This window comes from Sciurus carolinensis, chromosome 10, assembly GCF_902686445.1.
Source record: "Sciurus carolinensis chromosome 10, mSciCar1.2, whole genome shotgun sequence".
Taxonomy (NCBI): domain Eukaryota; kingdom Metazoa; phylum Chordata; class Mammalia; order Rodentia; family Sciuridae; genus Sciurus; species Sciurus carolinensis.
Genome location: NC_062222.1, coordinates 72,606,890 through 72,719,573, shown reverse-complemented (window position 1 = coordinate 72,719,573; position 112,684 = coordinate 72,606,890). Strand labels below are relative to the sequence as shown.

The following is a 112,684-nucleotide window of genomic DNA, read 5'->3' as shown; positions in this document are numbered from 1 at the left end:
TTCATTATTGGGCAATACTCACAAATTTTGTCATGAGCTTCAGTCTAGTCGTAGGCTTTGATTTCAGTGTCTCTTCCAAAACTCATGTTAAAATTTGCTATTTTGATGGTATAAAGAGGCAGGACCTTTAAAAGGTGATTAGGTCATGAGGGTAGATTTCCTCATGAATAGATTAATGCTCTTATCTCAATTGCCAGTTCCTGATGAGTTCAGGATTTTCTGTCTCTGTTCTCACTGTCTTTGTGCATAATTCCTCACCATGTGATACATTTCACCATGGAGGAATAGCAAGAAGACTGCCTCTGGTAGGGCCTTTCATGTTGCACTTTCTAACCTCGAGAAATGTGAGGGAAAAAAATTTTTGTATATGTACACACACACACACACACACACACATATATTTATAAATTACTCAATGTGTAGTATTCTAATAGCAAAAAATTGGACTAAGATAATTCTGTGATTTATGCCTTCTTCAGGGGAAAAGAAGGTGATGGTGAACTTCCTGCTTCTACTGTTTTCTCAAATGCCATGGTACCTAATATTTTGAAGAACCATGATCTGAACCCCCGTACAGTAGCACTGATAGTCAGGTGTGGTAGCGCATGCCTGTGATCCCAGTAGCTCAGGAGGCTGAAGCAGGAGGATTGCAAGTTCAAAGCTAGCTCAGCAATTTAGCAAGGCCTTGTCTCAAAAACAAAACATAAATAGGGCTGGGAATGTGGCTCAGTGATTAAGTGCCCCTGGGTTTAATCCCCTAGTACAAAACAAACAAACCAACAAAAAAGCAAAAACGAAACAAATAAACAAAAAGATTAGCACCCATGCCTGAAATCCAGACCACTAGATTATGGCTTAGGCAAATGTTCCTTCTAAAGGTGAAAAAAATGTGGATATAAGTGGAGAGAAGAATAGTAGCTGAAAGTAAAGGAATGAATAAATGCATTGTGTAATGAAGAAAATCCAATATTATATCAACACCCGGACAGAAACTCAGAGCAAGAGATGACATTGTTTTTTAGCACAATTATACCCGATGCCTGAAAGTATAACAGTGACTGTTCCCTTGGGAGTTGTCACAGGCAGTTACTTTTACTTCTCCTCCCTTTGCCCTTCCACAAAGTTACTTCCCCTCCCTATGCCTCTGTTCCCTCCCTATGTCTGGTATTCTGAATTCCAAAGAGAAACTCTACCTAAATGGTTAGGATGTTAGCTGCTAAATAATTTTTCTGTATGTTTTCAGAACCCAGAATTTCTGGTGGCCTTCAGATAACATAAGAATGTGTAATGCCCCTTCTTTCTCTGTGTGTGTGTGTGTGTGTGTGTGTGTGTGTGTGTGCGCGTGCGCGTGCACACATGTATTCCTCGAGATAGGACCCAGGCCCTCATACATGCCAGACAAGTGCTCTCTACCACTGAGCTACATCCCTTCTTCCCCTCCTTTTTCTTTTAATCCTATGTATCAACAAATACAAAGGATGTAAATTGATGTGAGGTTTAACTTGCAGAAAAAAATAATATACCTGTATAAAGAGCTACAGAAACAAGCCCTAGGAGGTTGAGGTCCCTTGTGATGTTTTGGCCAGAGAAGAAGGAAAAAGGAGACATAACCCTGGAGAACAGCTAAAGAACCCACCCGGTACATAGTCTTCCTGCCCACTGCTCCCTGCGTTTCCTTTCTGTCACTATAAAAGAACTTTATGCCACTAGTTGGAGTTTTGAGGATCATAACCCCCTCCATCTTCCAGGGTTCTGGCCTTGAATAAACCTGACTCATTTTCATCCATTCTCATCTGCTAAATATTGGCTTTTGAACTGTGAGCAGCCCTGATCTGGGTCTGGTAACAAAAAGGTAAAGCCATATATTACTGAGACCTTTCCTCCTTTGGAACCTGACAAGATGGAACAGATAACCTGAATAGCTTCCCCTTGGGAGATGTTTTCCTATGTTGGAATAATGGACTGACTGATCATTAATGATTGAATGTGATTCAAGATATGTGAATCCTATTCAGTCATTAATAATCAATCAATAATTCAGTCATTAAGTTTTGTGATCCTTTTGCTGTAAGAGATGTGTGGTCAAAGACCAGGCACTTACCTATGGTATAATAGATAAATATTTGATCTTTGTTTCTGGTTCATGAGATAGAATTCCAAAGTCCTAGGAATTTATGGGATTTTGTAAGCTAATGCCTGACTGACCCATAGAAGAGGGAATGTCTCTAACTATTCAGGATGGAGAACCAGTCATGTGACTAGAGAGTTGGAACTTTCAGCTCCACCATCACTGCCCCCACCCCACCTCTAGGGGAGGTAGGGAGGCTGGGGATTGAGTTCAGTCACTCAATGCACAATGATGTAGTTAATTTTGCCTGTGTAATGAGATTTCCATGAAAAACTCCTGAACTATTAGTGTGCTTTCAGTTTCTCCCCCAGGGGAATAAACAAGAAATGAGGTATAGTCTTACTCTATATTTGGAATTTGTATGAAAGCCAGTAGGTATTTTACATGTAGAAGGGAAAAGGGTTTATGTCTATGGAAAAAATAAAGCTAATTGACCAAGTTGTCAAATAACACTAGAATAAAAAAGAAAGCCTATCAAAAGAAGAGCAATATTTTAGCTCCTTTATTAGACTCATGGGAATTATAAATTTGATTGCTTCAGAGGGATGTGCTTGCCTAAGTTGGAATCCAATAATATCTGTATCTATTAAACATTTGTGGAATTTTAAATAAGTGGATTAATGAAAACTTAAATCATTTCAAGAAAAACTATATTTTTACTCTATTTATATTTTCAGATATAGAAATTTTTCTCATGAAAAGAATCATAAGAGAAATACAGAAAGCAATGATTTTACTTATAACACAGACCAAATTTTGAACAAGTATAATTTTTAAATATATTTAGTTTTGATAACAGTAATAATAATAGATAAGTATCATAAAGGAAAACACAAGTTATCTTCACAGTGTATCATTAAAGATATAGTTTCTTCAATATGAATGGCATGAGTAATGGCCATGGACCTGCCCCATTCAAGTGTCCTGCAAAAGAATCCTCTGTATGGGGGCACAGTTGGCTGAGGGCCTCCACCCACTGCATCTATGAATGTTGTAGCCACCCCCAGCACCCCATGCCAGCCAGGCAATGGGCCTGGTGTGTTAACATGAACTCATTCTTAGGAGATTCCTTTAGCAGGAGACTTTGGCTCAAGGACTCCCCACCAATCAGGCTGCAACATTCTTAGCTTGCAAGGCAGTTCTGAGACTCCTACCCAATCCTCCTTTTTCCCTTTCTTCTTCCCAGCTTCAGACATGCTTTCTGAAACTTCTTCCTGTTTTGTCCTGCTCTCTTCCCTTTGTGCTTTATAGATGTCTCTTGCACATAGAATTCCATCTTTGTGACGGCTTCTCGGATGATCCAGACACCACAGAGTATTTACTTTTGCCTATCACCTAGGAAGGACTTTCAGAGCCATAAATATCTCATTTTCAAATTTGTGCCAACTTTAAAAAATTTTTCAAATATAAACATTCTCAATGTATAATATGATGAGTTTTAGCTTTTGTTGTAGAAATATACCCTTCTAAAAATGTAACAGTATTGTTTTTAAGACCTAATCTTATCAACAATTTTCCTTTCTTTGTTGTATTTTTCTATATAAAAAAAGAATAAATCATAAGGTTAAAAAGTCTGTAGTATAAACCATTCCTAAGGTTAGGAATGAAGATGACTTTGTCTGAAATTCCAGGGAAATTTTTAGATGTATTATTATGATGACATTCCTATTTGTTATTGTTTCATTTCATCTGTTAAATAAATGCAAGGGGGGCTAGAGTTGTGGTTCAGTGGTAGAGCGCTTGCCTCGCATGTGTGAGGCAAAGGGTTCGATTCTCAGCACCACATATAAATAAATGAATAAAATAAAGGTCTATCAACATCTAAAAATTATTTAAAAAATAAAAATAAAATAAATAAATAAATACAAGGAAAATTGCACATGTCCCATAAGAGATGCTCACTGAAGATGCACCTCTGCCTGATGACTTGTAGGGGGCACTGTGATAGTAGCTGTTAAAGAAAGGGTCTTTAGATGGAGACTGCAGGTTATTATTATGTAAAATCAGTTAAGAGACCGGAATCAGCCATAATGTACAAAAAAAAAAAAAAAAAAAAAAAAAAGCCTGCTTTGAAAATCCATTGTGATTAAGTAAAAATGCCTATAAATGATATAGCTTGTCCTGAATAAGTATCACTGGCTTTAAAAAAATAGCTTTGTGCATCCGCAAATACAGAAAGAATAGAATTCAGGCAAATAAGATAAAATAACTACAGAAATAGAGGTGCTGACTAGTGCTTTAATAATCATTACAAAGAGGGTTAATAAACTAATTTGAACTTGAATAGAGTACTACTTTATATCAATTCCAAGAGCAAGGAAAAGTTTCAGTGGTGTTAGTTCAGCTAACCCTGAGGAGGTATTTGGATCCAGAATTCTAAGAGGTAGTAGTTTCATATGAGCCAATATTAATGACTGTAGGTACAAGGTTGTTTCTGATAGAAAATGAATTTCTATAGCTTTAGAGAATAATTTAAGCTAGGTTAAATAATGAAATAATCATTAGCCCGAATTAATAAAAAAAAAAAAAAAGACATGCATATTCCAATCTTATCCACCAAATCACTTGACTCTCACTGACTCTCTTTTTAGGACCAGCAAGCTGTGCAGTTGCATGATACCATGCTCTGAGAAAGACTCTAATGCTTTAATTCTCTGCTGTCCCCTTCTTGAAATTCTCTGTAATTTTGAATAGAAGTTTTATATTTTCAGTCTGCTCTAGGGGCTGCAAGTTATACAGCTGGTCCTGTGTTTTTTGAGTGTTTTCTTATTTGATACAAATGGACTATATCAGAAGTTCAAGGAAACTTCTGTTATCAAACCAATCTCAATGTCATGTCAGGGTCTGCCTGGGAAATTGTTAGGAAGGATTCTGAGATCTTACCTGGGGCCTCTTGAGAAAGTGTCTTGGCTAATTAGCATGTCAGCTGTAGACTGGAGAGAGGATCCCCATGGGACATATGTGCCATCTCTGGACCACATGATCTCTTAAGTCCTTTCTAGTCTGAAATTCCATATGATTGTTTAGCAAAGATCACAATAATTTTGAGAAAATGGAAAATTTTGCTCCAATATCATAAGGAAGTGATACAGAGAATTCTTAACTGAATATACATCATGACTGCCACACCAAGGTAAGGATGTAGAATATAGTACAATATAGAAATACAGTTATAAAATATCTTAACTGTGAAATCACAAGATATTTTTATTTCATTTCCTCTTTCTATAAGGACACAAATCATGTTGAGTTAGGGATCATCCTAGTATCCTCATTACCTCTTTAAAGTCTCTACATTACCTCTTTAAAGTCTCTGTCTCCAATTACAGTCACAATTTACGGTACTGGGGGTAAATATTTCAACATAAGAATTTGAGAGGACATAATTCTGCTCATAGCATTTACTCAAGGCTGGCCTTGAACTTGTGATCCTTCTATCTCAGCCTCCCTAGTTGCTGGGGTTATAGGCAGCACTACTGTGTCAGCTCCCATTTAACATTTATTGCATTCTGTCATCCTATTAAGAAAGAGGAAAACTATCCTCATTGTGTTACTAAATTTATTTTAGTAAGAGTAGACTTACTAAACATTTCCCTTGTATACTGGTGTCAAATAGCATAAGAGTTATTGTAAGGGATCTTAGATGTCATTTGGTCCATTTTTGTCATTTTACTGATGCAGAACTGAAGCCCATAGCAATTAATTAAGCAATCATAATTTGTCAATTTGAAGCATAGCAGAACTCTAGAGTCCTGTTTTCTAGTGCTGTACCCTTTCCATGAGACCAAAGGAATGAAGAGGTAATTGAGAGAGAAGCAACAGCCTCATATGTAAGACCATTAGACTTTGGAATATCCTTTGAAATCCTTGGAAGGCTGATCAGAACATGGATCCACCAAGGTGGGTAAGCTCTCTAATGCAGGACTGGGAGTGCAACTCAGTGGTAGAATGCTTATCTTCCATGTTCAGGCCCAGGTTTAATCCCCAGCACCACTAACAAACAAAAAATACCTCATCCCTGGATAGGCTAAGCAGTGTTGGCTAATCAGACTTGTAAGAACTTATACTCTTACGTTAATGATGATAGTTATTTCCATTCTTCATTACAGGTGACCTTGACTTCTAATTTAATTAGTTCTTGGCAGTCAAGGTATCAAAGATAAAGCCAGATATCAGTTAAAGCAGTGAAAATAGATTTTATTCAGTAACAATTGACAGTAGGCAAAGAATTGAGTTCCATTCCCATTCGTTCAGAAGTCACCGGACTTTGAAAGGGAAAAACAGAGTAGGGAAGACAGTTGAGTAGGTGCTTGAGCAGAGGTTAGGGCAGTGACAAAGGTTTGATCGGTCATCAAAGTTAGGATTCTACCATCCCACAGAGACTGGGAGACAGATGCTCTAACTTACTTTATGTTAAAAGTAATAGCTTTCGGATTCTTGAGACAACACACTAGAGTTGTAGCAGATATACTACATCTCAAAGAGACAGAAGAAGGAAGCAGAATTATAAGCCCCTTTTAGTAAATACTCCAGGAAAGGGAGGTAGGGGACTAGCATGAGGTGTTGGCTAAAACAAACAGTAAATTCTTTTGATAGTCCAGATGCTTTTTGAACAGGAACTCCAATGCAGGCAGGGTAGTTGCAGGGAGGAGCCCTCAGGCTCCTAGAAACCATGTTCAAGCTTTAAAAATTGTTCAAGTGTCTTACCGTGGGAGTTTGAATGGAGTGTTCAGCTAAGAGCTTTTGCAGCTCTCAAAGGTTTTAGTCAACAGTATCAGAAATTAGATTTCTGTTCCTGGACACTTATTTCGTACTATAATATATTAAAATTGGTGACTAAATGAAGTGAAAGCAAATGCAAATGTTTGCTGGTATAAACAGGAATTAAATACAATATATAATTCATAACCAGAGTAAACATTTTGAAACAGCATGTGAGGCATATTACTAAGAGTTTCCCACATCGATGGTTCTCAAACTACAATTTAGGAATCACCTAATATATTTACTTTATTTAGGTTGTGCATCTTATTTTGAAATAATTTGAACCACCACATGATACGGATTTCACCAAATGGTATACAGGGATATGTTTCCCTCTTCTTCCTGTCCCCCAGCCCTTCAACATTCCTTGAGCACCTTTTAAAAATTGTTTCCCAGACCAGCACATTAGACACCTGTAGTCCCAACTACTTGGGAGGCTTAGGCAAGAGGATCACTTGAGCCTAGGAGTTCAAGGCCAGCTTGGCAACATATTGAGACTTTATCTCAAAAAAAGAAAGTAAAAATAGAGTTTATTTTTTAAAAACTGCTTCCCAGGCTTCAGGACAGACCTAATGAATCAGGATCATCAGAGATGAGGCCTAGGCCCTTGCATATTTGAATGTAGTACTTCTGATTGTCATTAGTTTTTCTAACCACTACTTTGTAGGAAAGTATGAGTGTTTTTTTTTTTTATTCAAATTTTAGGGATGAAGAATCTTATAGTTTGGTCATATTTCATTATTATAATAATAGTGACAAGCCTACATCGTGAGGGATGAACTGAGGACCGGACCAGGAGGAAAAGGGTCTATTCTCTGTTGACTACCAACAGATTTCTGTCTCAGAAACCAGACTAAAGTTTCCCTACCAGGTCTGCCCACTCAACAAAGAAACAGACCTATCACTCATTCACCTGATTGGCAAGTGGGTTCTTGGGTTTCAAAGGCTACAGTCTGACCTGATTCTCCTCCCTCCGAGGTGTGACTTACCTTGCTGTTGCCTTCTCTGGGCAGGAAGAAGATCTGACAGAGAATGATCCGCATCCTGTAGGCCCAGCCAAACCTCTGTTCTTTGCTCTAAACTTGAACTAGGAGAGTGAATCAGGCTGACTTCAATGGGGCACCTGTTATTTCTGACTATTCTCCCTAGTAAGTTGTGATGACAGCATATGAGGCAACACATGATGCAAAGAACTTTGTAAACTGTTAAGTGCCCCGTAGGTGTTATTACAGATGGTACCCAATGTTAGACATCACAGAGTGAAATGGGTATTCAGCAGAACTGCCATCTTGTCCCAAAGTAAACCTTACTAAATTATACACTTTAAGAGGCTACATTTAGTGATATGAAAGTTTTAGCTTGATTAAAGTTGTTGTTTAATTTAGAAAGGATGCATTCAAAACTTTTACATCAATGCCTTTCATTCAGTATCTAGAATCTTAGTAAATACATTTTTTTAAAAAAATTGTGGTACTGGGGCTAGAACTCAGAGCCACTTTACTACTGAGTTATATCTAATCATTATTATTATTTAAATTTTGAGACAAGGTCTTACTAAGTTGTTGAGGCTGGTCTAGAACTTGCAGTCCTTCTGCCTCAGCCTCCCAGGTGGCTAGGATAACAGGTGTGTGCCACCATGCCCAGCAAGGTGATATATTTTCTTTTTTGGTATCAGATATTGAACCCAGGGGTGCTTAACCACTAAGCCATGTTCCCAGCCCTTTTCGTGTTTTATTTTGAGACAAGGTTCTGCTAAGTTGCTTAGGGCCTTGATAAATTGCTGAGGTTGGCTTTGACCTTGTGATCCTCAGCTTCCCAAGTTGCTGGGATCACAGGTGTGTTCCACCATGCCTGGCTAGGTAATATATTTTCAAACTGAGAGATTTTCAGTTTCAGAGTTTTGTGTATAGTTTTCAGTTAATGGGCTCTACCTGTGAGGATCTTACCCTCTGTACTCCTTATGGAAATTATAGATGAAAAATAATGAAAAAGAATAAAAGTATTTTTAAAGCAGATCAATGGAAATGCTTGCCTAGACACTGGTTACCTTATTTAGAATAATTATTTATAATTTATTATAATTATACATTATAATTTATTGTTATTATTATTATTATTATTATTATGTGGTGCTGGGAATCAAAACCAGGCCCTCATGCATGCTCAGGAAGCACTCTTTCACTAGACTACACCCCTAGCCCATAATGGATTTTAATAACAAACTTAGAAGATCAGCACAGAGAAATACATCATTAAAAATATTTTCTTGGACAAACTCAGTTATAAAAGTGTGATGAGTGACTGAAAATGACTGAATGACCAAAATGCTACCAAAAACCATTTAGTTGCTCTCGGTAAAAATGTACATTTTGCTGGGGAGTCCCCTGTATCTTATGTGTTTTTTAAAAAAATTTACATGCTATCATTGTCTGGAAAATTTTAATAGGTTTACTTACAATCCTTACAAAGTTAATAGGTCAAACTTGTTTACGGAAATCTGGTGACTTGCATTATTACTTTATGTCCTTACATTTCATAAATTTACACATAAACATGGAGAAAATTTATCAGTACCTGGTTCTGCTCTCTAATTTTTTCATTCACAATAATCGTGTGCTGAATTATGTCCCCCCAAATTCTGTTAAAATTCTAACTCCCAGTAGCTCAAAATGAGTTCACATGCTGGGGTTCTAATTCAATATGACTGATGTCCTTAAAAGGAGAAAAAATTAGAACACACAGACATGTGTGCAGACACAGGTAGAAGACAGGCATCTACAAGCCAAGGAGAGAAACCTCAGAAGAAACCAACCCTGCCAACACCTGGATCTTAGACTGCCGAGCTCCCAAATCTGAGAAAATAAATTTCTGTTGCTTAAGTTATACAGTCCAATAAAAATATCACATATTTAGATACCTCAAGACCTCTCTCGCAAATATTGAATGTTCAGAACAACCAGTAACAAGACAGAGAGTTGTTTTATAGTATTGTTTTGCTTGGGAATGAAATGTGTCTCATCACAGTGGATCTTAAGCTCCTTCTCTAGATATGTGGGGGGATATCTTTCAGCATAATCATTACATGTGGATGGCATATTAGAAACTTTAAATGATGCAACAAAATAGGATTCACTTGCTGCCCGCTGTTTAAAGAAAAACTTTACACAAATTTAACAGGGTTTAATTGAGCAAAGATAGATTCCCAAATTGAGCAATCCTCAGAACCAGAGCAGACTCAGGAAGATTCCCATTCGCAATGTGCTCTGAAAAGTATTTATGAATGGAAAAAGGGAAATGATGTAAAGAAAATGGAAGTGAGGCACAGAGAATGCTAGATTGTTTCAGGCCTGGCATTTGCCTTATTTGAACATGCTTTGGGCAGTTGGCTGCCTACTGTTGGCAAGCTTGGCTGCTGTGATTGGCTATTCATTCAAAGGGCAGATTCCTAAGTTAGGTTTGCTTTTGTACAAAAGAAAGTTAGGATGCAGTTTTTTATGAGAGTTCTTTATGCAGTTCAAATACGTGAGTGCAGAGGCCTTCTCAAACCAATTTAGTTTATGACTGCAAAGCACCAATAGCTGTGCATTGAAACTTCAAAGATCAGTGTTTAAGTCCTACACAATTTCTCATACTTTATACCGGAGGAGGCATTCGCAAAATAGGAGTTCAGTGGACTCCTGACAATGTCTGATTTCAAGTAGTGTCATAGTACCAGGCACGTACCACCCACTGGTTGATTTTCAGGCAGTCAACTTGGAAGGATTCATGGTTCAGGAAACATTTTCCTTTCCACTCTGGAGTTGGAGAGCTGGAGGAGGTGCTAATGCTAGTGAGAGATGGCTGCAGTGGCTATACACACAATTGAGAGATGACATTGGTTACCAGAAAATTTTATTTGAAAACAAATCATTATCTTCACAAAGTTGTGATAAAGTTATTTACATTTAGATTTGATAATTAAGAGATATGAAAATACTGATAAATAGAAAATTCAAAAGAAAAAAAAACATAAAGCAAAGAAATATAACAGTTTAAGTGAGTAGGTCAAATTTGAAATAGCCCTCTGTTATGCAAACAGAAGGGGCTGATGAAAATAACAAACATTTTGGTACCTCCACCCTACCCTGGCCTGGACCAGCTGACTCAGTCTGTCAGTCATTTGGGCAATTCACGTCAAGTTTCAATCTGCAACCGTTCACCTTCTCAGAGGCTTTGCTCTCACTAGTCATTCCGCTAACCCAGTGTTTCTTAACCATGGCATTATTGCCCTGTGGAGCTGGAAAATTCTTTGTTATAGGAGGCAGTCCTGTGCATTGTAAGATGGTCACAGCATCCTCAGTTCGTACCAACTGAGGCAGTAGCACTCTGTCCTGGCGTGCACAGGAACCACATACTGAAGACAATGTCTGGAAGCTTTTACTTTGTAATTGTTGGCCACCATGATAATCCAGTTTTTGAAATGAAATTTTTGCCAGCTGGGAAAGCAGAATCCAAAGATGATGATCATCATCTAAACCAATTCATAGCTCACTCTGTTCTTGACCTTGGCTTTCAAACAACATGTATTTGAAAACTGGACAAATTCAGTGAGTGATTTGTGTCAGCATTTGTCACTGCAGGGCATATGAGATTTATTATGCTTCATGATATAAGGTAAGAAGATGGAATCAAGAACTTCTTTACTGATGTCTACGATTTATATATAAAGTTTTCGATGAATCCATTTTATGAATTTGATTCTCCTTTTCAGTCAAGCTCATTTGACAGAAAAGTTTAGTTTCTTGGGAAGAAACACCTTTTAAGCTGAATGTAGAAAAATTCTGAAGTAAACAATGTCACCACAATGGGATATACTCAGGAATGTGTAAATTGTAAGTAACTGGGAAAATTTTATTTGTCTAGTTTATCTAAATCTAATAGAACTTCTTTATATTTAAAAGTAGTTACATTCTGTTTCATGTGGATAATCAACATTAATACTCACTTGTGAAGCGTTATTTATAAAGAGCTTTTTACCAATAATCTTAATAAATTGAGAATAAGAAAAAAAGAAAATAGCATACTTTCTGATAGCATATTAAAGAGACAAATAGAAAAAATATATAATAATCTTATATATTACTTTTTGTGGTTGTTTGTTTGAAAACATGGTCACCAACAATTTCTTCCATACCATGTACTTATGCAGTTCTTCCCATCAACAAATAGAGTATATTTGCTATTCCTTTGAAAGTAGGCTGAACTTGTGATTTCTTTCAATCGATAAAATCATCCTAAATGGTTCTGTGCCAGTTTCATACTGTATCAGTTCATTTTTCATTACTGTAACAAAGTACCTGAGACATACTACTTAATAAAGAAAAGTGGTTTATTTTGGTTCTGGAGGTACCAGGTTTAGAGGTTGTATCTGTTGATGACCTTCTTCCTGGAAGGATCCTCAAATGGTATAGGACAACCACATGACCAGGTAGTACATATGTGTACGTGAATATATGTCTGGTCTCTCTCTCTCTCTCTTTCTCTCTCTCTCTCTCTCTCTCTCTCTCTCTCTCTCTCTCTCTCTCTCTCTTTCTTTCCCTTCTTATGAAATCACCATGATCCAATTGTGTGAGTCCATTGTAATGGCCTTATTTAATACTAATCAATTCCCAAAGGCCCTATCTCTAAACACCATGGTCAGATTTAGTTTCCACCTTCTTAATACCACCCAATGGTGATTAGACTTCAACACATGTAGTTTTGGGAGACATACAGACTTTATCCAAACTGTAGCATACACCTAGGCTTTAAGCCTCTTGGCAGCTCCCACTTTCCCCATCTTGGGAGTCAGCCACCATGCTGTAGATTTCAGGCTTGACCACTCAATGATGAAGAGACATGAGGAGGATGAGCTTATCTGGGATGGTCCAGCTTCAGTATGCTTCTGGCTGAACACAGCCTCACATGTAGCTTCAGATACAATGCATGCAGCAGAAGAATCATCCAGCTGAGCTCAGTCAAGGCACAGTACTATGAGAAATAGCAAATCATTTTAATTTAAACCACTAAAATTTTTTATTAATTTTTTAATTTGTTCTAATTGGTTATATGTAAGAGTAGAATGCGTTTTGACACATTGTACACAAATGGAGCATAACTTCTCATTCCTCTGGCTGTACAGGGTGCTGAGTCACATCTGTAGTGTAATCATACATGTATATAGTGTAATAGTGTCTGTCTCATTCTACTGTCCTTTCCATTCCCTCCACCCACCCCTCCCCTCACTCCCCTCTGCACAATCCAAAGTTCCTTCATTCTTTTCTACCCCACCCCCACTAGGGATCAGTATCTGCTTATCAGAGAAAACGTTCGACCTTTGGTTTTTGGGGATTGACTTATTTCACTTAGCATGATATTCTCCAGTGCCATCCCTGTAGAGACATGCTTAAGGGACCGTGCTCGGGAGGACGCGCCCACCTGCTGGCGCGCGATGCCTCCTCCCTGCCGGTCCCGGCTGCGCTTGCCCCGCAAGCATCCTGGCGCGAAGATGGAGCATGCGGGAGCGTCAGCGTCGGCGAAAAGGTAACTCCTGGAAGTTGCAGGAGCCCGAGGAGTCGAGTCGGCGCGGGCTGTGCGCCCTCAGGTCTAATGGCCCGGGCTCCCGAACAGCGGGTCCGGCGCCCATGGCCCTGAGCAAAGGGCTGCGGCTGCTGGCGCACCTGGAGGCCACAGATGAGAGCCCCGTGCTGCTGGAGGCGCAGGTGGTGACTGCCTGCTCTTCGAGGCTGGCACGGTGGCCACACTGGGTGGAGCTGGTGTTGGCACCAAGGCGTCTACCTGGGAAGAGAGGCAAGCAAGGAAGCATCACTAAAGAAAAATAAAGAAGTTGTTCATTCCCAGTCTGCCTCCGATTCTTTCCCGCAGTCTCATTGCTACAGGCAGCAACACATCCCTTTACTGGCAAATGCCATAATTTCATTCTTCTTTAAGGTGGAGTGTATATGTACCACATTTTCCATTGTGTACATGTACCACATTTTCTTTATCCATTCATCTGTTGAAGGGCATCTAGGTTGGTTCCATAGTTTAGCTATTGTGAATTGAACTGCTGTATACACTGATGTGGCTGCATCACTATAGTATACTGATTTTAAGTCCTTTGGAATGGGATGACTGGGTCAAATGGTGGTTCCATTCCAAGTTTTCTGGGGAATCTCCATACTGCTTTCCATAGTATAAACCACTAAGTTTCAATGTGATTTTTAAAAATTAAGCAAGAGATAACTGAAATTTCTTTTTAAAATTTTTATATATTACTATGGTTTGACTGTTCCATCTAAAACTCATGTTGAAATTTAATTCAGATTGCACTAGTGTTAAGACACGGGGCCTCAGAAATGAATTGATTTCCTAAGTATGGGAATGTGTTTGCCATAAAAGTGAGTTGGGAGCCATGCGCTGTGGTGCACACACGTAATCCCAGTGGCTCAAGAGTCTGAGGCAGGAGGATTGTGAGTTCAAAGCCAGCCTCAGCAACTTAGCGAGGCCCTAACCAACTCAGGAAGACCCTGTCTCTAAATAAAATATTTTTAAAAAGGACTTGTGATATGGCTCTGTGGGTAAGCACCTCTGGATTCAATCCCTGATAACAGTGCCGCCCCCCCCCCCAAAAAAAAAAAAAACAAAAACCAAAAAAGTGAGCTGGGCCCTCTCTTGATCACTGTCTCATGCATGCTCACCTGCCCTTCTGCCATGTTAGGAGGCAGCATGGTGACCCTCACCAGATGCTGGCATCATGCTCTTAGACTTCCCAGCCTTTAGAACTGTGACCCAAATGAATTCTGTTCTTTACAAATTAGTCTGTGATATTCTGTGATAGCAATAGAAAATTGACTAAAACACATATTTTTAAATAAAAAATAAACTTAAGAATATTTTATTTATTTTGGTGGCATGGGGATTGAACTCAGTACCTCACAAATAATAGGCAAATGCTCTAACACTAAGCTACATTCCCATCCTTTTTTTTTTTTTTTTGGTGCTGGGGATTAAAACCAGGGTGCTTTTACCACTGAGTCACATCCCCAGCCCTTTCATTTATTTACTTATTTATTTAAATTCTTTTTGGGACAGGGTCTTGCTCTGTTGCTGAGATTGGCCTCCAACTTAGGACCCTCCTGAGTCTTTGGGATTGTAGGCGTGTGCCACTGTGCTTGCCGTATATGTTTTTCTGTGCTTATATATTTGCCCAGATGAGAAAATCTCAGAGAAATAAAATCATTAGAAATTTTAATTAATTCGTTTTATTTATTCTACAAGTAATATTTCCCCTTCATGTCTTGGCATGACTTACAGAGGAAGATAATGTGTTAAATGCTTTCTTTTTGTTATTATGCAAATGATCTTTCTTGTAACTCCTTGCAGCATGAAACTTAATTATATCTCTATGTGTGACCTTTATTCTGCAACCATACAAAAGCAAAAAAAAAATTTTTTTTTCAGTTCTGGGAATTGAACCTGGGACCTTGCACATGCTAGGCAAATGTCCTACCATTGAGCTATACCCCTGGCCCTACAAAAGCAAAATTAAAAAACAGACTTTAAAAATTTAGCTCAAGTCTTTGTGGTTTATTATTGTTGTTGTTGCTGTTATTGTTATTTTGCAGTACTGGGAATTGAACTCAGGGCTTCACATACGGTAGGTAAGTGCTCTACCACTGAGCTACATCCCAAGCCCTTTGTGATGTTTTTAAAAAAATGTTTCAACTTTGTATTTTTATGTATGAGAGAAGACTACAAAAACCTCTGTGTAAATAATGATAAAGCAGTTCATTGTTTTCTGAGCTACAAGAATATATCTTTCTTTGGAGTTCAAAGCTACTTACTAGGCAGAGGGCCCCTCTGGAGGACATGAAGGTTTACATGGCTAAAGTTGGAGGACCCTAAATTAAATGACTTTCACTTTTAATAGCAGTGCTAGAGTTGGAGTTCTGGTTTCTCTCAGTCCAGCTACTCATCCATACTACTGAAGTTTCTCTTGAAGCTAGAAAATGCAACCTAATTTGTACATAATAATGCCCCAAGGTAACAGGGGTTTTTGTATATTTCTAGACTCCTTGGTTAAAAATACAATGAAGAAAGCAGAATTAAAGATGATTAATGATTCCACAAGTGAATTAGGACAGTAGTTGAAAATACATATGCCACTCTTTGTCTTAATCCACAGGACTGTGATATTTTGGGACACATGACACTCACAAGGAGAAAGAGGTAGAGCATGACTCATGGCCTGGCAATTGATACACTTCTGCTGAAGGTTTACAGATATGGAAAGCAGAGAGTAATGTAGAACTACAAGGCCCTTTTATGGAAATTTGTCAAACGGGCTCCAAACCAACACTATTAGAACTCAAGTCTCAGTTCCTATATTATGATGTGTACTTCAAAAAGCAAAACCTAATGACAGTCTAAGCCTAATGACAGAAGACAAGAAAGATTTTCCTTCCTCCTTGCAAAGAAAGGTAATCTGCCCCTTTCTTATTTCCTGTTCTAGAATCTGCCTCATCTCAGGATGACTGATGGGAGAACATACATATTTAAGGGAAAAATCTGCATATATCTCTTACACACAGGATGTGATCTTGCTCTCCACAATTCATTTAGACCAATGGCATCAAAACCCATAGAACATTTTTCTTAAATCATTGGCACCTTTGAATAAGGTAATGACATTTGATTCCCATTGAAAATAAATTAATAACAAGCTTTACCCCAACTAAAAATAATGTACTAGGACAGATGAATGTTGATTTTGTGTAAGCAGTTGGGGAAGAAAAATGGAATTAAGAAGTTGTATAGATAATAGGAATTGGAAAATTGAGTTTTAGTAGACCGGCATTTCATCTCCTTATAGAAGGATATTATAAGACTTTGCTAAACAGTGTGAAATCATTTAGACCTTCCCAAGCAGTGAGCATACCTGAAGCATAGAACCTGAGACTATGATTTTAAAACATTTTTAAAGTAGAAAATAAATTGGAATTTCTCAAGAAGAGTAAACAATACAAGTGGCTGGATTTTTGCAAGTCTGGCTCTTTACCAAACCTTATTGTATTCATTCATCATAGAAAAAAATATGTCCAGTGATATATTAGTGGACAAGCTTTTAAGAATTGTGTATGTGCTATAATATTATGTCATTTAGTTGGATCTTTCAGGATTTTTCCTTAAGAGGATATAGTTTTTCTCCAGTAATGTATTTATTTTCACCCCAATTTCATGCTACTTTAGGTTTTAAATTTGTATTTGTTCATTGTTTTATGTATTTATTATTATTATTTTGGTACTGGGAATTGAACCCAGGAGTACTCAACCACAGAGTCACATCCCCAGCCAATTTTTGTATTTTATTTAGAAAGAGGGTCTCGCTGAGTTGTTTAGGGCCTTGCTAAGTTGCTGAGGCTCACTTGGAACTTGAGATCCTCCTGCCTCATCCTCCTGAGCTACTGGGATTACAGGTGTGCACCACCACACTGACCTCATTGTTTTATTTTTATTTTATTTATTTATTTTGTGGTGTTGGGGAATCCAACCTAGGTTCTCCCACATATTAGGCAAACCTTCTTTCACTGAACTACATCCCCAGTCCCATTCATTGTTTTCATCGTGATGAACTGCTCTTATGGTTTAGATATTAGGTGTCCCCCCAAAACTCATGTGTAAGACAATACAAGAATGTTTAAAGATGAAATGCTTGGGTTATGAGAACTTTAATTTAATTGATGCATTAACCCACCGATATAGATTAACTGGGTGGTAACTGTAGATAAGTGGGAAGTAGTTGGAGAAGATGGGTCACTGGGGGTGTGCCTTGGGGTTTATATTTTGTCCCTGGTGAGCAGAACTCTCTCTACTTCCTGATTGCTGTATCCTGAGCTGCTTTTCTTCTTCACACTTATTATGGTTTGGAGGTAAGGTGTTCCCCAAAAGCTCACATGTGAGACAATGCAAGAAGGTTCAGAGATAAATGATAGGGTTGTAAGAGTGTTAATCCAATCAGTGATTTAATCCCCTGACAGGAATTAACTGAGTGGTAATTGAAGTGGTAGGTTGTGGCTGGAGGAGGTGGGAATTAGGGTGTGGTTTTGGGTATATACTTGTATCTGTTAATGGGATAAGAAAAGAATATAAAGAAGTTCTAGATCATAGAAAGAGTGAGAGTGTAATCAAAAGAAGTCGGCTGTTAGCATGGGAAAGGGGAGAAAGGAACTCTGAGGGAACAGGTAAACAAAAGGAAAAGAGAGCGAGAAAAGTAAAGAAGTAAAAACTTAAAAATTTTCAATAAGGAGAAAAAAGAAAATCTACACTATAACACAGTCATATAGTATTCAAACCTCTCAGTCTTCAGTAGCCTGATGTATGAGAGGTACCTGACAATGAGCTTCAAGTCTCCAGCAGGCCTCTCAGGATGGGATTTGCCCCACCTAAAGATGGAAGATACAGCTTCCAGGATTATCCAAGATGGCTGCTCTGGCTTCCAAATGTGTTGGCAAATGGGGAACTGCAACTTGGGGTGTGGGCATGGTCATCTGGAGGTCCTGGAGGCGGGGTGTGGTTGGTCAGGCAGGGGTCCTAGAGGTGGGGTGTTGTCAATCTGGTTGTGGAATTCTGGAGGCAGGGTGCAATTAGTCAGTCTGGGAGTCCTGGTGGCAGGGAGCAGTCAGTCAATGTGAGGGTCCCGGAGGCAGGGAGCAATTGGTTGGGTTGAGGGATCCTGGAGACGGGGCTCAGTCAGTCTGGCCAAGGGTCCTACAAGTCCTGGCTGTTGTCTCAAAATGGTGGCAACCTTGTGTAACCAAACCTGCAGGTACTGTGACAGTGAACTTCCAGGCAACAGCAGGCAGCTGGTGCTCCACTGGCGGTCAGTGGTCAGTCTGCTGACTGCTGTCGGACGATTGGGAGGTGAACCTTGGGCAGTGGGTGATAGGTAGGTAAAAGGCAGGTGGTAGACAGGCAAGTGGCAGGCAAATGGTGGCTAGTAGGCGCCAGACAGTGAGCAATCTGCACTCAAAAAGTAGTTGATATATGTACTTGTATCTTATCAGTGGAGTATCTCTCTGCTTTCTGATCATCATGTGGGCTGGTTTCCTCTGCCACACTCTTCTGCCATGAGCCCTGAGGAATGGAGCCTGACTTTTATGGATTAAGACCCCTGAAACTGTGAGCCCTCAAATAAACTTTTCCTCCTCTACAATTGTTCTGGTCAGATTCTTTAGTCACAGCAGCAAAAAAGCTGACTAAAACAACACCCTTCCACTATGCTGTTTTGGATTATTTTGGGCACAGAGCAATGGAGTCAGCTGTGTATGCACTGACACCTCTGAAACTGTGAACCCCAAATAAAATTTTCCACTTCTAAAATTGTTGTCAGGCCTTTTGGTTACAGCAGTGAAAGAGTTGGCTAGAACAATTACTCTTCAAAGGATTTCGTGAAGGAATTATTAACATTATTATTAGTATTATTATTTGTAGCATGAAAGTTGTGATTGCCTGGCAGGAAAGAAGATGGGAAGTGGGGAAGTACTGTACATGTTGTGTTTGTGAGTTCTTTAATTTTATAACAAGCCACTAGGTAGATTTATATTACATAATGTCAAAGGAAAAAGTTTGAAGCTCATAGAAGTAATTTGCCAAATATCATGCTTACTTTGGACCAGATACTTTGTATTTTACAATTTAATGATACTGATCCTATAAAGTATTATATATATTCTGTTTAGGGGAAAACTGAGGCTCATTGCTTTCTGTAATTCAAACTCACTGCTACTTGATTCCAAGGTCCAGGGCTTCACCTGAGCATACTGTGGACAAACCTGAGGCATTGGAACAGAGATCTTACATAAGTTAGGGACTATACAGATCACTTCTCAATTCAGAGAAGCTCTATCTGTAGCTCTCCACCTTATCACCACTCTAATGGTTGATTTTAGGTGTCAACTTCAATGGATTAAGAAATACTTAGAAACCTGGTAAAGCATTGTTTTGTGGTGTATCTGTGAGGGTGTTGCCAGAGAAGATTAGCATTGTGAGTCTCAGTAGACCAGGTAGGAAAATCTGACAGGCACCTGCAAATTGGCTAGGGAATCAGAGGAAAGAAAAAACAAATGATAAAAAAGTGGATGTCTGCCTACCTATCTAGGAGCTAGGATGCGTTCTTCCTGTCCTGTCCTTGGATACCAAAACTGTAGGCTCTGGCCTTTGAATTTTGGGACTTACATGGGGGTCTTAGGCCTTTGGCCCCAGGCTGAGAGTTGGACCATCAGTTTTCTTTGTTTTGAGGTCTTCAAACTTGAACTTAGCCATACACCCAGGGTCTCCAGCAGGTACCCCACCTGCCTACCATTACCATCCAGTCAGCCATTCAAACTAGGATGGACTGATTAGTCTACAACTCTCATAATCTAATCATTTCAACTCTGAATATTCCTGCATTAATAGAAGCTTTTGCAGGACACCTCATAATACAGATCATAATAGTGAATTACCTGCTTCTTAAGATCTTTACTGATAGTTCCATGGGCTGAACTTTTGTGGTTCCCAAGGACACTTCCTGCAACTTTAAGTTTTTTGAATTCAGAACCTTAGAACCATCCTCCTGGAAAGCTCAAACTAGAGAATTCTCAGATCTCAAAGAAGATATTTACACATTCTAATTTAAGAAACACTGAATTTAAAGAGTAGGTGACCACTATTGTCACTTAAGTTGTAAGTATAAATGTGGCAATGCATAACTATAAGTGGTTATCCATGTAGCATGTGCTAAATGTAGGCCCCCTATTGATGAAAACCAAGACAGAAAACTCTCACAGGGCACTTAAGAACCTGTGAGTGTATGCCCGTATCTCTCATGGGTTGCAGGTACTCCATTTTGAGAAGCACAAGGGAAATAATTATCTATACCTCATTGTTTACTCATGGTCAAGGATGGGTGACCAGTTTTGTTTGCATTTATATTGAGGTCCTGCCCAAAATGTCATTAGTCTTCTTTAGTGGGAACGATTTCTGATGGGTTTAAATGTAAGTAAAATTTAATTTTTTTGTTAAAATAACTTTTGTAGTCTTCTTTTCATCAACTTATAGGAGGAAAGATTTATTTTGACTTAGAGTTGCAGAGGTTTCAGTCCATGGTTGGCCAACTCTATTGTTCTGGCTCTGTGTTCACTCCCCAGTACCAAAAACAAGCAAGCAAGCAAACAAACAACAAATACATAAAGATGAATAGTGGAAATAACTAAAGCATAGGAATCATGAGAAATTAGGGTCCTTTATACTACTACCTGTTTCAAACTTTGTACTACTAAACTCTGGTTTAATGTGTGTGGTGTTATTTCCTTCAGTATTCCAGTTAGGTGATACCATAAGGGGACAAATAAAGAGTAATGGTTGCAGCATTATAAATAATAGGTGTGTGCTATAACAGTCATCATGAGTTGGAAAGATTTTATTTTTAACAGAGGCCAGAGTACATTGAAGCTACTAATTAGTCACCAAGTTGTTTTCTTTTTAATTGTTGCCATTAGCTAGTTGCTCTCTGCTCAAAATGAAGAAGTGAACTTTAGCACAGTATATTACAGGGTGGTGACAGCAGTCTATTAATTAAAGGCAACTGTCATTGCTTGAACGGTTTTTAACTTAGGAACTCTCAGAATGAAAGACTCCAAGACTAATTATGGAGTAAATTTGGTGTCTTTAATTATCAATCCACTTATTTTTATTTTGCTTTCACAAAGAAGGGGATACCCCTAAATAATGTTTAAAATGCCAGTCTCCAGTTATTACCACCTTTCTAAATATATGATTTAGAGCTTCACTTGGTCTTTTTATTTTTATTTCTAGTGCTGGGGGGTGCAGCTCAGTAGTAGAAGTACTTACCATGCATAAAGCCCTGAATCTTATTCCTAACACCACATAATAAGTAGATAAGAATAAATAAAATAAAATTTTTTATTTCTAAAAGTTTTATTAGCCTTGAACTGGGAATCCTTTAAGGACAGAAGATAGAAAAAAAATCAATCTCTGTGACAACTTATGCAACAATCATGAATACGTCATTAGAAATCATGCTTGAACCAGGTATGTGGGAGCACATCTGTAATCTCAGTGACTTAGGAAGCTGAGGCAGGAGCATCACAAGTTCCATGCCAGCCTCAGCATCTTAGTGAGGATGTACGCAATTTAGTGAGACCCTGTCTCAAAATAAAAAATAAAAAGAACTGGGGATATAGCTCAGTGTTAAAGCATCCCTAGGTTAAATCCCCAGTACCAAAAATAAAAATAAGTAAAAAATAAAGCATGCTTGAAATCACCAAATCATGATGTGTATGTGTGTGTGTGTGTGTGTGTGTGTGTGTGTAAATGTGTTTGCAATACTTTAACTACAGAGGTGGGGACCTTATCCACTCAGGTAAGATCAGAAAGTTAAATATTGTTATTGGAGGTTGAGAATTGACTGTGGAGCATGGTGATTTATTTCTCCATCCTTGGGTGTAAATGCCCAAGATTAGACAATCACCCCAGGGCAGAAACAGAAGTATACAGTGAGGTAGAGATAGATAACATTTAAGGCAGGTTTATTGTAAAGTAAGGGAAAGACAAGAGAAAGGGAGATATATCCAGGAGAGAGACAGAGGTGTGCAAATCACTTAGTGACTGAAATGCCCCCAAATGATTAAACTTTTGACTTGTTAGGAGAGGGGTGGGAATTTGTATTGGTGCAAAACCTTGACGTGCCTCTTTGGACCAATGTTTTGTGTATCTGTTGCCATTTGGGGAAGTCACATGCCTGTGCCGTGGTAAAGTTAAGGGCATACACCTGCATAGTTTGGTTATTTTGACCTTTCTGGCTTAGTACCACTGGCAGAAGGTCATAAAATGGTCACTGACCCTTGGAGAAGCTTGTGGGTGCATGTGTGACCTTGGGAACATGATATGTGCCCGTAAATCTATGGGCAACAGTGCTAGGCCTCTTTCTGGAATGTGGCAGAAGATTGGTAATTCTGGGTCAGTGGTTCTTTTTAAATCACTTCTCCCTTCCCATTTCTGCCTATCTCTAGCTGACTACCTAAGCTAACCATAGTGTAGCTTAAATGTATCTAGGCAAAATGTTGCTATTCAATAAGAATAGAATACATAGTAAAACTGTTAGACAGTCAGGGTAATGGACCCCAATTAAGGTCTTGTTCAAATATAAAGACCATACCATGAGGCTAACCTGTGGAAACTTTCCAGCCAACTCTTTTGTCCTAGAACTGTGGGGAAATGGAAGATTGTCTGTCCCTGAGTGCACACCCACCATAGGAATGAAGTAATCCAGACTTTGGGGATGGTACCAGAAGATCTCAGAAATTACTGTCTCTCAAATTAACAAGTGAATGAAAACTCCGGACCGAGAACACATGGAATACAGCCTTTTAATCACCTCTTTAAAAGCCCCTTGTTCCTACTGATGGGCAGAATCACTGCCTTTGGGATAGGAGGCCCCTGTGTTTCTCCTTTGCTAGCAAAGCAATAAACTTTTTATTTCCTTTTTTCTCAAAATGGTGTCCTAATTATTGGATTGGCACTGGGGACAAGGATCAAGCTTTTGGCAACAAGCCTTCCAAGTAGCTGGGATTATAGGAATGCAATGCCATGCTAGCCCAGAGCGAGTAGTTTATAATGAACAGAAAGTTGATTTAGTTCACTGCCACAGACCTTGCTCTCAAAGCCCTGGCTTGTCTGCAGGATTTCTGGAATGCCTTTGGGTGTTTCTCCTATTGTTTCTGTGACTAGCACCTGGCTTTCTTTTATCAGTGCTAACCCCTTTATCAAAAACTCTGCATGATTTTTGTTCTCCACAAGGTCGGAATGTGAATATTCCAGACATTTCTACTCTGCTTCTTTTTAATTATAAATTCAGTTGTAAAATAATTTGCTCCTCTCATATCTTTCTGTAAACTGTTTAAAGTAGCCACAGAGGCCTTTCTGGAGGAGACGACCTCCCTAAACAGGCTACTCACAAAAGATCTCCTTCATCCCTTCTCCAGAAGAGGAGAAGAGGAAACGAAAGAAGGAGTACCTGGTGCAGAGCCCCAATTCCCTAAAGTCCCAGGATGCTATAAAATCCTCATAGTTTTTTGTGTTGACTGCTCTGCTGTCCTCTGCCAGCCTTCAGGAGGAAAAGCAAGGCTTATAGAAGAATGTTCCTTCAGGAACAAGCAGCACTGAAAGCAACCCGAATCAAGATGAGTGGAAAAGCATTCCAATAAACATATTTTACATTTTTTAATAAGTTGCCACGTAGCTTTTTAAACATTTTGTTTAGAAATTTCTTCTGCCAGATATCCTAGTTCATAGACACAGCCAGATAAATCATCACCACTTTGCAGCAAGGATAGCCTTTCCTCTTGTTTCCAATACTTTACTCCTCATTTCCATCTGAGTCCTCATCCGAATGGCCTTTACTGTCCATATTTCTACCAACATTCTGGTCAAAACACTCAAGTAATGTTTAACAGGATCCAGACATTACCTATACCTCTTCTCCTCTTCTCAGCCCTCATCAGAATTGCCCTTTAATACTCTGTTCATGGAAATCTAGACTTTAAAAAAATGTTTCTCCAAATGATCCTAACATCTACCCATTATTCAGTTTCAGAGCTTCTTCCACATTTTTAGGTATTTGTTCTAGCAACACCACCAATGTCGTTACCAATTTTCTGTCTGAGTCTATTTTAGCTTCTATAATAGAATACTACAGACTTGATCATTTATAATGTACAGAAATTTATTTGGATCACACTTTTGGAAGTTCAGAAGTCCAAGGTGGAAGGACCCTCTGGAGAGGGCTTTCTTGCTGTGTCACAGTGAAACCCATCTTGGAAATCAGGATCAGGTCCTTGTTCTCCTGGTGTTAAAGAGTAAACACCCAAGAAACAATGTGGAGGCAAGTGTAGAAAGCAAGTTTAATTTAAGAAAAAGACAGAATAGAGATAGCAGCCTTCTCCAGAGAGAAGTCAGGGCCCAGAGCTGGGTGGTCTTGTTTCTTTTTCACCCAAAATTCTTTATTTTATTTTATTTTATTAATTTTTAGTTGTACATGACAGTAGAATGTATGTTGGGCAGAATATACACACAAAACTATAACTTATTCTATTAGGTTCCCCACTCTTGTGGTCATACTTGATGTGAAATTATCCTGGACATGTATACAAATATAAGGCTAGGAATGTTTTCTGATATGTGAATGCTAATTCACAATAAGTGGGAGGAGGGAGAATAGAGGTACTTTAGACAGAGGAGGGTGAAGAGAGGGGAGAAGGCATGGGGATAGGAAAGATAGAATGAACTGGCCATTATTACATATTTGGCTACACTTACTGGTGTGATTCTACATCATGTACAGTTGGATGAATGAGAAGTTATATTCCATGTATGTATTATGTGTCAAAATGCATCTACTGTCATGTATAACTAATTGAAACAAATTTAAAACATTTTTTTTTATTTTTTTTTATTTTTTTTTTATTTTTTTTATTTATTTATTTTTTTTACGTTTACATAGGGTAATGATGTTTATTATATTTTTCCCCTCCCCCCTAAAACATTTTAAAAAATACAGGACTAGGAATGTTATGACCAATTATTTCTACTATCTTTCCTATTCCCCTCCTCTGTCACTTCCCTTTGTTACCCTTTGTCTAGTCCAATCTATTTCTATTATTCCCCTCCTCAACCTCCCTTGTTTTAGGTTAGCATCCACAAATCAGAGCATATTTGGCCTTTATTTTTTGGGATTGGTTTATTTCATTTAGCGTGATTATCTCTAGTTCCATTCATTTACCGGCAAATGCCATAATTTCATTCTTATTTATGGCTGAGTAATATTTCATTGTGTATATATACCACATTTTCTTTATCCAGTCATCTGTCGAAGGACACCTAGATTGTTTCCATAGCTTTGTTACTGTAAGTTGAATTGGATGTGGCTGCATCACTGTAGTATGCTGTTTTTAAGTCCTTTGGGTATAAACTGAGGAGTGGGATAACTGGGTCAAATGGTGGTTCCATTCCAGATTTTCTAAGGAATCTCCATACTGCTTTCCATAGTGATTGCACCAATTTGCAGTCCCACCAGCAATGTATGAGTGTACCTTTCTCCCTACATCCTCGCCAACATTTACTGTTATTCGTATTCTTTATAACTACCATTTTGACTGGAGTGAGATGACATCTCAATGTAGTTTTAATTTGCATTTCTCTAATTGCTAGAGGCCTTGCCTCTTTTATAGACCTCAGATTTCCTCTCCCCCTCTCCATCTCTTCTTTCTAGCCTGGGTATGTGCCCAAGGGCAGGAAAAAGCAGCCCAGGGGGTGATCATTAGCAACTCCTTGTGTTAGGAGGAGGATTTCCTGGAGTTGTTAACAACCCATTTCCTTTTCTTGAAGGATCAGTCCTCATCTTTTCTTTCTAAGCTGACTACCTGTCCTTTACCCCCTGTCTTAACATGGTGGAAGGCATCACATGGGTGAAAGAGAAGGAGAGAAAAGAAAGGGAACCAAACTCATTTGTTTTAAAAATCAAAAACCCACTCCTGCAATAGCACTATTAACCTGATCATCTCTGAAAGGTCATACTTCTCAACACTGTTGCATTGGGGATTAAGTTTCCAATGTGAACTTTGGGTGACATGTTTAAATCATAGCACGTGTATAACAAAAGACAGATTAACAAGAGAATGATAAGCACGTTTATTAGTATATGCAGTTATATCACATGAAAGTAAACTGACTAACTACTACTGCTAACTCAAAGCAGTAGCTTAGAACTCTTGCTTATATAGCATCTTTCACAAAGAACAAAGAATTTTTATAAAAAGAGAAAAGACAAAGTAAATCTGTTTAGGTTTCCAGAGGCAGGAAACTGTGGGAAGATAAATATGTGGGAAGAATCCACTGGAGTAAAATTTGTTTGTAGATTCTTCTGGTGTCATATATATGGGCTGATAAGAGTTGTCTTCTCTAGGTACAGGGCCGGCATCTGTCTGAAAGTAATGTTCATGACTTGTGAGGTAAGAATGAATAGTTCTGATAGCCCTTGCTGCAACTACTGTTTCTTAAGTTCCTTCAATGAGAAGTAATCATGTCAAAGGGGCATATTTGGGGGTAGCATATTCTGGTGTCTGTGACTAGTTATGTCAGGGATATTATGGAGGATAAACTAAAACTTCCTGAAGAAGACCCTCCCTGAGTGACCAGTTTCGTAAGGGAAACTTTTAGCAGCATTTTTATTTTCCTTTAATTTTATTCTCTTTTAGAAACAGACTAAATTGGGGAGTTCCCCTCTTAATAGGAAACAATTTACTCCTGCTGAGTATGGAAACTGAAGAACTACAAACCCTGCCTTCCCCCTATACCCAGATGCCAAAGAAACTGAATGCAGAGATATTCCCCCACCAAGCCCTGTCCAACCCTGGCCAACTAAATCTCCATGCCTATTTCATGCTTTTTGTTTTACTTCCTTGCCACTTTCCTTTGTTTAAAAGTTTTTCTCACTTCCCAGTCATGAAGATAGGATCTTTTTTTTTTTTTTTTTTTTTTTTTTGTACCAGGGATTGAACCCAGAGGTGCTTAAGCACTGAGCAACATCTTCAGACCTTTTTAATATTTTATTTAGAGACAGGGTCTCACTGAGTTACTTAGAGCCTCACTGCATTGCTGAGGCTGGCTTTGAACTCTTAATCCTTCTGCCTCAGCCTCCTGAGCTGCTGGGATTACAGGTATGTGTCATTGTTCCTGGCTTGAAGATGCAGCTACTAAAATTTTAAAACAATTAAGTTTCATGTGTCTTTCTTCAAAGTTGGCTTTTTTTGTTTTGTTTTGTTTTAGGCTAATAAGTAGGATTTATTCATTCAAGTAAGAAGAAAAAACTGGGTGAGATGGGACCTGATAGCATGTTGCCACCTGTGTGTGCTTGTCTAGGGGTTAAAGTTACCAGGTAGGGCCATTGATCACTATCTATGTTAAACAGGCATTGAAAAAGTAACCAAGGTATTGGTTTGTCCAGTGACCCTTTGATTCCCTTTTAGCCCTTAAGTCTATAGTCCTCACTCAGGTCTAGCCCATTGCCTTTTCCTATTGCTTCTGGATAAATGAGTCAGCTGGAATGCTTGGAATGTTTCTACAGGTTAATTTCATGGAGAGACCTTTATATTTAGAGAAGCCGTTTCTGGGAACCCATTGCCCTGCCTTGCTTCCTGTTTTACTCTCTATCTTATTGTATTCACTTACTATCTCTCCCATCTTATTCACTTTTCCTCTTAAGTTTCTAATACTATAAGAAATATATCAAGCTAGGATGATGACAGAGGGCTGTGTGTGTGTGTGTGTGCGTGAGATAGAGAGAGAGAGAGAGAGAGAGAGAGAGAGAGAGAGAGAGAGAGAGAGAGGGAGAGAGAGAGAGAGAGAATGCTGAAGAGGTCATGTCCTATCAGAACATAAACTCAGGGTTGCTATGTTGGGCTCGACCCCAAATATGACTGTAGGAGACCAGAATATGACATCCTAAAATAAATTCCTTTAGCATATTTTTGAGCTGTTTATTCTGAAATTGCAGAAACAGTAGTAACTCTGAAAAGTAATTTTGTAGAAGAAACTTATGACCATAAAAGCAATCTACATTTGTAAACTTATCTGTATCAGCTCCAAGACAATTTCTATTACCAAAAGACATTTTATCTGCATAACAAGGCAGCTTTTAGTCACAACACATTTCCTCCTCTCACCCTCCCATAATGGTAGATAGCTAGTCCACCTAGAATGGGTGACCAGGGAAGGGCAATGAAGGGTGACTGAAAACCACAGGGAGGCTGGGCACAGTAGCATGCCTGTAATCCTAGCAACTGGGAGGATGAGGCAGGAGGATTGCAAGTTGAAGACCAGTTTCAGCAACTAACAAGACCCTAAGCAAATTAGCAAGACACTGTCTTAAAATTGAAAATCAAAAAGGGCTGGGATGTAGTTCAGTGGTGAAGTACCCATGGTTTCAATCCCCAGTACAAAAAAAAAAAAAAAAAAAAAAAAAAAGTAAAAAAAAAAAAAAAAGAAAACCACAGGGAACTTATCTGACACCTGAAAGAAGGTGGTTGGTCTGTTAAAACCTCCCCAAACCACAGTTACATTCTCTTAACAATAAAACTATTGTTTCAAGATCATGTCATACCCTACCAGGTGGCCTTACCAAGGAACTATCACAACCCCCAATCATCCTGGAAACTAAAACACCAAGATCCTCACAAAGAAAGCTTTGAGGGGACTGAATATTGAGACAAAAACTAGAGGACTCAATTTTCTTAAAAACTCTGGGTGGGCACAGTGGCAGTGAGCTCTACCACCTAAAATCCCGTGGACTAGGAAGGCTGAGGTAGGATTGTAAATTGGAGGCCAGCCTAGCAATTTAGCGAGGCCCTAAGCAATTCAGTGAGACTGTCTCAAAATAAAAAGTAAAAAGAGCTGGGGATGTGGCTCAGTGGTAAAGTGTTCCTGGGCTCAATTTCCACCCAAATAAAAAACAAAAACAGCAAAACTCCAAATCTGAGCACCATATCATTCTCTCTTGAAGGTAGACCATGTAGCTCCTACACTATCAGTCAGAAGTCAAGACGTGGATTTGGGAGGGACTCTGGAAACTTCTAGTAAACTCATGCCAGTTACTCTGAGCAACATATCTGACATTTTCCCATCCTGATTGCAAGAATTGGGGTGAAGGGGGGTCGGCCTCAGTTTTGCAGAAGGTCCCTGCTCTATAATAATTCTTTGTCTCTATCATTCTCCAAAAGGCTCCCTTCCTCTCTGTAGCTCAGGATGTTATATAACTATCAATCACTTGGTCCCTTCTGTGAGTTTCATGTTTTGTGGAACTCCCCTAGGTATGTACAAAATTAAATGTTTTCTATCCTGTTAATCTATGTCCATTTAATCAATAACTCTGCCAAAGACCCTAAAAGGACAGAGATGCCATTTTTCCCTTTACCTGCACTTGATTTTAAGAGAATCTAGACATAATAATTTTAGTGTGAATTTTTCTTCAATGTTGGGGATTGAACTCAGGACTTCCCACATATTAGGCAAGTACCCTACTACTGAGCTACACTACTAGCCCCTGGTGTGAATGTATTAATATGTGGGGAATTAATTAAAAAAAATTTTTTTGGCAGTACTGGAGAGTGAACCCAGTGATCCTCTACCACTGAGCTATATCCCCAACTCTTTTTATTTTATTTAAAAAAAATTTGGCACCAGAGATTGAACCCAGGGGGAGTTAACCACTGAGCCACATCCTCAGTCCTTTTTATTTTTTATTTTGAAACAGGGTTTTGCTAGGTTTCTTAGGGCCCTGCTAATTTGCTGAGACTGGCCTTGATCTTGTGATCCTCCTGCCTCAGCCTCCCAAGCCCCAGGGATTACACACATAAGTCACCATGCCCAATTTAATTTGGATTATCTGTAAAATGGCCTATAGGGCCCTAATAATGGCCGTCTGGCCTGAGACCCTCAGGTTTATGACTGCTGATTTACATGTAAACAGTGTATAAATGGGCCGGGAAGAGGAGAGCCTGGGTTTTTTGGTCAGTCTTCCCTTTCCCCATGAGTATGTACCCCATCAAACTGCGTACTCACCCCTCTGAGACATTCCATTCAATTTAGGAGGCACGTACTAAATATGTCAACATATGTAAGTTTGTTCTTGGATGAAAATTATTCTCACCACTAGTTCTCAACACTACCTTGAAACGCCCCCCACCCCATGTTGTTGAAGATTGAATCCAGGGCCTCACACTGTAAACATGTATTCTTCCACCAAGTTATACCCTCAGCCTTTATAGTCCTTCCAATAGGACGGTAGATTAGAATCTGTGAGGTCACATTCTAGATCCAAGGGTTAGGCTCTAAACCCACCCATGAGGAAAAATTGGATGTGTCACAATTATTCTTGAAAAATTCCCTAGGAATTCTCTGTCATGGAGACCATCAGACTACCTCCCACCAGGTCAGTTTTTCTTCCAATAGTAGAATAGATTCATTGTTTCTTGGACTGATCACAGAGGAAGTAGTTGCCTGACTTTTAGGGCTGAGTAGTTTGAAAATACACACGATAGCTTTAAACACTAGACTCACACTCAGTGAAGGAAATGTTCATACTTTGAGAGAACCCCAGGAACTGAAACCTTCAGAAAGAAAAGCAGATTTAGAATCTCCATCTCAAAATGCTACCTCAAGGAAATGGCTATTTTAATTCTTACTCTTTCCATTTTTGTAGTCAAATAATTTAATTTGCATACATTAAATAAGGCATGAGTTATGATGTATGAGGTACCGGGCAATTCCATATAAACAAAAGGCCCACAGGCACTATTTTTGTTGTTGTTAGACACATATAGTTGTCCTTTGGTATCCACAGGGGATTTTTCCAGGACCCCTGTGGATACCAAAATCTATGGATCCTCAAGTACCTAATATAAAATGAAATAGAATTGGTATATACTTTAAATCATCTTAGACTAGTTATAATATCTAAAACAATGTAAATAATATGTAAATAGTTGTTATACTATATTATTTAGGAAATATGATGAAAAAATCTATACATGTTCAGAATAGACACAATTTTTTGGTGGGACATTTTCGATATGGGGGTGGTTCAGGATGCAGATGTGGAGGGCTGACTATAATTTTACATAGGTGAGTAATTTTCCAAGTGTGGCCTGGGGATTCCTGGAGGTCCTCCAGAACTTTCAAGGGTCCACGAAGTCAAAACCATCTTTTAAATAATACTACTTTTTAAAACTTTTTTTCTCTGACACATGTAATTGATGTTCTTTTTTACATGTAAGCCGGATCAGGCCACAGTTGCTAATTATTGAATCAAACACTAATCTAGGCATTGCCGTGAGGTTATTTCATAGATACATTGACTCTTAGAGACCCCAAATGTTGCTTGGGTTCACCAGTGAAACTAGAACCTTTGGAGGTCAGGTGACTTTTAGTTTAACTGCATCTCATATTGGGCCCCATGATCCTTAAACATGTCCTGTGGTTATTTCTCCAATTCTGGAATGCAAAATTGGAATGGTCTTACTCAGCAACTGGCAGGATCTCCATGTTGGTTTGCTGACCCATTAAGTGAAGGATTTGAATGAGAGAATATTAGAGAAGTGTATGTGCATATTGGAGGAGGGATGGCTATGATGTGATCAAAGACCCAGAGAAGAAACCCTGCATAAGCCAGGAGAAAGCAAGATAGGTTTTGTTGGAATGTGTTGGAAGATATGAAGGGGTCAGGAGATGTCACCCTGAAATATGGCCCCTTGGCATGCTATTTTATCTTAAGTTCTTTTACATAGTGCTGGGGATTGAGCCCAGGGCCTTGCACATGCCAAACTCTGCTCTACCACTGGACAGCACTTCCAGTCATAATTATTGTCATTTGCAGTTGTTTGGAAATCAGCAGTTACTAGAGGAGGCTTTTCTCTGAGGTTCCTTACTTACCTAAAGAGCAGATGTCCAAAAAAGAAACCCAATTGCCATTTATCCCCTCCTGGTTATTTTATTTACCAAGGAAGATTAAACTCATATCACAGAAGAAAAGACTGAAAGTCAAACATCACACCAGAGCCCAGAAGAACTTTATCCTTGACTGTTGTCTGTTGATGAGGCTCAGGTAATAAGACCCTTAAAACAGAGTTTTTTGTTGTTGTTGTTGTTTTTTAGCATGCTGAGCTTTTTTTTTGCAGTACTAGGGATCAAACCCAGGGCCTTGCACATACTAGACAGACAGCATACCACCAATGAGTTACATTCCCAGCCCACAGGCATGCTGAGCTTTTGACCTAAAGGAAAACTTTGTATTGCTTCTGTCCACCCCAAATATTGGAGAGACTCTCTCTGGAATCCCATTATTAGCATTAAGACCAGACTGCAAAAGGGAACACAACTGTCTTCCATCGCATTCTTAATTCTCATTGTTCATCAAGGAAAGAACACTGAGGGATGCACTTCCCTTTCAAGATGATGTCTGTTTCTTTGTTTTAGTTGAATTCCAAAGAGAATATTTTGGGGACTATTAATCTCCTCTGCTTCCTCCCCTCCCCAATAGAGAAAGGGCTATATAAGCTTCTGAATGATGCTGGACTAGTGGGTAACTGCACTAATTATTTCCCCCCTTATCATGTTAATAAATGTGTATACTGTGTCTCCTATTTAATCTTTCTCCATTTATTCCAGCAAGACTTCAGAGAGGCAGAGGAGAATTTTGCCTTTGCCTATAGTATTTTTCAGGCCTATTCATCACCCCTAAAAATCATTACTCCTTTAAAATTGCCTAGAGCTTATACATCCTTCTCCCTGCGAAGAAGGACATGGACTTTTTTAGATCTCATTGGGTTACTTTTAGATCTCCTTTCTGTGACGCCCTTTGTGTGTGTGATAAAATGTGTGCCTTTTCCATTAATCTATTTTGTTTCCCTCCCTCCCTCCCCCCCCTCCCTCCCTCCCTCCTTCCCTCCCTCCCTCCCTCCCTCCCTCCCTTCCTTCCTTCCTTCCTTCCTTCCTTCCTTCCTTCCTTCCTTCCTTCCTTCCTTCTTCCTTTTTCTTTTGTATTGGGGATTGAACCCAGGGAGCCCAACTATTGAGCCACATCCCTAGCCCTACCCTTTAAAAAAATATTTTATTTTAAGACAGGGTCTCACTGGGTTTCTTAGGGCCTCACTAAATCACTGAGGCAGGTTTTGAACTCGAGATCCTCCTGCCTCAGGCTTCCAAGCTGCTAGGTGTATAGGCGTGTGTCACCACACCTGGCTGTCAGTTCATTTCTTAAACTTAAACATCTACCCTCAAGGTGGGAGAAAGAGTTCTTTTGCCCCTAAAAGTGCTTCAGGATCCAACCTAAGGTGGTTCATATTTGGCATTTTAACTTGTGGCTATTTGGGAGTTATTGTTGGCTTTGAAAAAGTGTGTGGCATGCAGTGAAACTGTGCAAGTGGAGAAGAGGTGGAATCACAGGCCGGAAGGTCTAGAGGACTGATGCAGGTCTTGATGCTGAACAGTTCATTATGGGACGATTAAGCAAATATACAAATCAAAGTCAGATATCATGAAGGCCCAAGAAAGGTGTGAAATGAAATCAGAGAAAATAAAGTTCTCATAAAGAGACTGGAAACAAGCAATGCAAAACTTGTCTGTTCAATAAAATGCTTCTACAGTCTGCTTTACCTCCACATTTCAGTTTTGTGCTACTGTAATTTGGATCTTGAATATTCCCTGAAGACCTGTATGTTGAAATCTTGGTCCCTGTGGCACTACTGGACAGTGGTGGAACCTTCAGGAGGTGGGCCTAGTGGAAGGAAGTTAAGAAGTCAGGTCGCTGATGGAATGTCCTTGAATGAGATATTGGGAACCTGGTCCCTTTTCTTTTTCTACTTTGTTTCCAAGCCATCACTAGGTAAATAGCTTGCTCTGACGTGTGCTTCTGCCATGATGTACTGCCTAAAAGTAACTGGACCAACCAACCATGGATAAAAACCTCTGAAACTGTGAGCCCAAATAAACCTTCTCTTCTTCTTCTTCTTTTTTAATGTTGTAGGTGTAGTTGTAGATGGACACAATACCTTAATTTTATTTATTTATGTGGTGCTGAGGATCGAACCCAGGGCCCCACACATGTGAGGCAAGCGCTCTACTGCTGAACCACAACCTGAGACCAACTTTTTCTTCTTATAAGCTGATTGTCACTGTTATGGAAAGCTGAAACACACATACCTCTTAATTTAAATTGAGGCACTAATTTAAATTTATTGCTTGTCTTCACGCTCTTGTTTTTGTTTTTTAATTTTTTGATACTGGGGATTGAACCTAGATGTGCTCTACTACTGAGCTACACCCCCAACCCTTCTTTTTTTGTATTTTGAGACAGGATCTCACTAAGTTTCTAAAATTGGCCTCAAACTTGTTATCCACTTGACTCAGCCTCCCTAGTTGCTGGGATTATAGGCATGCATCATCACACCTGGTGAATGCAGCCAAGTTTTAAATACATAGGCTCTAATCCCAAAAGCAACAGCTCCAGTTAGGCATTATTACCCCTACTTTACAGAGATGGAAATTGTGTAGGGTTGAATTCAGACCTCCAAAAGGTATATCCAAACCCTAACTCCTAAATTTATGAATGTAAAACTCTTACTTGGAAAAAGAATCTTTGCAGATTAATTGTAATTAAGTGAAGGATCTTAAAATGGCATCATCCTGGATTAGGGCAAGCTGTAAATCCATGTTTTATAAAAGATTTTATAAAAGATTTATAAGAATCCATCTTTATTATTTCAATTATAAAATTAAATTTTTGCAGGCTAGATTATTTTATAAGGCTGTTACTTTCAAAGGATCAATTTTGTCTTTACCTAATTTAAAACATAGCAGTCAAAAAAAATAAAAAGATTCCATCTTTATAAAAGAAGAGAAGAAGGGCAGGGATGAAGCCAGTGGTATAGTGCTTGCCTAGCATGCCCATGTTCAAGGACCCTAAGATCAACCTCCAACTACCCAGCACTTGGTGGGGAGAGGGGTTGAGGTGGGGGAAGGAAGAAGGCCATGTGAAGACTGAGGCAGAGACTGGAGTATGCCAAACTAGGAACTCTGGGAGCCACCAGAAGCCAGAAGAGTCAAGAAAAAAATTCTCCCCTAGAACCTTTGGAGAGAACATGACCCAGCAGACAGACACTTTGATTTCAGACTTCTATCCTCCATTAAGTGACTAAATCTGTGGTGATCTGTAAAGGCACCCCTAAGAAATAAAACAAAGTTTATGCAGTGGGGGCAATCCTGACTGCAGGAAGGAAGAGAGGTTCCTATGAATGAAAGGAAGATAAGGGGAGAGGCAGGTAGGAATCCTCTCCTTCCTTATCATTGCAAAGATGAGCCTTTGTTACCTTTGGGAGCCAGTTTTAGATGCCCTATATTTTAGGAGAGGAGAACTTTTGCACTTGACCAGGTCACCTTCTGATCTCTGCATAGAGCTTCATTGTTTACACAGTAGTTTCAAGACAAAACCCCAAACCAAAAACCGGTTCACAGAGTTGGTTATAGGCATTAAAAATTACGGGAGAATGTGTGCACTCAGCACAAGCACATGGCTAAGCAGAAACAGAGTTGCCTGTACTGTTTCCTTTGTTGGGTGGATTTTGGTTTGAGGAAATAAAAGAGGGAAAGAGTTGTGTGTGAGAGTAGCATTAAATGAGCCAATTTAATCTTTGAGGTTTTGTGTAATATATATATTACACACACACACACACACACACACTATATATATATATATATATATATATATATGTATACACACACACACACACACACACACACACAAATAATGTCTTCTATTTTCAACAGGTACTGGATAGCTCAGGTGGTTGTGTTTTCCTTCTTTCTGTACACTGGCAGATGATATAGCCGTTTAATTTTGAGAAACCAAACTCCTACCACTTTTTCAATCATAACTTGAATTCCCCTCTTCTCGGTAGCAGAGAGTTTGCAATACCTATCCGGTAGGAGGGGCACAGAGAGAGAAGACATTTACATTCTTTACAGAGGGGCTTATCACTGCCTGGCTCTCCACACCCTCGGCAGGAGCAGTTTTTTCTTGACAATATTTGTTATTAACACTGTTTCAGTTCAGTTTACTGGTCCTCACAGATTCCCCACCTTGACACACCCTAACGTTACTTGTAAGAGATTTTGTCTGAATAAGACACATTGGATTCGGTGGTAATCTAGACCCCGGGCGGCTTGATTTTCTTACGTCCTACGGTGTTGTTCATTATGCCTTCTCATGCTCATTCTTAAAACCAGTTGGACTGCAGGGAGTAAATACAAGTAGGAGGTTTTGTACTTCATTGCTCTAATAAGGGCCAGCACCATAGCAGTGCGGAGACGGAATCCCCAAGAGGCTCATGTCAGCTAGGTGGAGACTGGCTCCTGCCTGGCATTTTCTGCAGCGTCTGTGCGCTGGGTGTTGGTGATGGGAGGGAAGGTGGGGTTGGAATCTTCCCCCGGGGAGGGAGTGACAGATACTCAGCGGCGGTTTCTGTGCCTGGGAGCAGGCAGCTGAATGGATTAGGCTACTCGTGGAGAGCGCCTTCTCCTCTTCGGATAAGCAAGATTTAGCCTCTCAGCTCCGTAGGGAGGAACACCTAAGAGGAGGCGGTGGGGCAAACCCAGAAGCTGCGTGCGTGGCTGCTCAACCGTACTCTGCATTTTCCTCTCCTTGAAAGCCCTTCCCAAGAGGTCGTTTTACACGCACCCAGACTAGACCTCCGCATGCGTCCGGGATACGTCAATAGTTGGTTCTGTGTTACAGATGGAAACTCTCCTCCAGAAAGGACCTTTGCTGGGAGCGCTGGGGAAGGCGGGGCGCGGGGAAGGAGGGAGGCCGCCCCGAGGCTGCGGCGCTGGGAGCTGGATCCTGCCAGGGAGTTCCCTGTTGGGTGGCAGAGGAGGTGGGGCAAGGGCAGCGCGCAGAAATAGGGCGCCCGACGCCCGAGCGTAGCCAGCCTCCAGCCAGCCTGTGTGCTGAGGTGTAGGGCGCCCGCAGGGATCCTAGCTCCGGGAGGGCCTCGGTGAGTCACCGCTGAGTTGTCGCAATCTCTACATAGAGGAAATCAGGCACCGGGTGGGGCGCGTTCCTGGCTGCGCTCTTGCGCTCTGACCGCACGGCGGTGTCGCTTCGCTTGCCCCCAGCTCTTGTCTTCTAGCCCGCGATACCCAGGTCTGCTCTTGCTGCGGTGGCTTTAGGTTTCGCCCCGGCCTCTATAGGAGAGTTAACCGGTCGGGACAAGGAGGAGCCCGAGGAGGAAGGAAGGAAATTACCGACGTTTTCAAAGTTTTTTCCTTCCTCTCTTTGTCCCGCAGAGGTGAGTGGCAGGAGTCGGCGGCAGCCCTGACTCCCCGGAGCCCAGGTTCTGCGTTCTGCTCCCGGAGCTCCGACCCAACTGCTGGGGGACAGAGAGAGCTGTCGCGCCCGAACCTTCTCTGCAGACCTCATCCGAGTGGGTGCACTGAGCCATGGAGGGCGCAGACCTGGCCGGGAAGATCCTGTCCACCTGGTTGACTCTGGTGCTGGGCCTCATCTTGCTGCCTTCGGCCTTCGGAGTGTCTCTGGGCATCTCTGAGGTCTACATGAAGATCCTGGTGAAAACTTTAGAGGTGAGTGTCAGGAAGGATGCAGCGGCCTCACTGCTCTGAAGACTCCAGGGGAGAACCCGGGGTTGTGGGCACTGAGTTTAGAGCTGAGAGAGCGAGAGCCAGATTGACTCAGGGTCCAGTCTCCAAGGTCAGTGGTCGGGAACTGTGTGTATTTATTCTGGTCCTCAGCAGCGCTGAAAAGAGCATCTTTGCTTCTCCTGCAGAGCTGGAGGAATCCAGGCTGAGACCAGGGGACTACCTTATTTTCCCACTGTTGAAGATAGAACCACCCTACCCTGGTTCTATCAACTATTATTTCACAGATTCGAATAATCTTGGGGCCGGTGTTTTGTATCAGCGGATTTGTTTATATCCATTATTCCCTGCAGTGCTCTGGCTTCACAGTTTTTACAGCCCAGGTTTCAGAGGTCCTTTGGTTTACTAAGATATCTTGTCCAGAAAGGCATCTTGTTATACTTTATGTCCAAGATAAGAAACCAATTGCTGGATGGCAGAAAGAAATCTGATTTTATTACAGTGGAGTCATGGAAATTTTATCTAACCAATAGCACTTGAAATGCCATTGCAAAGGACTATTCTTTGACCTCAGCTCTGCCTGCTTAAGGTTTTGTTTGCAAATTTTGCAGAGAAAGGTGTTAGATGCAAGTGAGTGCCGTGGGGGAAAACAGCAACTTACCCTTACTGGGGGTTTTATTGAGTTTAAAAAGATCTTGTCAGATAGGGAGGACAGGGATATTCACTTTTACAGATAAGGGAACTGAAACTCAGTTCAGTGTATGTTTGAACTAAGTGTTGGAAACAGGGGTCTTAACTGAGAGAGGCCCTGCAGGCTATTCAGGTTTGTTTACATTTGGTACCAAAAGCCTAATCCTGGTTTTATTTATTTTTCAGTACCTTGTATTGAACCCAGGGCCTCCTACATGTATGCTAAGCAATGCCCTACTATTGAGCTATGTCCCTAACCTCCCAGCTCTGTTTTTCAATACTTCTTGTGCCTTATTTACCTCACCTATAATATAGGAGTAACAATAATACTTATTTCAGTCCTGTTGCTTTAATGAGTTAAAATATGTCAAACCCTTAGAAAGGTGTCTGCCTGTGTTCATTGCTCAGTGTGTGTTGCTATTAAAAGAACTATATGATTATTTAGATTCTGCTATCTTTGTTTCTCTTGCTTCTACATACTCTTCCAATATGGGTTCCCATTTTCCTGTCTTTATTTTCTATCCACTGGTAGGACATGGCTTTATCTGCTCTTCTTTCTCAATTAAGGATGTGGCTCCCAGATATACTATAACCCATGGGACAGTGGTTTATGTCTGCTAACATTCTGTTTTACTCTAGATCTTGGTTGAACTTTCTCTTTCTGGCTATTTCTTTGTTGAGTCCTTAAAGTTATATTTATTCCTCCCCAGTCCTCATGTTTTTATTTTTATTTATATTTTTTATTTATTTTATTTGTATTTATTTAGCAGTACAGGTTTTTTTTTTTTTTTTTTTTTTTTTTTTTGCGGTGCTGGGTATTGAACCCAGGGCCTTGTGCTTGCGGGGCAGGCACTCTACCAACTGAGCTATATCCCCAGCCCAGTACAGGGGTTTGAATCCAGAGACTTTCTACCATTGACCCACACCCTGGAAACTTTTTATTTTTGAGACAGTGCCTCACTAAATTGCCAAGACTGTCCTTGAACTTCAGATTCTCCTGCCTCCGCCTTGTGAGTTGCTGTGATTACATGTGTGGGCCTCTGCTCCTGGCAGTCCTCATGGTTTTGAAGTTCTATTGTTTCTACTTGGGAGGTATTTCTCCATATTGGGTTTTTCTCATGGCCGTTACATTCTGAGTGTGGTTGCACTATGCCGTGGTTTTCCTGGCTGCTTCTCTCTGTTAGAACTTCTTCAGAATTCTCTCCCCATAGTGGATGCCCCTCTTCAGCAGGTGTTCCCTCATCCTCAGCACTCTGTTCTCTTGTACAGCAATGTCATTTGGAAATTATACCCCAAGTGGGAACTGAATGAAGGTTTATCACACATGCTGGCTTCCATTTGCTCACTCCTGTCTATCTTACCTTTGTGTTTTAGGGACTGCTAAAGGGAGATGTAGGGGCTAGAACAACTAGATCAGCTAGTTGTTCTTAGCTAGGCAAAATATTATCTTGATGGGATTTTCTCCAATCCAGGGTCTGGCCTTCAGTTTGAAGAGGCCCTGAGTTTTGATCTTTCTCTCTGGAGTTGAAAAGACTCTCTAAGATGAACTCCTTGACAACCTAGAAGTTTAGTTTTCTCCAGAACGCCAATTTTCTAGTTCTAGTGTGAGTACACTGTGTAGCGTGGAAACCAGGTAGGTGGCTACACAAGGAACAACCTTTGTTACTAAGACTGACTTATTAGGTCAGAGGGATGCTTGGAATTTGAACAGGGATTCCTTTAGTAAGTCAACTGATTTGTTGCACATGCTGCCCGAAGCCCTAGTGTTGGGGAACAGCTGGACTCAGTAGGGAAGAGAGGTGTGATAGTGATTTCTGCTTCAGGTGCAGGAAAGGGAAATGGCAACCCTGGATTTTCCATTCTTCACCTAGAACAGTGTTAAATATTTCAGAGACATTTCTGTTAGGCTGGGGCTAGTATAGTGGATTTTTTTTCCCCCGCTGTAGGGATAATTCCCTTTAAAATTGTGCCAATTGTCTGGTATTAGAACATTATGAGTCCTGGACAATACTCTGCCCTTTTGCAGATTTCATCAAGACCCAGCCCTTCTGTTACTCATTAGTACTTAGTAAGTTCTCAATTAATTTGGTTCTCTTTTTTTCTCCTCATCTTTACATTCCAGTTCCAAGAATATTCTTTGGGCTTTTTGATCAGAGTTGGATAGTATCAGAATTGGATAGTTCTCCAGTTTTATTGTTTATAGTCTACATACTATTTAAAAGTTCATTTAGTTTTGTCCATTGTGTATTTACTTCTAGAAGTTTAATTATTAGTGGATTTTTTTATAACCATAAACTCAAATTTTGTAGGTTGAATTGCATGTGGAGAACCTTCTGAATGTCACAGAATCCACTGAGTTATATGACTCTTCTCTGACTCCTTCTTAACTTGCCAATTCATTTAATGTCATTTATTGAGCACCTACTGCATGCCTTCTTCTACATTGTTGCGTATTCTCTAGATGTATATATAAGTACCTGATATGGCAAGCTACTTGAGGACAAGGCTTGAATGCTTGGCTTAGAATGAGTTTAGTGAGTCTCTTAACTAATGATTTCCAAGGAATATACAATAATTTGTTAGTTAATATATATGTCACTATGATAACTTTATATTGGGGGGGGAATTGTTTTAGGAATAAAAACTATGAAAAGTAAAACTTTTGTCTAAGGGGGTGTGCAGAGGGCAATCCATCCAGATGGTGGTATGTATGTGTCAGAGTCTGTGGGAGGGTGTGTGTGAAGGTGTATTTATTCACCAGGAGCACAGATCAAACATTGAAAGATGGTGCTCTCAACTGTGAAAGTAAATTGTAAGGTTAATGACTGGGGTGAGAGTGGGGATGGCTTGCTATTCATTGACCTAAGGTTCAAGTTTAGAGAGAAATAAAGAATGGAAAGAGAATATAGAATTGATAGAAAGAAAGGGAAGGATATATAAGATCTAAATTGTCTAATCTAATCATATACAGGCAATGGACATTTAATAAGGACTAATTTTCCTTCCACTGTGTGTATGTGTGTGGTGTTGGGAATTGAATCCAGGGCGTTGTGCATGCTAGGTAAGCACTCTAGCACTGAGCTACATCCCCAGCCTTCTTTTTCATTTGGTTTTGAGACAGGGTCTTGCTAAGTTGCCCAGGCTGGCTCAAACTTGAAATCCTCCTGCCTCAGCTTCCCAAGTGGCTGGGATTACAAATTTGTGCTACTGTGCCCAGCTTTTCCTTCTATTTTTACAGAATAAGATGGAAGTATGAATGAGTTGCTCCAAATTTCTGGCTTTGTGACCTTAGGCAGGTCACTTAACATCCCAAGCTTCATTTTTAGTGTGTATAGACAAATATGCCAGGTTAGGTTATTCTGCAGATTAAAGGAGAGTAAATTTAAAGCATTTGATATACAATAGGTGCTGAACATTTCATGGAGTTTGGATTAGAACATTCTTTGATACTATTTCAGTACATTGAAAATTAATTAATTAATTATTTACCTACACAAAACTAAAATTTAAACTATCTTCAGATCTTTGGTGGGTCAACACGCACTCAGAGCAGATTCTTCCTGGTTTTTGTATACTATTCCCCTTACTCTCTCTTCCATCCACCAATTAGTTTTCCATTAAAAAAAAAATAACTGAAGTCATAGATGTACACAGTATCTGTATTTATTTTTATGTGATACTGAGGATTGAACCCAGTGCCTCACATATTCTTGGCAAGTGCTTTACGACTGTGCTACACCCCAGCTCTCTCCATCTTTTTTAAAGGCATGTCAAGCTGTGCACAGTGGTGTATAGCATCATCCCAATGACTCTGGAGGTTGAAGCAGGGGGATCACAAGTTGTAGGCCAACCTCAGCAACTTAGTGAGACCCTCAGCAACTTACAGCCTGTCTCAAACCAAAACATAAAAGGAGCTGAAGATGTAGTTCAGTTCAGTGATAATGTGTCTCTGGGTTCAATCCCCAGTAATGGGGGTTAAAAAAACAGCACATCAATAATTCTCAGATGGTTATTAACACCTGTATAATAGATATTATCTCTGATGTTGGAAACACAAAGAATGTGATAGAAGGTCCCAGATGTTTGTGATAGAAAGTAATAATAAACAAAAGCTGGCAAAGCATTATGCTTTGCATTTATCTTAATTCTACTCAACTCTATCATTACTCCCACTGATAGACCTGAAGGTGGAAGTTCAGAGGGGAAATTTGTCCATGAAGCAACATACCTCTGACGGTGATAGAATTGGGATTTTAATTTGGATGCTGCATTCTTAGTCTGTCAAGGTGACAGGCTCTGCCAAGTAACTTTCATTTGGCTACAGATGGCAGCCAGCTGTTATTTGAGCAAGTCTCATAATTTGAATTTTTATACAATTTTATTCACGTTTCCTCTTCCTCTTCATTTATGCACTTTTCCCTGTCTCTAGTCAATTCTTAAATGTCTTGATAGTATAAAAATTGAAAGTTGTAATTGTCTAGGTGACATCACAACACAGCAAGCTTTTGGCTTGCAAAAATCAAGACTTGAAACCACTTCTTACTGGTGAATTTTGGATAGCTACTTTTCTGTCTTAGAAGGTGTGGAAATTAAGTGGGGAGAAAGCCTGATTGATAAGTGTCTTAGCTTTCCTTGGGGTGAGACTGAGGAGGGGAGCAGTAAAGGGTGTTGTTAGAAGCCATTTCTGCCCTTCAGGACCCTCTTGCCTATAGAGCTGCCTTCTCCTGGAGCTTGGAGATAGATATGTTCTGAGATCCTGTGGAAGAGATTCAGAACCTCTAGCAGACATATTCTGCCTTTGTATTTGGGCTTACTCAATTGGTGGAAGAAGCTGGCATGGTGAAAAAAAAATAGCTATTTATTGGGAGACGCACTGATGGTCTGAGAAAAAACTAGTCATCTTTGATTGCTAAGTAAAGTGTGGGGCCTGGGGAGGAAGATGAAGCCATCGCTATTCTTCATAAAGAACTATGTGGTGGGTACCACATAGAACGTTCCTTTAATCTTCACAATCACCCTTGGCATTGTCCCCATTTTAGGGATAATGAAATGGATGCTCCAAGAGGTTAAAGGCTCATCTCTGAGATGACTGGAACCAGGAAATGGCAGGACTGAAATTCCAGCACATAGCTGGCTGGCTGCAAAGCACAGGCAGGTTTTTTCTTTCACTGGAGAGTATGCTATGGAAGAAAATGGTTTTCTACTACGAATTCTCTTTGGTATTAAATGACTGCTTCTCCAATATTAACATTTGCTTGTGTGTGTGTGTGTGTTTTACTGGGGATTGAATCCAGGAGTGCTGTACCACTGAGCTAGATCCCCAGCCCTTTCATTCTAGTTTGAGACAGGGTCTCTCTAAGTTGTCCTGGCTAACCTTGAACTTGTGATCCTCCTTGCCTCCTGAATAGCTGGGATTACAAGAGCCTGGCCCTACATTTGTTTACATTGAGCGTGGTCACTGCATTTTGTTGGGCAGTTAGTTCTTTGGCATTCTGAAACTCTTTCTTGCTCTTTGAGGAATGTCCCTCGCTGTTTGAAGAATGTCATTGTAGAGTCTGCTAGGGCTGACATAACCAAATACCACAGACTGGGTGGCTTAAACAGCAGAAATTTATTTTCTCATGGTTCAGGAAACAAAGTCCAAGACCAAGGTGTCAGCAGGCTTGGTTTCATCTGAGTCCTCTCCTAGGCTCACAGGTGTTCACCTTCTCAGTATACCCTCACATGATTTTTTTTCTGTGCACACACATCCTTGGTATTTCTTTGGGTGTCTAATTTCTTCTTATGACACCAGTCAGATAGGATTATGGCCCACTCTAAGGGCTTTATTTAAACTTAATCACCTCTTTGAAGACCCTTTCTCTAAATATAGTCACATTCTATATTATGGGGTTTAGAACTTCAACATATGAATTTGGGGGATATAACTCAGCCCTTAACTGCCACAAAATACCAATATTTTCTTTCACATATAAGCATGGGATAATTGTTCCAGTATGGTAACTACATTTAATATGAAATATAAAATCATCTGTCCACAATTAAAAAGTGAGTTCTGAGGTTAATAATGCTGGATTGTAAAAAAGTAATATATTATAAAATCGAAATTTTTTCCCCCATATCTTTGGTTTATTTACAAATGATAATAGGGTCCAGAGATTTAAGTGAGAAACTATGGAAATTAACCTTTATCTCCGTCAAGAAAAGATGGGAGTCCAGAGTTTGAGAAACCACTGCACCAAATCATCAAGAATCTAAAAAAATGTAGCCAGATTAAGGCCAAGTCTTATTGTCGGCAGTAACTTGCCACTTGAGACTGGAAGATCAGGCCTCTCTTTATAGGTTTTTCCTGAGTGTGCTGACTTGTGCCTTCTTGGCTCTTTAAGTTGTTGTGCAGGGGTCCTGATGGTCCATGATCTTTGTGCTTATGCTTGGGTTATTTATTCTGTCAGTTATTTTCTTATTTATTTTGAAAAAACTTTCAGTTTCTTTGCTTTATACACCTGTCTGAGCCTAGTAATAGGTTTTTGTAAATAGTAAAGGTTTTTGCCTTGACACATTAATAAATCTGCCTTTCTGCCCCTTCATGGGTTCTTATGTTCAATTGTAATCGTTACATGACTTTTTGCCTCTTATTTTTCCCATCCTTTAAAATCAAATTTTAGGACTGGGGTTGAAGCGCAGTGGGAAAGCACTTGCCTGGCATGTGTGAGGCACTGGGTTTGATTCTCAGCACCACATATAAATAAGTAAAATAAAGGTCCATTGAAAACAAAAAATTTTTTAAAAAATCAAATTGTAATCTTCTAGATGTCATTTGAATTTGCTTTTCTTCATTTTTTGTGTTCTGGGGGTTGAACTCGGGGCCTTGCTCATGCTAGACAGCTACTCTACTACTGAACCATACCACCAGCCCCTAATTGCCTATTTTTATTTTTTATTTCTTCATTTTTGGTATGGGATTGAAACGAGAGGGAGTTTACCACTGAGCCACATCCCTAATCCTTTTTAATTTTTAATTTTGAAACATCTCACTAGGTTGCTGAGGCTGGTCTTGAACTTGCAATCTTTTGCCACAGTCTGGGTTGAATAGGATTATAGGCTTGTACCATTGCACTGGCTTATGGACTATTTTAAAACTAAGATAGCATTTGTGGATTCTTTAGAATGCTGAGTTGAAAAAGTTCCCTGTGCTTTTTATTTAAAAAAAAATATATTTATATATATATTTGTGTGTGTGTGTATATAAAAATGTATCTCTATATATGTATGTATATATATATATATATATTTAGTTGTGAATGAACCTTTATTTTTATTTATTTATATGTGGTGTGGTGCTAAGAATTGAACCCAGTGGTTCACACATGCTAGGCAAGCACTCTACCACTGAGCTATAGCGCCCACTTGTGCTTTTTTAAACTATGATGTTAAAAGGCAAATTATTTTAGAAATGCATAAGAAATGCATAAAGAAAAAAATTTAAAAACCATATTTCAGTATATTTAAGCAAAGTGAGAATTGTTTTTCCATTTCTTAAATTCTCCCAAGCCTGTTGATCCTCATAATCATAACATTTTTTCTATGCATCTCAATAGGTAAGTAATTAGGTAGATAGATTTTGGTTTTTATTTAGTTAGTGATTTCACTCACTCTTTGCACTCTTTTCTTTTTTTTAGTACCAGGGATTGAACCTGGGGCACATAAAAACTGAGCCACACACCCAGCCCTTTTTATTTTAAATTTTAAGATAGGGTCTTACTAAGTTGCTCAGAGCTCTGCTAAGTTTCTGAGGCTGGCTTTGAACTTGTGATCCACCTACCTCAGTCTCCCAAACTGCTGGGATTACAAGAGAGTGCCATCATGCCTGACCTTATTATTATTATCTATTTACTTATTTACTTTTGTACTGGGATTTGAACCCAGGGGTGCTTTACTAGTGAGCTATATCCCCAATCCTTTTTATTTTGAGGAAGTGTCTTGCTAAGTTGTGAGGGCCTTACTAAGTTGCTGAGGCTATCCTTGAACTTATGATCCTCCTGTTTCAGCCTCCTGAGTAGCCACTGAACCTGGCTCTGCAAACCTATTTTCTGATGCCTCTTTGAGCATGTCTTATACCTGAATGCCTAGTTTGTTATGAAAAGAATCATTATACTTTGTGCACTGTGTTTAGGTCTTTATGTGTGTGATGTCATTTAATCTTGACAACAATCTTATGGAATGGGAATGATTATTCTCATTTTATAATATGGAAACTGTGGGCTAGAAGAAAGGTTTGAGTATTTTACATTGTGTCTGCAGGAGTGTTTACATTAATACTTTTTGTTTTTGAACAGTGGGCCACATTACGTATTGAAAAGGGAGCTGAGAAGGAGTCGGTTCTTAAAAATTCAGCTTCTGTTGGTAAGTCTTTCTTTTCATTGTGATCATTAAAATATTCAAATTGGGTAGGTTTATATTTACCCAATTTGAACATGAAATATTCAGAGAGCAGAACCTTCCGTAGGCCTTGGATCTCTCATAATTCTGTCCTTAATGCAAAATAGCAGCTACCTGAGTTTTGATTGACTTTTTATCATGAAGATGGTGATATGTGTTAGTTCATTTGTGTGTTCTTATTATAGGCATTGTACAAATATTGTTTTAGTTTCTAAGGGTGCGCATTTGAAGATGGCTTCCCATTGTTTTAAAGATAGAGTCAATAGTTTTAAAGGGGGGGCAGTAGTAGTCAGCTTTTCATCACTATAACAAAAATATATGAGGCAGGTTACTCAAGAAAAACAGAGGTTTATTTAACTCATAGTTCTGGAGGCTCAGGGCATGACATGGGAAGATCACACCTGGGCTCTAATGAGGAACTCATAGATGATGGTGGGGCTTGTGTGGGTAGAAGGATCATATGGTAAGACAGGAAGCAGAAGAGTGACTCAGGGGTTAGCGTCAAGCTTTTATAACAACTCATACTTTCAAGAAGAATCATAGGTGTGGGATGCTGTGATGCATGCGTGTAATCCTTGTGACTTGGGAGGCTAGAGCAGAAGGATTCGCAAGTTTGAGGCCAGCCTCAACAACTTATTGAAAAGGAAGAAACAGTCATGGAAAAGAACTATCATGGAGTTGGAGGGGGATTACCTTAATCTCTTCTGAGGGCAGTACCCTCAGTTGACACCATAAAGTTACACACCATCTTAGTACTGCCATACTGATGACCAAACCTCCAGTACGTGAAACTTTGGGGGAATACACTTAAGCCATATCCAGACCACAGCAGGGCCAGGAAGTTAACTCCTTTGTTATTAGCATTGTATTCTAATTTGAGTTCCTCAAAGTATGTTTCTCAAAATAATGCTTTATTGCTGAAGGCTAATTGGTTATAGTATACATGAAATAAATACATCTCAGCAGGGGGTGTAGCTCCGTGCTAGAGTGTGTGCTTAGAATGTGCTAAGGCCTTGGGTTCAATCCTCATCACCAAAAAACCCCAAACAACAACCTCCTCTCCAGGGGGATAAGCTTACCGTTCCTTCCTTTTGGAGAGTACAGTGCATAGTGATAAAGGCTCAGAAAAGTCCTGTAATAAAGAAGCGTGTTGAATTTTATTTAACCTAACATTTCCTAAGCTTTTTAAACATGTTATCCTTTTCTGCATATGACACCCGTTAGCTTCTGGTAGAGGTGAGCTAGCAAATCAATTGGCCAGCCAGTCCTGTCTTTGCCTTTGTCATTTTCACAAGGGGTAAGTGTTTTAAGAATTTTAAGAATTGTTAGACACTGGGTTCATAGTGGACTCATGGTGTTACTGGCACAAAGGCAGTGTCTCCAGGGGGTCCCCAGTACAGGTTCTTGGCTTCCTGAGCAAAGAACTGAGCAGGACAGGAAAGGTTTGCAGGCAAGGCAGAGGGTTACTGAAAGCAAAGAAAACACTGTGGGAAAGCACAGTGGGCAGAGCTGTGAGGTATCACAAGGCTGTGCCCCCCCCCCCCCACGGCTGCTTTTATTGGGCTCTTCTAGCTCTCCCCCTTCTCCCCTGGCTGAATCTAGGATTGATACCTTGATTGACAGCTAAACCTGACATACTTTCGTCTCTCCTGCCCATATATACGTTTCTTTTTCCCCTGGAAAATGCACAGAATGGGCAGAAACTGCAATGCCAATGATATGTTAACTAGTAACAAGTTAACTTTAGGTTAGTACCTCCTGCACGTCCAAGATTCACGACTTTCCCTTCATGATCTTGAATTCTCTTTTAAGTCATCTCGCTTCCTCTCTTTAACTCAAGATGGCCTAGTTTCCCCTCACAGGAAGGGGCTTCAAGTGGAGTGTTCTGAGGGCCCTGGGTGAACTGAAGAGCCCAAAAGGATGGTCCCTTTTCCTTGCCCTATTTCCTACCTAATAATAGGGGAGTAGAATTCTTTTGGAGTAATGGTTAAGCAATAAGGAAGAAAGAATTCCCTAGATTTAATTATAAAACTAAGCCTTTATGTGTTTATAAAAAGTAATGTAGAAAACCTTGTGCCTCACTGATTTTGGATTAAAAATGGCCTTGCATTTTCTCAGATATTTCTCAGATATTTCAGATAATTCTCAGATAAATTCCAGAATTTATCTTCTGGAGGCTTGACTGAAAGGAAATGTAGAAAAATGAATACTGTTGTGGCTTTTGGAAATAGCAAAGTATTTGAAACATTTGAACACTTTTGTGTAATTATATTCAAATGACTGAAGCAACTAGTAGAGCTTCATGGTGTATGCTCAGACACCAAAGTACTACTGCTGGTAACATTTTACCAACCTGAATCTTTTTGACTGTATGTGATCCTCCTTTCGTTGTCAGATACCTTCCGGAATTCAGATGTAGGAGTTCTACTATTACGTCTCTGGGAACTTTTAAAAATGTGTGTCCTTTCTCTTAAGAAGAGAACAACCAGGTGTGGTGGTGCAGCGACTCGGGAGGCTGAGGCAGGAGAATTGAAGTTCGAGGCCAGCCTCAGCAACTTAGCAAGGCTCTCAGCAATTTGGCAAGACTGTCTCAAAATAATAAAAAGGATGGGGCATGTAGCTCAGTGGTAAAGCATCCCTCATGTTCAATCCCCAGTACAGGAAAAAATATGTTTAAGGAGATAACAAACTTTGTTGCTGGTTTTCTGTTGTATTTGGTGAGACTTTGGGCTGTCATGGATCTTGGGAAATACTATGGGCCCTGTAGATTGGGGTGGTTGTGGTGCATGACTTAGGACATGAATTTAAAAGCGCACATGTTGTTTCAATTCAGTAGGTTAAAGGGATTAAAAAAACCACTAAGGTGAGGGTATCTAGCAACATAGGTTTAGTTTTTTTGTTTTTTGATACTGGGGATTGAACCCAGGGCACTTTTCCTTTTTATTTTTTCATTTTGAGGCAGGGTCTCACTAAGTTGCTGAGGCTGAACTTGGACTTGCACTATTCCTGTCTCAGCCTCTCAAGTAGCTGGGATTATAGGTGTGTGCCACTGTGCACACCTGTATTCTATTTTTTTTTTAGGCTATGTGTAAATGAGGACTTCATGTGGACTTACATCTATTGTGTTGTTATTATTATTGCCATATGTTTGCCTTTTCTATTTTTAGTCTTTGTGTTTTCCGAGGTACCTCCAGGAAAGAGTAGAAGTGAACAGGAAGAGAAAATATAAATTATAACAAGTTATATTGGTTCATAGTAAGATCAATGCCTACAAAATCTGTCACATTTCATTCAGAGTAGCTTCCCTTCTTTTTAGCTTGTAAAATTGGGAATTGACTCCCAGTTATTGAGCATCTGTGACATCTAAGGTCATCACAGGATCCAAAGCCAATTAAGGTACAGTCCCTGTGGGGAGACAGGCATCTGACCATCCACTGTGATAAATGCTGAAATAGGTACATAAGCAAAGGACAATGAAATCTAATTTAGGCTCTGGCCTGCGCTGTGTCCATCTCTGTTAAGCCCACAGCTGTGCATGCCATACACCTCTGCTCCCATGCTGACTCCACACTTGGGCAGCCAGGACTTAAAGGGGCGTGTGCCCTGTTGATAGCCTGGTATTTTGAGTCATCGGAAAAGTAGTGTCACAATCCTAGACAGACCAATAGAGGGTGATGAAACACTGAACATTTGTGTGCTTGGCTGGTGCAATCTTCCATCTTGGGAGCATCATGTCTCTGTACCCCAGCCAATGATAGCACAAGTCAGTGTTGAGCCAGTCAGTTTAGGCAAGGGTCACAGGCAGGCCAGGAGACCCAGGAGCTCAGGGTGCGATTTTGAGATCTCTTCGAATGATATAGTCCTGATAATAGATTCTGAGAGGCAGAGATTGTCTAGACAGGGAAAATCGTTATTTTTATTTTCTACAAATACATAAAACATTCCTTCTGCTGCTCTTTTACTTAGTGAAGCATGTATTTTGAAATATATTTCCCTCCCAAGGTAAGTCCCTCTAGCTCTGTATTTTTTCTGCGCTTATCTGAAGCTAGGCTTGGTGGCACACACCTGTATTGCACCCTAGATGTGCAAGAGGGCAGCATAGTAGGCTAAGACAAGAAAAGAGAACGCTGGTGGTCCCTTTGCTGCTTTTCTTGACTGCTTTCATCACTCCAGCTGTAGCACAAATGCATCTCTTTGGATCCAGGGACAGGGTCCCACCAAGAGATTGCTGCAACTTTTATTTTAGTCTGCTGTAAATGGTCCAAGAGCCCATCTGACTTTTCAGAGCTGCCGGCCCCACTCTTCGAGTACCTGACTGATTCCCAGGATACTGTTAAACTTGAATCAGTAATTTCGATTTAAATTATAATTAGCCTGGTGCAGTGGCACGTGCCCTTAATCCCAGTGGCTCGGGAGGCTGAGGCAGGAGGATCATGAGTTCAAAGCCAGCCTCAGCAACTTAATAAGGCCCTAAGCAACTCAGCGAGACCCTGTATCTAAATAAAATATAAAAAAGGGCTCAGTAGTTAAGAGCCCCTGGGTACAATCCCTGGTACAAAAAATATTTTTTAATATAATAAATTATGAAATTTTAGTTAACTAAAATTACTCAAAAGAATTCCATCGTAATTGCATTGTGATACCAGGATATTTATGTGGTGACCAACCCAAAGTCAACAGGCATGAATAGAGACCTACATTTGACCGGAGAGTGAGTCATAAGAATAGAAATACTGTACATAGGCTGGTGGTGCAGTCACATTGACCTTGCTCCCTGTAGTGTGTCTCTGGCCCAAGGGGGCACTGCTGGCAGTGGAAGGGGCAGGCAGACTCCGTGAGCCCTCCTCCTGCTGGCACTGCATGTGAAGATTTGGGGTCATGTGGCCTGCTGTTGATTTAGTCTCTGCTAAGTTTCTCTTTCACCTTGTACCTCATACCCCTAGCCCCTCCCCTTTGCCTACCCAAACACTCAGAAAGAATGAAATGCTGAGGTGAAACTTTCATTGTCATACCCAAATTCAGGTTGTCTAACATTTCCTTCTAATTTTTGTTTGGAATTCTTTCTGTGAGGCATTTGACTAACTATACTGATATCTCAAATTCATTGGTTACAATAACATTAATAAAATCTTAGAGTCACAGAAAATGTGGGATAATATTTTGGCAATGGAAATTTGAGGGATGTTGAGTTTTTTGGTACCAGGGATGGAACCCAGGGTATTTAACCACTGAGCCACATTTCCATCCCTTTTTATTTATTTATTTGTTTTGAGATAGGGCCTCGATAAGTTGTTGAGGCTGGCATGGAACTCAAAATCCTCCTGCCTGATCCTTCTAAGTCACTGGGATTACAGGCCTGTAACACCATGGCTGGCATGAGTTTTTTTTTTTTTTTTTTAAATACTATATAGCAGTCAAAATGAGTTAACTGAATTTACATGGAGAGAACAAAGTAGATAAATTTAAAACAGTGTTAAGAGAACATAAGGTATAATAACATTTATTTAAAATTTACTACCACAGGGGTTGGGGGTGTGGCTCAGTGGTAGAGTGCTTGCCTAAAATGTATGAGGCCCTGGGTCCTATCCCCAGGACCACCAAAAAAAAAAAAAAAAAAAAAAAACTACCAGAAATGGATTATGTAAATTTATAGATAAGTGTAGACTATGTATGGAAGTGATATATGCTATATGAGAGTGGTTATCTTCTAGGAGGAAGAGAAAGAGGTGGCAAGGTGGATTTTAACTGTATCTGTAATTTTTCTTTAAAACAATCTGAAGCGAACATGACAATGGGTATCTTTTTTGTTAAATTCCTATTTTTTTTGGTTAATCTTATACTTTAACTATAAAATTAAAAACTTGACCAAATAAAATATCAATAATTATTCAAGTAGAATCTTTAATTTGACAAATGAAGCTAGTTTTATATGAATGGAGAACAGATGCCTATCTCAGGGGAATGATTTGATTCTTATCTGCTCCAAAAACATACCTTATTCAGTCTTAGCAGTGCCTGGAATTAAAACCCAAGGAACAAAGAAGTGGTTAGTGGAAATATATTACCTCTTGGAACTAGGTTTTCCACCTCAGCACTACAGACGTTTTAGACTGGAAGGCTCCTGGTTGTGGGGAGAAATCCTCTGTCATAAGATGTTTAGCAGCATCCCTGGCCTCTGCCCACTTGATGACAGTAGCACTACCACTGTGACATCCGGTACTGTGTGTAGGTGCTGCCAAATGCTCCCTGCCGCCCAATTGTCCTCTCCTTTCTTCACCCACCTTCATGCAGATGTGAGCCACTCCTCTTAGAATATGGATTCATCGATTGGTGCCTGCTATAATTATTGGTATGCTTCATTTTCTAGCAGAATGTGATGTCTGGTTTTTGGTGGCTGGTTTGGGGAAGGATGGAAGGTGTGAGTAGAGGGGGTGAGCTGTGAGTAGCAGGTGAGCTGGGAATGCTAGATGGTGCACAGGAGGTATGTTCCTTAAGGACCTGGAGAGCTTGTGTGGAGGGGGGCCAGCTCTGAATACCCCTTCAGGTCTTCCTCTTCAATCTAGAGCATGGCCTCTGGAGGGATGCACATGGAGCAGTGAGGGAAGAAGGGACACCCACTTAGCCAGCCAGATCAGCCAAATCTACCCTGGTGATCAATGGGGGTGACAGACATTGCAGCCAGATCACCTTCACATCCGGTATGTTCCTTAAGAAAAGGTGGAGCAGGCAAAGAAATCTTTCAAACTGCACCTCCTAATCCAATAAGAATATATGGTCTGTGTCTAGGTCACATCCTTGATCCAAGAGACTTACTTTACTTTAAAGTGGATTAGAGACTTGTATGTACTCTGTGCTTGTTATGGAGTAAATGTCTGTGTCCCCCCAAGTGGATATATTTGAAATCTTTATTCCTAACATGATGGTATTAGGTGGTTGTCCTTTGGGAGGTAATTAAACCATGAAGATGAAGCCCTAATGAATGGAGTTAGCCCTTATAAATAGAGCCCAGAGAATGTTCTAGCCCCCTTTTTCTCTACTATGTGTGAACAGCGAGAATACTCAGAACTATGAGAAGTAAGTGTGGCTCTTTATAAGCCACTCAGTCTATGGTTCTTTATTACAGCAGCTGCTCTAAGCCTTTGAAAGTAAGTGACAGCATTTGCCTCTGACCAATGATGAGTAAGCAGGATGGAGTGGTTCCAGCAGGAAAGGAGAAGGTGAAAGGTCAGGTCAGATTAATGGTATTACAGCTGCACTGAGAAGGGATGGGTGGGAAGAGTAAATGAAGCTCTAAATCACAGAAGCAAAGTCTCCCATCCTAGAAGAACAATTAGGAATACACAAAACGTACTCTGTATTATTTTTTAGCTTGTTTAAGCTTTCATATAACAGCAACATGGATGGCATTCCTATTTTCAAAGAAATTAATTTAAAAAGTATAACTAATATAAGCAGGTTTTCAATCTTTGGTCTGTGATGACACCTATTTAAAATCAAAAGGCCCCCCTGATGTTTTTTCTTCTCTGTTTCCTGCTGCCTGTTAAGCTGTTTTCTCCACCCCAACTTCCTACAAGTCATCATCTCATGCTGATAATGGAAGCTGAAACTGCTGCCAAAGGCCTCAAGCCAAAAAGTCAGAGAACCAGATCTGTAACATCTCTGGCTACCACAGCCTGGCTTAATCTACCTACATGTATCTCCTCGACTTTTGTTCCTGTGGATTGCAGCATTTCTCTAGGATGAGTGAAGGCAGTTTAGCTCTCATCCCAGTTTTGGTCAAATGGCAATTACAATTCATGTATTTTTGTATATAATGTTATCTTATTTCTGATGTGGGTGGGTGGCCAAATCTAGTCATTGGGACCCCAGAAGCCTCTGACCTGGGCCCTGGTGATTTGTCCCCAGCACTAGTGACAGGAGACCTGGATGGTGATTTAGTTCCCTCAATCCCAGACCCCTCAGTAGTTTTGAAGAAGGTACCTACATCTCAGAGGGGAGTCTTGGAGGTTTGAATAAACTGGGTGAGAACAGAGAATTAGAGATTGAGAGTGGGCTGACAGTAGGATCAGATGGTGCTTTTGATGGTCCACTCAGGAGTACAATCCCTACTTATTTTGAGAAGTTCTCTTTACAGTTGGGAGGAGCAGTCATCTCAGCAACTGTCTACCCAATTGAAAATCCAAGGTGGTGGTGCACTCCTGTAATCCCAATGGCTCAGGAGACTGAGGCAGGAGGATCGCAGGTTCAAAGTCAGCCTCAGCAACTTAGTTATGTCCTAAGCAACTTAATGAGACCCTGTCTCAAATAAAAAATAAAAAGGGCTGGGGATGTGGCTCATTGATTGAGGGCCCCCGGGGTTCAATCCCTTGTAGCCATAAAAAAGACAGAAAGAAGGAAAGAAAGAAAGAAATTCTAGCTAGTTGTTTTAGAGGTCTGAGTATTCCCAAACTAACCCTCCTCCATCCCTTGGGATCATTGTACCCCACTCCTGAGAAAGTCCTAACCAAAACTCCAAAGCTTCTCTATTTGGTTTCTATCTTAAGGCAAGAATCTGTTACAAAAGTCCTAGGCCAGTGCCTGATTTCAGGGGTCCCAACAAGCCAGGTCTGCCTACTTACCCCGAAAAACAAACAGAAAAGGTGATGGTGAAAAGCAGTATGGCCATTTGGGAAGGCAGTTAGATCCAGCATCTCGGTGCTATCTTCTGAGTGCTGACAGGAGCTTTAGGTTTAAATGGAGGAAGAGTTGGGGGAGGAGGCCGGAGGCATGGGGTTGGTTCTTCCAACCTGGCTGTGTGATGTTATCACCTGTGAGTTCCTGGAGTCCTGGGCCACTTACCCCTGAAACCAAATGGAAAAGGTAATAGTGGAAAACATAAAATCAGTGTAGCTGCACTGGGAAGAGAAGGGGACCCATGTTCTTAGCTTTGTCTTTGAGAGGATGACGTGACTGAGGTGTTTTAGAAAGGGGATGTGGGGCAAGGGTTGAAGGCTTATGTAGCTGTAGGCTTTTTGTAGTTGGCAAAGCAAGTGATCTTGATCAGGTGTGGCCTGCTCCATCATGATCTCTGAATCAGTCAGGATGACCTGGTCAAGATTAGAAAGTCGCTGTTGCCTGGGGGCTAACTTCTGTTGATCACAAGGTATTCACCCTTCAGACCCCTTGTTCCTATAATCCAAGGTGACTCAGGGCAAAGGGGACAGGTACAAAATGGAGCCACCCATTAACATTTGCAGGCAAAAGTGAAGTCTCTGTCCTTGTTATGAGGGGACTTTGCAGGATGTGATCCTAGCGCCTGCTGTTCCTGGAAGGTATAGGAGGACACCGCAGATTTCTAGGCACCACTCCAGGGATCTGAGACAGGATGTTGCAAACCCTACCTCAGTATTTTTTTTTTTTTAATACTGGAGATTGAACCTAGGAGCACTTTACCATTGAGCTACATCCTCAGCCCTTTTTATTTTTTATTTTAAAACAGGATATTGCTTAATTGCTGAGGCTGGCCTTGAACTTGTGACCCTCCTGCCTTAACCTCCTGAGTTGCTGGGACTATAGGCGTGCACCACCATTCCTAGCTCTTCTCAGTCTTGAAGGGGGACAAGATAGGGCTAGGTAAATTTAGAGCCAATAAACCCTGTATTACCAGTTTTTAGGTGAACATTCCTTAAATGATTAACATGCCTGTGCAGAGTTGAGCAGGAACCTTAAGATAAATACAAAACAAAGGCAGAGATATTAAGCTTTGTCCTACTTTCAGTCACCCATTGGGCATCTTCAGGTCAAGTAAATGGTCAGTACTTTTAGCAAAAGCAGCTTCTCTACATCCCTGTTATACACCTAGTATTACTACTACTACTAGTTATCACCACCCTTAGTGGAACATTGACCCCATTAGGCAAAATTATTTACAAGAAAGAAATCTTATTAATCCTCATTTTACTGATGAAGAAACAGGGTGTGGAAGTTCACACCAGATCACACTACTAGTCAAATAAGGCCTTCCTTACTTGCTTGTCTGATCTGTACCTTCTCATTCTTCCATATATCACTGAGGTGATTCTTCTATAAATGGAATCTCCTTGACTGAGTATTTGCTTTGTCACTGTGACCTAAGAAGAAATATGTGTTTGACATAAACCCCACACCCCTTTCCTGGCACTTAACTCTTAAAACCCTTGGAATCTCCAAAGTACCAAGTGTCTTCTTGTATGCTAGTGAGATGACTTGGGGACTAGGGGCTCCTGGGTAGCCTTAGGATGAGGCTGATTGTCAGGGAGCCAACCATGTGGCTAGGTGGTTGGGATTTTGACACACCCTCCACCCCGAGTAGGGGAGAGGGACCACAGGTTGGGTTGATCCCCAGTGGCTAATAACTGAATCAGTCACGCCTATGTAATGAAACCTCCAAAGGACAGGTTTCAGAAAACCTCCAGGTTGCCAAACATCCAAGTGCTGGGAGGGAGGCACACCCCTCTCCACTGGACAGAGGTGCCAGTGCTGGAGACGTTCTGAATTTCACCCTATGTGCTTTTTCATCTGGCTGTTCATTTGTATTTTTTAAAATATTCTTTGTAGTGGGGCATGGTGGTGCACACCCATATTTCCAGCGACTTGAGAGGCTGATGCAGGAGGATCACAAGTTTGAGGCCAGCCTCTGCAACTTAGTGAGACTCCATCTCAAGAAGAAATAAAAAGGACTGGGGATATAGTTTGGTGGTAAAGCATCGCTGGGTTCAATACTAGTGAAAAAAAAAAAGAATGTTTAGTATTATAATCAAAGACATTATACATATATGCCAAAACATAAAGTTGATATTTTTAATTCAATCGATGACTTATTTAACAATGGAGGTTTATGAATGCTTCCGTGTTGTGGAATTGCTTACTTTACCAAATTAATTATGTGCAAATCAACAGTTACTGTGGGCTATCATCCAAAATATGAGTCTACAGTATATTAAGAAGATTGTTAAAATATCAGTTGCTGGGTGTGGTGGAGCATGCCTATAATCCCAGCTATTTCAGAGGCTGGGATGGGAGGATTTCAAGTTTGAGGCTAACCTGAGCAATTTAGTGAGACCTCACCTCAAAAAAAAAAAAAAAAAAAAGGCAGGGTGGTAGAGTGCTTGCCTAGAATGTGCCAGGCCCTGGGTTCAATCTCCAGTACCAGAAAAAAATGTTAACTTACTAATATGGAACTCTGCCTGTTAATTCTCAATGACTATACTTGTACCCCCCATTTGTAAGTACAATATTTATCGGGGTTAAAGTCTTCCCATTTTATAGGTAAGTTTTGGAAATCTACTGGAGTATGTCATGACCAAAAAGGGAGTAGATTTTTTCATCTGCCTTCTTCAAGAGAAGAAAGTAAATCTCTAGTACTTATAATTTAGTACTTGTTTTAGTCGGTTTGGGCGCTGTAATAAGGAGCATAAACGGCTTAGAAACCAAACAAACATTTTTCATAGTTCTACAAGTTGGAAAGTCCAAACTCAAGGCCCCACTGCCTGTTTTGTAAACAATTGTCTTCACTGCAGTCTCACACGGAAACCGGGTGAGAACTCTTTGGGATTTAACCCTAATTCCATTCAGGAGGGCTCCACTTTCATGACCTAATCACCTCCCACACTCCACTTCCATACATATCCTCACTCTGGGGACTGGGTTTCAACATACGAATTTTAGGCCGATACAAACGTTCGGTCTATAGCAGTACTTTCGACAGTCTCCATAACCAAGCGATTCCAGCAGAAAATTACTAAGATTAAAAAAAGAAAAGGTGACAGATAGTCTATTATAGATATGCAAACCATGCAGAAATGGAAGTACAGAAGGTAACTTTTTTATATAAGTAAAATTTTGATTCTATCTTAATCCCAAATAACAAGGTCAACAAATCCACTTACCATCACCCTGGCAGATGTCACTAGTTAATGAAGTCTTAGTCAATGAACCAAAATGTGGCCTCAGAGTGCCTCCTAACACAGTCATATTAACGATTAATATATTAATAATAAATTAATTACTATTCATAAAATGTATTGACTTTTTTTTATAGGCTTCAGAATTTCCTCTTTACCTTAATATAAACATTAATTCTGAGCTCATATATGCTTTTCACAGCAAATCTAAACTCCTTTGTTTTGAGGGCCTCTGTAAGCTAATTAATACTAATATAGTAATAAATAAAAATCTGTGAATGGTGTTTTATCAAACGAATTGGGGGGAAGGGATGGCTCACATTAAAGTTGGTTAAAGCCAGGGTGGTGGCTCAGGCCTGTAGTCCCAGCTTCTGGAGAGGCTGCTTTGGAACACCTGAGTCAGGGTTCTCAGCCTACACAACTTGCAAGACTCTGTCTCAAAGGAAAAAAGAAGTTGGTTAATTATTAGAAGGAGGAAAGCAACCTATTTATCAACACTGTCAAAGGAAACCTTTTATTCATAAAAAATGGAACAAAATAATTTGTTAAGTTGAAATTAAAGAGTTAAATTGCATTAAGAAAAAACCTTGTCAGCCAAAAACGATCAGGAAACTGGTCCAGGCTAGAAGGTAGATCATATATAGAGAGATCTTTTACAAATAAGATGAACCATTGAGTATTTTGAGCTTTGTTATGTAATGAATTATTATTTTTTTTCTTTTTCTTTTTTTATAGTGCTTTGTTCACTTGGTTGTAATACCTTCCCTGTAAAAATCCCAAGATCCTTCTTTGAACCGTGTTTGCCTCTGTGACAATGGTCTGTGTACTTGAGGGCTACCTTCCACAGGGAGAGGAAGCAGAAAAGCTCTCCAGTTCTTCTCTTCTGCCCTTGGCATAGCAACAACCCTCAATTCTCCTTCCCCTTTTCTCCTTTATCCAGGAGGTTTTGGTAATGACATTTCCCACTTCTCTTTCTTCCTGACGCTCACAGGACAGCATAAGCTCTCAAACACCAAGGCGAGGAGACAGTGTCAGAGCCTGAAGACTCCGGTGGTTCTGCATTGGATGAGAAGAGGCTCTGGGTTCAGGGAGAGGAGCAAGCCCCCGGACTTGGGGTGTGTGGGAAGAAGCCAGAGATGTCCTGGGGGTGGATAAAACCTTAGGCAGTGGCCTTCCCTTTTCTTTTTGTGGTGGCCTCAGGGTAAAACGATGGGAATTCCACTTGTCACTCACTTTTCTAGGTCAGGTACCTGGTTTTCCAGCTTCTCTTCCTCAAAATTGTTTCTTCCAGAACTTGGACTAACTAAGTTTTTCCCCTCTTCTGGAATTGAACCCAGGGGCACTTAGCCACTGAGCCACGTCCCCATATTTTATTTAGAGATGGTCTTGCTGAGTTGCTTAGGACCTTGCTAAAAATTGGTGAGAGTTGGCTTAGCATTCTTGATCCTCCTGCCTCAGCCTTCTGAGCAGCTGGAATCACAGGTGTGTGCCACCTCTCCTGGCTTAAAGAAGAGCCTTGATTACTTGGATTATTCAGTTTCCAAAAGGTTTTCACAAGGGCCAAAGCTGGTAGACCTTAATGTTGCTTGTGATTTCCTGAGGAGGGTTTCTGGGGAAGGGTCGGGGAGTGCTATCTGTAGGAGAGTGGGTGTTCACCCTTTGGAGCCCTGGTATTTCTCTGTGGGGTGGATTGGTTTCCTCTGAGCCTCTCTGGCATGGAGAGCTGAGTGGCTCATGCCTGTTCATTTTACATGCAGGGGACAACAGGCAAATTATGTGGGTGGGATACTGTGACCCTTTCATAATTACGTTCACAGAGATAGGTACTGTGTGCAGAAGGTAGCAAAGTTGGAGGAACATTGGCTGCATATCTTAATTATTTTTAATATTTTTATTTTATTTTAATATTAATGTTTTTATTTTAATATATTTAGTGTTTTGGAGACAGTATATATACATGGCAAATAACACACTTCTTCAAGTTATTAGAAAAAACAGCATTATGGGCAGTGATGTCCCTTTATGACCAGTAGTAGCATTTTCTTGGCTGTGTGTGCGTGTGTGTGTGTGTGTGTGTGTGTGTGTGTGTGTGTTTCTGAGGGATTAATGAATTCCAGAGACCATTCCTACTTTTTTAAAAAAGGAGGTTAAGAGCTAATGAAATAGCTCATATTGGAGAGTGCTTGCCTAGCATATGCAAGGGCTGTGGTTCGAATCTCCGGACCCTCAGACGAGGGTGGGGTGTGGAGGGGAATAAAAACTCTTTAAAAAAAAAAGGAGGTTAAGACTGGACAGCAAGTATGGGTTTTGGCTATATGTAATTAATAACATTCGCCTGCTTGATAAAACACACAAAGCACTTACATAGTCTTTGCCAGGGGAAAGTACATGTTTCTCTTTTCTGAACTTAATGTTCCTTTTGTTGAGTAGGTTGGTGTCTCTTAGTGTATCATATCCCTTCTTTCTGCTTCTGCAATGACGTTGCACAAATCTGCTCAAATACATTAACTTCCTCATTTTAACTGACTCATGTGTCCAAACCAGTGCATTTACTCACCAACGTGTGGGTGACCCCACATGACCCCTCAGCATGGTGTGTGATGCAGGAAGGCATTGCAAAATCCCTGCGTGTGGCCGTGGTCAGCCTCCAGTGCCAGGCTGGCTTCCTATGCACAAGCTTTCTAGCTGATAGAGGAGCATGTGTAAGGGGTGTTTTGTGCAAGGAGAGGACAAAATAGGTATTTTGTAATCAGTGAAGATAAAGAACTAATATACTTTTAGTTTTATTTTTTTCCCTCTTTTTGGACAAAAATAAGTAAATAAATAAATAAATGAGGGCATTGTTGCCACTCCACATTAACCCTCATAGGGCGAACCAGTCATTATGCCTTTTTGTCAAGCCTGACAATTTTAGAAACTATGAAATGATTTTCTGTAAGTTTGATGTAACTTGGTCTTTTTTTGGTCTTTGCTTATAATAATCTGTTAGGACAGCCCCTCCATCGAATAATGAATGGAGTTGGTAGTTTATAGGCTTGAGGAGAACAAGAAGAGGTGAAAGGCATTCTACTGATGTGAAAAGAGATTAATTTTAAGAAAAGGGGCATCAGAAGAAATCTCAAAGGCAGGAAGAAGGAGAGTTTAGGAAACATTAGGTGCCTAATAACTGATTGAGTTTGGGTAGAGCTAGGGTGAGTAAATAAATTGGGGTGGAGGGAGTTGAGATGGGATATTCAGTTTATCTTGCATCCTAAAGGCTTTGAATGAATGCCAGACTAAGAAATTAACTCCTGGGGTAGGGATGTGACTCAGTGGTGGAGTACTTGCTTAGCTTGCGTGAACACTGGGTTTAATCCCCAGCACCAGGGATAAAAAGAGAAAGAAAAGAAATTAATTCCTTAGATCAGGGGATTTCAAAGTTTTGAGAAGATGGATCTGGAAGTTTTGTGGGAGTGAGATTAGACAAGAAGAGGGTAGGGGAAGTGGCTAAAGGAGGCATGGTAAATAGGAAGTCATTCTGGGAAGGAATAGGGGCTTGGATCTGAGCAATAGGATTGGTGCTGAGGTAGGTAGTTTCCCAGCTGCCAAATAAATGTGGGAACCTTGGGGAAGAAGTCAGGATTATAGATGCACATGTGGGAGTTATTTGCAGTGGGAGAAATTTGAAATGATAGGATTATTTATTTATTTACAAACCCAGGACCTTGGGCATGCTGGGAAAGCACTCTACCATTGAGCTACATCCCCACCTAGAAATGGTGGATTTCATGAACTCACAGAGGATGGAAAACATTTACGAAGGTTGGGAAAAAGGTATAGAAAGGAGCAGGAAAAGATAAATAAAGCAGACAAGAATGGACCAGGGAAGAATACAAGCAGAGTAAAGGGAAACGAAAAAGGATAAAGTTCTGGGTATTTTTACTCTCTCCTCATTCTTCTGTCCACTGATATTCTTTTGTGATATATTTTTCTCCCCAAAATAAGGGATTTTGTTTGTCCTCTTCAGAGAAAAACTGAATGCCTTATCTGAGATGGGGGGTTATTAGGAACTTCTAAAGCTCATTTGAAAATTGGGTATTTTTGGTTTAAGATTTGAAATGAAGGGGTGACTTGTTATGTGGAAAGTAATGATGATAGTTTGACTTGTTCCATCTTTACAATTCTGAGAACATGCTGAGCTATAAGACTGTGGTTCTGGGAGAGCGAGCAGATAAACACACAAAGAATATGTGAGTGCAAGTTCTTGTTAACAATTTAAAGTGGAGTTTACAATTCTTTTAAACATTTTGTTTTCTGTATAAATAATAAATTCACTTGGTTCATAATTTGAAAATTTATGATAAATGAAGTTTCTACCCCTCTACCCAATGCTAGTTTCTTATGTATCTTTTTGGAGTTTCTTTGTGCTATTATAAACTGTTACAATGCAAATGCCTATTATTTTCTTAACTTACCCCCACTGACCATGACAAATAATCAACACTATTCTGGCTAGGTGCAGTGGCACAGGACTAGCAGGAGGCTGAGGCAGGAGGATCTCAAGCTAGAGACCTGCCTCAGCAATTTAGTGAGATCCTGTTGTCAAAAGCTTGGTCCTTGTCCCCATGCCAATCCAATAAGGAGGACATGGTTTTGAGAAAAAGGAAAATGAAGATTTTTTGCTTTGCTAGCAAAGAAGAAACACAGGGGTCTCCTGTCCCAAAGGCTGTGATTCTGCCCATCAGCAGAAACGGGGCTTTTAGAGAACTCTGTTTGGAGTTGTAATTCACTTGTTAATTTGGGAGGTAGTCTTTTCTGAGATCTTCTGGTACCATACCCAAAGCCTGAATGACTTTGTTCCTATGGTGGGCGTGTACTCAGGGGCAGATAACTCTGACTAAAATGGGAAAGAAAGGTAATCCTATTTCCCCTGAGTTTAGGGAAGGGGAAAGATTAGGGAGGAGCAGGGAGAGAGGAAGAGAAAGAAACTTCCTACTTCCAAGATTAGAGATACTTCAAATCTTAACACCAAAACCCAAATAGGTTAAAAATTAAGCTTCAGGGTTCTAACCTACATGGGCTGGAGCTTACCCTTGCTAGATTCATGGTCAGCCTGTCTTTGGTTCAGAGCCTTATACTCGAAAATGGAGTTATGGCTGAGGATACAAGATTACTTGTCTCCTTGGACCAAAAGCCATAGGGGCTATTTTTTTTTTTTTTTTTTTTTTTTATAAACTGACTGAGTGATAATGAAGGAGTGAGAAGGTTTGAGAAGATAATCACAATAAAAATGCCAACAACAAATCAAGGGTGATTATCCTTTCGAAACCTTGGACTAATCTGCAGATGCACAGGGAAACTACTTCTGGTTTAGAGAAGACTTGAAGGATGAAAGTATACTGGTGGGACATCTGTGTACTGATGTTACAGCCTAACTTGGACAGAACAGCTTTCCTAGACAACTAAGACCTGGCTGAACTACAGAATTTAGGGACTTTGGACCACTGACCAGGGACTGTCCTCCCCCTGGCCCCCTCTCCCAGCTTATCATGTGAAGAACCAGAGACCTAAAGGAAATGAAATCAAGTATGTTCCAGACTATGAGAGGTTCCTTCCCCAGCTGGGCACAGTGATGTATACCAGCTATTTTGGAGGCTTAGGCAGAAGGATCACAAGTTCAAAGCCAGCTTTGGCAATTAAGGGTGACTGTCTTAAAATAAGAAGGGCTGGGGAATGTGGTTCTGTGGGAAAAGCACACTTGGGTTCAATCCCCAATAATGGGGCAGGGTGCAGGGGGAGAGAAAAGAAAAGGAAAAAATTCTTCCCCAGCAAAATAAAATTTAAAAAAGTGCCTTGCGTTATAGTATTCTGGGACAGATAATCAAGTGCAAGTCAATTGGTGCCAGTGCATATCCAGATTAATATTACATGCAGACCTTGTACAATTTTTCCTATATCAATAAGAGTTCCCTTTCTTTCCTTAATACTAGAAGAAATACTGCAAAGAACTGCTATTCAGGACTTTCTATTTGGCAAGAAAGATATGGGGATGATACAGAGTTCATGGAAAAGATTTTATATATTTGGGGTTTGTCAAAGGGCAAATGTTGGCCAGGGTGATTGGACTTAAAACTGTAAAATATGAGGAAGCTGGTTGCAGTAGTTTATGCCTGTAATCCCAGCAATTTGGGAGGCTGAGGCAGGAGGTTCTCAAGTTAGAGGCCAGTCTCAGCAATTTGGGATACTCCTATATCTCAAAGAATAAAAAAGGACTGGGGTTGTAGTTCAGTGATAAAGCACCCTTGGGTTCAATCCCCAGTCCAAAAAACAAAAAATGAAAAAACAAAACAAAACAAAAAAACAAAGTTGAGGAAGCTTTTGGTTTTGGAATCACAGAGTTGGTTTGAAATCCTGACTCTTGTTTTGCTCCTCTGAGTTAACTCCTCTGAGCCTTAGTTTCCTCATGTATAAAATGGGAATAATCTTAGGATTATGAGAATTACTTTTGTGCGTGTGTCAAGGGCTGAATATGCAGTCCATGACATCTGGAAACATTTGCATAAATGTCAGTTGCCTTCTAGTTTAGGAAGGAAGTTATTAAAGTGTATGTGAGAAGGATAAGTATGATTGGCTAGGAACTCTGAGATTAGAGCTAGAAATTTGGAAGACTCTCAAAGTAACATTTTCCCTGATTTTTAAATGATTGAGGTATAACTTGTGTCCATTAAAATGCACATGTTAATGTTCCGCTAGATGGATATTTCCCTATATATAGATGGAAGCACATGGCGCACAAAGGACAGAGGAGGGAAGCAGACCTTGAATCAGCAATCTCTTCTTTATTCACTGAATTGGTCAAACACATGATGTGGCTCATTTTCAGGAGTAAAATGGCTGCTGGCTACCACGAGATTCTGGGCTTTACATACAGCCTTAGCAAAGCCAGGCCATGGGAGGAGTTACTTTTGGCAGGCCTTTTTGGCGGCCAGAGGGCAAGGCCAGGTCACGGGAGGAATTTAGGTGGTGGGATCTTTTAGGGCAGGGTGGGAGGATAAGGTAGGTAACCATATCATTCAATAGACCTATGTGATTGCCACCCAGATCAAGGATAAAAAGCATGTCTGTGATTTCAAAGTTCTCTTTTTTTTTTTTTTTTAATTAAAAACTTTTTTATTTTTACACACTGCATTTCGATTCATTGTATACAAAATGGGGTACAACTTTTCATTTCTAGAGTTGTACAAATTATAGATTCACACCATTCATATAATCATTCATATACATAGGGTAATACTGTTTCATTCTACTACCTTTCTGTCCTCCACCCCCTCCCACCTCATTTTCCTCCGTACCATCCAAAGTTCCTTCATTCTTCTCTTCTCCCTGCCGCCCGAATTCATTATATATTGTCATGCAGTTATCAGATCCAAGTTCTCTTGAGCCCCTGCCCAGTGTATGTCCATGATCTTTCAGTCCTAGTGCTCATCTCTTTTCTGATCAGTTATCAGTTTTTTCCTCAAATTTTTGAAATTTAAGTAAATGGATCATATAGTATGTACTCTTCATATCCTTTTCTTCCATTCAGTATAATATTTTTGAGATTTTTCATGTTGCATGAATTAGTAGATTTTTTAAAAAAATTGCTATGGAGTATTCCTTCATACAAATACTAATGATTTGTTTATGCATTATTAGGTTGATTGGAATTTGGGTTATTTTAACTTTTATGCATTGGGAATAATAAAGCTTCTATGAGCATTGTAGAGATACTCTTGTGAATATCTAGGCTGTAGTATGAACTTAACGTTATTAGTGCAAAATGGTATTCCAAAATGTTTGTATCCTCTCAGCAGCAATATGGGACCATCACTCAAATAAAAATTATCAAGAATTTGCTCCCAGTGTGGTGGCCCACACCTGTAATCCCAGTGGCTCTGAGACAGGAGGATCACAAGTTCAAAGCCAGCCTTAGCAACTTAGCAAGGCCCTGTCTCTAAATAAAAAAATAAAAAAGGGCTGGGGATGGGGCTCAGTGGTAGAGCCTGGGTTCAAACTCCTGGGTTCAAACCCTGGTACAAGAAAAAAAAATTTTAAAAAAAGAATTAGTTACATTTGCTTCATTTTTTTCCCCCAGAGTTTCCTTTGTGGAAGTATATTTTTTTAATTAAACAATAACAGATGCAATATAGAAAGTTATAGAATGAATAAGCAATGATAAATAACTATATTCTCATCTTAATGTATATCCTATTGTGGAAGTGTTTTAAAGTTAATTCTAAATATTATGGCGTTTTACATTCTTTAGGATACATCCCCCAAAATGGACATTTAGCCTGGTGTGATGGTGTACTCCTGTAAACCCAGTGTCTCAGGAAGCTGAGGCAGGAGAATTGCAAGTTCAAGGCTAGCCTGTACAACTTAGTGAGACCCTGTATCAAAAAATACATATCTAAAAAATAAAAAAGAATAAAAAAGGACTGGGGATGTGGTTCAGTGGTAAAGCATCCCTGGGTTTAATTCCCAGTAGTATCACCAAAAGAAAAAAAGGGGACTTTTAAAAAATATTCTAATATTACACTTACCTAAAGTAATAGCAATAAAATAGATTTTTAAAGAAAGTACTTAGAAAGGAAAGCAATGATAATCAAAAACTCAAAGAAATCAGTGTGAGAAAACCATAATCAAATTGCCTAACTTATGTCCTGGAAATTGTAAGTTGACTAAGGACCCAGGAAATGGTTTGGACATAATATATCTACAGCTTAGACTTGCAGTTTAACTAAATTGTGAAAAAAAGTAACAAAAAGCGTAGGGGAAACTCGCGCAGTTGTGTTGACTGTGTTGTTAGTGCAGTGTATTAACATTACATTAATGTATTAATGTCTGTAGCAATTAATGAATTGGAGAAGGAGGAGACGAGATCAGTGGTATGTTTCAGGGATCCATCCTTGGTTCTGAGTTGTTAGAATGGCATAAAGATCTTTCTGATCTTACTGCATCTGAGCTTTACTTGAACATTGGCCATGTCTGTCCTTTGACATTGACTATTTTTCTTCTTTTTTCACAGCAGGACTGGTGCGTCTTACTCCCCAACCTTAATATATAGTTGGTCATTATGTCACCAGAGGACTTCCCAGAGATGGAAAAGTGGGATCCTTGGCATACATGATGGCAAACAATTTCAACATGTACTGGTCGGAGATGGGTTTATTTAGGAAAGCAGATATGCATTCAAGGGAGAATGTGTTACCAAAAGCTGGGTCCTTGTCTCCAGTGCCAATTCAATAACAAGGACATAGTTTTGAGAATAAAGGAAAAAGAAGTATTATTGCTTTGCTAGTAGAGGAGAAACATAGGGACTTCTTTCCCAGAGACTGATTCTCCCGATCAGGGAGAACAGAGGATTTTTAAAGAAGTGATTCATTCCAGGTGTTGGGGTGGGTGGCTGTTGTGATTCACTTGTTAATTTGGGAGATAGCCATTTCTGATATCTTCTAGTGACTTGGTTCCTATGGTGGGCGTGTGCTCAAAGACAGATAAAAGGTAATCCTACTTCCCATCTCCAGGTTAGGGAAAGGGAGAAGGAGAAAAGGAAAAGAAAACATGACCATTTTAATATAAGCCTCACTGGCAAAGCAGCAAAACGTGAGGTGGACCACTGTCACAGATGCAGACTATCTCAAGGGAGAGATATCTTTTGGGATAAAGTACATTTAGGAGAGAATGTTGGCCATCTCCAGAGGAAGTGACAGCCACATCCCTGGTGTGAGGGGTTAGTATTTATAAAGGAACAGTGGCTGGACTAGCTGTGAAGCCAATTTCACACCCACTTTTCTAGCTCTTCTTTTTGCAGGCAAAGGCATGCGGCAAAGACACTCAGCTGGGGGTGTGGTCTAAGGACGTGGGCAGGGTTGCTCAGGAATGCTTGTTTTGCATTTCGAAGTTCATGGTCATTTCTTGCGTGCCAACAGCTCATAGACACTTCTCTTTTGAGAATTCATACATCTTTCCTTTTCTGTGTCCCCAAATTCCTGTCTCAGTTATAACTTTCATATTGGACTCTTTTAAAATCAGGTCAACTACATTTATGCATCAGGAAGGAAGTTGGGGATGGAAGGTTGGGATCTAGATCTTACTTCCTTGCCAAGGACCAGAGTGGTCTCAGAGGAGCTCTTCATGCCAGGAAAAGGACACATTACCAATAGTTGATACTGGGACAGGTGCACCCTTCCCTGCCTATCTGATTAATAAACAGGGAAGGGAACACAGGAAAGATGATGTACACAGGAAAGAGTCTAAAATTATAAATGCATAACATCGTGCATTTTCTAAAGTGATATTATTTATCTTTCGTGTAGATCTAGAAATAGAACATTATGCATAGCCTAAAATGTTCTCCCAATGTCTACTTCCAGTCAGTGTGGGAGTGGAGGGGGTATTTTTATCAGTTCCAAACCAGAATTAATTTAATAAAATTTTTTTCATAGTGATAGTGTTAGGAGAGATTGTCAATTCATGCTATATGCTTGCTTATATTCTTAAGACTGGCTTATGATTGAGTAGGGTTCTTGCTCAAATGTACCAGTTCAAGGTTTCCATGAGGGTGTTTCAAACCATGAGCTTCTGACTTTTGGAACTTTGGTAGGTAAAGGGTCTTCTTCTGCATATAAGCTACAGACCTCTTTTGATCTGTAGTAGTGAACCTGATTTTTCTTAATTGCTTGCTTTAAAAGCTTGCTTTACATCTAGAAAAACTAGTGTGATTTATAAGTGGGCACTTATTCCAAGAGTTCACTCAGCCAATTTAGAGTTAATTATGTTTGAGATGGTTTTAACTTCTGCCTCCATTTCCATGGACCTTTCATATCTGGTATTATTTATGGACAAGTGACTTGCTAAAGTCACAGGGGCATAGGGCAGCTTGTGCAATTAATCTCTTGCAATTAGACAGAAAGCAAGTTTTAATTTTCTTTTCATCCAAGCATGGACTATGTTGACTTGGCCAAAACATTTGGTGTAAGGACAAAGTTCAAATGTTTATGGCTTTACTTTTTAAAACTGACTTGTGAAATAGGAGGAAATTTTTTCCTAGAATCAGTGTTTGATCAGTAAGGAAATATGGGTTGCTCTGAAAGATCAGGATTAATTTGTTAAAAATAACTGTGTTGTCTTAATGATAATAAAAATAATATGATAGTATATCTGGCATAGTTAAAAATGTTTTTATATGTATATGCATACATACTTGCACTTGGTCTACTAACACACATTTCTTGGTAATTTGCTAATCAGTATTGTGACCCTCAATAGTGAATGAATCTCAGGAAGGAAGGAACATTATGTTTTTAGTAGTGCTCCTTTTGATACCTATTTTAATAATAGTCTTTGTTTTCAGATCTGGGTGCCTAGCCTCAGAGAGCTCTTAAGCTGGTACCTGTTCTCTTACAATAATACAGATGTTTATCTTAGGAACTATTGTCAGTTCCATGTAACTTTTTATTTCCATTTTTTGGTTACGTCACATGTACTCAAGAGATAAAGGACTAAGTGTGTTAGTGCACCCCTGAGGCAGGAGGATCACAAGTTCAAAGCCAGTTCAAAGCCAGCCTCTGCATCTTAATGAGGCCCTAAGCAACTTAGCAAGACCCTGTCTCTAAATAAAATATAAAAAAAGGGCTGGGGCTAAGGCTCAGTGGTTAAGTGCCCCTGGGTTCAATCCCTAGTACAGAGGAAAAAAAAAAAAAAAAAAGACAAGGAACCTTGCTATATTTAAAGAGTCTAAAAGACTTGACATGTAAAATGTAAGTTATGATTTTGGGTTGAATCCTGGACCAGAAAAAAAATTGTAGATTAGATAATTTTTATTGCATTAATGACAACCTCCTTGATTTTGATAATTATACTGTGATTAAACAAGTGAATCTCTGTGTCCTGAAGAAATGTATCCTGAAATATTTAGGGATAAAGAACATGATGATTTCTGTAATTTATTCTAAGTGATTCAGAAAAAAAAAATTATCTTTTTATACATAAGGACATAGAACAATAGAGCAAATGCGGCAAAATGAAAGCAATTAGTGAATTTGGTGCAGTGCCCTATAGTTGCAAAATTTCTGTATATTCAGTGTTCTAATAAACAAAAAAATCAATCTTCCTTGAGGTGTACCTAGGAGTAGAATTTCTAAGTCATAGGGTCTGGATTTACTACACAACATCAATTTGTTTTACAGTATGGTAATGTCATAGAGCTGGGGACTTCTGGGAAACTGAAGCATCGTGAAGTCCCCCTGTCACCCAGGGTCTATTCCTGTGATCAAATAAGAAAAAAAAATTCAGTTGTGTCATTCAGAGTAACAGGCATGAGTTTATTGAAGGCATAGGAAAAGGGAAAGGGGATACTCTCAAGGGAGAGAGTGGGACCTCTCAAAGAGGAGAGGGACAGTATGCCTCTCCTGCACTTCAGTTTTATTGGGGATCCCAGAGAAGTTTCCAGAGAGTCCTGTCCAAGTCCACCCTTTGACTTTTAACTGACAGCAGGATGACATCAGACTTTAAAGTCCCCACTGCCATGGCAATTATAGGTCACCTTGACCCAGGTTGACAGGTTCTAATTGAATTCTTAAGCATAAATTTCTACAGATTTTATGGTTAGTAGGAATTATCCTTGTCTCCCTGAGTTTCGGGATCTGGTCTATGAAAAGGGACACAAAGTCTCCTCTTTAATGTAACTTGGGTTCCTCTTATCAATATTATTTCAGACCTGTAGTTCTCCTGCAAATAACAGGTAGTTTGCTGAGGAATCTGACATATCCTGTCCACTTAAGCGAGGCAGGGCTGCAGGTAAATTTTTTCTTGTAAAAGAAAGCTTGTGGGGATTAGCATAGTGGACCCATTTTATAGAATTATTCCCTTAATGTCATGTTCCCACCATTTGCATCTGTCTGTCCCCTGTCAGTTGTACTAATTACATTCCTGTCATTCCACATCTTCATCAGCAATTGGTATTATCAGGTTTAAAATTTATCAACCTTGTAGGTATGAAATAGTTTCTCACTGTGGTTTAGTTTGCATTTCTCTGATTATAATGAGGATGAACATATTTTCAAATGTTTAGTCATTAAGACTTTTATATGAATTGTTTGACATATTCTTAGTCTTTTTTTATTTAAACTGAGTTCTTGAATTTTTTTTCTACTAACTTTTTGTATGTCTTAATATATTCTGGAAATTGATCTTCTATCAATTAGATGCATTGTAGTTGTTCGTGTGTGTGTGTGTGTGTGTGTGTGTGTGTGTGTGTTTCATGGCCCAGGGTTCAATCCCAGGTAAGCAAGGGCTCCACCCCTGAACTAGATCCCCATCCCTCTACATATTTTTGAAAAAATGCTAAACTAAAATATAAAAGTGAGTTACATTTATTTGAGTTACACAGAATAAACTAGGTCAGGGGGCAGAAAAAATATTACACATCAAGTGTGTGGGGCCTGGGGACTGGCTTCTGTTTACAGATCTGTTCTCTCTTAGCTCAGTTAAATAATATGAAGCAACTGCAAGTTGCATTCTTATCTCTGACTTTTCTAAAGAAGGATATGTTTAGAAGTCTGTCCACTGTCCCTAGTATATTTCATTCAGATTTAGTGAAAAACTCTCCCACTCTAGATGTTTAAAAATTGATGTATTGCTAAATAATGAAACTTTTGCACTGCTAGGTATTGGTCAGTATTTGGATTGAATAATCTGCTCTGAGCAGTATTGCAGTACCCATAAAGTAAGGGGATAATTCAGCAGGCACATTATCTTAGTCCATCCTCTAATATTAATTAAAGATGAAGAAAGGTTAACCCACTGTTTCCTGAAAAAGATAGCTTAATAATCATTTAAGAATTTATTGTTCTAAATCTTAAAGTGATTAGATATTAGCTCTGCACTTTGGGCAACTACCCCTCTCCCTCCAAGAAAACCCCAAACCTGAAATCACAAAATGTCAACCCTGTAAGTAAATTAAAAAATTCCCCACTCCTTTATTTTAAAAAAGACACCCATGATGGAGCTAGTCCAAGTCATCCTTCCTTTTTCCTCCAGTGCATCATGCTGCCATTTCATTAAAAAAAGAAAAAAAAAAATCCAATTCTTCCTGTTGATGCATGAATCAGTTCTCCAGGGGCTTGATAATATAGGGCTCTCAGCTTTCTTCATTGATTTCCTTGTAAACTGGAAACTGAGAAAATCAAAGGGGATCTCCTTTCAGGGATTTAATATCTTCATCTCCACCTCAAAAGGAAAGATTTTTCTTTGTAGGGTAACGTAGGAAGTAAATTCCTCTGTGACATACCCCAGAGGAACAAATGGGTAGTCACGTTAGGTACTGTGTAAATAGTGACTCTTTCTTCTTTGAGGGCCTTCTCACTTATATTCATATTGAGTAGTTAGAACTGGATGGCTGCAGTCATTTTTTAATTTACAAAAATATTTATGCGCCTTTAAAAATCTTTGACTTGTGTTCTTTATGGAAAATACAATATCAGTGTGGAGAAGAAAACCTAATCCCATTGTCCAACGATAACCACTTAATGTTTTTTTTTTTCCTTGATGCTTATCCTATGTTTATATGTTCTTAGAGTTAAACTAACGCTTAAGATCCCATTTCTTTTCACTTATAATTAGAGGATTTATTAATGCATGCATTAGCTATCATTTTCTGGCTCAATTATAATGAAGAGTACTACAAAGAACACTCTTTCCTACATTTCCTAAGATGGATTCCTAGAATTGGAAGTACTGATCACCAGCAAAACTATTTTTAGTCCTTTCATGACAAACCAACTTTGAAATCAGTTGTGAATAGTTCCACATTCATATATGGAATACATGTGTACCTGTATCATTTGTCATTGAACTTCATCATGAAACAAAACATATTGCTGATTTGGTAATGTAAATGGGTCAGTTGCTGTTTAATTTAAATGTGTTTGAAAGAGTTTTGCTATATTTATTTGATACTTATGTTACTTCTATGAAATCAGTTCATGAACTTTGCTTACTTTTCTGAAGGAGCCTGGGTTTTTCTTATTAAATAATTTTTATATATTAAAAAAAAATCTATCTTTGCCATTTGTGGTACATATTTTGCCATTTTACTTGGTTTTTGGCTTTATGGCTTTTGTCAGGGGAGAACAGAAATCTTTATTTTTACACTGTTTAGTTCTTTATCTGAGAAGACTCTCTGTGAGTTCTTTTGCTAATAGTATGCAGAGAGGAAGATCAAGTAACAGGGTATGGAGAACAAAAATTCCTCCATGATTAATTGAAGTCATTGGGTTGGGACCATTTCATGCAGACACTGATTTTACCTCTCTTTCCACTGCAATCACTGGTCTCTTATTTCTGAAATCTTCATGTCACCCATTAAACTTGTTTTCCATATTCTATACAGTAAACATTGCCTCTTTGGTTAGTTGTTCTTCTGTCCTATGGCATTTTCTCATATCCTGACGCTTTCTTTTAAGGTATTATCCAAAGAGATGAGTCACCCATGGAAAAAGGGCTCTCTGGTCTTCGAGGAAGGGACTTTGAGCTGTCTGATGTGTTTTATTTCTCCAAGAAGGGATTGGAAGCCATTGTAGAAGATGAAGTGACCCAGAGGTTCTCCTCAGAGGAGCTAGTGTCATGGAATCTCCTCACAAGAACCAACATAAATTTTCAGTACATCAGTCCTCGACTCACTATGGTGTGGGTGCTGGGCGTCATAGTACGCTATTGTGTCCTACTACCCCTGAGGTAAGTCGCCCGCCTGATGATTTGTTGGTATAATCAGTTCAGCTTTCTCTTTTAATCACATATGCAATGGCCGCGTACTGATTCCACTTCTTCCCGCTTAGGAGATGCCACCAAGTGTGGCCTCTGCACGAGGGTATCATCTATTCTCCTTTTACATTTTTTTTCCCTCCAGATGGAGGTGTATATTCAGAGATCAGTATCTAGTGTACAGTCTGGATCCAATTTGTTATTGCAGTCATAGATAATTTGAGGATGGATAGAAAATGGAAGTGGGAAGTTAGAAAGAAGAGAGATGACTTATAGTTTAACATTTACTAGAGTGTCAACCAAAATATAACATCACCAGAACCACTGCCTTTCTTTGCTGGTCTGTAGCACTTCATAGCTTCATAGGAGAGAAGAGTTTCCAGAATGGTTATCACTTGGACAGAGCCATTTGGAAGAGTGAGTTCATCCATCCAATTCCATTATGATCGTTCATTTCCCTTGTTAGCAATTTCCCTACCTGGGTCCCCTTCCGCTTCTAGGCTTGAGTTCTCCCTGATGAGGAGGCTACCTCAAGCCTGCTTTCTAGAAGCACAGTGTGGAACAAAAGAGTAGAAGACACTGGGCAGTGGGATGAAGCAGCAATGGCCAAGATCTGCTTAGCACAGTGATGGCAAGGGTAGGCATGTGTACCAGCCGCAGCCTTGCTGTCGATGGTCTTGCTTCATGTCCTGGGACATGGCCTTGGCATCCTCTCAACAGAGCTTTCCAGGCAGTTGCTGCCAGCCAGCTAACACAAGAGTTGAAACCTCTTTACCATCCCTTTGCCTCATTCAGATTTATTGCAGCGGAAGGCATTGCTTAAGTATAGACAAGTGCTGATTTCCAAGAAGCTCTTTCTGTTTTCTTTTGCTCTTGTTACCAGTGTCCCAACACTGGAGTATAGTAGTCTTTTGGGAATCACTTCAGCTGTGATAAAGTGAAATTCAGGGTTTTGCATGCACTTTTTATTTTGGTGGTACTAGGAATTGAAATAAGAGTGCTACGCTGAAACACTTAGTCACATCCCTGGCCCTTTTAATTTTTGAGACAGAGTCTCTAAGTTGCTAGATTCTCACTAAAGTGCTGAGGCTGGCCTCGAACTTGCAATCCTCCTGCCTCAGCCTCCCTAGTCACTGAGATTATAAGTGTGCACCACCACGCTTGACTTATCATATACAATTTTGCTTAAACCTTAAGCTAGTGCTCCCAATGTGGGGTTCATGTGCTCTGAGGATGCACATGACAATTCATTGGTATACAGGAAAGAAGCAGTAGAATTTTTATTTGTTAGAAGCTTCTAACCTTTTTATAATTAGAACTCCTACTTTATTTCTTAAAGAAGTAAAAGTTCAGTAAAATTTAATATATAAATTAGTTCTTGCATCTTCTGGTTCATGGATCAGGCAGTGATTCCAAGGTAACTGGAGGGAAGGGTGAGAAATTCTACAACACAGAGTACTTAAGATGCCTCATTTGTCATTGGTTAACTTTTACTATGCTGTGAAGACCCAGCACATGCTGTTATGATTCTGTTATCTAGTTTTGACTAAACTAGTGCTCACAAAAGAGATGATTAACTTAAAAACTTTTGCAAATAAATCACAGATTTTAGATAGTCCAGTAATGTAAAGGAACATTAGGAACAAAAGAACAAAAGGAAAATGGCAGAATTCACACCTACTCTTAGTACATAGCCTTCACTATAAATGATTTGTAGAAGAATTGTTACCAATTGAGCATTTAAAAAACAGATTATGCTAAAATTAATTGCAAATATTCCCCAAATTGTTGAATTGTACACTTAAATGGGTGAATTATATGGTATGTGAACTGTATCTCAATAAAGCTCTTAAACAGATTGTTGCTGAAAATTTAATGTCTTGTCTTACCTGAAGATAACTTAATCTGAACTTATCCACAAGAACTCTCATGTTGGCTCACTTTAACAAGGAATTTTCTGACTTGTTAATCTAGGGAAAAAAATTCTATTTCAATTGTTTTAAACCAATTGCTAGACAACATTATAATTCAAGCCCTTCTGATTTAATATGTAAAAAATGAGTGGTTCTCATTAGGGCAAGATGACAAACATTATTTGAAAAGTCTTGCATAATTAAACAATGATTTCATTACTGTGTTAGTGACTAACATGAAAATGTGGCATCTAATTCTGACCTTTAAATTGTTACGTCAAACAATGTTAAACCAAGACTTCAGAAGATTTAACACCTTGACAAAGTATTTATAGGAAAGCATATTTAAAAAGATTTGCCCTTGCACAAAATGTAATTGATAATATTTATCATATTATTTATTATTAATATTTTGATTGAGAGCAAAATGTTTTCTTTTTTTTTTTTTTTTTTTTTGCGGTACTGGGGATCAAACTCAGGGCCTTGTGTTTGCAAGGCAAGCACTCTACCAGCTGAGCTATCTCCCCAGCCCAAGCAAAATGTTTTCTACATTAATATATGTAATTTTAAAATACTATGTTTAAAAAAATACAAATATCTTTAAACTGGGCATGTGATACGCACCTGTAGTATCAGAGACCAGAAGGGGTGAAGCAGGATGATCTCAAGTTGAAGGCTAGCTGGGGCAATTTGGTGAGACCCTGACTGAAAATAAAATTTTTCAAAGTTTGTAAAAACAATTTTTACAATCTTCATATTTGCAGATATTTTATAATGTGCATGATGTCAGTACAGTGGAATATATTGTCATTCTTAAATATACTATGGGTACATGTTCAGATATGTTCATAGGGTGTTTCCCCAACTAGGTGAGATGACGGCCTTAAGCTAATTTTCTATGTTAAATAATACTAAACTGATTTATTAAATAATAAAAATAATAATAAAATGATAATCTAGTGAAAGACAGATAACATAATTGTTAGGAGCATGAATTCTGGAGCCAAACTGCCTGGGTTGAAACTCTGGCTTTGCTGTCTGTTGGCTCTTAGGTCTGTCTGTGACCTTAGGTAAGTAATTTAACCTTTCTATGCCTCAGTTTCTTCATCTGTTGAATAGAAATGTTGATAATTTTATTGCCTCACAGAGTTTTTGGGATGGTTAATGTGTTAAATGTAAAGTGTACTTAGAATATGCCTGGCATATAGTGTTAGCCATTATTTTATCTTCATCTATGTAAGATCTGAGATAGGTTAAGATAAACTATTTTGTGCTCTCAACATCTGGTCAGGAGGTTTAGATAAACAAATAGGGAGCAAACTACCTTGACCCTGGAGAGAGTTGCTATTGCTGACCCTGGACCTCAGGTAGCCACTGTAGCTCCTAGACCCATAGGGTCTTTCTGACTGCAATGGTGGTTTCCTTTTGTCAGGTTATTGATACCTCACATATTCAGCAAAACATGGTAAGGTAATGCTCTCTTGAAAACTGGAAGACACAAACAGACCTCTGGTTTGATTTGAGAGGGCAGTGAGATAATCTAAAGTTCCTGCTTTCTCATTTGAAAAAGTAAAATGGTTTAAGAAATTTTATTGATAAAATATGATTAAGCTATTGTTTCTTTTTATCTAAATCCTATTTGTTTAGAAGGATTTAAAATCTCAACCTTTTCTTTTTGAGTAATTCTATTTGTATTTCTAGAAATGACTATTTCCTTTATAAAGTGATTGGAATGTACATAATAAGCACTTTTCAAAAACAAGAAAATGTCTACATGTCTACATGGAGATTAGAAGTATTGTCAGTCACCTTGTTTTCTAACTTCTAAGTCATCTTGAACCATGCAAAGGGACAATAGTTAGATTTGCATTATAGGATTCCTCCCTTGTGGTATGTTTTGGTATTATTATAAGAAAGGCTTCATATCTCTCTTAGCCCTTTAATGATTACATAGATTCAACTTAAGTTTTGTTAATAAATTTACAGACCTTCTCCATGTACATGTAGACTAGTTACACATATGTGCTTTTTACTTTGAAAATGGTATCGTATGCCATACTATTATTTCACACTTTGCTTTTTTCCACTCAGAATGTATCATACAATACTCAATAAAATCATGTCATAATCTTCAGCTTTACCAATTTTTTTTTTTTTTTTTTTTTTTGGGTACTGGGAATTGAGCCCAGGAGTACTTCACCACTGACCTATATACCCATCCCTTTTTATTTTTCTATGGATAAGGTCTCACTAAATTGCTGAGGTTGACCTCAAACTTGCAATCCTCCTACCTCAGCCTCCCAAATGACTGGGATTACTGGCATGCACCATCATGCCCGACCCAAATCCTTTAATAGATATATCATATTCTATAATGAGGATGCTCTACAATTTATTTATGAATCTTTAGTTTTTTTTCCCCTTAGGTTATTTACTTGCTATTTGACAAATTTTTGCATTACTTTTTCTTTTCTTTTTCAGGGTTACTCTGGCTTTTTTTGGGATCAGTTTGCTGGTTATAGGAACCACACTGGTTGGGCAGTTGCCAGACGGCAGGTGAAATGTTTTCTTCCATCCAGTCATAAATTCTCCTGTGTCCACAAAAAGAGTATTTGCTTAGTTCCTCCATATTATGTTGAATTCGTCATCTCACCCCATTTATTAGAGTTCTGCTCACTTCATCTTCACAGTCATTATTTGATTTCCCATTGTGCTTCCATATAAATTGAAAGAAGTTTCTTCAAAGGAGAAATGGAGATAACATATAAAATGGACTGAGGAACGCAGTGAAAAGAGTCATATATTGGCAGTCTCAGAAAGCTGAGACCAGAGAAACTTCAACATATCTTGGTCAGGAATTTATTCTAAGGGAAGAAGCCACCAATAGAGAGGGAGCTACTTTCCACTGGAGTTTTTGTTCATTCTCTTGGTAAACTTTTGCCATCTAATACCAAATGTATCAATGAGATTGTAAGAATTGAACTGTGTTTGTTCAAAGGAATAGAACCCAGGATGCTGATGTGAATGGGCACATTAAAGGTTTTATTGTATTGTTTCTTAGGAGTGTCCATTACGGCACAATAAAATGGTTTCTTTTTACTTCAGACTCAAAAACTGGCTGAGTGAGCTGGTACATCTGACTTGCTGCCGGATCTGCGTGCGATCCCTCTCTGGCACCATTCATTATCATAACAAGTGAGTGTCTGCTGGCCTGGTGCCTGCCCTTGCAGAGGCAAATTCAGCTTTGGGCGACAAGAGCATTGAAGGTGGGTGGGGGGCCTCAGGTGGGTCTGAGGACTTCTAGGGTGTTCAGCCTCATGAGTACCACAGATAGAACCGTGCCCAAAAACAGTTTAAAAAGGGAGTCTGTTTGCAGAAGGATTATGATAATAAACATGTCCTGACAGGCACTTCATAACTGGGCAGTTAGGAAGCGCAAGTCAGGCCGCATGTTTCTCATAGGTCATCCCTGTGGGATGGGCATTGTTATCCCATTTTACAGTGGAAGCAATGGGAGCTCTGGAACTGGTTGTGTAGGATTATATAATAAGTTTCCAGTTTTGAGCCAGTTCTGCCTGATTTAAAAAAATGAAATTCACAGGCTTATGGTGTGGTGAAATCCAGCGGACCTCTTTTTGGTTTTAGTCTTCCCACTTCTAAAATTCCATAACAGATCCTTAAAAGAAAATATTATATTCTCCTTCCCTCATCCCAAATCAAAGAGTAGAAAGGTAGCTAAGGAAAGCTATTAGCTAAATGGAAATCATTCTAATTGCTTTTAAATTATGTTTCTGTGAATTCAATTTTATTTAATTAAAAAAATCATTCTTAAAAGTTTTAGAACAAATATCTCTTTTTTGCTGATGGGGTCTTTCTCATTTGTAGAAGGGAAACATTTTGAAAATCATTTGATTTTACCATGTGTTACCAACATACAGGCCCCTTAAAATTTTTAAATTATGTGATTTTACTATTGGTCTATGTGAGTTTTAAGGTAAGAAGTAAAAGAAGATACTCTGACAGAAGTGTGATCAGAGGAGACATCTTCCACAGAAAAGTTGCTTTAATGACAGAGAGGTGATCATAACTTATAGTAGTGCTTTTTGGCTGGGGATATAACTCAGTTGGTAGAGTGCTTACTTTCTATGCACAAGGCCCTGGGTTCAATCCCCAGCACCACCAAAAAAAAAAAAAAAAAAAAAAAAAAAAAACTTCTAATTTTAAGGAAAATATGCTAAAGTCATTATGTATTTGGTTCCCTCTTCTCTGAATAGGCCCAAGCAAAACTACTTAGCTTTATTGGTGTCAACTCTCATTTAACTCTAGGGCAGAGACAGGCAAACTAAACTATGGGCCTGTAGGCCACATCTGACCCTCTGTCTTTTGTAAATAAAGTTTTACTGGAACACAGCCATGCTCATTTATTTTATCTGGTGTGGCCTTTGTGCCACAACAGTGGAGTTGAGTAATTGTGACAGGGATTGTCTGGCCTGCTCAACCTGAAGTATTTACTCTCTGGCCCTCAACAAAAACAGTTTGCTGACCTCTGCTCTAGTGGGAAAAGAGGGAGGAAGTCGTGGTAAATTAACTCTGTGAATCACCATGAAGCCAGTAAAACTGATACTTAGGAAGATCAAAATCATATGAAAATACTTTCAATTAAATAAGCAAAAGTTAGAAAATTTATCCTTATAATCATAGGTACCTTACTCCACTGCCTAACATTCCCTATAAATAATCTCCAAGTATACTTTAAAAAAATGAGTCCATGTTTTCTGCAAAACAGTGGCTGTTTTCTGAGGGTTAGTACTTACCATTGTTTGTGATTGCAGGCAGTATAGACCCCAGAAGGGAGGGATTTGTGTTGCCAACCACACCTCTCCAATAGATGTTTTGATCTTGACAACGGATGGTTGTTATGCTATGGTAAGAACAATCCATTGGTAATTTGGGTAGTTGTGTATTTATGGTTTGCTCAAATTTTTTATCATTTTTGACAAATTTGAAAGTTAGTATCATATCAGAAATTTGGGTTATATTATTGTAGTTGTAAAGCATTATGGATTTACATGAGGAACAGATAGTGCAAGAAAAAGAAAGTAGACTGGGCATGGTGGTGCTGGTCTGTAATCCCAGTAACTTGAGGAGGTGGAGGCAGAAGGATCACAGTTTGAGGACAACTTAGTGAGACCCTGTCTCAAAATAAAAAATAAGAAGGGCTGGGGATGTAGCTCAGTGGTAAAGCACCCAGGGTTTAATCCCCAGAAGAAAGAAAGAAAAAAGAAGAAAAGAAAGAAAGAGAATAGCCATTAATATTTAAAGTAGTAAATAATTAACTTACTGAAATGTAGACATGAACTTGGTAGGATTTGACAAAATTGATTCCATATTGCTTCTGAAATCCTTGCCAATGTTTAATAATGCTTTGCAACATTAAAGTCTTCCTTCTTTGAGTTGTACAAATCCCCTAGCTGCCAACTAATTCTTTCTTCCTTCAGGAATGTATGTGCAATTTAAAAAAAAAAAAATCTGCCTCTTTAATGAGACTCTAGCAAGAAAGGTAAATATTTATACCACATTTTCTTTCTCAGATGTTGTCCACAGCCTCAAAGAAAAGAAAGAAAAAGAGAAAAGAACAATCCTAGTAACAAACCACAAAACCCACAGTAAAACCAGACCTCAAAATACCCTCAGAAACCACATTCTGGCACTTTTTCAAATAATCGTTTTCTATTACCCTTACAAATTTGCCAAGAGTTCCTGCATCTCTTTTATGTGTCAGATGAATTCTAAATAATATTGGAAGATGTCCTTTTGTGCATGGTGGTTAACTATGTCCCAAGGTGGAGTGTGAAACAGAATGTTTGGACCAAGGTCCTAGGGGATCTGTTCACATTCTCTTACTGGTGGGTTGGGCTTCAGAAAGAGCAGATGGGTTATATTTCACCGGTGTCATCATATGGCAGAAAGTAGAAGGGCCAAGATGTAACAGACTGCTCCTGGGAGCCCTTTTTATTATGGCACTAATCTATTTTGTGATCTAGACTCTTCCACTCAGGCCTCACCTCTCAATACTGTCATATTGGCAATTAAGTTTCCAATATGTGATTTCTGGGAGACATATCAAAATAGCACTGCTTAATCATGATTTTGTGTATCTGAGACCATTTCTTCTGTTTCCTGGTCAACAAAGTTGAGAATAATGCATTGGTGACTCAGGACCTCAGAAATTTTGTTGGCATCATCCATACTCTTTGATCATAAATTACTGCAATTACATTAATAATCAAGGTTTAAAAAAGCCTTGTAACTGCAGCAGGACACACACCTGTGATCCCAGCAGCTTGGGAGGCAAAGGCAAGAGGATTGAAAGTTCGAGCCAACCTCAGCATCTTAGTGAGATGCTGTTTCAAAATAAAAAACAAAAAGGGCTGGGGATGTATATAGTTGAGTGGTGGAGCATCCCCAGGGTTCAATCCCCAGTACTGTGGTGGGGTGGGATGGGATGGGGTGGGTTGTGGAGTTTAAGCTAAGCAACTGCAAATTGCCTATGGGATTGAGTGAAAGAAATATAAAACCAATGGTATTTAATTGAAGGTGGTGCAAGGCAGAAGTGGAAGGGAACTGTATTACTGACCTGCAGAAGTCATAAGTGGCTAAATAAATAAACTATGTATCCAAGGAACATTAAAGATTTTCCCTTAATTATTTATTATTTTTTTAATTAACTTTTTTAATTAACTATATACTTTTATGGGGTACTGAATGATGTTTGGCATGTATATATTTTGGAATATTTAAATCAAGCTAATTAACATGTCTATCGTTTCACTCAATGATTTTTTCTAAAGTATTTTTTCCCTTTTAAAAAAATTGGAAATATTTTCAAGCATACAGAAAAGTTGTAATAATAAAGAACATTATACAGGATACCCATGTACCTTTTATACATATTTACATATTGGTGAGGTGTTGCCTACTTTATCCCTTGTATTCTTGTGTGCTAGCCCTCTCACTGTAAGGTGAAAAATATCTGTATTTTTAGTATTTAAAAAATTTTTCACTTTTTTATGGCATTGCCAGTAGATGGATGGAACTGGAGCTTATCATGCTAAGTGAAATAAACCAATTCCCCAAAACCCAAAGGCCGAATGTTCTCTCTCTGCAGATGCTAACACGTAATAAAGCAGGGGACAATAGAAGTACTTTGGATTAGACAAAGGGGAATGAAGGGAAGGGAGGAAGGATGGGAATGGGAAGGACAGTAGAATGAATCAGACATAACTTTCCTATGTTCATATGTGAATACACGACCAATGTGACTCCACATCATGTTCAGTCATAAGAATGGTTGTACATTGTAATTGGAATGGGTTGCGCTCCATGTATCTATAATAAAATACATTCTACTGACATGTATAACTAAAAAGAACAAATTAAAATTTTTTTTTCACTTTTTAAAATAGAAGACAAGTTTTTGTTTGTTGATTTGTTTTTAGTGCTGGGGTTTGAACCCAGGGCCTCCTATGTGCCAGGCAAGTGCTCTATCACTGAGCTACAGCTCCCCCAAGTCCTATTTTTTATTAATTTATTTTTTTAATTTTTGAGACAGGTTCTTGCTAAGTTGCTCAGGCTGGTCTTGAATTTTCCATCTTCTTGCCTTAGCTTCCTGAGGAAGTTACAGGTGTGGGTCACTGCACCTAGCACTAATCTATTTATATTTAATATTTATTTCTAGTATTTAAATTGGAAATCTGAGTCTATACCAATACATTTATTTCATAGGTTTCTATCTTTCCCTTTTTTTTCCACAGTGAAAACCCTAATTCCCTACAATATCAACATATTTACTCATTTTCTTAATCTTGTAATCCATTTAAAATAGTTTCAGAGTTTCTCTGTTTTATTACAATAAACAAAACAAGCAAACAAAAAAAGAGTTCAGGATGTTTTACAATCCTTTCTACCCATTCAAGATGGAGTTAGGTGACCAAATACAATTTTTGTAAGTGTCTCAGATTCTTCCCTTCCTTTAGTGCTGTTCTTTCATTCATTTGAAACATTGTTGGATTCATTTGCTTCAGCTTGCTTTCATTTTGTTGTCCCAATTCTTTTGGTTTATTTTTTTGAACACGTAGGATATTAACATGTCTGCAGAAAAATGATATACTCAGAGAAGTGTTACCCCCTCCCATGTCCATCTCTCCCATTCCTTCTTTCAAGTTCTCAATTTCATTGGTTTAGTTATCCTTTCTGTATTTCTTTTTGTCAAGATAAGTAAATGCATGTGCATCATTTCCTCTTTGGTCTTAGTCCAAGGGTTTCATACTTGTTCTTTTGCTTTTTCACTCATCTCCTGAAAATCACTACTTATCAGTCATAGATCAACTTGCTCTTTTCCCACTATATGTATATACCATTGTTTATTCATAATTTCCTATATTTAGATAGTGTTTAAATAACAAATAATATTTTGATTAATTGCATATGTATTTTCTTTGATTTTTATTTTTTCCACATTTTTATTAGTGCATTATAGTTGTACACAATGGTGGGATTTATTATTACCTATTTGTACATGCACACAATATAACAAAACAATTCTATCAGTATCATGCCCCAGAATTCTTCCCCAGTCCCTTTCTTCTATCTGACTGATCTCCCTTCAATTTTCATGAAATTTCCCCAGCCACAAACCTTTCTTTCCCTTTCTCCTCTTTAGTTTCTACGTATGAGAGCAAACACACAATACTTGACCTTGTAAGTTTGGCTTATTTCGCTTAACATAATGTTCTCAAGTTCCATCCATTTTCCTGAAAATGACATAATTTCATTCTTTATGACAGAACAAAATTCCATTTTATGTGTACACCACATCTTCTTTATCAATTCTTCTACTGATGGACACTTAGCCTGGTTCCATAGTTTGGCTATTGTGAACTGTACTGCTATCAACATGGGTAGTGTATATGCGCTTTCATTTAGTTGAATGTGTATCTTCAGGTTAAATTCCTAGAAGGAATTATTAACGTGAAGGATAAATGAATACATGATCTTGGTAGATGTAGCCACATTCCTTCCATTGGTGCTGTAATCCTCTCCTTCCCCAGCAGCGTGAGTGCCCGTTTTCCATAACCTGCATCAGAGTGAACTGTTAAGCTGTTGAATCTTTGTCAATTTAAGAGACTTAAAACGGTATTTCAGAAAAGCTTTTTGGATTTCTCTAATCTTGACTAAGTTGAAACACCTCTACTTTTGGAAAACTAGAGAATGTCTAGGGTGTAGCAACTTGACTTATAATTAAAAGCTACTAATAAAGAATATTTCTTGCTTACATATGGCCTTACAAATGCTTTGATCACACTAAGAATTTCAGTCAGCAGAAGGCAGCCAATCTTGCCTATGAGTGGGGGATAGAAACTTACTGATACTTAGCAAGCACATAAATAAATAAATAAATAAACCTTTCTTTGGATGGCTGTGCCTTTATTATTATTTTTTTAATCTCTTTTTCTCATGGTATTTCTAGGTTGGTCAGGTTCATGGGGGATTGATGGGAGTTATTCAGAGAGCTATGGTCAAAGCTTGTCCACATGTCTGGTTTGAACGCTCGGAAATGAAGGATCGACACCTGGTTACTAAGAGGTAAGATGATTCAGATTTCATCTGGGTAGCATAAAACAGATAACTTTGGGCCTTTTGGTCAAAAAGGGCAGAGCTCACTATGGATCAAAACTAAAACATATACAGCCCTATTTGTAGTTGTTTTTTTTTTTCTGGCAAGTTACTTACCATGATTAAAAAAAATAATTCTGTAGACACAGATATAGGATGGCATTAGAAAGCTCGTATGTCTATTTTGCCATGACTTAGGTATAGTCACTATACTGATATTGACAACAGTCCAGTCACTGAAATTTCAAAGGTTAAAATTACCTCCTTGAAATTTAAATAATTGATTCCTATTTTCTGAATAAATAGTTGATTGTTAGCTGAATGACTGTTCTTACTTAAATCCGGCCACAGACAGAGCTAACGATCTTGCATTAATTCACTGTGGTGAAATGTCTCAGGCAATCAACAATAAGGGAAGATGTTTATTTTGGTTGGTTCATGTTTTCAGAGATTTCCATCCCTTGTTATTTGACCCTGTTGCTTTAGGTCTGTGGCATCACAGTATGTCATGGCAGAAGCACATGGTGCAAGAAACTTGTTCACTTCATGGCAGCTGGGAATCAAAAAAAAAGTAGAGAGGCCATGGTCCCAGTATCTCTTTCAAGGGCAGGACCCCAGTAACCTAACTTCCTTCTACTAGGTCCCACCTCCTAAAAGTTCCACTACCCAATAGTGCCACACACTGGCCTCCAGCCTTTCAGACATGGGCCTTTGGGTGGACACGTATTCAAATTATAGAAGATCCTTATGGAAAGGCAGACGAAGGAACCTCTGTGACTGGGACTGGGGCTAGAGAGTTGCTACCAGAAACTTTGGCTGGGAAACAGCTTTTGCCCAAGGGTTTTAACTGAAGACATTCTGGTCATTGCTTCTATAAACACAAAGGTGGCCCATGCTCTTAAATGAAAAGTACTTGTTGAAATCTGCTTCAGGTTGGAAAGTGTTCCCTATCTTGAGATTATTTTGCAATGGAACTCTCTGGTAGCTGCCATCTCTGTACCTCAGCCCTCACCAGCTTCTGATGAGCAGAGTTGGGTTTGAGCCTAGAAGGATGCCAGTCTTTCTCAGCATTATAGTATGAATTTCATAGACAATCTCCTGCTTAATAGCCATAACGTAGACAGTTTCAGTAATCAATATTCCCATTTTCAGATGAAGAAATATAAGGACGTGGAGAGAAACAGAAAGCTATTGACCTGGTGGCCCCAGAGCTCATGTCACATGACTGTCTAGAGTTCTGCACCCTCCCACCCCTGCCATACTAGGGATTGAACCCAGGGCCTTGCACATGCTACTGGGCAAGTGCTGTACCGCTGAGCTACATCCCCAGCTCCCTGGAGTTCTTTTTTAATAGTAGTCAGAAGGTATTGAAAATCATTCACTTTGAAATTAGAAAAATCGAAGTAGTGTAGATCTTCTTACACTTTTAAAGAAAGGGAAACTTGAGTTATCTCCTTTTCTTATCTCTTATTTCCTTTCTCTGCTTTATCATTGTATTCACGCTAGTAGAGTATAAAGTATACCAAAAAGGACTCCCTTTTTTAAAGGTAGAATTTTTATTCTTTGTTTTTCTCTGCAGACTGAAGGAACACATTGCTGATAAGAAAAAACTACCCATATTAATTTTCCCTGAAGGTAAGAACAGAGACTGCCTCCCAAGATGTCACTGATAACAACAAATGATCAGGAATGTGTGACGATTATAGTTTCTCTGGAACTAGCATTCTTAGACCAGAATGGGATGGCCTTTGGACTATTCATTTCCTGAAATATGATGGAAGTCATGGTACCTTTTTTATTTTATTGTATTCATTTTTTGTGGTGCAGGAGATCCCTTTTTTATTTTAAAAATCACTTCTGGGTAATAAATGTACAAAGGTATTATCTGTGATTTTAAGGGTAGTATTTTATTTTATTTTTTAGGTTTTAAAAATTTATTCTAATTAGTTATACATGACAGTAGAATACATTTTGACACATCATACATAGATGGAATATAACTTCTCATTCTTCTGGTTGCACATGATGTAGTTATATCAGTTGTGTAATCATATATGTACTTAGGGTAATAATGCTTGATTCATTCTATCATTCCTATCCCCGTACCCTCTCCCCTACCTTCACTCACCTCTAATAGAAATACCTCTCTTTTTCCCTAGCTACAACCCTTATTGTGAATTAGCATCCTCATATCAGAGAAAACATTCGACCTTCAGTTCTTGGGTTTGGCTTATTTTATTTAGCATGATATTCTCCAGTTCCATCCCTTTACTGGCAAATGCCATAATTTCATTCTTCTTTAAGGCTGAGTAATATTCCATTGTGTATATATACCACATTTTCTTTATCCATTCATCTGTTAAAGGGTACCTCGATTGGTTCCATAGTTTAGCTACTGTAAGTTGAGCTGCTATAAACTTTGATGCGGCTGCATCACTGTAGTAGGCTGATTTTAAGTCCTTTGGTAATAAACTGAGGAGTGGGATAACTGAGTTAAATAGTGGTTCCATTCCAAGTTTTCTGAGGAATCTCCATACTGCTTTCCATAGTGGTTGCACCAATTTGCAGCCCCACAGCAATGTATGAGTGTACTTAAGGGTAGTATTTTAAAAGTATCAAAGTTGTCAACTGTTGTAAAGAAGTTGTACTTATAAATATTTAATAGTAAAGTAAAAGTTTGTTATGGAATCTGCTTAGAACTATTAGATTACTCCTTTAAGCAGGCATGAATTTGCAAAATGATAGCAAAATGGCTGTCATTTTGCTATTTTAAAGTATCATATAAAAGTAATTCTTTGGGGCTAGTAGAGTGCTTGCTTAGCACATGTGAGACACTGGGTTTGATCCTCAGTGCCACATAAAAAACAATAAATAAATAAAATAAAGGTATTATATCCATCTATAACTGAATTTAAAAAATTTAAAAAGTAATTCCTTTTAAAATTTATTTAAAAAGATGACTAACCTCCCCACTCCTATCTACCCTTGCAGGAACCTGCATCAATAATACTTCAGTCATGATGTTTAAAAAGGGAAGTTTTGAAATCGGAGGAACTATACATCCAGTTGCAATTAAGGTAAAACATTGTTTTTTTAGTACCAGGGATTGAACCCATTGGTGCTTAACCACTGAGCCACATCTTCAGCCCTTTTTATTTTTTATTTAGAGACAGGGTCTCAGTAAGTTGCTTACGGCCTCACTAAGTTGCTGAGGCTGACTTTGAGCTTTTGATCCTCCTACCTCAGCCTCCTGAGTCACTGGGGTTACAGAGGTGCACTGATTTTTAAAAAAGTCCTTAGATTGGTGAATTTACTTTGATATAATTACAATTCAAAAATTTTCAAGAGTGAGGAAACGTGCCTACTCTCCTCAGTTTCACCAGTTCTTTACACTCTGCTGCATTTGCTGTCTCACGCTGTGTCCCTCTATTCCTATGTGCATAGGTACGTGCTAGGAGACTGTGAACGAGGAGTTACATTAAGTGCTAAGGATGCAGTGATAATCAGAACATGCACTGCTCTGCTTTCATTGACCTTCCAGTTACATGTGGAGACAGATATTTAATAGGCATGTAAATAAACCAATTACTGTGGTGGTCTGGGGCTCTATTTAGAAAACTAGTCTGCTCAGTCAGAGTGTTAGCAGTCCTGGTCAAGTGTTTGTGATCAGTTCTATCAAAAAAAATTGAAGGAAAGTGGGTTTCTGATAGAGCTATTTGAACTGCCACCTTAAAAACGTTGAGTTGAATGAGCGAAGCCACCACTTGGTTTGTAACTGGGGTGTGTTTTCTTTTTTCTCAGTATAACCCTCAATTTGGGGATGCGTTTTGGAACAGCAGTAAGTACAACATGGTGAGCTACTTGCTTCGCATGATGACCAGCTGGGCCATCGTCTGTGATGTGTGGTACATGCCCCCCATGACTAAAGAGGTACTTCCTAGAAAACATCTGGTCTTTGGTGCTTTGTCTAATCAGATAAAGGCAAACAATCTTTATCTGAAAACAGGGTGTTTCCATCGTTCTCATCATACTTTTCTGCTTTCTTAGCGATTGATCTCTCTCTCTCTCTCTCTCTCTCTCTCTTTCTCTTCTTTTTTTTTTTTTTTTTTTTATTGAGGGGAGCCGGGGGGAGTAATGGGAACTGAACCCAGGGATGCTGTACCTGGAGCCACATTCCCAAGCCCCTTTGTGTTTTATTTTGTGACGGGGTCTCACTGAGTTGCTTAGGGCCTCGCAGAGTTACTGAGGCTGGTCTCCAACTTACAATCCTCCTGCCTCAGCCTCTGTAGTTGCTGGGACTACAGGTGTGCACCACTGACCTGACTGTTTTTTAAAAAATATTGTGTTTAGTGCTCTTTAATTCAAGCCAGTATATATTGAAAGACTCTTTTCCATAGTAATTTTACAATTGCTGTTGGTTTTTTGAACATTCAGATAATATGCAATGTTATATCTTGGGTAAGACTATTAAAGAATATATTAAAGATATATTCATGATTAAAAAATTAATAAAACATGTATTTTCTTGACAGAATAAATGATACTTGCTAAACTTGACTGAGAATGAAAATATTTGAGCTGAAATATGAATTTTAGATTTGAAAACAAATAAAAATGATTATGAGACATTTTAAGGTGTTATTTGAAAATTTTATACCCTAAATATGTCCTTAAAAAAATATTTTCTTAACCAGGAAGGAGAAGATGCAGTCCAGTTTGCTAACAGGGTTAAATCTGCTATTGCAGTACAAGGAGGATTGACTGAACTTCCCTGGTAAGTAATTTTTTAAAAGTATTATTATTATTATTTTAAATAAAAAAAAATCACTGTTAATGTTACTTATTTTAGCTAGTTAGCTACAGGCTAAGCCAAAAGTGAGTGTGGTTCATACAAAATAACAATGGCTTAAAGAACATAGAAGTTTATCTTTCTTACTTAAATGTGGGCAGTCCTGGATGGTACAACAACTCAATCTGTATTGTTCCGCCATCTTTAAGAGGTGCTTCTACTTTATGGTCTAAGATGACTGTTCCAATTCTACCCAGGGTGCACATCAAATGGCCAGTAGGAAGAAATTTAAAAACAGAGGTGATGTACCTACCATAAGAGCACAAACTGGAAGTCAGACCTACTATTTACACTTGTATCTGTAGGCTAGTACTCAAGTCATGTGATGATACCCTGCTGCAAAGGACATTGGGGAGTGTAGTCTTTGTTGTGGATGGTCATGTCCTTAGCTAGAATGTAGGGTTCTATTGAAGAAGAAATGGAAAATGGATTTGAGGGTGGGGCAAAGGGCTATATACAAGGTTGCTCATATTTAATTCCAGTTATAACTACATTAAAGAAAAACTTAAAAACTTGAAAGAAAGGAAACGAGTGAGATATTTTAATTGGGGTAACCGTGGCTTTTTATTATTATTATTATTATTTGTTTTTAATTGTAGATGGACACAATACCTTTATTTATTTTTATGTGGTGTTGAGGATGGAACCCAATGCCTCACGCGTGCTAGGCAAGTGCTCTACCACTGAGCCACAACCCAGCCCGTAACTGTGGCTTTCATTTTTTGTTTGTTTGAGAAAGACTGAATACAAGTTGAGTGTATTAGTCCGCTCAGGCTGCCATAACAAAATACCGTAGAGCGAGTATTTTAAATAACAGAGACTTAGAAGTTTGAGATTAGGTGGCCATGTGACCATTTCTGATGAGGGCTCTCCCTTTGCATTGCAAAGGGCTGCTTTCTCCCATGGCTGACATGACCTTTCTGTGTAATCAGAGAGAGTGAGCGAGCATGAGTGCATGCAAACTGTCTAGTGTCTCTTCTGTTTTTTTAATTTTTTTTGGGAAGAGGGGGCATTGAACCCAGGAGCACTTAACCATTGAGTAACATCCCCCAGCCCTTTTTATTTTTTATTTTGAGACCGGGCCTCACTCTGCTGCTTAGGGCCTTGCTAAATTGCTGAGACTGGTCTCAAACCTGTGATCCTCCTGCCTCAGCCTTCTAAGTCGACATTTTTTTCTTTAGATTAAATGAAAACTGTTGTGTGATCTATTTAAAAAAAATTTTTTTTGGTTGTAGATGGATACAATACCTTTATTTTATTTATTTATTTTTATACGGTGCTGAGGATCAAACCCAGTGCCTCACACATGCATACTACCACTGAGCCCAACCCCAGCCCTTGTTGTGTGATCTTAAACTTGCTCTTACATATAGCTATTGCCTTTTATTTATTTATTTATTTAAGAACTAAGATTTACTGCCATTGCAAAGGGAAATAGAGGAAGACTGAAGTCTCTAGATTAACACCTCACAGTTGGGGTGCTCAGAGCAGCATGAGGTTTCCTGGGTGTTTGGGAAGGAGAGGCATACAAAAGTAATGTCAGGATGCTCAGAGACAAACTAACTTCAGACTTTTGCTCATTTTTAACCTGGACCTCATAGAAGGAGAAAGGTCTTTCTTCTGTCTCTCCTTCCCCTCCTTAGCTCTCTCCGTTCAGAATTCATGCAAATATTATGAAAGGCAGCTCATTTGGATAAAAAAGCCTTTGTGGATAATCCTGGGGACCTAAGGATGTTTTTCACTTCATGGAAACTTCCCACAACTTACTCCCCCGGGTTTGTGGACTGTGGTCTACACTTAAGTTGAGGACTTAGTGGACTGTGCCTTAGTTTTGCCTCTACAAGCCAGAACTTTGCTTTGGTCTCAGGCAGATGTCTGTACAGAGGCCAAGTTCTGTTCACTGGCTAAGCTGTGATCACTCATCACCATCAGAAAGCACTTTGGTAGACAGTCATGCTAACTGGGTGAAAATTAAACATTCACAGTATAAAGTAAGCGCCTCTCAGCTCGCACTCCCCTAACAATTAAAATCTAAGAACTAGACCAAGAGGGAGAAGGTAGCCCCCAGTTTCTCCCAGCTCTTCGGTGGTTTTTTTTTTGAGTAGTACAGAGAAGGAAAGGCCCTCTCAACCCAGGCAGGTCTGCAATTCACCACCCCTGGGAGAGTTCAAAGATTCACAGGCTCTGAATGAGGGAATGATGCTTTCTTAGGGACTAACTTCTGGTGGGATAAAATTTGTGAGTTTGTTGTCTGTTTTGGAACATGGAAGTGTGTAGCTACTAGAAATACAGTGCTTTGAAAGGAGTAAATCCTACTGTGGGGTTAGATTTGAATAATGTAACTTGTGTATCTGTAAGGAATTTATGCACACATACACACATCATTCTCACTGTTATATTTTAAAACTTTTAAAACTTTCATGTAGTTTTCCAGTAAGACACAGGTAGATTGAAAAAAAAAAAAAAACCAATATTTGTTTTCCTTAGGGAAAAATATAGAGAAACAATTCCTGGTTTTAATAATCCAGGTTTCAATTCAAATATTGAATTCAGCAGCCCTAACTTCTAAAAAGGAACGAGTGGAGGGCATATCTTTCTTTACTTTAACCAAACATTAAAGAGATTATCCTTCTTCAAAATAATGTGTATGGTCATTGGTATGGCTGAAATGTGGGTCTGCCTGCTTCCAGATCCAAGCCCTTTGCCCCCTCACAGACCAGCTGGATAAGTGTCATGGCACAATATCAACACGTGACCCTTCTACATCATTGCTACAGAGCATCTTTTATAATTTCCCTTCTTCTCTCAGGGATGGAGGGCTGAAGAGAGCAAAGGTGAAGGACACCTTTAAGGAAGAGCAGCAGAAGAATTACAGCAAAATGATTGTGGGCAATGGATCTCTCAACTTGGATTCAGACTGAGGCCACCCCTGATGCCACCCCATAGATAAACTCGGCTTCCCAGAACTAACCTTAGAAGTGAAGTGTTTTGGGGAGGGGGTTTGTTTTGTTTTATTCTTTCTCTCTCTCTTTTTTTTATCATTAATCTTTTCTACAGGATGACTGTCTCTACCTCTTTATGCCAGAGGCGGAACCTACATGGGCCCTGTTTTGGCTTTCATGAGGCTTTTGGGGCACTAGCCTCATGAATTGTAAGGTAGTTGACTGAGGCAAAACGGATTCTGCCTTTTGTAAAATGGCAGTGTCGTTGGTGATTGAATGAAATATTCATACAGGGAAAAGTGCTTCTGGGGGTATTTGGACCTCGTTCATAGCATAAATTCTTGGAAAATACCCCTACCTCTGTGTCCACAATTTGTTTTCCCTCACTTACATGATGGGGTCACACATCAGTGTGAGGTTACCATCAGGGTTATGTGCTACCGCAAAGTTGAAAAGAAAAAATGAAACATTGCATTTTAGGGGGAAGGACAACTTTGTGGTCATTTGATCCAAAAGCCAAAAGGAAGTATAAATTATTTTTTGCTTGTGTTTTGGGAGAGAAATACTGTATGGTAAGCTTCACCAAAGAAAAGTGAGTGGAAGGAAAAGTGTGTGTGCATTTATGTATAGGCGACACATGACATTTCAACCAGCAATGGTGATAAAGAGCTTAGTTTTTCTCGTTTGTATGCTAAGATCCCCTCCCATCTACTGACTTGTTTGTTTTTGTAACCAAACACATTTTCAAATAGAAGGAACTTTAAAAATAAGTCACGTTGAGTATCTTCAGTATGAATGAGTGAAAGTTGCCACCCACCCTCCCGCCCTTGGTGGCTTATTCTCAAACCTTCCTAGTCTCTTAAGCAGAAAAATAAGTGGTATCATTACCTTTTGGAAACTGAGCCTTAAATTTTTTTAAAGGGGGAAATAAACATTCCCTAATTCAAATAGCATAAGCAATGTTTGATAGCAATATAATACCGCTGTAAATCTTGAGTATTATCTCTTCTGGTAACCATGTACAGAATGTGAACTGTCTTACCGTGAATATAAATAAATTTTATATTTTTAAAAACGTGTTGCAGTATTTCCTTCTCCCCTCTACCTTCTGGTTTTAAGTAAAATTCCTTCTTAGTATAAACAAGGATTGTTTTCATTTCAGTGACATACTCAGATTTCATTGGAGTGGAACACCTGGGAAACTAAAACATCAGCCACTAGTCTTCTTTTTTCCACTTTTTTAGTTATTTGGAGTCTGGCCCTGTGGACTCTGCCTTGAACAAAGTCCCAGACTTAAGATATTTTGCAGGTGAACCCAGGCAGTTACACAATAGACTAGATAGGCGGGCCTGGATTGTCCCATCAGTGTGTGCTCTCCTCATCCTGCTAGTAGGATGGGATCCCAAAGAAAAATTTGCAAACAGATTCCCCTCATGGTCAGCCACCTTTTTGTTCTCATACCCCCTCCTCTCTCCCTTTGTCCCCTCCTCTCCAAACTGTTGGGGTGATCTTGACCAGTAATCATCAAATCCAGATATGTTGAGGTGACCCTTTGTTTTTTTATTTTTCCCTCAGAGATGTTCCTTGTTCTTCTGACTTTTTGTATTCAATGTGACTCGAATTATGAGATCTGTTTTATGAGTTCAGTTCTCAGAAAAGCTAATAAAACAGCTAATGGTATTTTGTTTGGACATGGATAAAATGTGTCTAAATACCATGAGAACAATAAAGCTGTTGTGTATTCACTGACCAGTCTAATGCTAGCTCAGTCAGGACTTTGCCATGTAGGTCTTTGACTTACACAGTGAATTTTCAAGTTGCTTTGAAATTGTCATGTTACTGAAAACATGTTTCTGAAAAGCTAGTATTGATCAGATTTAGCTCAAGCTTCCCCAATATTTAATGCCCACTCTAGAATTATCATGTCTAGAGTTTAGTATTCCTGAGTCCTCAGGACACTGATGGTAGTGAGATATCAAGGGTAGACAGGATTTGGTTGCGAAATCCCATTGGATAATACATTTCATGTAATCCTTGCATAGACTGATGGACTGAGCCTTGAGGTTGCCCTCCCGCCGCCACCTCATTCTGACTCTTTGTCCTGGTCATAGGCCATAATTACAGTCAACAGGCTTGGGAATGCCCAGTGACTTCTGAAATACCATGGCACACCCTGGGGTTGGATGAGCAGCCATGTGTGAAGCAGTAAATATACTCAAGAGCGCAGGGAAATGGTCCTGAATGGCAGTTGGGTGCAAAGGACAGTCTCCAGGAAAGGTTTTCCTGTATAAACAACTTTCCAGTTGTTTTCACCTTGGTGATCTGCACAACCTCCTCAGTGTGTATGTGGCACTTTGGGCATTCTTTTGATACCTAACATATCAACGTTGTTGGTTTCTTGTAATTTCAGATAGTATGTGATCATGAGGAATGCCTTTTGGTTGCAGCTGCTCTTAGTCTTTGTTTCTGAAATGCCTTATTACTGACCTAGACTACCTCCTGATTGGACATAGTAGGTTGTGATGGGAGGTGGTCACAAGGCCTGAGATGGGGTCTGAGATGGTACTTAGGGACTTATCGGTTCATTTAATAATGATGTTAACAAAAGTGGTGCTATTTATTTATTTATTTATTTATTTGCAGTACTGGTGGGGAGGCTTTGACAAGGGTACTCTACATCGAGTTACACCCCCAGTACCCCCTCCATATATATATATATATTTGAGACAAGTTCTGGCTAAGTTGCTGCTGAGGCTGGCTGCTTTACAAACATGCTTCTGTGTGTATAATCACAAGAGTTGCTCTGGCCTGTTTAGTGGAATTAGGATAGTTGCATGCTAGGGTATCAGCAACCCAATTTTAACATAGACACTATCAAACCATTTTCAAAAAGGGTATGCTATTTTACACAAACCATCAGTTGTGCAAGAGCAACACTGAAGTCTAGCGTAAGAACATATTTGGATTTACTTTTATCATCTTATTTTGTGCTTTCTCTTCCATTTTTTTTCTCTCCTATCCTGAATTTATTACTTTTTCCATTTATTTTATCTACACGAATTGAGGATTAATTGTGGTTACCTTAAAAATTTCAATTTGCCTGCTCATCGTAGTCTAAAGGCGATCATTTTCCTAACTCTCCTGAAAAATAGAAGGATCCTAGAACTTGAATTTCAGTCATTTCCCCTCAGTTTATATGATATGATATCATGAATTTCAATCCCCACAAGTTGACACCATCCCTGTCATTGTTGCCATCATCCGTGTCATTGTGTATGGTCAATATTTACTCAAGACTTTCACCACTTTCTTCGTGATTCCTCCCCCTTTTATCATCTTATTTTGTGCCTTTGCTTTCTTTTGCTTCCCCCTCTTTCTTGAGCTCTTGGATTTATTACTTCTTCCATTTTTATTTTCTCTATGTAAATTGGAGATTAGTCGTATCCAATTTTAATCCAAGACTGATGGACATTTAATCTTTGCATCTGGGATGGAACAGTCTGCAGGTAGCAAATCCCGTTTTTGTTTTTCTGAAAGTACATTTACTTTGTACCCATTCTTGAAAGTTTTTCCTGAATGTAGATGTGTATATTCAGATTGAAGTTGTTTTCTTTTTTCCTTGCCGTACATTGAAGATCCTCTTCTAGCTGCTGTCAGCCACCTGCCCCTCATTACTTCTTCAAAGCTAACACTCCTATGAGGGCACTTCATAAGGTCATTGTTTCTGGAATTTGCCATTCACTGGGATGTATTTAGGTATGTTTCTTGTTATTCATCTACTTGGGACTTGACTCTTCATGTGTGGATTGGAATTTTTCATCAAGATCTGAAAGTTCTCACGCATCACTTACATAATGTTTTTGCCCTATTTCCCCCCTCCTCTCTTTTTGGATGTCTCATTAGACAAATGTACTTTTCCACTCTATTCTATATCTCTTAATCACTTTTCTTTATAGTTCCCATTTCTTTGCCTATCTTTACTTCTTTCTGGAAAATCTTTATTTCCACAATTTGATTGATTAATTCTCTCTTTAATTCTATGAATCCTGCTCTTACAACCTTTTAGTGAGTTTTTTTCTTATTTTCTTTTTTCTTGGTGGTGCTGGGGATTGAAACCAAGGCCTTGGGCATGCTAGGCAAGTGCTCGGCCACTGAACTGCTTCCCCAACCCCCACTGAGTTTCTTATTTTAGTTTTTCATTTCTCATTTCTAGGAGTGATATTTGATTCTTTTCAAATGTGCTTGCTCATAAGGCTTTTTGTTTGTTTGTTTGTTTGATTGGTTCCAGAGATTGAACCCAGGGGTTCTTAATCACTGAGCCACATCCCCAGCCCTTTTTATTTTTTATTTTGAAACAGGGCCTCACTAAGTTGCTTAGAGTCTTAATTGCTGAGGCTGTCTTTGAACTTGTAATCTTCTTGCCTCAGCCTCCTGAGCTGCTGGGATTACAGGTGTGTGCCACCACACCCACCTCATAAATTTTGAAGTAATTTATGCTTATTGGTTTTATTTTTTTCCCAACAACTCCAAAATATGCCTTTGGAGCATCTGAGTATTTTTTCTGTTGCTTCTTCTTCATGGAGTCTTATTAATTTGTGTGTTTAGAGTATTTTCATGATGCCCGGTTGTGTTTTTTTGAATTTTATCTTCTCTTAGGACTGTACGACAGGGATTGGCAAACTACAGCCCACGGGCCAAATCCTGCCCTCTGCCTATTTTGTAAATAAAATTTTATTGGAAGTCAGCTGCACCCATTTGTTTACATATTGTCTATATCTGCTTTTGTCTTACAATAGCAAAGTTGTGCAGTTGCCCTATGGCCCACAAAACCCCAAATATTTACTATCTGGCCCTGCACCCTGTACAGTCTGTCCATGTGAGCACTAGGTCAGCATCTGTCCAGGACCACTTTAAACTAAATTATTGGCGTGAAGTTTATTTGGCCACGTAAATGTGAGACTTTAGCCTGTAAATCCCAACAAGGGTTATCTTGTGGTTTTGAATTCTCTGTGTAAAGTTTTTGAGGTTGATCCATGTTGTGTTTATAAGCAGTTCATTCCTTTTAATTGCCAAGTGGTTTTAAATCCTTAGAGAAAAACTCCCTTTCACTCAGCACTAAGGTCTGACAAGCCATTTACTGTGCTCATGTCTGGAGAGGGGAACGGATGATCTTTCAGAGTCCTTTGAGAGTTCACCTTCAAGGGAAGGGTCTTGGACTTTCCACCTCGAGCTGCCTTTAAGTCTGTCTCTTGTGCCTCAGTCCTTGATGATCTAGAAACTCAAGTTTGCCTGGTTCAGCCAATGGCTGCAACCAAGCAAGTGCTGGTCCCTCACTCTGCTCTCCTCTCTGGGAACTTTTCTCCCTCAGTCCTTGGCTTGAGCAGTCCTAACTCTTGCTAGTTTATAGAAGCACACATGATTTTCGTTTATTTTTCAGTGCAAAGTTAATTGAATAATTTAAGTTAATTGGTTTTTTTTTTTTTTCCTCTTTTTTTTTGTCCCTCGGCAACTTCTGGGGAGATTGGTTCTAGGATCAGATACCAAAAGCCTCGGACACTAAAGTTCCTTATATAAAATAAGGTAGTATTTGCTTAAAAGTGAGGAACATCCACTCAAATACTTCAAATCATCTCTAGGTTACTTATAATACCAATATAAAATAAATATTATCTAAATAGTTATTACTGTATCATTTGGGGAAAATAACAAGAAAATAAGTTTGTACATGTAAAGTTCAGAAACAATTGGTTTTTTCCAATATTTTCCATCCATGGATGTGGAACCTGTGGAGATGGAAGACCAACTGCTTTAAGAGAAAAATCCTGAGGCTTTGTAGGGTTGCCTGAAGCCAGGCAGTGGGAAAATGAGAGAGTATATTTAGCAATCAGGGTAACTTAGCTCATGGTAATTGGCATATGCATAGTTGAAATTGGCATTCCAGTTATTTAAACTGAGATATTCTGGATCAGGTTGAACAGACTGTGAATAGAAGATCTCTTTACCCAAGAAATGAGGTGGAGAGAGTCTTTGGAGAATGGCCTCGCTGAACTGGTAGGTGAGCTTCCTCTGGATTTTGATGATTTCCCTAGTTCTTCCGTAATTCCTCAGGGCTCTGGCCATTTTCTGGTAAGTCATGGTCTTCCGATTGCTTTTCTTTTTCCCCAAAGTTCAGCAAGTTTTTCTTTGTTTTTTGATACAAACTTAAAGATGCCTTTGTTTTTATCTACCCACTGAATACAAGATGCCATCTCGAGATTGCACAGGGACTCGTGAAGGTATTCAAACAGTCTGAGCTTCTTCCTGCCTTTCCCTCCCTTCTGCTGGAAGACAGCAGGTTCTATGAACTGATTTTCAGTTATGTTCTGCAGAGGTTGATGAATATTTCCTTCAGAATAGAAGTCTGCAGCACTGTTTATCACGGTTCTCCAATTATAGACAGGTTCCTCTGTAGGAAACACTCCATAGCAGCTGGAATTTCCTCTGATGTGAGGACAATGGTTAATGAAAGCCAGGTAATTTTTGTAATCTGGGGAGTACTGAAGATCTCCGGATGAATGCTGCCTTAGTACTTCAATAGCATCTTCAAAGGCTTGACCCAGCTTGTCTTACTCAACAGAAGTCATGCTTCCTTAATAAGTGATGATTCCAAGAACGTGTAGTTTGGTGGGCCCAGCACAGCCTATAACTTCAGTCAACAAATCCAGCAACTGTTTATGCAAGTTCCTAGCATTTTTCCTGTGCATAAGAGTCCAACGTAGCATCCAGCTGTACAAGGTGTAAGTTGCCTTCCTTTCTTCTAAAACATGCATGCATCCTCGATTTTCTTTTATTGATTGTAAATTTTTGAAAAGTTTCTCTTGAGTGTTTTTAGATTAAAGCCATTTTTTTTTTTTTTTTTTTTTTTTGGTACTAGGGATTGAACTCAGGTGTGCTTAACCCCTGAGCCACATCCCCAGCTCTTTTTTAAAAAATATTTTTTAGTTGTAGATGAACACAATACCTTTATTTATATATTTTTATGTGATGCTGAGGATTGAACCTGGTGCCTCACACATGCTAGGCGAGCGCTCTACCACTGAACCACAACCCCAATAACCCCAACCTCGTCCCAGCCCCTTATTTTTAAATATATATATTATTTAGAGACTGTGTCTTACTGAGTTGCTTAGGGCCTCCTTAGATTGCTAAGGTTGGCTTTGAACCTTCAATCCTCCTGCCTTAGCCTCCCTAGCTGCTAGGATTACAGGTGTGTACCACTGTCCCCGGCTTAAAGCAATTCTGTTAATATAAAAAGTAATGCTTTTGCGCTCATATATTGTTATTACTATTTGTAATTTAAATATTTCTCGGATTATTTTAAATAAAATTAAGGTTTTTTCCTTTTCTTTTTTGATGGTACTAGGGATTGAACTCAGGGGAGATTTACCATTGAGTTACATCCTAGTCCTTTTTAAAATTTTATTTTGACACCAGTCTTTGCTAAGTTGCAAAAGGTATGGCTAAATTGCTGAGGCTGGCTTTGAACTTGTGGTCCTCCTGCCTCAGCTACCCTAGTCACTGGGATTATAGGTGTGTGCCACTACACCAGCAGATGAATTGATTTATAAGGAAGATAGGGACCAAGTCAGGGAAAGCTGTGAGATTTTTAGCATTGATAGAGAATACCAAGACTCCATAGCAAGAAGGCAGCAAAAGGAATCTGAGAGTGAGTGCCTTTTTTGGCATTCTGGGTCGGTTGCAAGTTTTCTGGCAGCTCATGTTGCAGCCTCAGTTGAGGATCCCATCAAGAGCTTTGATGATGCTTAAATGGGGTGGGGTGGAGGCAGGTGTCATAAATCCCTATGATAGGCGCCCCCTGCTGTTGTAAGTGGAATATAGCAATTCTGGTTGTTTGCTGGCGTAGGCCCTATCTGGAAAATATGCTCAGGATACATATGTGTATCCTATTTTGGTGAGGTAAAATATTTTAGATCCCTCTGAGCTCCAGACTATGAAATCAGCAATGATGCAACAATGACAAAGAAATGACAAAGAAATGACAAACTGTGAACACAACAATGCCAAAAAAAGACAAAGCCCTTAGACTTAAGGAAATCCACAGCAGAAGATGGAAAAGAAGAAAAATCAAGGGAATCAATCATGTTTATGATGAAACAGTTTAAGGGTGATTTAGAGTGGTTTTTAATTTTTTCCTGTAAGCCTGGGATAGTAAATGCCTAGCTAACTCAGAAGAGTTAGCTGAAGAGCGTGTTCCCTTACAGCTAGAGTGTAATGTGAATGGGTCAAACCTTGTGAATAGGAGCAGGAGGGAACCTAATTCTCTGGAATGCTTCTGTGCAGAGCGAAAGCCTGTTTATTATGGCAACCGTGTTTTGATACAGGCAGCCCTGACATTGGGTTCTTGCTCAGTCAGGCACAAGCGAACTCTGCCAAACTTCCGAACTGGAAAGAATTTTCATCACTGATTGTGAGGCAGGTTCAAAAATTGTTCCTTCAGAACTAGAATTTTGTTCAGGACCTACAGAGAAATGACTCTGGAAATCCTGTCTCATCCAGTAGGTTCTGCAGAAATTTGGTTAACCAATAGAGTGACAAATATCTGAGATAACATAACTTCGCCCAGTAAACTCCTTGGTCTAATAACCTCTCTTTAAAAAATGCTTCCATCTACAGTTACGTTGTTAGACATTCTCCCCTATTTTATGCAAGGCATACCACAATTCTGGCTCTACTGCTCTTAAGGCTCTATGCTGCCCAAGACAGGACTCTGCCCTCTGGGGAGCTTGGAATTTGGAAGTGGAAGACAAACAGCAAAGACCATAAGAGGAAGCCTGCAGCCTTTATTTGTCCCAGAGACAAAGCACTGCGAGTGTGGAAAAGTAGTTCACATGGGGTGGGAAGGGTCGTGGAAGGGAGGAACCATAGGTGCTTTGTAGACAAGGTGCTCTTTTTTATTTTTTCACTTTTTTATTTGTTCTTTTTAGATATACATGATAGTAGAGTGTATTTTGACATATGTACACACATGGAGTATAACATTTGAATTAGGATCGCATTCTTGTGGTTGTACATGATGTGTAGTCCACTGGTGATATATTTGTATATGAACACAGGAAAGTTATGTCCGATTCATTCTGCTGTATTTCCTGTTCCCATTCCCCTCCCTTCCTTCATTCCCCTTTGTCTCATCACTCAACTTCTATTCCTCCCCTCCCCACTTGTTGTGTGTTAGCCTCCATGTATCAGAGACAACATTTGGCTTTGGTTTCCAGGACTGGCCTATTTCACTTAGCATGATAGTTTCCAGATCCATCCATTTACTGGCACGTGTCATAGAGTCATTCTTCTTTATGACTAGTATGACAAGTGCCCTTAGATAAAGTGAGAAAGGGTGCAGTTGAGTGGATTCCCTGTTCTGTGTGTGAACTATCCTCCTCTCAGTACTCCGACAGAAACCTGACTAGGAGAGGGTTGTTTATAACCACAGATCTTTTTGCCTCTGAATTCTCTGTTCATGTTTTTGGAGCCATTTCCTCCTGCTCCACCTTTACCACCCTTATCATTTCTCACCAGGCCACAATAAGCCTCCCCGGGTTAGTCTTCCTACATCTACTTGTGCTGCCAAAGAAGTTTTATTTAGTAAGCAGCAGCTAATGTGATAATTTAAAATCATAAATTGATTCATGTCACTTCCACTTTCAAAACTCTCCAATGGCTTTCTATGACATTCAAGGGCAAAATTAAATTCCATACCCTGATATTCAAAGCCTTGATACAATCTGACTGCACGTCATTCCTTTAGCTTGATTTCTATCATGCTTTCCCTGGCTCAGCCTCTGCCATCCTTGTGAACTTTTTGCTCTTTTTTCAAATCAATGAGCATATTTTTGTCTCAGGACCTTGACACTTGCTGCTTCAGCTGGGAATGATCTTCTAGATATCTGCAAAATTCCCTTTTTGGTTCATTTGTCTGCTCAAATATCCCCTCCTCAGAGGCCTTCCCTGGTCATCTGACCTAAAACAGCAGTCCCTGTCACTCCCTATCCCTTTATCCTGCTTTTCTTCCATTAGTATTTATTTTTAAATTTAGATATGTATATATCTAAATATTTATATACTTGCTTTATCCTATGCCACTATAAGTTTGATCAATATTTGCCAAAGAATGGGTACATTTGTCATTATTCCTCAGTCCCTTCTTTGACTTCAAGACCTTGAGAATTTTAAGAATTGCAGGGTGGTTATTTTTAGTAGTTTCTTTAGTTAGGACGTTCCTGGTGTGTTCTGGTTAGATCCAGGTTGTGTATCCCTGGCAGGAATAACAGAAAGTACTGTGCCCTTTGCATGGCATCCTATCAGACGGTGCCTGCTCTTGGATTTGCCTATCACTGAGCATTTTCACTCTGCAAATTTGATTAAGGTGGTGTATCAGTCAGCTCTGGCTGTCATAATAAAATACCACAGATTGGCTGACTTCAACAACAAAATTTATTTCCTCAAAGTCTTGGAGGCTGGATGTTTGAGATCCAGGTGTTGGCAGAGTTGGTTCTTCTGAGTCCTCCTCCTTGGCTTGTAGATGACTGTCTTCTGTCTCACGAACCTTTTCCCTGGTCTGTGTTTCCTGCTCTCCCTTGTAAGGACACAAGTCATATTGGATGAGTGCCTACTTTTATGACCTAATTTAACCCTGATCAGCTCTTTAAAGGCCCTGTCTCCAAATACCATGGCCAACTGAGGTACTAGGGGTTGGAACTTCAACGTATGAATTCTGGGGGACACAATTCAACTCATAATAAGTGGTGACTACTGGGCTATGCCTCTGTAAACTTTTTCTTTTTTCACATGTTATTGAGTCATTTGGAAGGAGGTACTTGAACTTATGGAAGTATCTCATCAAACTTTTAATTTATTAGGTTAATTAAACATTTTATTTAATGAATTAAAATCCATTACCACCAAGCCAGGTGTGGTGGCGTGCACCTGTAATCCTAGCAGCTTGGGAGACTGAGGAAGGAGGATTGTGAGTTCAAAGCCAGCCTCAGCAACTTAGAGAGGCCCTAAGCCTCAGCATGACTCTCTCTCTAAATAAAATATAAAAAGGGATAGGGATATGGCTCAGGGGTTAAGAACACCTGAGTTCAATCTCTGGTATAAAAAAAAATCATTACCATCATTATTTATTTTTCTGTTAAATTTGTCACATTTTGACCTATGGAGCAGCCTGTGATCTGGCTTCTGTGACCTTTTGACATATCCTTATCATTTTAGGTCCTTCCTTCAGGCACAAGATGTTCCATGCTCTTAAAATTGAAGGCAGATCAGAAGAGTAGAGGAAAGGGACCAAGGGGAGAGAGGAGGGAAGAAAAAGGGAAAATACTGGGGAATGTTAATGGCCAAATATATTGTTATATTGTGTGCATGTATGAATCTGTAACAACAAATTCCACCATTATGTATGATTGCAGTGCACCAATAAAAAAATATACGAAAAAAAGGTGTTCCATGCTGGTCTTGTACTTTTTCTGCCCCAGCCCCCAAATTTATCATTTCCTCAGGGTCCTCTTGTTTCTTTCAGTGGGGAATGTTATTTAGAAACCAAGACTTGGATACTAGTGTGTATATTGCTTCTGAGTTATTCCTAATTCTGGATGTTATCAGTGGGCAGAGTTAGGAAATATATGTACATGTGTGTACATATATAAACACACACACACACAAACATACACATCTATATTTATTTTGTCTACCTATCTATCACTTACCACCCATGTTTATTTACTTATTATCTATGCCTATTGTGTATATCTATCTCTTTAACATTAACATCTGTGTCTCTTTTTCTGATATTGAGGCTCAAACCCTTGGTGTTCTACTACTGAGCTACATCTACAGTCCTTATTTCATTTTATTTTTTCAAATTTTGACACAGGGTCTTGCTAAGTTGCCAAGACTGGCTTTGAACTTGTGATCATCCCGCCTTTGCTTCCCAAGTTGCCAGGATTACAGGTGTTTGTCACCGTGCCGGCTATGCCTGCAATCTCTTGTCAGTCATCTCTGTTTGTATCTTTTTATCTATTGTTGTCATCATCTGTATCTGATCTGTCATCTATGTCTATGTCTATCAGTCGTCTGTGGGAAGCTGTCCTTATTTAGTAGAATCAGACTAGGTTGAGCCATGGAATGCAGAGGCCTGGCTTCTAGGAACTGCTGGGAAGCATGTGGCGCTGCGTGGGAATGGTTCTCTGTCTCCTTCTGGAATTTTCCCCCTAAGAGGATGACTCCCTTAACTCCACTCTATCCTGTCCATCACAGAAGCTCCTTCCGGTCCTTGCTTCCTTTTACCTGCATATTATAAATAAAGGAGAGTTGGGAAACTCCATGTTGTAAGAGGCAGAGTTGGTATAGCTAGACCCATCATACCCCCTCTCATTTGAAAAGAGTATTGGCTCTTGTGTGTTCATTGAGTAGATAGGTTTTTTAGGTAATAGATAGAAAAACCACCAACATCCTCCTCCACTCGGGAGAGGACCCCCAATCATCATCATCTCTATATTAGCATCTATTTTTAAAATCATGAGTCTTCTCCTATACCTCTATTTCCAACCCAATGTTATAGGGTGCATATTAGTTCTCTCCCTTTCTATATTTGTAATTCCCTTATGAGTCAGTAAGGAACCTGGTTCCTCATCTTTGATATAGTTACTTATTTACAAACATCGTCATTGCCTTTGCCACCCTCCCTCACACAGGCATCTTCTTCACCTCACTCAGCGTCTGCTCATGCTGAACCACCTCTTCCATAAATGTTTTTCTTACTCTGATTAGAAAGACCACTCCCCATGCCAGGCTGTCCCCCAGCCACCATAAGGATGTCGTCCTCACCCAGTGCAGGTTCTGTCGTTTCACCTGCGTGGGCTCTGGAGCTCTGCCCTGGGCAGCCTTCCTCCACAGAGGTTCTCTGCCCAGGCCCTGAGACCACTCTGGCCCATCGTGGCCTTGCCACCACCATGTGGAGCCCAGCTTGCTTTGCCCTGAATAAGAGGTTCTCATTCTTCTGAGATTGTGTGTGCTAGGAACTATGCAGATACAGAGGTCCTGAGGGTCATCTTTCTTGCCACAAGGAAAGTACCTTCTGAGGATGAGACCAACACTGAGGAAAGGGAAAGGGAGCGATAATGAGGGTCTCTTGATGACAGTCTCACAGTGCCTGAAACCAGACAACCCTCTGACTTTCAAGATAGAGTAATCAATACACTCATTTCCCCCATTAAGCTAGAGAATAAGTTGGGTTTGCGACTAATGAATTGAATTTACAGATAAAGTTGCAAATGAAACGGTCCTAAAATAGATGGTTTTGTAAATGTGCACATATGGTATATATGTGTGTGTGTGTATATGCACGTTGCATGCATATGTGCATACCTATACATACATGTATTTATGCACAGAGGGGTTCATGCACACAAATACTTTTTTGCTAGGTTTTCTCTTCTCCTCCTCCTCCTCCTCTTCCTTCTCTTCCTCCTTCTCCTCCTCCTTCTTCTTCTTTTTTGGTACTGGGGATTTAACCCAGGGGTGCTTTACCACTGAGTCACACCCCCAGCCCTTTTATTTTTATTTTTTATTTTGAGGCAGGATCTTGCTAAATTGCTTAGGGCCTTGCTAAATTGCTGAGGCTGGCTTTGAACTTGCAATTCTTCTGCCTCAACCTCCCAAGTCACTGGATTTACAGACCACCTCACCTGACTCTTTTGCTTTTTAACCAAATGAAATCCTCCCTAGAATTCCAAAGCACAATACTTTGACTGGATTGGGAGGGGTTCCCAAGGTCCAGTGCCCATTCACTTAATCTTCCTTCATCTTTCTTGATATTCTCATGTACGCTATGAAGCCCTCAGACTTTGCAAAGCAAAAATTAAGGCACAGCCTTAATACATAAATAATTTGAAGGGATTTCCCTCCTCTAATGTAGGATCTAATTTTAATGGTTTAAATACAAAACACCCACAGTAGACTTTGTTGAATGTTTATAGAATCTAAATGTCTCCCTCAGAGTAATTTGTTGAAGAACATCCATTATTAAATTAAACTGAATATTAACTTAATTAAGCCTGAGTCTAGCTGAGATAGGTAATTGTGCCCTGAAGCTTCTGGAAGTTTCCTTTCCGGTACAGAGAAGTCAGTGTGGGGTGTCATCTCTAACAATGGAGGCTGCAGTGATGCATGGATTCTTCCGACAGCAGTACAGCACACATCTCTGGTCCATGCCAGGGCAGACAGCCAGGGAGAGTTTCTGCAAACTCATAGAGCGTGGAGGAAGACTTTGTAGAACTCTCCTCTGCCCCCTGATGAGTGATAAAACAACAGACCTTTTGAGTTCCTGAATTGTTCCACTGCTAAGCAATAGCTTCTTCTACCTCCCATAGGCTGAGGGAAATCCCCACACTCACCACTGAACATACACATTTGTCTAATTCTGTAGAATGGTTGTTTTTGGCATGGATCATACCACACCACTCTCAGGGCAACCTACTCTTCCAGAAACTCAAAGGGATTTGTCAGCACTGGGCATTGGAGGTTTCACAATGCTGGAGTCCAACTTCTGCAGAAAAGATGAGAAGGCAAAGTTTCCTCTGTGAACCTACCCTATGGTTAGAAGGGAATGCTGCTTACTGAAAACTGCTCTCAGAACCCAGCAGGTGTAAGCCCTCAGGGACATAACATACAAAGCAAAGCTTTCGTCATTATGCCCTGGGAAAGGGACTCTTGATCTGTATTGAAGGACAGTGTTTTGGTTGTTTCTTTGACCTTGTTTTCTCTCTAGCCTCCTTTTTTTCTATTTATAGTGTGACTCCTTTAGCACATGTCTGGCTCAGGTTGCTTGTGCTCAGTTCATTTTGGTTTGCTATTTTAAACACAGTGTGAAGGTAGTTTGGGATTAATGTCATGTGTCTTGGCAGCACAAGTCACTCGGCTATAAAAACATAATAATCACTGAAGTGGAATCCAAATTAGAATTTTTATTTAAGTGCCGATTTTCCAAGTAGATCTGTGAATTCTCCTTCTTCTCCTCCCCCCTCCCCCTCCTTCCCCCCTCCCCCTCCTTCTCCTCCTTCCCCTTCCCCTTCTTCTTCCCCTTCTTCTTCCTCTTCTTCTTCCTCCTCCTCCTCCTCCTCCTCCTCCTCCTCTCCTCCTCCTCCTCCTCCTCCTCCTCCTTCCTTCCTTCCTTCCTTCCTTCCTTCCTTCTTTTTCCTTCTTTTTTTGGTACTGGGGCTTGAATCCAGAGGTGCCTTACTACTGAGCCACATTGTAAGTCCTTTTTATTTCTATTTTTTTAAAATTTTTGAGAGAGGATTTCAATAAGTTGCTTAGCCCCTCGCTAAGTTGCTGAGACTAGCCTCTAACTTTTGATCCTCCTACCTCAGCCTCCCATGTTGTTGGGATTACAGGTATACACTACAACACCTGGCAGGTCTATGAATTCTTATTACACTTGCTTTAGTGCAAGAAACATTTTTTTTTCCCTAGGACTGAGTTCATTTCCTCCTAAGATGGTCTTGTAGAATAGTTGGTTACATCATTAGAAGAAAATTTAGTTTGATAGACATAAGCCAAAGTCTTTGGTCAAAAGTTCAAATTTTACTAAGAAAGTAAATCATGTCATATTAGCAGTTTTTCTTTATAATAGGAAATTGCAAACCACTGCTACATGGTCATACCTTTAAGTTTCTTCTCCTGTCTACACTTTTGTTTTCTTCTGAGGCAGGGTCTTGCTATGTTGCCCAGGCTGGCCTTGAACTCTTAGGCTCAAATGATCTTCCTGCCTCAGTTTCCAGAGTAGTTGGGACTACAGATGTGTACCACTGCACCTGGCTTACACATTCTAATAAATCCAAATTTAGGAGTTCTGCTGTATTATTGTCACATTGTATTTATGGATAAAATTCAGAGAGTGGATCTTCTGGCTAGAGTTCAACATACTTTGTGAATCACTTACCTGTTCCTTAGCCCATCTTTCTGAACAGAGACTTTGGGGATATTGATTGATTGATTGATTGATTGATTCATCCTATGGTCACTGAGGAAGCAATTTTCCTGTCAACCCTATGTCTGAGCAGATACAAATGTTTGTCTTTGTTGAGCACCTCACCTGCATGGTTCTCTGTCATGAGCGACCTCAGGTTATCTGCTGGTGTGACTTTGGGCAGGAGCTATGGTTGCCTGCAGACTTTTCTCTGGTCTTGTGCTGGATGTCCTCAGATCTTGAGGTAGGAGCAGGCCAGGGCCATAACTGATGAGTTGGGCTTTTGAGTCCAGGCTTCTGTGGCTGGCTACCAGTGCTCCTCAGGGAACATCGGATGTGGTCCCTGCTATGAGCACGTGCAGATCAGTAGATGACCAGGAAAGGTGGTTGGCATTTCAAGAATTCTGATTTCAAATGAGGGAGACTGGTTTTCGTTGCTTATTCTTCAGTATTGGGTTTTCTAAGGCTAAGAGATTCATGTAATTTCTTGGAAGGAAAAGGAACTCCACCTGTTGCTACTTGAACAGGTGAGTTTGTAGAGCTGCACAGGTGGGCATGCAGCCAACGACTGGGCATGCCTCTTTTATTCTTTTCAGATGCAAAATTAAGTGTAATTGGTACTGTTAATTCTTTGTACCAGTGAGCTTTAATCCTGCAAAGTAAAAATCATTTCAGGCGGGGAAAAGTAAGGTCCATAGAGATAAAGTGAGAAATGGGTTCAGAACTGGTATACATTTAAGTTATTTCCCCTGTGATATTCTAGGGGAATAGTTTCTGAATTTCCTGTACTATAGTTTCTGAATTTCCTGCTACTCCTCATCATTAGTCTTCTGTATCTCAAGTGGTCTGTACAGAGTTCTGGTTGCACCTTCCACTTTATTGCCACTCTATCTCCTTAGGTTCTTCTGTCTCACTTCTTGTCAATTTGGCTGGCAACATCTGAGTCTTCCTTGCCCTCTCTCCTGCCCTCTACACATGATTGGATTCTTCCATTAAAATCTCTTTCTCACTGTATTCTTCTCTGTCATCCTGAGGCAGGTAGCATTAAGATCTTATTTCTTACAGATTACAACATTCTTAGAACTATTATTTTCTAAGTCTGAAGCTGCCACTGACTACAGCTTTGTGAGACTCTGAAGCAGAGAACCCAGCTCAACCATGTGCAGACACCTGATCCAGAGTAACTAAAACAAATGAATGCTATTTTAAGTGACTGAGTTTATGATAATTTGTTATGCAGAAATGGATGACTAAAACCTTTACCTAATAGTTGTGTAGCTTTGAGGTAATGGCATAACCACAGAGATAATGAATTTTTCATCATAAAATTATGCTTCCTCTTTTTTTGCGGGGGTACTGGGGATTGAACTCAGGGACACTCAACCACTGAGCCACATCTCCAGCCCTATTTTGTATTTTATTTAGAGACAGGGTCTCACTGAGTTGTTTAGCGCCTCACTGTTGCTGAGGCTGGCTTTGAACTTGTGATCCTCCTGCCTCAGCCTCCTGAGTGGTTGGAATTACAGGCATGCACCACCACCATGGGTATGTTATACTTCCTCTTCCATGCAATAGTGTCACTGGGAAGCAGCTGCCCAGCCAGGGGCCACATTTCCCAATGCCCCTTTGCATCTAGATGAAGTCATCAAATGGTTCTTACCAGGAAGACATGAATGGAAGGCATTTTGATCACTTCCAGTATGAGGAGGTAAAGAGATGGGAATATTTTTTTCCCATCCTCTCTTCCTGTCTTCCAGCTGGAGGCAGAGGGCTCCAGGGTTTGAAGCCTTGGTGGAGCCACAAGATAGAAATAACCTGGACTCTTTAGTTACCTCACAAAAAATGTTGCTCACTGACCAGGAACACATGCATCACACTGTTACATGAGTGAGAAATAAGCCTTATTATGTTAAACCTCTGATGTCTTGGGGTTTGTTTATGGTAGCAACTATTATTTCTCTAGCATAATATGTATTTTCTTATTTCTAAAATGGGGATAAAATTGTGACTGAACGAAATAATCTACTTGAAACAAATTGTCAAAGTGTGAACTATTATCTTAATAGGAGGTGTTAATAGGATCTTCACAAAAACACTGCAATGTAACTAGTAGGAGTTAATTCTTCATTTTATAGGTGATAACACTAAACAGAATGGTTACCTGGCTTGTTTGAGGTCACTCTGTGAATTGGTGACAGAGGCAGCACTAGAACTTTCCTTCTCCCTAATCCTCTTCCAGGACAACTTCCACAACGTCATACCAAGGTTTCCAGAG

General features: G+C 39.4%; 1 protein-coding gene and 2 pseudogenes across 4 annotated transcripts; 2 read left to right on the top strand and 1 right to left on the bottom strand.

The window, feature by feature from the left end:
- Positions 1 to 10,901: 10,901 nt before the first annotated feature.
- Positions 10,902 to 11,699, top strand: LOC124994942 (trafficking protein particle complex subunit 2-like; annotated as a pseudogene).
- Positions 11,700 to 37,110: 25,411 nt separating this feature from the next.
- On the top strand, positions 37,111 to 95,454 carry Gpat3 (glycerol-3-phosphate acyltransferase 3). 4 transcript variants are annotated; one of them, XM_047567109.1, is made up of 13 exons: positions 37,111 to 37,240; positions 37,865 to 38,158; positions 47,200 to 47,266; positions 74,709 to 74,979; positions 79,401 to 79,475; positions 80,025 to 80,114; positions 81,752 to 81,845; positions 86,449 to 86,564; positions 88,174 to 88,229; positions 89,586 to 89,671; positions 90,396 to 90,524; positions 91,289 to 91,368; positions 94,253 to 95,454. In XM_047567109.1, the coding sequence occupies exons 2-13, from the start codon at positions 38,018 to 38,020 to the stop codon at positions 94,362 to 94,364; spliced, it is 1,317 nt and encodes a 438-aa protein (XP_047423065.1). In that variant the 5' UTR covers positions 37,111 to 37,240; positions 37,865 to 38,017; the 3' UTR covers positions 94,365 to 95,454. The 4 variants fall into 4 exon arrangements, with proteins under 4 accessions (XP_047423065.1, XP_047423067.1, XP_047423064.1 ...); XM_047567108.1 differs by lacking the exon at positions 37,111 to 37,240 and adding an exon at positions 37,377 to 37,572; XM_047567110.1 differs by lacking the exon at positions 37,111 to 37,240 and adding an exon at positions 37,594 to 37,721.
- A 4,808-nt stretch (positions 95,455 to 100,262) lies between these two features.
- On the bottom strand, positions 100,263 to 101,008 carry LOC124994101 (transcription factor Spi-C-like; annotated as a pseudogene).
- Between the last annotated feature and the right edge of the window lie 11,676 nt (positions 101,009 to 112,684).

Bases quoted from the DNA above. Each gene is read 5' to 3' on its own strand.
- Gpat3 (XM_047567109.1), top strand. From the start codon at position 38,018: ATGGAGGGCGCAGACCTGGCCGGGAAGATCCTGTCCACCTGGTTGACT. The intron at 38,159-47,199 runs GTGAGTGTCAGG...GTTTTTGAACAG, and splicing joins TCCTGGTGAAAACTTTAGAG to TGGGCCACATTACGTATTGA. The intron at 81,846-86,448 runs GTAAGAACAATC...TGGTATTTCTAG, and splicing joins CGGATGGTTGTTATGCTATG to GTTGGTCAGGTTCATGGGGG.